At 42.5% G+C, this 107157-nt stretch overlaps 3 protein-coding genes across 8 annotated transcripts; 1 reads left to right on the top strand and 2 right to left on the bottom strand.

Annotated features, from left to right (window-relative positions):
* Positions 1-508: 508 nt before the first annotated feature.
* LOC133408968 (calmodulin-binding transcription activator 1-like) lies at positions 509-70211 on the bottom strand. Of its 2 annotated transcripts, XM_061688402.1 has the most exons (23): positions 70149-70211; positions 68237-68332; positions 58251-58354; positions 35296-35363; positions 28242-28377; positions 26687-26758; positions 23318-23471; positions 20555-22410; positions 19675-19801; positions 18417-18551; positions 15044-15189; positions 12408-12592; positions 12252-12330; positions 11900-12167; positions 9749-10257; positions 8809-8957; positions 8666-8727; positions 8481-8596; positions 8275-8343; positions 5296-5441; positions 5144-5215; positions 4973-5003; positions 509-4462 (listed from the first exon to the last, which is right to left on the bottom strand). In XM_061688402.1, the coding sequence occupies exons 1-23, from the start codon at positions 70171-70173 to the stop codon at positions 4430-4432; spliced, it is 4638 nt and encodes a 1545-aa protein (XP_061544386.1). In that variant the 5' UTR covers positions 70174-70211; the 3' UTR covers positions 509-4429. The 2 variants fall into 2 exon arrangements, with proteins under 2 accessions (XP_061544386.1, XP_061544385.1); XM_061688401.1 differs by lacking the exon at positions 4973-5003 and having other exon boundaries at positions 8481-8727.
* A 3704-nt stretch (positions 70212-73915) lies between these two features.
* On the top strand, positions 73916-89778 carry dnajc11b (DnaJ (Hsp40) homolog, subfamily C, member 11b). Of its 4 annotated transcripts, none has more exons than XR_009769313.1 (16): positions 73916-74008; positions 75198-75327; positions 75471-75544; positions 75632-75733; positions 76574-76702; positions 76808-76930; positions 77908-77981; positions 78065-78254; positions 81026-81111; positions 82398-82514; positions 82595-82750; positions 84853-85091; positions 85498-85640; positions 85743-85872; positions 87662-88028; positions 88126-89778. XR_009769313.1 is itself a non-coding variant. In XM_061687622.1 (16 exons), the coding sequence occupies exons 1-16, from the start codon at positions 73934-73936 to the stop codon at positions 87685-87687; spliced, it is 1683 nt and encodes a 560-aa protein (XP_061543606.1). In that variant the 5' UTR covers positions 73916-73933; the 3' UTR covers positions 87688-89778. The 4 variants fall into 4 exon arrangements, 3 of the variants coding, with proteins under 3 accessions (XP_061543606.1, XP_061543605.1, XP_061543608.1); XM_061687622.1 differs by having other exon boundaries at positions 84853-84922; positions 85034-85091; positions 87662-89778; XM_061687621.1 differs by having other exon boundaries at positions 87662-89778.
* A 2015-nt stretch (positions 89779-91793) lies between these two features.
* Positions 91794-105606, bottom strand: phf13 (PHD finger protein 13). Of its 2 annotated transcripts, XM_061688490.1 has the most exons (6): positions 105276-105606; positions 103387-103491; positions 101229-101408; positions 97834-97924; positions 97510-97755; positions 91794-93909 (listed from the first exon to the last, which is right to left on the bottom strand). In XM_061688490.1, exons 1-6 carry the CDS (start codon positions 105318-105320, stop codon positions 93665-93667), a joined length of 912 nt encoding a protein of 303 aa, XP_061544474.1. In that variant the 5' UTR covers positions 105321-105606; the 3' UTR covers positions 91794-93664. The 2 variants fall into 2 exon arrangements, with proteins under 2 accessions (XP_061544474.1, XP_061544473.1); XM_061688489.1 differs by having other exon boundaries at positions 97510-97924.
* Positions 105607-107157: the final 1551 nt, after the last annotated feature.

The raw sequence follows: 107157 nt of genomic DNA, 5'->3' as shown, positions 1-107157 counted from the left end.
TACAGATTTTTTTTTTTCTTGTTGTTCTTTTTTCTTGTTGTTACTACAGATTGCGCTTGTTGTAGTTCTGAATGTGGAATGTGGAACATTCCACACGTTCTGAATGTGGACTGTGGAACATTGGAGGTCAAAACTGCATATAACCCATCCATTTTCTGTTCCACTTATCGGGTTCAGTGTTGCACCTGATTTTGGGCAAAAGGCAGACTACGTCCCGGACTGGTTGCCAGTCAATCACATATAGGTAAACAACCATTAACACTCACATTTACACCGTCACTGAGTGGCCTTTGCCTGTTCGTAAGTTAGTCGAGTGAACCCATACATCAGTGATTTAATGCTTATAATATACACAGTATAACATTTGTTCAACTCTTGCATCTTATTTTTTCATACATTTAGCATGGCCCTCAGAGGACTTAATAAAAACTCAAATGGCCCCTGATAAGAAAAAGGTTCCATACCGCTAATGCAACATAAATCTAAATAAATACCAGGCAAAGACACATTAAAGTGCAAATTTTCTTTTTTATTCTGATTTCATTTTACAGCAGAAATTATGTAAAGCATTCAGAGGACATTTTCCACATATAAGGGCAATATTCAAAACACTGCATGGCCTCAGCAACAAAATATTCTCTTAAAAACATCAACAGTTTTGTGATGCTTGTGCATGCAAACAAAAAAAGTAGAACATAGGAAGTCAAAGTAGGCTACAAAAGAAGAGGAATGATAGGCATGGAGAACACAACAGCAGGCAAGGTCGGAATAGAGCAGGAGATGAGACAGAGGGAAGACAGAGGAGTGGAGAGGGTCTATCATTCTAGCATGCAATGTGGTGTTTGGGCACGCCGCCTCAGAGACAAGGGATAAAAGGTTTACAGGTACCATTTTCCAGGCGCACCGCTGGCAAACAGAGGCCATCTCCGCACGTTTGCCGGCAACTGTCTCACTCGTATTTTAACTTTTTATGACATTATCTTTTTTGTTTTTCTTACAGTCAACATCCTCTCCATAAACACAAACGTAGTGATCTCTATGTTAGCCATTCTGTGCGCAAGGATACTGCAGTATGTCTGTGTTTTGAGAATCTAAAAAGTAGTTGTGACGATGTGGGAGGAGTGTTTGTTTGAGAGGGATACTGAGAACACATTTTTGAGATCTTCCAAATAGAGTGTAAATAAGACTAGACTTACTAGTGTTTTAATTAAGGTAACACATGGTTGCAACTTACAGTATTTTTAATTCTTAGTATTATTCTTGTGCGTTTATGACCATTAGAAATCACTCAGTACTTATTTTTCTTGTAGATAAAAAGACACACGCTGCAGTTTAGATAACGCAAACAGATCACAATCGCTGCCTCACAAAATGAGACTATATGCATGGGAGAGGGCCAGTCAAGAACCACATTAGAAAATGAGACGATTCTAATTCATAGATAAACATTATCCCTAACGTATGGAATACACATACACAAAGCTGTGTGTTAGCAATGAGTTAGTGACACTCCACATATCATCTCCCTGTTTTTCAACCCTGAGTAAAATCTAAGGGAGAGATTGAACTGTTCCCCAAGACATAAGCGCAGAGAGAAAGACTGTGGCTTTCTTGTGTTTCTGACTGTGTGCACTTGTGCGTGTGTGAGTACGAGACATGGGGTGAGAGAGGGGAAGAGAAAGAGAGCGAGAATGGGAAAGGGTGTACAAGACAGTCATTTTGTTGTCTGGAAAACCGCTGTGTTCTTATTTTATGCTTAATGCTACGAGAACATTTTCATGTGAACCTTTGCAGGAAAACACAGGCTCTGACACCAAGACGTTTGATTGACTTGTGACAGTATCTTTTATACAGAGCATTCAGAGAATGTGTGGTTCTAACACTGCATAATGCACACACACAAGCGGCCGAAAAATGACAATGAGCATTCAGTCCAAGGTCTGACAAATTAGTGCACGTAACTTGTAACTTGCATGTAACTTGAAACAAGTCCAACACTAACATTTGTTTAACACACCATTGAGGAGAAAGAAAAAGGTAACTGGCAGCCATTCGGAGAACATACAATAGCTATTTCCTGATATGAACTTGCACTTTTCTGTTATTGATCAGGCACTTCCTAAACAGAGCTTTCCAGGGTGCTTAAGCACATGTTATATACCAGCAGTGACAATGAAGAGGAAAAAGGAATGAAGAGTGGGAAAGAGACATTCTGTTTGACTGAATGGCGAGAATTGTTGAAACTAAAGGTAGCATGTTGCTGAAGCACAACCACATTGTAAAGAATGTAGCACCCTCTTGCTTTTTTTGGGGGGGGGGGGGGTCAATGCATTCACATTTAAACGATCTTTCTCAGCATCTTCATCACCCTTATTTTAACAATTGCATCTTCAATGTCATCCTCTAGTTGAACTACTGTTGAGCTATTACTATCTTGTCTACTGTTTATAGTTTGTGTGTGTTGCCTCTGTGCATCTCACTGATATCTTTTGGGTGTTGGTTTTTTTTCCCCCAACATAAAATGAGGCAAAATAGCAATCATTATAATTGGCACTACTGGCAAAAAGTGTTTGATTTTTGCGAGCCAATGAACAAAAGCACAATGTGTAAATGTTTTGTCTGAAAGATCATTGTTTCAGCTAACTTTGTTTTCCCACTTATTTAATTCTAACATCAGATTTTTCATTTGCATGCTTGAACAAAATGTTCTTTTCAGTAACACTTATACTGGATACTCTTAAAGTGAAGCCATTAAAATCCTCTCACAGTCCATAGCCAGTAACATGTTCTTTTTGTTGTTTCTGCGTCTTAAATATCATGCACATTACTCAGTTTTTAATATCTACATTATTTACAAGCAATACAGCCGTCCTGTGTAGCCAGGTCTCTATGTTAAGTTCTTATTATGGGAGTAAAATAATTTATAATCTTAAATACAGTCCTCTTATGAAAAAGTTTCAGGGTCCTCATATCCCCTTACCTCGTCAGTTTATATACAGGAATATGCAGTAGTCCAAAATATGGATTTGATTGCCCGTATGGGCTAATATGGGGATCAATGCCCTGTATCTGGGTAGGTACTGGACCCGTGTCATGTACAGAGCAAGCATAGAGACCTCTCAGAGTCAGGAAGAAGTCAAGGCAATGTTACTGTATGTGACTCTTTCCTCAAATCACAGCTAGGATTTAGAGGTTCATGAAAAGAACAAACTAACAGAGACATTTAACCACTGCAACATGTCATATTTTAGCACACAAGGGGGGAAACCAGTCTCAAGCTTAACCACTCTTAAATAAATAATTAGACCCCTAAATAAATAAACTTTGTTGTTGTTGTTGTTTTTTTGTTTTTTTTAAGAAAAAGCACCCAAAATATGTCATTTGTCCTTACACAATTCACATTACGCAGGGCAAGGATAAGTCGATGGGACCAGTGAGACACAACTACACATAGAAATACAAAATAAACAACACGAAAGCAGTTTGGCAAGCATGCAGGAGCTCGCGGCTCAAACACATGCATTGAATTGAACAAACACTGACAACACGCGGGCGAGCAAAGTGCCGCCTCTGAGAACGAACTCCATACAAAGTCCATGTAACAAATTAAGACATCGTTAATTCAGACCCCGACCCTCATGGAAACAATGCTCCTCTTACATTCAAGTGGTTCCTCCCCTTTTGATCAGGTGACTGATTGATAGGTTTGTAAGTAATGTGAGTCAGAGTGTTTAGTGATATTGTGATTATACCGCATAAACAGGATGGTTTGCCTCTTGAGCTCTTCAGCATGGCGAGGAGGAATGAGCGAAAGGAACGAAGAAATAACCTGCATGCAAATGCAACATAGAAGTGAGTTTTTTGGTTTATGTTTTCTTATCCTTTCATGGATCAGTGTTTGGGCACAAAACGCGGTGGGTTTTACATGAGTTCGGCAAGTCAAAGTTGCTTTTGGCGCGTGAGCAAGCTGAAGCCTTCCACCACATCCAGTCGGCGCCACGCCGTCACCAGCCGCCATCTGCCAGCCGCCATCCGCTTCCTCCCGTTTGGAAACATACCCAAGAGTGCAAACAATGCCATGAGGTTAATGTGATGGCCTCCCAGTGGAACTGTGGAGGAGGATCAGTTCTGTGGACGGAGCCAGATCCCTGGGCTTGCCCTAGTAGTCTGTCTGTCAGTCTGTCTGTATGTCTGTCTGTCTGTCTGTTTGTCTGAGCTGCCATGATGGACACCTATCCTGTCCTCTGTCTGTCTGAGAGGATTCTTCCTCTCGAGAGAAGACAGGATAGAGGGCGAGCAAAAAAGGGGGAGAAGGAAATGAAAGGGGCAGGAGAGGGGGCAATATAGTTTGGAGAAGAAAATGAAAAAGAAGGAGAGAGGGGATTATCACAGGCTTAGTGGGCTGTGGGTGGGGCCTGGTGGAGGGCTCTCAGGACCCCTGTCCTTTTTCTGCTCTCTGACCCTGGTGTAAAGACACATATTGGAAACACATTAGAGTGATTTTTCTTTTGTGTGTGTACATGTCTGTATATCTGTTTCCATCTAATAGTCCACAGTTTACTTCCTGGGAAAATCTCCACCCCGGAAATCCTACCCAACCCCCTCAAGGCACAAAAAGGAGACAAGCAAGACATTTGAGTCCCCAACTGATGTCATGCCCCCAGGAAGACCATGTGCAAGAGTGCTCCTCTATCTATCTGTCAGTCATGCAGAAGTAGCAGCATCATTCCGCAGTCCTCGACGGGACAGACAGAAGAATGAGGGAGGGAGAGAGAGAGTAGATAGAGAGAGAGAGAAAGAGAGAGAGAGAGAAGGATAATCAGCCTGGATACCCTCTCCTCCCCCCACATGCAAACAGGCATCTGCCACCAGGAGAGAGAGAGAGAGAGAAAGACAGTGAGAGAGCGAGAGAGAGAGAGAGAGAGTGAGAGAGAGAGAGAGAGAGAGAGAGAGAGAGTGGGGGGAGACTCACCCGCTTCAGGGGCCTATGGTCCATCAAAGGGCTTCGCAGGAACAGTAAAACAACAGCAGCTGTTAGCACCAATGCCCGTGTGGCAGTGGGCTGTGAATGCGTGTGTGGGCAATGTGCATGGTGTGTGGTCTTGGGTGTGCGTGCACGTGTGAGTTGATTTTTACGGCTCACCTGTGGCGGCATCGAAGCAGGAACCTCAGGATCTTGCGTGCAGCCTGGTTCTGTTTTTTAGTTAGAAGGTTGCTACAGGCAAAGAGAGAGGTGTGACGGTTTTTGTTTTTTTTTTGGACAATGAATGAAGTGTGTTTGTGTGTTTGGAGAACCTGAGGGAGTGTCTATAGGAGCGATAGTATTGCTGTATGAGGACCGCTGCTCTGCGACTCTGTTGGAACTTCCTCTTCTCATGAAAACTCCGGAAACGACTCTGGATCAGGATGGCTGCCAGGGTCATCCTCTTATAAAGTGCATACTGAAAACAGTAATGTTGTAAAGTCTTAATTCAACACTAAATGTGAACTTTTTTACTCCTGAACACAGGGTCTTTAAAAAGCTTCAAAAAGATGGCGAGCCCTTAAAGGTGCATTGTTACGGAAAGCTATTTGAGCATTTATTCGATAGCCTTGATATCAAGCTTCAGGTTCATGTTCTTCCTCACTAGTAATAAGACAGTGACATTTAAGTGTGCATGAATGTCATACAGTAGTGGAAAAAAAACCTACTAATGAGATACAGCCATTCTACTAGTGCGATCGAGTTGTTCTACTAGTCAATGGACTCTATGCATGCAGCACTTCCGCGATTGGTGGAAAGTGGGATATTCTGGTCAGCATGTAAAAGCATAGTGACAACATTGGAAATGTGATAACATAGTGGCACACTTCATTGGAGCTATCCCCTCGACTTCAAAAAGGAAAAACTTGCCATTTCGACCTCAAAAAGTACATGCATAAAACTACTGAATATACCAATTACACAACCCCAGGTTATCACATATTTAACAACAGAGATTATTTCTCAGTCAGATGGGATCCCAGTAGCTTGGATCATAGTGACAGCAGAAGATGGCATCTGAGCTTTTCACCGGAAATGCTTAAAGCATAACTGTGCATAAGGTCCCTTGTTTTACTAGTAAGGACCAGGAGCATACTAGTACATGTACAGTACCTTAGGTTTGATATCAACGATACTGAATAAATGCTCAGTTTTCCATAATATGTAAGATACAAAATGGTTACCTTCACAATTAAAACAGGGGGTAAAAGTTACCACAGGCTCTACTGTAGTCCACTCTTATCACCTAAAATACCATCTCATTATATCCAGTGGAACCCCCAAGTTTGATCATCCCCAAATATCAGAAAATTTGAAAACCGCAAAAACATTTTGCTATCAAAAGACGCACAAAAACATCAACATATCACGTGAGACTTCAGGTCAGTGAGAATTTAAACAAGCTTCGGTCAAACGTTTGTGCTGAAGGGCCACGTTTGATTTTTAAAATTGACAAATGGGCCAAGTCGTCCATAGATAATGTAAAAGTAAAGTTAAAATGTGTATATAATATATGTGAAATACGTAACATTAATAATAAACTAAAATTCATTGTAATTTTAAAATTGTTGATTATAATCCCTTTAATTATACTTATTTAACCAATTGTATAAATGAAACACAAATTGTCAAATGTATCAGTGAAATGTATTTTAGTCATATTTTTTTCATTTTAATATTTACAATGAATCAACTAAATAAATCAATTTTAACAAATGGCTAATTTAATGCAACAAATATGACAGTACTCTTGCTAATGTAAATACAAAGTGGGCATTTCTTTCTTTGTGATGACAACAGAAAGGTACTAGCAATGACAAAGAGGAAAAATATGGACGTGCATTCATTCATTCATTCATCTTCTGTTCCGGTTATCCTCACAAGGGTCGCGGGCGTGCTGGAGCCTATCCCAGCTATCGTCGGGTGAGAGGCGGGGTATACCCGAACTGGACGCCAGCCAATCGCAGGGCACATATAAACAAACGACCATTCGCACTCACATTCACGCCTAAGGTCAATTTAGAATCATCAATCAACCTACCGTGCATGTTTTTGGGATGTGGGAAGAAACCGGAGTACCCATAGAAAACCCACGCAGGCCCGGGGAGAACATGCAAACTCCACACAGGCGGGGCTGGGATTTGAACCCCAGTCCTTAGAACTGTGAGGCGGATCTGCTAACCAGTCGCCCACCGTGCCGCCTATGGACGTGCAAAGTGTTTAAAAAAAACAGTCTGTGTCCTGGCTGCTCAGTTGACGATAATAATAATAAAAAATATCAGAACATACAACAGAAAGTGTGTTTTCAATTGCTGATTTTAAAGTTGAAGGTAATGGCCACGGACCGGTGCGCAATCGACACCAGCTTGGTGTTTTATGCAAATTAGGCATGCGGTGGGTCTTTTGGTACATGCATCTCTGTCAAGGCTGATAAGTACACTATAGCAAAGTAATAAGACGACAGTAATAATAAAACAAGAATGGAATGTAGACTGCAAAAAGAGCTGGCCGTATGCACAGTCACTTGGTTCCTATTCCCTCTGCAGGTACTGTGCCAGCTATTATTCGAATGAACGTTTACTTTTTAAACTTGCACGATAACTAAAGTTAAATGTTACTCCAAGCTTTGCGTGTTCAGTTAATAAAGGTTTTAGCACGGCAACAGTTGTGCCCAATAATTATGTGGTGTTAAAGCTTACCTCAAACTATAAACCTCTTCAACTGATTAAAGCAGATGTTCTCAAACTTCAGAGAAAAGTCGTAATGTTACAATAACGAACAAATATTTTTGTTTTTGAAAACTAATGTTATGAGAAAAGTCGTATTTTTTCAAGAAAAAAAAAAAGAACAAAAACCTATTCTGTTAGGATAAAATGTCCTAATCTTTTAAGAATAAAGTAATACTTTTCCAAGATAAAGTTGTAATATTCTGATATTAAAGTCAAATAATTTATTGCAACTTATTTTTCAAACCCCCAAGCTATGACTCCCTGGACCCCAGTTTGAGAAACAATTAATTAAAGTACAGTTAAAAAAACGTATTCATATTTTTTCATCTACAGAGCATAGCCTTAGCAAACAACCGACTTTGTCAAAGCATTTAATGCAAATGCTCATAAAAACATCGCTGTCCATCTGTTTTGTCTATGATACGCCCTATCATAAGTAGAGGTGAAAAAATGAATGATTAAACGGAGTACCTTAATTAGCAATGTAGGTCAGTTTAATGCTGTCTGAACATTGAATCGTACCTGCTTGTATCTCTTATAGCAGCGTTGAATCACTGCTGCAATCTCTTTGCGTTGTTCCTGAATAGGACCCTGAAGGGGGTGATGGTAAGAGTTTGTATATAAGATGCTCATGCAAGCAAGCAAACATGTATCAAGCAAGACAGATACATGACAGGAAGAGTATATACTGCAAAATTGAAGTGGAAGTCATACAAGATAATGGATACCTTGTGTTTTCTAAGGGAGTGCAGAGCATTCCTGATGGTCTCACACAGCTCTCTCTGCTCTGCTTCTGTCATGGCAAGAAAGGAGGAGTCCATTTTCAACCGTTCCTCTTTCATAGCTGCAGAGAGGAAGGAGTTCCAGTCAGAGGGGGTGGACAGGGCTTGCTTAGTTTGAGAACTCTGCTCACCCTCAGGCCCTGAGTGAGAGTTCGGTTTTGGGCCGGGAGTATGGGGCTTGGCATTAAGGAACCTGCAGAGCACGGCAAGCAAAGCAAGTAAAGAAAACATCTAATGAGATTTCATAAAAACATTTTAGAATGGTTTGACTTACCTTTCAACCTCAGCAAGATAACCAGACAATAGTTTGACATCAGCGCTGAGGCCCACCCTGCCGGAATCTGTTTCAGTCTCCATGTCCTCCTGTTTAAGTCGAGCAGTGGATGTCTCCATGATGTGATCAGCAAGCATTGAAATGTCCACCTGCAACACAAACAACCATACACACACACACGCACGCATGCATGCACACACAAAATCAAACTCTACTCTGTGGGTCAACACAATCACAGGGTACATATAGACAAATAACCATTCACCATTCAACCATGGAGTTTGCATGTTCTCCCCGTGCCTGCTTGGGTTTTCTCCGGGTACTTTGGTTTCCTCCCACATTCCAAAAACATGCGTGGTCGGTTCACTGAAGACTCTAAATTGCCCGTAGGTGTGAATGTGAGTGCGAATGATTGTTTGTCTATATGTGCCCTGCGATTGGCTGGCGACCAGTTCAGGGCGTACCCCGCCTCTCGCCAAAAACTGGGATAGGCTCCAGAGGATAAGCGATACAGAAAATGGATGGATGGATTGATAAAAGGTGTATTTTAATGCATTTGTGTGTTTTAATACTTTGAACATTTACATCTATATGGTCTCCCTATATCACCACTTTTCACCTAATCGTGGGGAGGAGGTGGCCCCGGGCATCCACTTGTCTATCAAATCAATATTTCCCCATTGAAATGCCAACGTGAAAAAATAAACGTGAAATTACTGTACGTTGGGACAAGCGGGTTTCCCTGTTTGTACCGTTGAATAAATGGCTGAAAGAGCACGGGTGAATGTCTCCTTTTTTCCCACTTCACTCGAGCAGCTGCATACTTGAAGCTCGCTTGTGAATCAAATTTTGGCTCGTAACACAACTCTTAAGTTTGGGAACTTGTAAGTCAAGGTACCACTGTACTTTTTAATGCCTTGAGACAGAGGACTCTCCCTACCTGCAAGTCCTCTGTGTTATCCTGATAGGTCAGCAGTTCTGTCTCCTCCCCCCTGTCTGACAGGACTCTGTGGCGCAGGTGAACAGCCAGTCGCTCCTTCCCTAGAATCCTCCTTGCGAGGCTACGCTGCCCCAGAGTATGTCTCAGGCTCCACCTGGTGCCCCCTCCAGATGCCCCTATCCTGGCCTGCAGGTGGGGGAAGGAGGAGTTGGAGAGCTGAGGACAGTCCGGACTGTAGCTGGCAGGGGGTGCACTCCGATTGCTGAGGTTGGGATGTTGGGTTTGTTGAGGACTTGATATAGGGGAAGGGTGAGTGGTAGGTCTGTGGTGGTTCGGGAGGGAGTTGAGGTTGCTAGAGATTGAGTTAGCGAGCTGTTGCTGAGTGGGTTTGAGTCTCTTAGCTGGGGGTGGACCCCCTTGCTCTCCCTGGGTTGTCTGTGAAGTTCTGTGTCCTGTTTGGTTCCAGGTCTGGTTGTTGGGCTGGCTCTCAGTCCTGGCTCTCCTCAGTTCTAGAAAAACAAGGAGATGTAGATTAAGAATTTATTAGCACTGCGTAATGTATATTCCCACGACACTGAGCATAAAATATGATTGGTCAGTTCATCTAAAACATGGATTTTACTTCAGTCTGTCCAAGACCATTTTTCAAAGAAAATGGGCCAACATCATGAAAAAAAATTCCTATATAAAATGTATATTTCCAATTACATTCACATTTACATCCATCCCAGCTCGGAGCGCTCCAACCCAGATACATGCTACACTCGTCGTCGGAGACCACTCTGGAAATCGTGGAGTTCGAGAAGAATAAAAAAACCACCAGAAGGCAAAAGGAAAACCACTGATTTTTCAAGTGGAGCAAAAAGGTCCACTTTTTGATTATCATGGCTCCGTAGGCAATGAATAACAGCACTGCACTGGAGGGGCGTGCAGAGGAGGGGGCTTTAGGTCCCTCCCCTTTTGCCCTTGATGCCCAAGGTGCCCCTTTGCAATTTTTTTTTGCTTTATTTTATTTTTTTATAGATGTGTACGTGAGTGTTTGTAAGTGTGCCTGGGGCCTTCCATCCATCCATCCATCCATTTTCTTCAACGCTTATCCTCACTGGGGTTGCAGGTGTGCTGGAGCCTATCCCAGCTATCTTCAGGGAAGAGGCGGGGTACACCCTGAACTGGTTGCCAGCCAATCGCAGGGCACATACAAACAAACAACCATTCGCACTCACATTCACACATACGGGCAATTTAGAGTCTTCAATCAACCTCCAAAGCATGTTTCTGGGATGTGGGAGGAAACCGGAGTACCCGGAGAAAACCCAAGTAGGCACGGGAAGAACATGCAAACTCCACACAGACGGGGCCGGGCTTTGAACCCCGGTCCTCAGAACTGCGAGGCAGATGTGCTAACCAGTCGTCCACCGTGCCGCCAGCATTGCTGTAATTATTATTTTTTTAAATGACTAATGCTAGAATGGGCTAATTTCATTATTACATTCTTTTTCAAGTTTATAGCAATGTTAGCATGTTTTGAATTAATAAAAAAAAATATAAAAGTATTCGAAGTTGTTTTGTCAGTTTTCATTCCACTGCTTTTAGTTTAAAAAAAAATGTCCTGTTGTATTTTTTTCAGTAATGGTATCGATGTTTTATGCAGGTATAGTATCAAAGTCAGAATTTTGGTATCGTGACACCACTAGTATACAGTAAATAAAATAACTTTACCCTATATTCTCAAGCGCCTGTTGCTTGCTGCAGCTGACTTTTTCAGAAGAATTTAGTTGAAAATGTTGAGATTTTTGCATGTTGTGCTTTGAAAGAGTTACAGACACTGTGTTTTTGGCTGTCAAATGTATTTAAAAGAAAATTAAACCGAGAATGCTCTTTAACTGTTCAACCTTGTCATGTTTTTTTTAAATTTATTTTTATGGTCTTGGTCTTGTCAGGGTCTCAGCTTGTTTCGGTCTTGGTGTTACTCCCAAAAGTCATGTCTTGTCTTGGTCTCGGTGAGTTCTGGTCTCGGGTAAGTCTTAGTTTTGGATAGCATGGTCTTGAGCACAACACTACCAAAAACTGTAAAAAAAAAAAAAGTAACTCACTCCAGGCCGACTAACATATTCCATTCACACTGAACTGTTTACTGATATTTTCTCCCACCTGAATTTGGGTTTGAGGAGTGACTGTTGTTTATTCTGCTGAGCTCAGAGCCTCCTCTCCACCGGTCCATCCATATGTCAGCAGGCTGACTTGGAGCTTGAGGACTTTGTTGTAGCTGCTCCAAGAGTTCGGCCAGTCGTGTGTGGCCCCGGGATCTGGCGATGTTGAGCGGCAAGCGTCCCAGAGAATCGGGAATGGCCAAAGCTCTTGGGTCCCACTGGTAAAGCACCAGTGCTGCATCAGTATGACCCAGAGCACATGCCCACATCTGGAGAGACCAATGGGGATGTTGTCACACATGCCGACATGAAGAGAAGACCGCATAACCCTTAAGGAAACATTGATCACTCACCAGTGGTGTGCAGGAGAAGTGGTCGACATTTAGAGGATCCACCTCCAGCTCGAGGTCAATGCTGTCAGCATGCTTGGTGCTGCAGAGCAAAATGGTCACGTGAGATTTAAACGTCACATCCCTATTGATGGTCTGCTATGAGTGTTTGTTAATCACCGCCAGCGGATGAGAGTCTGAATGAGCCCAGCGTAGCCCTGAGCTGCAGCCAGATGCAATAAGGTCATTCCTCTTGAGTTCTTGCTGTGGACGAGCTGATTGGAGGAAGCCCAACACGGCTGTGACATCATCTTCTCACACACAACCACAACCCGACCCTCAAATGAACTGTGGTCGGGAGAGGTCTGGGGAAGAAATTGGCACAGCGATTTAAGTGTCATCCGAGTTCCAAAGAGATCATTCAGTGTTATTAGTTTGGTGGCTTGCCTACCTCCACCAAGGAGGCCATGTTTTCAATGTTACACAAGATGGCAAAAAATATTTCTACAAACCTTTGCCCCAAGGAAGAACTGGTTAATATTTAGTAAAAACCCAGGGAAAAAAATACAGTGGAGCTTTTACTTTGTTCTGTGACCACATTCTTCACTCAAAACACTCATATCGCAAATCATCTTTCTCCACTGAATTGAATGAAAATGCCATTAATCTGTCACCCCATAAAATGTCCATAGTGTTTATGTTTATTAATGAGCAAAATAGCACTTTATAGTATTGTGGCTTACTTTACAAAAAAAAAAAACAATACAGTAATAACATAATCAAGTAAAATATAAAGTATTAAAATGTGCATCATGCTTTACAGTAATTCACTGTGGTGCTCCTCCTGGTGCGCATCCCTTGGCCACCAGGGGGTTGTATAACACAGGCATACGAATATAAACTAAGTAGACGGTCACAAGTGCTCTGTAAACTGGAGTAATATTCCCCATTTTCTCACAGAGGATAAATAATATATTCTTGTGAGTAGTTTCATATTGTCTGTCTATATGTGTTGCTGTCCCATTTTTCAAATATCCATTTCTTAACCCATTCACTACCAGCCGTTTTCAAAGCAGAGTTCACAACATTGCCAGCTGTTTTGGAGCATTTAGAGTCCCCTTATACAGGACCAAAAGGACCACAGACTCCTTTGTCCCCAGAGCAAAAATAAATAATAAAAAAAAAAGACATGTATGGTGTATTTTTTATTAAGCTGACTTGACTGTTTTAAAATGTATTTAGTGTTTCTAAAATGTTCTGTCTTTCAACCTGTTTGCAAGACAAGTTTCCCTTACGGGGACAATATAGTATAACGAACTGAACTGACCTAAAAATGTGGAACCAGCAATTAACCAAAAACATCCAATGGAAATACTAAGATGTTGACATTTTAACATAATTTGAATCTCCATGTTATAATGCATACTTTAAGAAGGAGGACTGGTGGGTGTGTTCCAACTATAGGTGGATAACACACATGGTAAGGTAAGGTCTATTGAGGAGGGTCCATCGGGATGTCGAACCTCAGATTCAGAAGGAGCAGTGTGGTTTTCGTCCGGACCGTGGAACAGGGGACAAGCTCTACACCCTGAGCAGGGTCCTCAAGGGTACATGGGAGTTTAGCCAACCAGTCTACATGTGTTTTGTGGAGGCGTTGGAACGTGTCTGCATCGGTCTTTCTTGGTAAAGAAGGAGCTCAGCCGAAAGGCAAAGCTCTCGATTTACCAGTCCATCTAAGTTCCTACCCTCACCTATGGTCACAAGCTGTGGGTCGTGACCAAAAGAACAAGATAGCGGATACAAGCAGGCAAAATTAGTTTCCGCCGCAGGATGTTAGTTTCCGCCGCAGGGCTCCCCGTCTTAGAGATAGGGTGATAAGCCCATTCATCCTGGACGAGCTCAGAGTCAAGCTGCTGCTCCTCCACATCGCTCCTCCACATCGAGAGGAGTTAGATGAGGTGGATGCCCCCCTGATGAGGTGTTCCAGGCACGTCTCACTGGGAGGAGGGCCCGGGAATGACCCAGGATAGCCCAAGATGTCTCCTGGTTAACCTGGGAATGCCTCGGGATCCCCTCAGAAGAAGTGGGCGAAGTGGCTGCTGAGAGGCAAGTCTGGGCTTCCCCACGACCTGACCTCAAATAAGTGGAAGAAGATGGATGGATGTAATAATGCATGCTCTGTCCAGCCAAACAACCAATGGAAATGTGTTTTATGTATCTCCATTCGTTGCCTCAAGGGTTTGTCAAAACAACACAATGTTTTCAGCCAATGCTTGACAATTAAGGTGTATTTTAGCTGAGATGTATGGAGGTCAAAATTGGATGCATATAAGTTAATTACAAATTCTTCTGCTTTCAATGTAATACATGCATACGGAGAGGAACATAAACGACTCAAACGTCAGTTGTAATAGAGTGCCAATATTACATTTACACATCTTATGGAAATACTACAGATGTGGAATTTGTGAGTAGATGTCAAAACATTAATTGTATACATCCAACAATGGCTGTGACAACATAGCCAACATTTTGGTTGCTAACAGTCTCTTGTAACTGTGGTCTGTTTTTATCTAATAGTGTATATTGTAAAAACAAAAACAACAATTTGCCCCTAAAAAAATTTCATATTTTAGCTAATCTTAATGATCAAATCCAGGCATGTAAAAGCAATCCAAATTAGGATTGTTCATCCTTGGTGGATGTCTAGGCTCTACTGATTAGCATTCTAATTTTAAATGTGTTCAGATTTATTTTACATTTAATTTACGTCAAATAAATTCTTCACTCAAACAAATTGCATCTTTCTGCCTTACTTGAGACTGCTGTTCGGTTCCCCCTCCCTCTGCACCTTCACTCTTGGTTGCCATAGTTTCTGAGCAGGGGTTTTGATTGGTTATATCGGCCATCCTCTGTTCCATCTGCTCCAGGCGCTCCAAGATGGACATCCTGAACTGGGTATCTACAGAAAATATAACATGAATAGATTTTTTATTCAAAACAATATTTACTGTATATTTTAGGACGTCCAAAATAAAAGGCCACAGAAGGAGAAGGTTGCTTATGAGGGGCTTGATATAGAAGGATGAATAGACACCCAAGAACCATCCAGGATCTTAAACAGCACTTGAATGTGAATGTAATATAAGTGCACGGATCCAGCAACAAACTATGTTATTAATATTTTTACACGGTTGTAAGTGTGACAATTTATTTCTGTGCAGCTGCAGTTTGCTGCAGTGCTCATCATGTCACTCAGGCTCTTTATTTTCCCTCCTCTCCTCTCTGCTGTCAGTAGCACATCGACTGAGGAAAAAAAGAGGGCGGAGCTTTGTGAGTGACACAAAGATCACGCTCCAAACATTGCAGTCCGCCAATCAGAGGGGGAGATTGTCAAACAGTCCGAAAAAAAAGCCAATCATATGACAAGTACCAGCCTATTCAACTATTGATGTAAACAAAAAGCTTGAACCACATCGCAAGAAACACAATAATTTGCTTCAAAAAATGACAAACATTTTGTACATTTCAAAACAATTATTTATAATTGTTCTTCTTTTATTGATATTGGCAACCGCCAAATGCATTGCAATGAAGACCATAATTCTTAAGCAGCTCCGAGAGTCTACTATTTTTCACAATCATTGCATGTTAAAAGTAATTTTATTGTATTTTTTTTGGTGAGACTGTTATTTCAGAAGTTTGCTGTTGCTTTTGCAATAGTATTCATCCCAATGAAAACTCTTCATGAGCAACATCAGTTCAGATAATACAACTGCTCATCATTACACTTTTAATGAGATTGTTATAGCCCCTTGACTCTGTTGCATCCATTCTATTAACATACCATAGATAATAACAATAACATAATGTCAATGCACACACACTGTTACACAGGTCAATTGGAGAAAATGTGCATGGCATACAGATAAATCATGAACAGCATGTTTAATATTGGTTGCTATTGTGTGTACAGATGCAGGAGGCAAATGGCCTCCCTGCACTTGTTGTCGTGTTATTGTTCTTCAGGTCTGCTTCGAAGAGAAGCAACCTCCTGAGGTTTCTTTCTTTCTGTTTTTTTGTTTTACATATATAGCTCAAACATTTAGCAACTATGCAAAATGACTACCATTGGATGAAATTAATCTTCATTGTAGTCTAACAATAAATGTCTTTAATACAATGACACAAGACAAAGCAGTTGGACAATAACATCTGAATAAACAACACTTAAATCATGCACCCCATGGATGCAAAACAGCAATTTCCAGACATCAATTTTGAAATGAAATGATATCAGATAATCTACGAACCCAAACAGCGAGTGTGTCTTTATTCCAGTTTCTGCTCAACCGCCTTAGTTAGAAGTGTGCGACACACACGTCGATACTCCCAACAACAGAGAGTGAGAGAGGGGGTGAGAGAGAGAGCGAGACAGAGAGAGAGTGAGAGAGAGAGAGAGAGAGAGAGAGAGTAGATTGTGTGTGAAGTGAGCAGCGGCGCTCTTCTCTTCAAATCAGCCCGCCAGACTTTGGAGCAGCAGGAGGTTTAGGCCGTCATCGTCGCATAAGAAGACTGCACTCCCAACTAAACTGGAGCAGACGCCGAGTGCAGACGTACTTTTAATCCATTTTATGTTTGACCTACACATTTTGCGGTACATTACCGTGAAAATGCGTGCATGCCTGAGTGTGTCTCGCTAGTCCAGAAACGTGTTTGTGGATACAACCTTTGGCGGGCTGTTTCGGGGTGTCAAGGGGACGGCGACTGAGCCACATTGTCTTTGCCCTTCAGTCGTGCATGCAGTATGAGCTGTGACCGTGCAGCCGCATTGCCGCAGTGCGCAACGCGCAGACTGGGGGCACACACAAGCACGCACGCACGCACACACACACACACACACACACACACAATGTAAAAGCAGAGCAGGCGTTGCTGAAGAGACTTGTGTGTTACCAAGACAGACTTTGCATTAAAGCCAGGAACACCTCCTTTAACACCAATGCAGCACTTTTAAATTGAATTCGATGTTATTAAACTGAAATGGGGAAACTCTAAATGAATGTCTGCATGTTGGGATACAGCCCCTGATTTGCATGAGCTGGATTTCAAAACAGAAGAGCACATTTGAAGTGGGGCGCATCAATGGACACTCACACAATGACCATTTCACCATTTTCACTCCACTCCTCAGAAGGTCATACAAAATCTGATCCAATATGATGATCCAATATGATGTACCTCCAACTGTTCTTTAGTATCATATATTATGACAATTGGCAGCCTGGTGGCACAGTAGTAAGTGGTTAGCACACGCACTTCACAATTCTGAGGATGGGGGGGTTTGAATACGGGCTCCGGCCTTCCTGTGTGGAGTTCTACTCCTGCTGGCATGGGTTTTTCGCTGGGTACTCCGGGTTCCTCACACATTCCAAAAACATGCATGTAAGGTTAATTGAAGACTACAAATTGTGAATGTGAGTGTAAATGGTTGTTTGTCTTGATGTGCTCTGTGATTGGCTGGTGATCAGTCCAGGGTGTACCATGCCTCTTGCCCAGAGTCAGCTTGGATAGACCCCAGCTCACCCCGAACTCAGCAGTGTAGAAAATTGATGGATGAATGGATTATGACAATTTGTTGGTTAAAGGTTTCTCTAAGGTTTTAATTTGCTTTTAGAATATATGTAGGTTTCCCCGCCCCTCACTGTTATAATTACCTTTGCAGATTGGCTCAGGTTTCTATTGCATTAGTGTGTAATGTCTATTTCGACAAGTAAGTTCGCAAATATGGTTCCTTGATCTATATAAAGGCATGCAGTTTTAGAATTCACCACAGAAAACCCAAAGCAGAGAGAGAACATGCAAACTTTACAAAGGATGAGATTGGAACCACAGTAGACATGCTAACCACACTTCCACTGTGCTGTCCGGTATTGTGCTACAAACAAAAAGTTTTGTCTTGTAATAGCAAAGAGAGAATAAAAGAAAACATTTTGCCTGTGTTTTATCGCTCCTCTTAAGTTTCTTTCATTCAAATAGTAAACTTATACACTTACTTCACAATCCAAAATGCAAAACATTGGAACTCATTAAAGCTCAAGCCTTTTCAAGAATTCCAAGTGCCTTGTGGGAACCTTAAAAGTGTAATTGTACGCCTCAATGTTGCAATACACTGCTGAATGCTCTTACCGTCCAAAGACAGCCAGTCATGCTGAGAGGATGGGAGGGCAGGAAGGTCGCGCGCCTTGTATTCAAAGACCACTGAAGAAGAGATGACCTCGCCACCCATAGCTACCTGCAGCATGACGAGTCCCGTGTCGTGGGCTGGAAAGAACCATGATGTCAATAAATAATACAGTGGTGACAAACCTCAATATAAGACAGTATGTTTATAAGAGTGTTTAGGAATACAGCTTTTTGTGTATCTGCAGAAAATTGTGCGTGGTCTTCAGTGATCCTATTTAGTGACACAGGATCTGACTCGTGCAGTTGAATGCACCACTTCAAGAAGCATATTACACTGCATGCATGACCATATATGTAGTCGCTGGCCACGAATGATATCTGTCTTACAAAAACAGTCATACAGTGTTTGAATGGCACTGTCAGGGAAGTATTTGTTTAAAAAAAAGTTGACTATAGTCTAAGGTACCAGCGTAGAATTCCAATGCTTTACATACGAGTTTTGTCAGAAAAGTTCCAATTGATATCACAAAAACTACAAACTTCAAGTTTTTTCTCTCCTTCGAAGTAATCCTGCCTTCAAGCAGTCCTGAAACTATTCTTGTGGGATCCTCCACAGCAGCCAGAGCCAGGTCGGGCGAGTGGGGAGGTTCCTCCAGCATGGCGATGTTCTTCTTTTGCAACTGTTGGATGCTCAGGGCTTTGTTAGCAGCCACACTGTCCTGGTGAAGCCACCACGAGTTGTCCTGCCACAACGGCCACCGCTTCTGGCGCACTCATCTAAGCAAATGCCGCAGGATCTCTTCGTAGATGTGCTGGTTGATTGTCTGGCCCACGTTGAAAGGGAACACTCGTAGTTTGTAGTGTGGGTTTGAAATACATATTTTGTGACATCAGTCCTTGAATTTGTCTGACACACCTCATATAAGAATAACGTACACATATCTCAATGCAGTTCTACCCTACTGTAGACTACAGTTACAAAAAGAAATATATTGACCCTCTCTGACAGTGTCAATAAACACTGAAAAGGCCAACTGGTTGAAGCAGGTGTACCTAATAAAGTGGCCGGTGTGTTCTCATGCTATTCTAATGTCTTCTTCTTGTATAAAGGGTATTATTTTGTGCTTTATCCCAAAAGGAGGACATCCATCGGTAGACAGTGGATGTCATTAATAATGTCTAAAACTAGCTGGAGTTTATGTGCATGTCAATTGATAATAAATATGTATGTATGATGAGAAAGTGCGTAGACACGCGATACCTGGACAGTAGCAGCGTAGCACACCAGGCTGTATGAGGGCAGCAGGGACGCTGATGTGGTCAAACAGGCAGCTGTACTCAGCGCTTGACTCCAACCACGGGCCTGTGATAAGCACCTTCACGCCACCCTGCAGCACAAACACTAGTTAGAGGAATGGGACACAACATGGGGACTTCATCACAGGGAGCTGAAGTTGGGTAAACAGCAAGTCTGAAAACAAAGTGAACAATTGATAGAATAAGGTGGAACTGAAGATAATATAACATTTTTGAATTATGCAGCAAAAGATGACTGAATGTTTCATGTGTGTGGAATTCTTTAGGTATAAATGTGATATTATTAAGCATTCTACCAGTGGGCAGCACAGTCCCAACAGGTAACGGCATACAGCAGTGCAAATAAAAACAAACAAATGCCTAGAATGTTTTGGTTTATGAAACTGTTTAAAGCAACAACAATAGAATGGATTTGAAAAAAACAAAAACAAAACAACAACAATAGAATGGTTTAATTCTTATATAGAGTGCACAATGGAGATGCGTGTTTTGTGGTAACATACAAAAGTTACTGTTTGGTTTGCACATTTGATAGTTTCTACCTTTCAACGCATTACTAGAGTACAGAAAATATTGTCCTCAAAATGACCAAACACATAGCCAACGTGATTCACTGACTGTGTAATTCTATGCAATACATGTATGAATTAATGAAGCTACCCAGTGGAATCCATGTAATATTGACATTTCATTAACTCAGCAATCAGTTGAGGGCATGATTCCATTTTTTAAAAGCAGTAAAAGCCGTCTTCCATCATGTGTCAGTCTGATTTTACTCCGGGCAACAACGATGAATAAATAATGATACAAATGTTGTTACTAACCTCAGGATAAGACCACTCTGGGGAGTAGTCTGTCACACCAAACAGCCTCCCGGTCTCTTGGAGCATTCCCAGAGCTCCCTGCTCCACTTCAGAACCCTGCAGGTGGCCTTCCCCCGTGCCCTGCTCCTCTCCCACTGCCCCCTCCTGAGGCATCAGGACCCCGTTGACAGCACTCCCTACCCCACCTGCAGACCCTTCAACTGAGATGAAATCATTGATGAGATCAGAGAATTGACTTCCAAATGAAGCCTCAAAGCCTTCCAGGCTGATGGCTGCTCCTGCTCCAGCCGCAGTGGCGGATACACTTCCACCTTGTGGAGGTAGAGAGGAATTGTAGAGTGCCCTTTCAATGCTTGCACCAGCACCTATTGACTGAGGACTGGCCACCACTGAGCCGCCGGCCCCTGGCAAGCTTACTCCATTACAAAGAATTTCGTTTTCCCCTCCTCCTGCGGTTCCACAGCCCGCTCCCCCTTCATCCCCCACTCCGTGGCCATCTGTAGGTTGAAGGTAGTGTTCAGTGTCCACACTGGCGTAAGCCTCGTGAGCAGCTCCAGACTTGAGCATTAACTCGCCTCCATTCTCAACAACTTTGCCACTGACCTCCTGACGAACCCCACTGCCGGGCTGGTCAACATTAGCGTCCTGGCTCGTCAGGGGGAAAGAGGCCACTGATGCTCCTTTTCCATTCCTGCCACACAGGGTCTGGTCTTGGCTGGTTTGGTGCAGGTGTGTATGGTGGTCTCCGTTGGTGAGCGGGGTGTCTGCCGGCAGGCTAATGTAAGCCCTAGCTTCATCTGATTCCTGTGGTGCCTCAGTGGTGCCGTTGGTCTGCTGCTCGGAGGGCTGGTTTGTGTGTGTGGAGGTCTGGAGGAAGAGGTTTGGCGAAGGGTGGTGCGCGGACTGAGTTAGACTCGGGACGCACGGTGATGACATGACAGCGCTGAAGTCCATCTGCTCCAGAGTGGTACTGGGGCTGAGGCCTGCCCCCTCTCCTACATAACTGCTCTGAGGGGCCAGTGGCTGCTCCATAGGTGTAGGTTCCTTCTTGATGTTATTGACAAGGGATGGGCTGTAGACAAAGCCATTAGATGAACAGTGGATCCCCCCATCATTACCGTTACGCCCCTCAGTCTTGCCTCCACCTCCTCCGTAGGTCTGACCCTGCTTGGGGTTATTAAGGAAGCAGTCAGGGTCAAACGTCATGGCAGTCTCTGGAAGGTTGACCCCTCCGCCGGAGTCTAGAGAGCTGGAAAGAACCAACTCTCCTCCCTCTCCTAAGCCGACCCCACCAGGAAATGATGCAAACCTCTGGTTCTCGGGGGCAACAGCCAACAGGATGCCAGTGGCGGCGCTCTCATGAGTAGACGGCAGCAGGTGGGTGTGGCCAGCTGAGTAAACCGAATCTCCAGTCAGCGTGGTGACTTCAGACATGAACACAGCGGTGCTCTGTGACAGGCCAGCACTAATGGCGAGCGCAGGGCTGTCAGCCATATCACTGGTGATTGAGAGTGGGGAACTCTGGGTGGTATCAGGGACTTCCACCTGGTTGGTGGAGGTAGACGAGGACACTTCCATGCTGCTCTGCGGGAGGAGGGAGGGCTTCGTCATTCGGCCATTCCGCCTGTCTCCTCCGCCTGCCCTGCTCCGTCGCCCCCCAGGACTGGGCTCTGTCTGGCCCTCTGACACATCACTGTTCTGGACCTCTGTGCCATCTGCTTCCTCAGATCTCTGGCCTGCTGTAGCGCCGCCACCCGCTGTAGCGCCAACCCCTGCCGCTGCCCCTGACTCCTGCTTGGATGAAATGATGCGCTGCTTGACACCTGAACATTTCTGATGTAGGCTGCTTCCAGCACCTGCCACACAAGGGATAAAAGATTTACATTAAGTATAAACCTAAAAAAAATATAAAGAAAGCTTCGGTTTAATTTCAACATGATGTTGTGACTGTAGCATTATTTCAATTTCACGTGTGCGTTGGCGCCCTCCAGTGACTGAAATGTACACTGACGGTATTCATATGTGCTACAGTTCACTGTCAGTGATCCAAATCTCTCCTTTTCACTCATTCAAAATGCACAAGCTCATTCGTAAGACATTTCAATTCAAACACGATACAAAACGAATTTGTAATCCTAAATTTGGTGTGTTCATAGGGCAAATGCAGAGAGATATGTGAGAGATGACAACTATTTAAGTCAAAAAGCCACTTAGTTCTGGGCAGCTGTCCTTATTTACCCTTCAAAACCGGATCAAAAGTTGAGAAATTAGGTGTTTTTGTGTTTGTATGTGTGTGTGTACTGAAGTTATCTTCTCTCACAGTTGCTGATTTATGAATAATACATGCTGGATATTTCGGGCACCTCCAGCTTGGGCCCCTCTATCCAGCCACCCTTTTTTCTTTGGCTCTTTGGCGCAATGTGTGCTTGCCTGCAGATGGCAGCATGGCACTGGCTTGTGGAACTACCCCCCCCCACAGCGGGTTCTTTATAGTAGTCACACTCTCTACATCATAAGTTCTGCAGTCGCCTCTTATCTCAACCGGATTTTGCAAAGGTAAGCCAGCAGTGTTTTTGAAGTCTTACATCTGAAGTTCGGCTATGATTTGGTTTTCATCTTTGTAATTATAATCAGAACGACAGCTTTGGTTGTTGATCCAATACGACTCCTATTCTCAGGTTTAGGACAAGTGTGGAGGCTGAAACACGAGAATGAGGAAGTAGGAGGGCAGTGAGTGGTGAAGGGGTGGAAAAGATAACTCACACATAGGTTTGAGTTGTCCGATGAGCTCCTCCTTGCTCCACTTGGCCCACTCCTTCCTGTCTGTGTTGATAGAACAGAGAACAGGACCACACGGCTTCCCGCTATCGTCCACTGCTGGAACATTCAGATAGTGCACCAGCACGATGTCTGGGTTCTATAACAGAGCAGCACACGTCTCGTTGGTAAAACACCGCCTTTATTTTTGCTCATCTGTCTCTATCAGCAAGAGAGTTCATTGATACAGTGTATTTGCAGAAGGAGGGGAAAAGGACAAGGAAAGCAGAGGAGTATGTGGAGGTCAGGAGGGAGGTCGGATATAGCGTGTCAAACAAGATTCTCTCACCTGCCTATAAAACATTTAACAGCTCAAACTCACTCACCCAAACATTGCAGGGCCAGCGGAAACGTCCACACGTGTGTTGGTGTGCATGCGATTTAGAGAGTGAATGAGCGAAACAGGGAATGGGCAGGTCAGCATAAAGCTCACCATACTGTAGCCCACCAGCAGACTTATGGAATTTATATGCCATGAATGGTTCAACAAGTGTGTATATGGCTGGTGTGTGTGAGAGAGGCTCCTCTTGATAAAAGATTTAGTAGACAGACTCAGGTGAGGGGGAAGGCCTGCTCAGGTGGAACAAGAAAATGGCACAGTGGGCTGCTACAGCACCACACTGTGCAATGCAACAGAACAGACAGGCTCATTTATGATCGTGTTCACTGATGTGATGTGATATATGTGCAAAGAGCAGAAAATGGCACATTACAGATAGAGGAATCAGAAGTTCCCCTGCCAATTTTAGACTCAGAGAGTCACAAGAGAGTAAAGTGCGCTGAAAAATAAAATATATTTGATAGGGGGCAAATTCAATTTACAGCATGTGGCGAGAATGTCCTTGTAAAATTCATGTGACAAATTATGCAGGACCGATTGGCAAGGAATGCACGCATATATATTGGATTTACATATTTTAAATGAACATCGTTGGGCATTCAATATTTTCTTGGAAATGAAGGGAATGTTTAAGATTCAACATGTAGGTCTGGAGATGATGAGGTTCTGGTGACCCACTCTTGCATGGCCAATCAAGGGCAGAGGTGGGTAGGAATGCGCTACAATTACAGTGGGTACGGAAAGTATTCAGACCCCCTTACATTTTTCACTCTTTGTTATATTGCAGCCATTTGCGAAAATCATTTGTTCATCTTTTTCCTCATTAATGTACACACAGCACCCCATATTGACAGAAAAAAACGGAATTGTTGAAATGTGTGCAGATCTATTAAAAAAGAAAAACTGAAATATCAAATGCCTGCAATATAACAAAAAGTGAAAAATTAAAGGGGGTCTGAATACTTTCCGTACCTACTGTATTCTGTTACATTTACTCGCGTTACATTTAGGATAAATTGTACTTGTTAGAGTAGTTTTAATCTATTTTTAGACTTTCGTTTTCGGGCGCCGCTGCACCAATCTACCGTGATTACCACAGTGACGTTTGACAAAGTTCACCAATCAAACGTGCGTTTGCATTACAAACGACGAAAAACAACAGCTTTAACATGTAGCGTAGTTTTCTCACTGACCAAACTTGGATATTTTAGCACATCTCCAAAGTTACAGATGTTTTTGCTGTTGTTTTGGTTGTGCATACGGTCACAAGTAACTAAAACATGCATCTTCTGGGGTACATTATTTTTGTGCTCTCTCTCAGTCTCTCTCTCTCTCTCTCTCTCTTGCTCTCTCTCTCTCTCTTTCTCTCACACACACACACACACACACACACTTTATCAATAAGTCTAATCAGCAAAACGCTTCTTCATTTAGTCATTTTAGTGGATAAAACAAATAATGTTTCTATAAGGCCCTATGCATGCGTTGTTGTTTTTTTTTCCATTTAAAATTTTAAATGGTGGCAGGTGTATGTGGACTCCCATTAAACATGAGTTTGAATGTGATCTGTTACTTCTGAGCACAGCCACATGGCAGTTATAAGAGGGATTGCCTCCTTGTGCAACCAGATGTATTCTTATTTATTTCATTTACATTTTCTTTAAACAGGAAAAACACCAGTGAAAACAGAGCATCTCTTTTCCAATGGTGACCTGGCCAAGAAGGAAGCAAGTTCAATCACATTCAAGTTTATTTCAGTTGTTTATTTCCCCCTCTCCTTTCAAAAAGTTACAAAAACAAATCAGTTGAGTTGTACAAATTCTAGGTCACATTTAAAATGATGTATCTTGGTAACAGTTCTTTTACAACACAAAAACTTGGCATTTGTACAGAGGTGTGTATACTTTTTATATCCACTCCAGCATTGTTCTTGTTTTTGTAATGTGCCTGGTAGCCTACAATATTGTGCTGTTTAACAAGTAGAAACAATATAGTATAAGACCATTTCTTGGAGCTGAATTTGCCTTAATTTGTTATTTCACAAAGATTAGATTTTTATAAAGATTTGATTTGTTATGTTTTAGATTAAGTGATATTGTTCAGCAATACCTGAATTTGCACATTCCTATTCTGATTTAAAAAATAAATAAATCATAGGTCACTCACGAGTTACTCAGTACTTGAGTAGTTTTTTTTGACTGAGTACTTTCTTGCTCCCACTCAAGTAATTATTTGGACGACTACTTTTTAATTTTACTTGAGTCGTATTATTCTAAAGTAACAGTACTCTTACTTGAGTACAATATTTGGTTACTCTCACTTTTGATCAAGGGAGAGATGTTTGTGTGTGTGCATGTGTGTGTGCGTGTGTTTGTGTGTGTGCTTCTTCTGCCTGTTGGGGGCTTAAGTCTAAACTCTACATGTGTGGAATGTGTGTGTACATTGTACGCCGCTCCAGGGTGTTTTCTTAGAGAGGACAACATGGAGAGTATAGTGTCTTAAGACCTTGCTACGTAGTGCAGGGAATAGTTGGAAAAGTTGTATCTACGAAAAGTTTTCTCAGCAAACCATGTTCACATAATACGGGATATATCCTGAATGGGACGATAAACCCGGCAATGGCGTCCAGTTTTATTATTACCCAACATTTTAGTATAGTCTGCCTCATTAAAATTTTGAAGAGGAGAATGTTTATCAATGGTTTATGTTGGAGGTTACTGTGCTGTTTTGAAAATGAAGTGGACAATTTAAGAGATTAAACATGTGGTGCGTAAAATTAACAATATACTATACAGTTTCTGGTAGTTTAGTTTGGTGTAGCGTTGTGAATTAAATCTTAATATAACGTGCTAGATGAAGAAATCCAATAAACAGCTAACAAAAAACAATCATCACTGTATAGAATTTATCTCTCCGTGTTAAACAGTCTTCTTGTTTTAATGTAGAGAAGCTGGGAAAGGGGGTGGGTAGCTTACCTGCAGCAGCCAATAGCATCTACGGTGGAAGGTGGGGATGATGGAGGAGTGGACGTAGCAGCCATACAGACACTAGAGAGAGGAAAGGAGATTTCAGGGGGGAAAGGAGAAAAGAAAATGGAAGGAGCGGGACACAAGGAGAGGATGAGGTGACCACAGCAAAGGAGAGAACAGCAAAGGAGAACTCAGGTTATAGCCACTTAGGTCGTATTCATGTTGGAGCTAAACATGCCGGTGTATTTTTGAAAAGGTCCTCCGTCAGATGTTGTCCACTTATACAAATATCAATATTTGGCAACAGTGTATAAATATCACAAGAGGATCAATATGTGGACCCTGTCCTGGCTCCTGTGGGATTTCCCTGTGGAAGGATGAAATGGTCTTCTGTCAAGGTCATCGCATAGTTAAAACACAATTGTACATACAGTGGTGAAGACTCGACATGCTGGATATGTAATAGCAACATCAAAAGTCTGTTCTGTTTGCTGTCTCATTCGCACTCTCATTTTCTTGCCATTTTGCCTCTTGTGAGAAGAAGCCCGCCAGCTATCTAAAGTGTGTTTGGCCAAAGGCAGAGTGCATTTCCATATATTTCCATCTGATATGAGGAGGCTCTCGAACCAGGGTTGTGTTTTTCCTCCCCTGCTTCCTGCCTCTCACTATCCTCCTCCTCTCCCACTGCTCTGCCATCCCTGCCCCCTGCGCGACACAATGCTTTCTTGCTTGAGGGGTCCCGGGAAGAGGTGACACAAACAATTACTGAGCAACGACCAGCGAGAGAAACACTCGCCTTTCGATGTGTGTGTCTGCGTGTGTTTGTGCACGGCAGCAGAAAAATGCATGTCAGATGATTGTCAGTGTGAATGTGGGGTTGTAAATAATAGAGGTACAGATGGGAATAGTTGATCTCAATTATTCCCTTTGCCCATGTCTTCTGTTCATTTATGCACAACTAGTGAGCCTTGCACACACATCCACGTGCTGCCTCGCTGTCTCTCCTTTGCTTTCCAATCCCCCTCCGTCTTTCTCTTTCTGACACATGCATGCTCACTGCTCTCACCTCCTGGTATAGTCCTGCTGAATAATCAATTTTGGAGCTGGCTGATGTGACTCAAGCACACACGCACAAACACACACACAGGCACGCACAGACCCTGCCTTGAGACTGGATCGATACCCCTCTCTGTTCTGCTGAAGAAGGCATTGACATCATTCCTGGCTGCAGGCCAAACACACTCTTATCCTTCAGAAAGAGAGTGAGGGGAAGGGAGACAGGGACAGGAGCAGGGAGAGAGGGGAGGCGGGACAGCTCTCTCACACACACACACACACACACACACACACGCACACACACGACACACTGCACACAGGTATATTGCTTTTAGCCCAGTAGCTCCAGCATGTGTGTGTTTGTTTGTGTGTACCCTTGAGTTACACGCGTGTGTCTACAAGGAGTTGAAGGAGTGACTAACATTATGGATTGGATTGGCAGCGAAGCCAAACTCAGCACAAAAAGAGATCACAGACTTGTTTCTTCTTTATGGCAGCCTCTCACCTCCACACCCTGGACTTTGAGCTTCATGTGATCCTCTCGGGTGGTCTTCCCGTCTTTCCTTTTCTTCCAGCAGTATCCATCTTTCCTGTACTTCACCTTCTTGCGGTTGTAGAGGATCATGGAGCCATTTTGAGGCCTGTTCGGAGGAAAGAACAAAGTGTTCCACCGAGGCACACAATGGGAGGATTAGTTTGACAGAACAGAATAAACATTGTGCAAAGTGGTGATGTCTTTGATATTGTCAGCATTTCAATGCTCAATGATGTGGAAACTATACAGTGTTATGGGCAAAGAATGTCAAGGTTACACTCCCAAATTCAACACACACACACGCACAAACTGGGGACTGCCCGATGTGTTAATATTTAAGTGGGTCCATCCATTAACACAGCACAAGCATTGGCTTGTAAGCACATGCTCTATACATACAATATTACCTCAAAAAGTATTAAGACACATCTTTTAGTCAATAAATTAATGACGGATTGGACTAGACACCGAATGCCACTTTTTCACTACACACTACCAGCTAAACCCATTTCATTTAGCCTCATTTTGCCACTTCAAAACCACAAGAAAACATGAAAAACAAGCCGAAATGACATCAACCTGAACCAGACACTAATTAAAAAACAACAATGCAGGATAACAACTGTAACAAACTGTATTTCCTTCTCGGTACAGGGTAAAGCATGTGATTCAGCTTTTGATGTTTGCACCTATCCTAAAATGTTATAATAACGTCTTTCAAATCCAACACACTCCAAAACGTAGTCATCATCCATCCATTTTCTGTCCCGCTTTATCCTCACAAGGGTCAGGCGTGCTGGAGCCGATCCCAGCTATCTTCGGGCGGGAGGTGGGGTACACCCTGAACTGGTCGCCAGCCAATCGCAGGGCACATAGAAACAAACAACCATTCACACTTAAGGTTCACACTTAAGGTTTCCAATCAACCTACCATGCATGTTTTTGGGATGTCGGAGGAAACCGGAGTGTCCGGAGAAAACCCACGCAGGCTCGGGGAGAACATGCAAATTCCGCACAGGCGGGGCCATATTTGAACCCGGGTCCTCAGAACTGTGAGGTACATGTGCTAACCGGTCGTCCAGCGTGCCGCAATTTGCAATTCGATTTACTTAAAATTTCCTGGCCTTGTTTCCGAGTACAGTACTTTTGTCCATACTGTGTTGATAGTGGGAAGAATGTTCTTTAACATACACACAAACAGAGACGGATGCCAGGTGAGCATACGTATGAGAAGACAGAGACACTACAGGAATGTCACAGATGGCAGGATCTACCACCATGTGTTTTCTGCGCTCAATGTCAAACCTGCTGCTAAGCAATCAATCATTCTTCTTTAACATTAAGGACAAGTGTATGTACAATGTTCACCATGTGTGTGTGTGTGTGTTTGTGCGTGTGTGTGTGTTGGTTCAGAAAATGCATCTTTGCCTTATCTCATGACAGCAGAAACAATCAATAAACTAACAGATACTCACACGTGCGTGCGGACATACACACATAGTCTTTATCCCTCTTATCAGACCATCTCTTCATTTTGTCTTTACTGTGACCCTCCATTCTCATCTCGTTCCTTTCATTCTCATCTTCTTGTCTCATCCATTCCCTTCACTAGGTTGCGCTCACCTCAAGTTTGACGAGGGCACATATGGACTGCGATGATTGCAATTTACGCCGCGCACAGTGTGTAGTAAAATTGAATTTGCTTTGAACTGATTTTCTTTGACACCGCAAATCTGTTCTGTTTTGGGGGTGAGCTCGCCAGCTTGGAAGCAGAGTGGAGACCCCCACCTTGCGATCAAAGATCAGTTTAGTCTCTGTCTCTAGCCGTATGAGTCATCTCAGGGCTGCTGATTCTAATTATGTTATGGAGACGATAGATGAGATCAGATGTGTGTGTGTGTGTGTGTTGCGGGGGGGCTGTACATGCTCTTGGTGTGCGTGAGGATGGTGCCCGTGCTCCTTGCAAACCCTTCGATTCAAGCAGACATACAGTAAATGCTATTGATTGTAACTGGTCTGTGATGTGTGGGATATAAAAAGCTTTTCCGCTGTTCCACGGTGTAGCAGAGTGAAAACAGAGAAGGCAAGGAGAGGAGAGTGGAAAAAGAAAAGGCAAAGATAAAGAGACAGAGCGGGCTACTGGGTCTGTCTGGTAAAGGGAGGAGAGAAGGAGGCGAGAAGACGTGAGACGAGCAAGAGGAGGCAACAATCATTACTCTGAACTTGGATTCCAGTGAGAGGAGAAATGAAGGTCATTGCTTGTTGTCTTAATATTAGCCCGACAATGGCGCAACTGCATGTGGATACAAACACACACAGAGCGGCGCCGGCACATAAATGTCACCGTCTCCGTTAGCTGAGCTCCTTCCCATCTGATGGGATTACGTGTAATCTGTTCTAATCGCGCCTCATGTCATGTATAAATGGGATTATATCTAACTGCTGCTCAATAACACCAATACGGCTGCTGCTGCTGTGGCTGCTGGGAAGCTGAGGCGATACGGCAGCACAACCAATCAATGAGAAATCCATCCACAACATAAACTGCTGTTGGCCTCGGGCTGCTCCTGAAAAGAGTCCTTTAGCTTGCAGAATGGGAGCACGGAGGTATCACCTCAGGCTCTCAGCGGCATCAGTAATCACAAAAGGGGCCATGAGGTGACGGCTGCACTTACTTTACTTTTTCTCTACTTCTTCTTCCCTACTGTTATGAACCTCTTTATGTTTTAATATAATAAATATACAGTATAACTAGTGGTTGGAAGCATTTGATTATGGATTTTGTAGGTATCTGTACTTTGCTTGAATGTTTATTTTTCTGACCACTGTTTACTTATTCCCTACACTTGAAAACTCGTCTGTACTTTCTACTTGTTACTTTATCAAAATAGGACCATTACCTATTTCAACCTTCACAGACGACGTAAAAAACACGTAAATGGAGTGAGGGAAAATCATGCACATTTGAGATCTTGATTGATTGAGATCTTGGAGTCTTGACAAGCACAAAAAAAAAAAAAAAAAAAACCACACATATGGAGGAACATGAACCAGGGAGAATTAACGACAATGCAACAGATTCAGAGAAGCAAGATATTTCCCATCCATTGGCTTATCTAAGACAATTATTTTGACAATTATTTATGTTTCATAGCAAATGCGATCTCTTGCGCTGGCCAGGAAACCACAAACTTCTACCGTTAAAAAATTCTCTGTGTTCTCAAGTGTTATCTTTTTCTAATTTGACATTTTGTGTTATGTTGTTTTGCTCATGGAGACCTGTTGTGGGTTCAATCTGATTATCCTGTCAGAATTGACCTTGCTGGGTGCAGAGATATTTTTTCCTCTTTAGTCCAAATACTATCCAAATGAATAAAAGAGGGAAACTATTTTGTGTGCACAGAATTTTTTTTCTTTTTGGTTTATCTGTCCCCAGTTATCAAAATGAATATTTTATATACTGTAATTGACAGTAAAAAAAAAACAAAAAAACTGAAATTCTACTTTTGTAACTCAGTACATTTTAGAGTATGTACCTTTTTACTTTTACTTAAGTAGTGGAATCAGTAATTTTACCGGAATATTTGTTTACACAAGTATCTGTACTTTAACTTAAAGGGATAATATGCAGTTTTCAAATTACTCGCAATATTTGAATGCAGTCTCATTTAAGTCCCCGCCCTGGCCCCTGCCCCTGTGAGTGCGGTTGGCGTGTGCAAATGATTGACAGACTATTTGTTCATGCCTCCTGTCACTACACTCTCTGATTGGCTATTCTTGTCCCGCTGTGCCCAGTAAAATTAAAATTAAATTAAAGGCATTACATGGGGCCAGAGAGAGGTGATTTGTTTATTTTTTTTGATAATATTCCACTGTCAGGCCATACAGACAGTTTTAACATCCATCCATCCATATAATTAAATGTGTGTGTGTGTGTGTTTAAATTGCAAGCTCTCCTCTTAAGTACAGCGTGAGTAATTTTGACACCTGACTTCAACACATATAGCATGGTTTTATAGCAGTGAGCACATCTGTCTGAGGTCCCATGTTGAAAATCTCGACTCAGGCCATTTGCATGTTATTTACATGTTCTCCCCATGCTGGTGTTGGTTTTCTCTGAGAGCTCTGGCTTCTTCCCACATTCCAAAAACATTGCATGTTAAGTTCATTGAAGACTAAATTGTTGGTAGTTTTAAATTTAAGTGTGAATGGTGTCGTTCGTGACCCGCGATTGGCTGGTGCCCAGTCCAGGATGTACTGCGCCTGTTGCCCAAGGTCTGCTGGGATAGGCTCCTGCTCAACCTCTCACCCTAACCCTGACCTGCGGAGTGCTGGAGCCGATCCAAGATGACTTCGGGAAGAATGCAGACAAAACCCTGAGCGGGACAAACATTTTCATTCACACTGCCACTGAGACAGAACTATGCCTTCGCAGAAGTCAGGCGACTGACCAAATATACATTATCAGTGATCCTGGATTGTCAAAACGAGATGTAAACTAATGGAAAAAAACAGAACAAAATTTATTACAACAAGCATTAATTATAAAAACATTAGTAGTGCAATAGGTGTGTGTGTGTGAAGTTATATACTCAGAATTCACTTCTCATGATTAGGATGAGGATCAACTTCATTGTCCCCCAGCAAAAATTCACAACAGTGAAGCAGCTACGAACGTCGAAAGCAATGTTGTTGTCCGACAGGTATTTCATGTCACACTATACAGTGGAACTAGAAACCAACATTCTCATGCATGTAATTGGATTGTGGGATACTGCGGCGCTATATAAAAGCACACATACTGTGTATTCCACCTCCACTTATTCACATTTTGGTTAAATATTTGAAGAGTCTATCTTTGCAGGATCTTGTGAAAAACACACTTATGTTTGAATTCCTCTCAAAGGGTTTGGGTGGGTTTGAGGTCAGGACTCACAGGTTCTTCCACATTAAATTAATCTAGCCGTTACGTTTCATTAACTGTTATCACAAAGTTGGAAGCATAGAACTGTCCAAGATATTTTGTTAAACTTGTGAATTGAGAATTAGGATGAAGGATTCCATCCATCCATCCGTTTTCAATATTTGTTTACTCTCATTAGGATCGGGGGTGAGTTCAGCCTATTCTAGTTGACAATCAGAGTACACATATAGACAAGGAACCATTCAGACATTCATAATGCATATTCCCATTAAACTGAGCATAAAATGTGATTGGTGCGTTGTCACCTCAGACTTTCCAAGACATTGTTTTTTAAAGAAAATGGGTCAACACTTGAAAAGAAAATTCCGATATAAAATCAATCAATCCATCTGTATGGTAAATGTGTTGAGTCAATGTTGAATTCTTGCAGAGTACAAATGGGAAAAATGCAAGCCTCTGTCTGTGTGCAACATCTGCCAATGTCCACACATTAAAGTTTGTGAATTTTATTCATGTAAATTTTGTAGCTATACAGGGACCATATAACAAAACTATATCACGATTGTATAACTTATAAAGTATAAATAAAAAGCATTTACACTATAGTGAATCGAATAATCCATTAGTTTTCTGCACTCGTTATCTTCATTAGGTTTGCAGGTGACCTGGAGCCTATACCAGCTGGCTTTGGGTGAGAGGCGGGATACACCCTGGACTGGTCATCAGCCACTCACAGGGCACATATAGACAAACAAGGATTCACAATCTTTACAGTTTAATGAACCTAACATGCATGGTTTTGGAATGCGTAAACCCAGAGAAAACCCACGCAAGCAAAGGAAGGCAAAGCCTAGAAGCTCAAAACTGTGTGGCGAACGTGTTACACACTCACCCACAATGCTGCTATTTTAAGGAATCTCCATCCAGCCATTTTCCTCCGCTTATCCGAGGTCGGGTCGCAGCGGCAGCAGCTTAACCAGGGAAGCCCTGACTTCCCTCTCCCCAGCCACTTCATCCAGCTTTTCCGGGGGGATTGCAAGGCGTTCCCAGGCCAGCCGAGAGACATAGTCTCTTCAGTGTGTCCTGGATCGTCCCCAGGGCCTTCTCCCGGTGGGACACCTCACCAGGGAGGCGTTCAGGAGGCATCCTAATCAGATGCCCGAGCCACCTCATCTGACTCCTCTCGTACTCAGAGTAGCAGCGGCTCGACTCTGAGCCCCTCCCGGATGACCGAGCTTCTCACGCTCTCTCTAAGGGAGAGCCCGTACACCCTCATTTCGGCCGCTTGTATCCGCTACCTTGTTCTTTGTCACGACTTACAGCTCGTGACCATAGGTGAGTGTAGGAATGTAGATTGACTGGTAAATTGAGAGCTTTACTCTCACTGGAAACAAATGCGACCTACTGCCGGCAATGCGGCCCAAACTCTGACACCACTTGTAGAGGGACCGAACAGCCGCTTTCAGGGAGTCCGTTACTCCTTACTCCCGGACCACCCCCACAGGACTCCCCGAGGGACATGGCCAAACAACTTCTCCATGTCCACAAAACACATGTAGACTGGGTGGGCAAATTCCCATGCACCCTTGAGGACTCTGCTGAAGGTGAAGAGCTGGATGGTCTTTTCCGTTTTGCCTTACCCTAGGAAAGGAGCTACGCAGGGTTCAGTGGAAACGATGAATATTCAGTTTTAGCATGTGAATCACACGCACACATGCACGCGCATACACACACATGCAAAAACACACGCACACACCTCCCTTGGAGCCCTCACCCCCCTTTATGTCTGAATTATACATCAGTTAGCCTAATACATTTGCATTCATTAATTCTCCAATTCCAGCTGACTAGGTGGTTTTCAGTCCGACCGTGTTCTAGAGCATTCTGTACATGTAAAGCAGCCCGTCAGAAGGACGCTTTGGAGACACACACCCCTAGTGTTTTAATCAAACAGTCACTCGGTCATAGGGATTAAAACAACATGAGTCACCTGATGACAGAGTCACCCTGTGTATGCGTGCGTGTGTGTGCGTGCGTGTGTGTGTGAGTGTGTGTGCCCATGTGTGTGTGTGAAAGCGATATTGTCTGCTCTTGCCTCACCTGGTCTTTGGCGATGTCGTCAGCCACTCATCGTGTTTCTCAAAAGTGATGAGATACGCAGCAATCTCCTGGTGAAACAAATGCAAGACGGAAAGGTTACTGTATATATTTGTGTGTGTGTTGTGTGCGTGTGTGTGTGTGTGTGTTGTGTGTCACAGGGAGATAAAACAACAGGTATTTCCAGATGACCTGCTGATGCCCACAGTGTGTGTGTGTGTGTGTGTGTGTGTGTGTGTGTGTGTGTGTGGCAATATATCGGATTGCCACGGTGAAATCTAGGTGCTTGATCAGTCACAGAGCAGCCAGTCAGGAGACAGACATTGAGCACAGACCCTCAGGGCTAGCAACCAATCACAGCAACCGACGCACTGATGCTTGGCTCAACTGTTGAGGAAAGGCCAACAACACTAGCACACACATGCACACACATACTATACACACACACTAGTTGAGTAAGTGCGTTAATAGGAAAAAAGTTTTCTTGTCTTTTGTAGTTTCACAGCCTCACGTCAGATAAGGTCCGCTCATTCGCCACCTAATTCCTCTGGCTCTCCTTTCATCTCCTCAGGCCGTCCTATTCACACTTTCTTTTTGCACAGGTAAAGCCCAGGAAGGAAAAACAAATCAGTCATACAGGTGTGTGTTTGACAGAGAGAAAGGAAAAACAGCCTCACACAAAGACACAACACCGCCTTTTTCCTTCACTGGGTATAACTCTCCTCCTTGAAACGCAATTGTCTGTTTCTCGATCCGTGGCTCCCTTCTCACCCACTTGTTGTGTAGGCCTGTGAAATGTAAATTGTCCTCTTAAGGCAATCATCGTTTGAAATGTGGCGCAAAGCAATAGTGAAGAAGACATCAACAATACAGCCCTCCTTCATCTGCCCCCTCAGATCACCCATCTCTACTGTGGACCTCCTCTTCCACTCTCCCTCATACCTGTGTGTGCATGTGTGTGTTTGTCAGTTATTTGTCCCAGTTTGGCACGAGAGCACTCCAGTTCAATGCTGACCAGATGAGAGAGAGAGAGAGAGACAGAGAGAGAGAGAGAGAGAGAGAGAGAGAGAGAGAGAGAGTGCGCAGGTGGAGGGTGCTGGCACTTAAGAGGATTGTTTTTAGTATCCTCCATTCTATTGCCATGTCCCAACCCCCACTGCCTCATCCTGCACTCATATGTGAATTGTGCAAGTGCATGCATGTGTGTGCACGTGTGTGTGAGGGACATGCTGCCATCACACCATTAATTATTATCACCATCAATCTGCCAACTGTTAATGTCTATCTGTCTGAGTTACAGAAAATCGCATAGTCTGGGTTGAAAACACACATACGAACACTCACATTGACATTTTCATGCTTCGCAAAGCATATACACACACACTTGCATACAAAGAGCACCTTATTCATTTATGCATCTATTCATTAGTGGTGACAAGCAGCCACCTCTCCTCCTCCCAAACCACTCTGCAGCAAGTCAATATGCTATATGGCCTCCACAGCTCCGGCCAGGCACTGGGGGCTCCCCTAGTGATTGTCAGCCAGTGGGAGGTGGAAGGAGAGAGGTGGGAAGAGTGGAGACAAGGGGCTGGGAGAGACAGAATGATGGGAGGATTAAGAAGGAGGGAGAGAGACTTGCAATTAAAGGCCTGCCCCATAAGAGCCATTAAAAATCCCGAAACAGAGGAGTCAGCTGAAACGGCAGCCTGACACACACTCTAAAACACACCCACACGCATACACAAATGCTGCTGCGCCCTCCCTCCCTCACACACACACACACACACACACACACAAGCTCCACGCCCATGTGAAGAGTGACAGAAGTGAGACTTGAAGGTCGATCCGTCGAAGTCGGTGTTATTATCCCGACGGACGGCCAGTGATGGAACGTTGTCTGCAAGCCTAGCGACACACTGACCCTTCAGGAATACTGTAAGTGTGTGTGTGTTTCTCTGTGTGTTCACAGTGTCAGACTCAGCGACAGAGAGGATCTTTCTCCTGGGATCTACTCCATAAACCTAGTTATTTTGCATGTCTCCGTGAACCCACAAAATAGTGAGATCCAGCAGGCCTGACCGAGTACAAGCACATGCTTCCACACCACACTCTGATCTGTCAACAGCAGACTGACTGGGAGAGACTGGGACAGCCACTTACTTAAGCAAGACTGTATCTAACAAAGTTGGGATCATGAGTGGGAAGTTAGACTGCGAGCGATGCAAGTGGGGAAATCAGCCACCCACTCAGGTCTCGAAGAGGCCATCTCCCTCCAAGAAACGGATGGCATGTACAGAAAAAGTGCTTGTATGAGAAAAGGGCTCGTATTTGCACACATGCGCACACACACACACACACACACACACACACACACTCCCTAGCCTGGGGTATATTTCCCCAGCAGGAAAGTGGGGGCGCTTTTGTTGGTCGCCTACACTGCAACAGACTTATGCAGAAGCGTTCCCTGGGGGGATTCCGTTTAAGGGTCTGGCCACAGGCGAGAATGTCTTGTGTGAGCGTGTGTGTGTCTGTCTGTGTCTGCGTGCGCGCGGGCGTGTGTGTGTTTTGAAGTCTAATGACGAGCATCACCCTGGCAGATATCAGGGGAAAACAGAGTTGTCTGTAAACTGGAACTGTCACATCCATTCCATAGCAGTAACTCAAACGAAGGCTGACGCTGCTTCTCGCCACACACATTATTTGGCATTGAACTGTTTATTTTATGGAGATGGGAGACAGCACACTGAGGTTTCCTTTTAAGTATACTCAGAATCAATTTTTGCCTTTCTTTTGTTTACATATATGGAGCAAAGAACGGCATTAGCATTACCCGGGGAGGTTTGTTGATGTTGGTATTTGTTCACAACACCAACACTGTGCACTTCCGGATGAACCTTGAAAATATCTGACAGGGATTGGCATAGTATCCGTAATAACCTCCAATTCAGACTTCTGCGGGATCCTACTTCAGCAATCTGCTCACCACAGATTTCACACTCTGCTTTGATATGCAAAACCCACACTGACAGAGAGATTGACTTTATATGATCAATAATCCATTGAAAGCGCTAAGTGGGTGTGTCATTTTCCATGTCTGTCACTTTACAGTGGATCTAAACACACTTCTGTTCAAATGGCAGGTTTTTGAATTAAAAAAACGTGACCAAGATAAATTGTTTTAAAACTTTGCCCGCCTCTAATCTGTGACCTCTAATCTGTACAATGCAATTGGAAAAAAATAAATCTTTTCAAGAGGGAACATAAAAACAAACAAGTGAGATATTGTTGTTGTACAAGTGTGCACACCCTCTTATTAATGGGGATGTCTGTGTTCAGAATGAACCAATCACATTCAAACTCATGTTAAATGGGAGTCAACACACAACAAATTTCGAGTGCCTCTGATTAACTCAAAATAAAGTTCAGATGTTCTCGTAGACTTCCTAGTTTTTTTTTTTTGTTGCTTTCTATCAGAAGCATGAAGGTTTTTGTGCCAACAGCGACTGATATTTGGAACCTTTCATAATTCCCTCAGGGCCCCAGTGCAAGCTAAAAAAAAAAAATAGAATAAAATAAAAAAACAAAGCATGATGCTGCCACGACCATGCTTCAATGTAGGTATGGTGTGCTTTTGGTGATGAGCAGTGTTGTGTTGCGCTAAACATACCTTCTGAAATTATTGCCAAATGGTTTGACCTTAGTTTATTCAGACCGTAAAAAAAATGTCCCACATGCGTTTGGGAGATTTCAAGTCTGTTTTTGCAAAATCTAGCCATGTTTGGATGCTTTTCTTTGTGAGTTAAGGCCCCTATCTTGCCACTTTGCCCATAGCCCAGGCAATTGAAGAATATGGGAGATTGGTGTCACGTGTACTGAACAGACAGTACTAGCCAGAAATTCCTCCAGCTCCTTCAATGCTGCTGTTGGCCTCTTGGCAGCTTCGTTTTTTAAAATTCATTTTTCAGAGGGATGTCTAGTCCTTGGTAATCACCGTTGTGCCTTATTTTCTCTACTTTAGGATGAGTGTCTTCACTGTGTTGCATGGTATATTCAATGCTTTGGAAATTCTTTGTACCCTTACCCTGACTAATAACTTAGAAAAATAAGATTCCTCTGATGCTGAACAGCGAAACTTCATCAAGGGTTAATCAGAGGCACTTCAAATGGAGCCAGGTTTCTGCTGACTCCCATTTAACCCGTTTTTTTATGAGTTTGAATTTGATTGGTAAATTCTAAACACAACCACATCCCCAATTATAAGATCAGGAGTTACACTTGGCAACCACATTGTCTCAGTTGTTTCTTTTTTAACTTCCCCTCTTGTAAAGATTTCATTTTTTTTCCATTGCAGTTGTACAGGTTATATGTCACATGAATGGTGAATTTTTTTTTTTAATGATTTATCCTTGTCTCATTTTTGTTACATCACAAAAACATTCAATTTGAACAGAGGTGTGTAGACTTTTTATATCCACTGTACTTCTGTAATAATTCCTATGTAACTTTGAAAATCAACAATGTCATCGGAACCGAGGGCAATTTTTTTCCCCAAAATCTCAGAACTCAGGCTTGATCTAAATAGTCTAATTTATGTCTCACTTTCCGCTGACATTAATGATTCGATGTCGGCTGTAAACCAGTCCAATAATGTCTTGTTTGCTCTCTATTCCTTTGGCCTGGTTAATTAATATGTGAAGCTCTTAAACAGAAAGATAGGCAGACATTGAATTACGACATGGACAATTTTGTTCTGTTCTAGACGCACAATTAAAATTTCATCAAGCCTATTGTACTCCAGAGCAATAATATGTAGTTTGTATTTTATTCCCAAACTGCCGTCCTCGCCACTGTTTGTTAGTTTCAACAGCCTCTATATTACCTCTACTGGCTAATACAGCTGCTTAACGCTGTTTCCATAACAACTGTTGCAAAGGCCCTGATCAGAATTCCTCTCAAGCTTGCCTTGTGTTTAACATATAAACACCTAATCACATACTGGGCAACACACACATACACACGTGTACACATGTGCATAGTCATGCACACATTGTATACACGTGCATACAAATTGTCTGTATTTTACCCACAGGCCTCTTTCGATTTTACTACACTTTCAGCTTGTTCCTGGCCTTTTTTGACCACATGCTGACATAGTCTGTCATTTTAAAGATTATTTCAAAATAATTTTTTTGCTTCTTTTACTGCGTACAGTTTCAACTATCAGTTCTTGTCATTATTTCTTAACCCTTTAAATTTCAGTTTGTTCGCACAAGGCAGGTTGTCAAACAACCGGAAAAAAATAATACATTTTATACATTCTATGTACCAGCTTTTTTCGTCTATTGCTAATAGTACAGTCTTTCTACAACCAGCAGAGAGAGCTTCCACTTCTTAAAATCAAAATTGCATCATTAATTTGCTCCATTGTTGTGCAGTAAGCCATTAAAAGCCTCTTTTGTAAACTAGGAATACTACATAAAATTGGTCCCTTCTCACAAAATGATCACTGATGTAATCTGGTAGAAAACCGACCTAACAACAAAAAACCTAACATTTGCAAGTGTTGAACACTTACCTAAATTGAATGATTCAGTCCAGTAAATAAAAAGGAGTTTAAAATAAACAAAAAAAGATTTTAGCTGTGGCCACAACACAGCCAAAAAAGGTACCATTTTATTTAAAAGGTATATTTTTGGTGGCCTCACAGTTCTGAGGACCGGGGTTCAAAGCCCGGCCCCGCCTGTGTGGAGTTTGCATGTTCTCCCTGTGCCTGCGTGGGTTTTCTCCGGGCACTCCGGTTTCCTCCCACATCCCAAAAACATGCATGGTAGGTTAATTGAAGACTCTAAATTGCCCGTAGGTGTGAATGTGAGTGCGAATGGTTGTTTGTTTATGTGTGCCCTGCGATTGCTCCTGCCCAATGATAGCTGGGATAGGCTCCAGCACCCCCGCGACCCTTGTGAGGATAAACGGCTCAGAAAATGGATGGATGGAACCTATATTTCTGCACGAGCCCATCATGTTGAAGCGGGGCGGGTCTTGCCGAGAAAGGGCGTGGGATTTCCAAGAATGTCTGTGAAATGGAACGTTCCCTTTCCGGGTGTTTCGTCTTTGGTAATTTGTTTCGTCTTTTGTAAAAGTGTTTCTGCTTTTGTTAATTTTTTTTTTCTGAAATGTAGAAGTGTTTCATAATTTGTTATATTGCTTTGTACTTCCAGGCCACTGTAGAAATACAGTTCATCATTACTTTGCATGAACACACATCTGCATGTGGACACATAAAGGATTTAGTGGTGGTCAGTCATTGTAGGATGAAATGTGACCTTCAGCTGAGGCGCACCACTGTCCCCAAGTTGGACAGGAGTCACCCACATCACATTCATCATCCCGCAAGAGACATGAATATGTACACAACACCATGAACATGTCATAACTAATGCATGCTGGGATACACAGGTCTTCACACAAGGGGTCTCTGAAGAATTCATGCAATGGCTTCTGTCCACATAAGTGACAGTTTTATGGTGACATAGTCACTCTCCCGTCACTCCCTCTCCTTCTGGTCAGACGTCTTTACCTTCCGCCCGTCCTGCTGTCTTGTTTGCCCGTCATCAACCCACGGTGAAGTTTGCTGAACTCATTCACTGTACAGAAAGTAGCTCAAACTTTTTTAGTGGCGCGCACAGGAGAGGCCGCCCTAATCTACCAAGGGAACATCAATCAAGATTTTCTTACGCACCTTCCCTCTCCTTTTCCTTCTATCGTGTATTTGCATTTGAGGAGAACAACCCCCCCATCTATCTCCGTGGGGGGGGGGGGCGAACACATCAAAGACGGCAACAGGTGTGTTGTGTCAAACACAATGCCAGGACCCCTGCCGTGCCTGGGGGCGTCTTGAATAAAAACTGTCAGTCCTCAGAATTTCTCACTAAGCCAAGCAGGAGAGTGTGCACAGACTGAGATGTGGGTTTGAAAGTCAAAAATGATGGATGGGTGTTTGGCAGTGGGAGATGGAGGCAAAAGGGTTTGGATGAAAAGGTCTCCAGTGGTTATGTTAACCCCTGATTCCTCATCTCAGGGTGAGTCATGCGGCCCTCTAAGGCCCGCGCATTGCTCTTGTGGATGCCATTGTTATTGAGCAGGTTCGCTGTGCAATGGTTAGGGAGAATGAATGAAAAAACAGTGTGCCACCTCTCATTGGCATAAATATTTGTTTACAACAAGACACAAATTGGCACCCTGTCAGTCAATCTCTCGGTTCCTCTCTCTCCTCTAACCCTTTGACTGCGCTTCCCTTTCTGTTTGTCTCTCCATCCTCGCTGTGTGCTGCTGAGCTTAATACAACACTCCCCGGTTCAACCCTCTCTCATTACCATATTCTAATTACATTCATTTCGGGGAGCGTTTGGGAGTTTCATGAATACATTTGAAAGATGGGTCTCTGCTGTGATCCTTAGGTTTGTCTGCTCACCTAGCTTCATATGGGGGGCTATAGATGTGTGTGTACCTGGGCTAAATCACACTTGCAAAACATACAAATGTTGCTGACTGCCAGAGCTCACGTAGCGTTGTGTCTCTCGATCAAAAATCAAGTCTGTTTGTCTCTGACAAATAAAGATTTCATGTCATTTGTCTGTTGTTGTAGGAAAAAAACTCACCTCGACCCCATGCTGAAGCCATGCATATTTAATTATCCTCGGGCCTTAAAAACAAACTAGGAGAGCCAAGCACCATTATACAGATATACAGTACGAGAACCTCGAGTTTATCTCCTCTTCTGCCAACAAAACAGGCGGCTCCATGCAGGGAGAAAGGCGGGTGGAGTAAAACCAATCATAAGCAAAAGCTAACATTGCAGGTTATGGAGCTAGCCCTGTTGACTGACTTGTACTCTGTGTGATGTGTCTTTGCCAAGGACGAATCCTTATGCTGGAGCTGAATAGAGCGTTACTATGGGCCCCCGCGCTCATTCTTGCACTGCACTGAAAACTGCAATAAACCTTTCACACTTCCAATTCTGATGATTTCCAGCTTGCGGAATCGCTGTCACTTTTATATCAGCTATAACAGTTTATGATAGAAATGTTTATCACTGTCTAAATACATCATTTCTTAAATCCCAGAATACTAATTTGCTCGACTTGTTGACTTTACCCACAAATCAGGAGTCAGCAGAGTCTGGGCATTGTTTGATGTTTGTTTGGATGAAAGCAGCCCACAGAATGACAAGTTGTAATGATCCACTGCAGACAAATGCATTCGCAGTCTGAAATGATGATATCCTATGAGCATATACAATGCCATAAATACTTTATAAATGTAAGGTATACATCTGAAAGGACTCCTCTGCACTTCAAGTGCAGTATGTGCACAGTGATGATGCACTGCACAAAGTAGAGCCTGGTGTCATCACCCTCTCTTTAAGTACTATGATTCATGCAGTGGGTGTCAAAGTGTGCTAGCTATCTTTAAAAATGATGTAAGATACATGTATACAAATAAAGAATTGGGGAGTTGTGTAAAGACACCAACATTTTTACTGTCACACAGGAGTGGTGCTGCTTTTTACTCTATTACAGTTGCCAGTATGGAAGCCATCATGACCTTGGTTTGCTTAAATCTGACGCTTTTCACCCATTAAATTAAATTCATAGTTGCTGCACAGTTGGATAATAATTGCTCTAATTTAATGCACTTTTAGAGACTAAAAAGGAGTCTGACATCAGTTATATCCTGCCAGGGTAACTTTCCACCTCGTAGGAACTGCAATGGAGTGTGTCTTCTGAATTCCGCTTGCACGTTAAGAGCAGCCATTTAACACTAATATTGACGCTGCTGTTGTGTATTGGACAAAGACTTTGAATAGAACAAGCTACAATAACGACACTGCCAGAACATACAGTGCATATGCTGCCAACTAGCCGCAGTGATATGCAGCAGTGCCACTTTATTATTGTACTGCTTCCTTCCTTTGAGCAAAACGAAAATTTGGTGGACAAAACATTTACCTGTCAAATACCCAAAGACAGGAATGAATCATTTTTCTGTCATTTGGCCAAGATACAAATTAGATGTTCTCATTTGGAAATGCATGTGTTTATCAATCTCCCACCCACCTACTGCTTTATACGATACAGTCGAAATTTAAATATATGCACTGCTGGTATGCAAATGCAGCATCGGTGTCACTCGTGAAGTTCTTCTTCCTTAGAGAATAAGATGATGGATATTTTATTACAGCTGAGCTAGTCTTAGACTAACGACACTGCAGGAATACAATTCAGACCTGGTACACAGCTAATATCAGACAAGCACACACAAACACATGCGCACACACGCACACACACATTGTTTAATCCCCAAGGAATCAGTGAAATTTGATTAGACTGACTGTTATAAACACCCTCCGTATGGGAGTAGACATTTCATACATCGGCAGGAGGGAGGAGGAGGAGGAGGAGGAGGAGGGAGGAAGAAGGAGGACAGAGATGGGCAGACTGAGAAATATGTGATACGAGGTCGAATGGCCGTTTGATGAGAGAACACTCTGGACAAATACTGCGTGTCTCCTGAGTGGAACTGTTCAGGTATCGCCTCCAAAATTGAAAACGGATGCACTACACAAAGACAATATTTCACCAAGCAAGTAAACATGGGAAACAATATATTTACAATCCATTTAAATATGGGGTCCATTCCTGGAATAGTGTTGGGAGTACAAGTAAGTCAAAGCAAAATAAGATACTCTCATCTTTAATGTGTGTTTTTCAACACAGAAAGGTTTTCACTTTCATATTCATCTGTCCTTCACTGTCCTCAGCAAAGGCATAACTCAGCACATTATCGAAGGTGACAGGTCCATTTGTGTGCCTCACACTACAGTAAAACAGTGCCAGTTTACTGTAAAAAAATAAAAATAAAATAATAATAATAATAATAATAAAAAAGGAAAGAAAGAAAGGATAACTGATGTGGAAAAATACATGCTGACCAATTGACATCCATCGCAGTTGACTTTGGGCGAGAGTTTGCAGTGGAACTTGCCAGTCAATCACAGGGCTATTCATTACAGTAAACTGAAAATTACGTATAAATGCTGAGAAATGCTTAAATGCATCTAATATTGGATGGATGTGAAATAAAAAGAGAACATTTTAAAATTACTACATTGTAAAAAAACAGTAGATAAGCTGTTAACAAGCAAAAATGTGAGCGGTATAATGATGACATCAGAACATTGATTGGGTGCTGAGTAAAGCTGTAAGCTTTCATTGCTTTTCTGGCTATGATCTATCCTTTATTGAGTATTTTGGACCAAGAAAAATAGTACCTCACGCATCCCCAATGAGCTGCACCATGTGTTCTTTCATTTAGTTCAATTCTGAAAGAGATGGCAATGATATTACGTGCTGTTAAACTATGACTAATAGTCCCAGCCATCCATTTTCTAAACCACTCACAATGTTCAAGGTCACAGGGAAGCTGGAGCCTATCCCAGCTGGCTTAGGGTGAGAGGAAGGGTACACACTGGACTGAGCACCAATCCTAGTAACCCAATAACAGGAATGTTTTTATCTTAGCTCCACATGCAATTGTACATGCAATCCACATTCCGACTTGCAAAAATGACTGAAAATGTTGTAAAAGTCGCATTTTAATACCATTCCTATTTCTGGCACCACAAATGTACATTTTGCTGGAGAGGAGTTATAATGCAAACGCCATACATGACAGTTTTGGTTGTGTCATATGTGTGCCCAGGCGACACACATTCAACTGGCTTTGCATGTCATTTTTACAGACTACAGTTCAGCATTTTCAGTTTTGCTCTGCAACAAACGGCTGTTTTAATTTATTCATCCATCCATCCATTTTCTGAACCGCTTCTCCTCACCAGGGTCGCGGGCGTGCTGGAGCCCATCCCAGCTATCATCAGGCAGGAGGCGGGGTACACCCTGAACTGGTTGCCAGCCAATCGCAGGGCACATATCAACAAACAACCATTCGCACTCACATTCACACGTCCGGGCAATTTAGAGTTGCCAATTAACCTACCATGCATGTTTTTGGAATGTGGGAGGAAACTGGAATTTTGGTGTTTGGAGAAAGAACATGCAAACTCCACACAGACAGGGCCGGATTTGAACCCGGGTCCTGACATGCACAAACACACCGATATTTAACTGATCCAAAACAGCGTTTTCCAACCTTTATTGAGCCAGGACACATATTTTACAATAAATAAATAAAAAAATAAAATCTCATGACACTCCACCACACAAAAATGTCACAAAAAGTACATTATCCAGAAATAATGATGATTTTTGTCTCAACCTACTCACAAATATACACAAGAATTTGGGCCTATTTAGTTTAACACAAAGCTATTATTCTGTTGTATGCATGGTAACAGGTGGACACAAATTAATTATACCTTCTGCCATCTAGTGCAAGAGCATTTACTTGTGCTACCGGTCACTATACGTCGCTGGCATAGATAATAATAATAATAAGAAGAAGAAGAACAAGACGAATGCGCTACACTTATATAGCGCTTTTCTAGGCACTCAAAGATGCTTCACAATTTCATGAACAAACATATACCTGATGATCTCTTATGGTACATTAATGTGCCATGGCTCAGTGATTGGGAATAGCTGATCTACCATATATGTTTTGAGACTATGAGGGGGGAAAAAACAAGCACAGGGAGAACATGAAAACACAGGATCCTTCTTGTGAGGCAGTCCTCAATATTGTTTGGTGGTCTAGTTTTAATACTTAAATCTTAGTAGTTACTCAAATAGTACACAAAATTGTGGTCAGGAAGCAGGCTAGCATCTCTCTAACAACTACTTACAATTTCTTTTATCCATCACTCAAACCACGATGTTCCAGTTCAAAAGACCCCACATACTATCAGTGAATCTACAGTATACTTCTTATTCCTTTGGGGCTCCAGCTGCTGAAGTGATTGATTTAAACGGATACCTACACAGTACATTGGTACTTCAAGGGTGTACGCATTCATTCGTAATGGTGAGAAAAACATTGGACTTGCAGAGTCTGATGAGCAGAAAGTTGTAAAGTGTTCCGGACAAAGTTCCACCCACACATTCTCACACTGAGCAGGTACTCGGAATGGGAGCACAATGATCTCACGCACACATTTGAATGCTTGATCTGTCTCTGATGAATTAAATCTAATTTACACAGGACTTAATACAGAGGTTGTATGTGGGGACATTACAGATACAAAATGTATTGTATCCACTGAACAGTCTGACTTCTCATTACAGCCCAGTGCTGGACATTTTCTGGACATTTTTTTGTGTGTTTATGTGTGTGTGCGTGTGTGTGTGTGAGAGAGTCTTAGAGGGATCTGAATCACAAAGTCGCACACACACAGAAGCGCACACAAGCCAAGGCTCACGCACAACACCCACACACTCGCTATCACACATTCCCACAGTTTAATATATCTCTGTGTCTCCAGTTAACAATATTTTGTGTCAAATTAAAGCAGGCAAGATAAATAAAGGGTCTGCGCCACATGGAGCAAATAGACCAGGATCCAAATGTAAGAGAGGGGAGGGGGGGACTTGTAAAATGGTGAATCCCAGCCTTTAGTCGACTGTAGTGAGAACCACTGAAACACTGAGCCAAACAATCTGTGAAACCCCATTAACGCATTCAGTGTACAGTCACATTTAAGGCTTGTGGGTTAATTGCACATGCCAACAAGGAAATTGCACCTATGAATTTAATTAATCTAATTACCTTTTTTTTTTTTGGGGGGGGGGGGGGGGGGGTTGCATTGCAGTGCATTTGGTTTTTGTTGCCAGTTGGGTAAGCAGGGCGAGGACAATGTTTGAAGTTTGAGGAGAGACAGAAAGTAAAAACAGGCACAAGCTGACGCTGGGTGTTAATTGGGCTATGTGTGACTCAGAGAGAGAGAGAGAGAGAGAGAGAGAGAGAGAGAGAGAGAGAGAGAGAGAGAGAGAGAGAGAGAGAGAGAGCGAGAGAGAGATACAGACTAAGAAGAGGGAGACAGAGAGCCTGGAGGACTAATTAATGATTATAACTTGGCGCTCTCCAAACATAAAATATTTCTCAATGTAAAAAAACAGAGGAATGATTAAAAATAAAAGAATCAACATAAGGAGCTGAGAAACACACCATGGATTTGTACATAGACTGTGTATGTGTGTGTGAATTCACTTGAGCATGTGTGTGCTTGCATGTCAGTGTTTTGGCTTCTATGCCCTCTCATTAAATTGCGCTTTACACTGGTAAACGGTAACAGCAGAGTTCTCAATGTCAACTGGAGAGGTTGGAGCCATGGGCACGCTCCGGGAAACAAACACACACACACACACACACACACATACAAGCGTGCACTGACGGGAATACTATAAATCCTACCAGTGCATGAACGGCACATCCATTTTATTCTAAAAATGAACATTTCTGTAAGTTTCCAAAAAGCACACTTCTTTTATCTTCGCTCTGACACGGCTGACAAAATGGAGTGTGTCAGCTTCTCGCGGCCTCGTGCCAGACTGAGTTGGACATTAGCAAGTCTCGCATCAAAGTCATAAATCAAGGACACCCTTCAAAACAGCCGAGGACCCAAAACGGGCTGTCTGCTCCCGGTATCATTCTGAGTTTCCATAATGGATCTGTAGCAGTTTTCCACAGTCTGCTCGCTGACATTTAATATCATCCCGCTGGTGTAAATTATTTCCGAGACATATCTCCTGCCATGTATTACCTATGTGGGGAGAATAGAACATATCTCTGCAAAGACACGGGGGACTACAATGAATGCATGTTTAATTCCATCTATCGGTTTAATGGCTTACAAACAACAGTGATGACAAGAATGAAATATGAAACTTTTACCCTCATAGCCACACATACAGTATACACACAGCTTTAGGCTGGAGACGGTGTGTACTGTAAACTAAGAGCCTCAGAGAGTGCACAAAGAAGCATGTGGCTTACAAACCCGACTTTTGTCCTTCATCAGCTGTTTTTTCTTTTTTATGTGTTGTACACGTTCAGCATTACAATCACACTTCTCTACCAGATGTCTCTCTTATCACTTCCGATGTACTGCACAATCATGGACTCCATTTGTGTCACACTTGCACCATCGATCACGCCATTAGCCCAAATACACACACACATGTGGTTACCATGGCAACACACACGGTAAATGGGGCAGTAGTCTTAAATATACATGCTTTTTGATCTTCTCATTCACACAGTCATGTTGGTGGCGAGACACGGGACTGGCTTTCTCCAATTCATCACACAGCGACCCGTGCATCCTGATAACATCACAAATGTTCTCCAGCAATACGCTGAATCTTTCATTTCAAATCATTTACACTCCAGTAAGGCCTTGTTTCTCCAATTTCAGTTGTGTAGTGACGTGTGGAGGAGAAACATTGTGGCAGAGATGAATGTAAACTGTGCATTGTACTCAGTGTCATTTTGACAGTCGGTTGTTTCTGATCATTCTCTATGTGTGTGGTACCCTTTGATTCGATGCCTCTAACAATTACGTATATTTACGGAGTTACAGAATGGTTACTTTTGGGTGAACATTTGTATTCAAGGTTTTAAAAGGATTTTAAGGTTTTAAAAGGGTTTTTAAAAGGATCAAGGTAAATATTAAATTTCAGTAGTACTCTACCTCTTGATTCTTAGAGTATCGGTATGTCACAATGTTTTGTCAAACATCAGTAAAGCCATACAATTCAACACTATACAAAACGTTGTCTCTAAAGACAGACAAAACATCATTTCATACACCTTTGGTAAATCACTCAAGACTTTGTGATACCACCCAAGAAGGGCGTTGTTGATGATCACCACAGAGCCAGAAATGTAGCTTTTTGTGACGAAAGAAACTGGTACACACGCCTCGTCTCTACTCGCTGTTCTACAATAGGAGTAATGCGATCATACCGTGACATCAATAATAATAGAAGAACGATGGATTGGATGCCAAAAAGGTGTGTTTAGTCTTCATTTAAAGAGACTCACTTCCCAAGCATAAACCTAATCTGCTATCTCGTGACGTCAGAGATAATGATGAGGGCACAATTGATTGTTTTTGTCTTTTTTTTGGTCAACTTTCTTCAACGCTACACGTCATTCACATACAAAATCAAAGGGCGAGTAGTTTAGTTTTATTTTACAGTATCTTTTTTGCAGCAGTTAATTTCTTTTTAGACTTGTTAATAAGGTAAACATTTTCCTTGCCTGTAAAGTTAAAGTTATAAGTTTTAAAATGGCAACATTTTGACTCTGGAGTCAACATATTGGACTGGAATTTGAGCTACCGTGATAAATCAGTAGCAGGGCACATCCATTTACAAACCAAAAAGATATATGCCCAACACTAACAAATCATGTTGGTATTATAGAGTAATTAAATGTAAACATTTTGCTGTGCAGCAAAGTAACTGTAAGCACTGCACACACAGTAACTCTGAACAATAACACATGTTCGCATTAACAGAACATGAATATAAAAGAATTTGCGGCAATGATAAAAATATTATATACGGCATATTCATTTTAATATATGATTCATGAAGTGACTAGTATCCCAAGAAAGTATTGTGTGTGTGTGTATCGGTATTAAAAAAGTTGGGCAGGCTTCTTTTTTTTCAACTCAACTCAACAACCAATTTACTGCAATTGAACAAGTTATTCCCGATGGATGAAAAAAGGTTTTACTTCATCTGTCCACCTTAGTATGCTTTGTTATCTGAAACTAGTCTATAGTCTATTACCACAGACAGATACACATACACCCCCAATCTACTATTGAACAAAAGGCTCACGCCTCCACTCAGCCCTTTGGGGAGGAATCCATCCCTCCATCCCAGAATAATTTCACACATCAGTAGATACACAAAAGAGAGTGAGGGAGGGAGGCAAGAGAAGGAGGAGAGCGAAAGGACAGAGAGCAGAAGGAGGAGTGGACGGAGTAAAAATGAACGGGGGTTTCAGCTCAGTGCTTGAGGGAGGCCAAGGTGTTAGGGGGAGCCATGCGTGACAAAACAGAGATCAGAGGATCATATGGCATCACGTACGCGCGCAAAGAAACAAATGCGCACGCACACACACAGATAACCTCACACACTTTGTCAAGCATATACTGTACGCATGCCAAGGGAAGGGTGAGAATAAGGACATACATGGTGATTCCATGACTCGGGCGCAACTCTATCAGAGGCATGACATCCGAATGGTAATCTCTTTTTCTACACACTTGTTTGTGCACACACAGGAACCAGCGAAGCGAACCAGCGAAGCGCATGTCAATCTCCGCCAAAACAGTGGGTGATGACATACTGTACAAATTGGGTTCTATGCTGCATAGGCATACATACACTGCATTGTGGGCACAATTTTTACACAACCTATCAGTAAACCTCATGAGCAGCATTTGTTGGGAATGATTTGTTGAACACACTATGACCACTTCATTGGATACACCTGCAAAATCAATCCATTAATATTTAATAAGGCTTGCCCTCCTTAGGGTCAGGCTGCAGGTGAGCTGAAGCCTATCCTGCTGACTTTGGGAGAGAAGGGTAAACTCTGCACTGGTTGCCAGTCAATCACAGGGGCAAACGTATCTTTCAAACTCACGATCGTGAGAGCCTAGGCCCGTCGGCCACCTATTTGCGGCACCCGAGCTATTATTCCTTCACTACGTGTTTTAGTTGGGTGACCTACCTCCATGCCAACGATACACAGACAGCCTGGACAGAATTACCTGCAGCGATTCTGTACAGGTAAAGCCTCCCTACCACAGTTTTGACGATCACCCTCGACGTCCATTGTGCGTGTCATACTGACTCATCATATTTTTAGAGAAAATATGTTCATCTCTAGGATTGAGGTGCGCCGATTATTAATTTTGTGTTCAATTGTATATTTGTTATCCGAGCGGTCGAGTTCACATTGCTTGTGCCTGGGCAGTGACGCCACGGTGGCTGGAAGCAGAGGGCGCGACTCGCCCAGTAGCGTGAGTACCGAATTATACGTTTTGTTTGGCTGTGTGCGTCAGTGACAAAGTGAGTAGTCACACACAAGTATATTGTAGGTGCCTTCTTAGCATTAGCCATTACTCATTGCAACAGAATGCATTATTCGAGTGTTTTACTTTATCTTAATTAGCGAACGTTACCGTGTATTGATCGATAAGTCAGCAGCAACCCGCCACAGGATGTTGTGTGCTTTGTCTTTCAGAATAAGAACATAATACAGGAAGTGCAAATGTTGCTCACTTAACATCGTTCTTGATAGACGTCATTTGTAAATGCACCCGTTTGATTATTATTATTCATCTATGGAAGTATATCCGTGCCATCAGATTTTGAATCTGAATTCAAATATGTATGTCGTAAGTGACGTTTCTAGAAAACAATACACTGAATGTTGAATTTGCAACTGAATGTTGAATTGGGCAACGTAAGTTGAACCAGACAACGTATGTCAAATGTTGAAATATACACTTAATGTTGATTTTGCAACAGAATACATTGAATATTTGAGACTGAATATTGAATTTGCAGCTGAATGTTGACTTGAATGTTGAATTTAGAGCTGAAAATGTTCCATTTTTGAAGCTGAAAAGTACATATTTAAGTATATTTTAATAATTCACTTTCTAATCCAATGGCACAGATATACTTCAACATTTATCCTATTTTTGGTTTCACTTAGCAATCTGTATATGGTTACTCTTTTTCTCTTAGAAAACCACACACACATACACACACACGCAAACACACCACACACACACACACACACAAATACACACATGCGCGCACAAAGAGAGAGTAATTGTGTTCTAAGAACCGGAGGAAAGCAGAAAACCTACATGTCGGTCTCAGTGAATATATTCTCATCATTCCTCTAAGTTTGCCCTCAAGACGTGGCCACCACACTGATGTGATGACAGCCCCACTTACCTGAACTAGCAAAAGCGGAGAATACCGCCACGACACAGCCTGTTACTGGATTAATCAGAGTACACTGCCGATGTGCAATTTTTAAAGTTGACTTTCGTTTTAGGAGAAGTTCACATATTGACACTTTGCCAGCTGCGGGAGCCTAGATTGCACAAAAATGGCATGTTCCAAGTTCGCTACTAAAAGAAAAGTGTACAGTTGAAAATTGGCTCTGGCACACACTCAAAGTGTGATGCCCCTGAATTATAAAAAAAGATATGCTGTTTCCCCTATCTCTTGTAGTTCTTTGGTGTTTATATTCGAAAAGAAAAGCGTTCTTGACCCCCTCTTGATGTATTTGTTTTGAATTCATGAGAGGGGTCATGTTTTGTTTTATCCAAATTCAATTCATTATTGTAATTGATGTCAAAATGGAAACATTTGATTTTAGTTTGTATTGTTTTTCTGTTTTGAATGAAAAGCCACTGTCACAGTATATTACTACCGTATTATCACATGGCCTGACCGACGTCAATAAATGGACCTTTGAGTCGTTGAAAAAAAAAAACATTTGTGGCCCTTTAAGATTTGTATTTGAGTAGCGGTGATTTAGTCTGAACCTAAAATGTACATGGAAGGAAGCCTGAGTACCTAGAGAAAACCCATGCAACCCCGGGTAGAGCATGCAAACTCCACACAGCCTGATCTGAGGTTTGAGCTCGGGACCTGACAACTGTGAGGCAGACCTGCAAATCACTAGACCACCATGTGGTTCACCATTCATCTACTACCTATATCGGTTATCCTGTACAGGGTCACAGGGAGCTGGAGCATATCACAGCTGGCTCCAGCACGAAAGACGGACTACACCTTGGTCTGGTAGCCAGTCAGGCACAGGGCGCATACAGAGACAGAAAACTATTCACATCCACATGAACATCGTCACAGGGGGGGGGGGGGACTGAACCCACAAGCCAGAGGAATGTACCAATACATCAGTTATGTACTGTAAAATCTGACACAAAATGTATGCTTTTACAAAGCGAATAACAATACGTCTTGATTGACACTCACTGCAAGACTAAAAACAATGATTAATTAATTAATACCCCTCTGACTGACTGTGCCAATCAAAACTGAACACTATTATCTTTTAGAGGTACAATATTCAGATTAAGTTCTTTTATTGGATTTGATTGGTCTAAGTGGCACTCCTGTGCAATCTAATGATTAAACTGTACAGGAGTGCCTAATATTGCGGCCAACATGGAATAACCAGATGTTTTTTAGTTCCTGATTTCCATATGTTGTGCAAAACGATTAATGTCTTGCCAACAGACACAGAAAAGAAAATCTGTTTTTGTTGCAGTAGCAAAAAAGATAATCCAGCTCAATCATCCAGAGCTGTGCACAGGTGAGGCAAGCACACGCTGAAATACGCACTACAGTACACACATTAGGAGCAATCCGTTAGCTCACACAGCTGGGCCAATGAAAGCACCAAGCATGAGAAGCAGAAGACACAATGATGTCTTTAAATATGTAGCAAACTTTGCCTGGTTGGAAGAGGAGCTTTGAAGGAATTCACCGAGGGACACCGAACCTCCCCCTGAACTGAGCCTGTGCTTCCTCAGCAGAGAGAGAGAGAGAGAGAGAGAGAGAGAGAGAGGAGAGGCAATGAGAGATATTGATAGAGAAGAGGGTGACGCAGGAGTGTAAATTCAATGCTGTATAAAAGCGGCTTTGTCAAAAATACACCCGTCTTATTCCAACCCCATGATAGAATAATTCCACGCCCGTCAGGCAATGCAATTGTTTTGATGTGATGTTATCACCGGTCTTGTCTTCGATTACTTTGTGTTGTGCTGCAAAGCTTTTTATTCCCACCATATGGCCGTCATCTTGGCACAGCGCCATGTGTCATCAATCCAAATACGTCATACACTGCCCTGGTGGCTGCTTGCAACCAGTTACCAGAACAGACAAAAACTGAATGCCAATAAAAACATAATGCTTGACATTACAAATAGCCTCTATTAATATAATTGTATTTAAATAAAAACTGCCCTCATTGTTATGATTCCAAACCCGCCTCCTCCCACTGACATTTTTCCTGACGTGGCCCAGTCACATGATGAAATTTGTAATTGACTTCTGTCCCACGAGTACTCCCAAAAATGTCAGGCTCTAATAGAGAGGATTCAATGGTGAGTTGGGTATATATGGGAGGGGGTGCTCCGGTTGGCACCGTTTTAACCTAACCAGTATCGCTTGTGTGGTTTTTAAACACACAAGGACATGTTCAAATACATGCGCACAGACACACACACACACGCACGCACGCACACACACACACACAAACCCGCACGCACAGTCTATTCACGTGAGCCCACTGTTCATTTGCCGTTGTTGCTTAACTCACAGTATGACCTTCATTGAGATGGATTGCATGAGAAATGTAATGACTTTCCTCAGAGAAAAACCACAAGCTAAATCAGCTTTGCATTGCATAATAATGCTGGACCTGGTAATCAATAACACAAACACTCATTCATAATGGAGTGCGCCGCCTGCACATGAAGAAAATGTCCCGGCAGAGGCCAACCGCATTGCCATGGATGTCGCGAACCACCAGTGTCGAGCAATGCAATGCATACAAAAGATACACGATGTCCCTTTTCACCCATTAGACACTTTCCTGGGCTAACATCTTAATTCTCTCACAAAAACAGTCTGTGAAGATTCTAGTTATTGGTGCTGTCACGTGTAAGGTTACATGAGACTGGGAAAAGCACACGGCACTTATTAAAAGAGCAAAACTTTGAACAAAACTTTATTATTAGGAGAACAGTATAGGTGGTCAGGGTTGCCCATGCGGGGTAGGGAAATGGCTCTGTAGGCGTTCTTGATATTTGTGTATATTAAGTCGAGTATATTATTGCCCCCTGGTGTAAATTTCAATTGCTGATAGAATCCATGGATGCATAATGAGAACTGGAATTAGCATCAGAGAAGGCGCCCCAGTCATTCTCGTGAAAGATGCAGAGAGGATATGGCACAGGAAGCATAAAGAGTTTAGCTTCTTGGTATAAAATCCTCCATGTTTTATAATTGGACATCCCATTAAGCCTGCATACAAGTTTTCCTTTTAGCAAGACTTTTACCATCCTTCTTCCTTTCAGTGTTTGGACTCGGGATGGTCATAGTAATTGATAGGCGATTTATCGATCATTAAGAATGTTGATTAATCATGCAATTGGGGAAAAGGGAGTGATCGACTTGGCTGCTACCAGCAGAGACATTGTTGATTCAGTCTCAAATAGGGGGGACATCATGTCATCAGCTGTGCTATTTGTCACATAACATTTAATGATTCACTAATTAAGAACTGTTGTAAAATGATTACGCTTTTAAAGAACAAATAAGGCATTCATGGATCATTAATTAATTCCATAGTTAATGAAACAAATGCAGTCAAATACCTATTTCTAGTTTGTGGATGGACATTGATGTACCTCATAGAACATTAGGTGATTTAGGGTCACTTTTTTGGGAAATTTATTTTTATGACCATTCAATGCATATTCTATAGAAATAATGCAGTTTAGCAGTCCAACATTTTGGTTGTAATAAATGTATTATTAAGAAAGGTTTTGGTACATAATCTGGATATGGATTTTCTGTCTTATTGGGAAAACACTCAAATCTAGTTTGGTAATGGGGCTGAAAATTGAATCCAACAGTTAATTGACTTGCATCACTATTTGCATCCTTCAATGATATAGGATCAGGAGCTATGTTCTATCTACTCTACTAAGGACTCCCACATTTGTAGCTGACTAATGAAGTGTGAAAAAAATAACTCATGATGATCAAATCGTCAAGGTGCATGGTCATTGCTTTTGTTGTTTACTCATCACACAGAGATTTTCATTGTTCATTCTTCCTTTTGTTTTGTCGGCAAAATTACACACAGTATCTACGCCGCCGTTTACACACAAGGCAAAAAATGAGCCCAAAATAGCAGGCCTTAACAGCGTCTATGGTTGCCTAGGAACGATGTCAAGATAACTATTTTCTTTGTTTTACTGACCCGTGGTTCATTCCATCTACAGGATAAAAAAGCTATGGATGAAAAGTGGCACTGCACAGCTTGGCTCAGCTCTACTCGCCTCCGTTTCGGGCGGTCGGAGTCAGAACAAAACGAACTTCCATAATGGAAGGAGAACGATGGTATTCTGTGTTGACTTTATAGCATCTGGCTGAGGAGACAAAAATATTTCAAGCAGATTACCAATTACTATTGCTAAAAATAGTTCGGGGTTTTGTCAATGGGAAAGCATAAACAGTGAGATGAGCCACGGCAAGCCGAGCAGGTACTGTGCAGTGGAATTACAGAAAAGCCTCTGTGTTCTTTGTACATTATTTCTTAACCTTGTTAGTAGAGGTGCCAGAACAACTTGTGGAATGTGGGGCACATTGCTCAAGGGGCTTTTTCATTTTCACTAGGAAAACCATGCTTAAAAATTAAATCCACATCACTTTGCTGCATGTACTTATGCTACTGATAAGCAACATATGCTCAGATAGGCACCACCCAGTGCAATAAAAAAGGGGTGTCAAAACATATATGGTAAAAGGAACAAAGGGGTGTCAAAGGCAGGCCAAAAAGTGAGGGGGCTAGTGTCCCCAATGCCCCCCTTGTTCCGCCGCTTCTGCCTGTTGGGGCTACAAAGCTATACCGTAGGCCAAAATCAGTGCCATTTTAGTGCTGAGTTTGGGTTTGCATGTTTATTTTCTTCCCTTGTGTCACAGTTTCAGGTTTATATAACACAAAAAACTACCCTCATCTTTGTTTACCTCCTCTTCATCCAGGTTTCATGACGACTTCAGCTAGAAATGAGTCACCAGCCAAAACACTGAGTTCATCTCACTGTCGCGCATATTTCCCTCACGAGCGTGTCACATTCTCACCTCGTTAGTGTTCCAACGATGGCGCTCCTTGGGCAGAGAGGAACATTTGGGCAGACACTCTAGTAGCTTCTTAGGAAGGTAGATTTTCAACTGGCCTGGCTCACCTGTAGTGAGGGGAAAGCAAGGTGAAGGTCAAGCAATGGATGATTAAGAGAAGACAAATACACATTTATTCAGATTTCTAAAGGGTGGAGAATCTAGAAGGGTTTTCAAAGTGTTCGAGCCACTGGTTGCGTGTGCGCCAAAGCATATAATTTCTGTTTGTCGAAATTTTTGATCTTTTATCTGTTTATCGAATATTTTTCTCTGACAGCTGCTCACCGTAAAACGACAACATTCACCCATTAATTTTCTCTTCCGCCTGTCCCCATTAGGGTAGCAGGTGAGCAGAAGCCCATCCCAGCTGACTTTGGACGAGAGGCGGGGCTACACCGTGCACTGGTCGCCAACCAATCGCACGGCACATTTAGACAAACCATCATTCAAACTCACATTCACACCTAAGGACAATTATGAGTTTTTAATGAAGCTAACATGTATTTTTTTAGAGTGTGAATGGAACCGTGGAGAAACCCCACGCAGGCACAGACAGAACATGCGAACTACACACGGGAAGGCCAGGGCTTCGAAACATAAACCTCAGAACTGGGAGGCAGAATGTGCTAATCACGAGTTCACCATGCTACCCAATGTCAACAAGGGACCGGACCTGACCGCAAATAGTGAAAATCTGCGGATAATTGACGCCCATTATAACTGCATCGGAAAAAAAAAAACGAAAAAAAACAACTCAGCGTTATCCATAAAAAACGTTATCCATAAAAAACGATGGTGGTTCCCCCTCTCAATAAAATAAAAAAATAATAAAAAAAAAATCAGCAAATAGGAGAAGCCGCGGGTGCCGCACCGTGAATATGCAGGGTTTCTACTGTATATATAAAAAGAGTGAAATCGTGAAATGTATAAATGCAATGATGCATATGAGCTGTCAGGACATTTATTTAAAAAGCAATATGCAGGCATCCTGGCAAGTAATTTAGAAAAAAATTATCTTTGGATTTATTCGAGAAAGACATTACAAATCACTGCTAAAAAATATTAGGTCGTAGAAAACAACAGCTGACAACTGACTGGATACTCATATTAATATTGTTAAGCTATCTTAAGCATGTGATTTAGCACCATCATTTGTTCATCCATCTAAAGGACATAAGAAGCTCATTTTGCTAAAAGGAGTTAATCCATTATAATTTAGAGAGATATGTTTTTCTTAATAATGAAAAACAGGTTGCAAAAGTTGAGTTAATCAATGAGAAAATAAATATGTTTTAGAGGGATAGTCTGTAGTTCATAATCTTCCATCCATCCATTTTCTGTACTGCTATCCTGACCAGGGACGCGGGCGTGCTGGAGCCTATCCCAGCTAACTGCGAGCAAGAGGCAGGGTACAGCTTGAACTGGTCGCCAGCCAATCGCAGGGCACATACTGTATACACAAATAACCAGTCACACTCACATTCACACCTACGGGCAATTTACTGTAGAGTATTCAATCAGCCTACCGTGCATGTTTTTGGAATGTGGGTGGAAATCGGAGTACCTGGAGAAAACCCACGCAGGCACGGGGAGAACATGCAAACTCCGCACAGGTAAGGCCGGATTTGAACTCGGGGCCTCAGAACTCAGAGGCAGATGTGCTAACCCGTCACCCACCATGCCGCCTTCATAATCATATGCCGCCTTCATAATCATATTAAACCTTATTAATACTGTAGGAGCCGGCACGGTGGACGACTGGTTAGCACATCTGCCTCACAGTTCTGGGGACCGGGGTTCAATAGACTAGATCACCCCCTAAATGAAAAAACAAATGATGTACATTCTATTGTGCACTGTAGCATGTGTGTGTTCTCCTACAGTATTATCCATCCAACCATCCATCCATCCATCCATCCATCCATTTTCTGAGCCACTTATCCCCACAAGGGTCGCGGGAGTGCTGGAGCCTATCCCAGTCATGATCGGGTGGGAGGCGGGGTACACTCTGAACTGGTTGTCAGCCAATCGCAGGGCACATGTAAACAAACAACCAGTCACACTCACATTCACACCTACAGGCAATTTAGAGTCTTCAATTAACCTACCATGCATGTTTTGGTGATGTGGGAGGAAACCGGAGTGCCCGGAGAAAACCCACGCAGGCACGTGGAGAACATGCAAACTCCACACAGGCGGGGCTGGGGATTGAACCCCGGTCCTCAGAACTGTGAGGCAGACGCTCTAACCAGTCGTCCAGCGTGCCGCCTGGTTGGAAACAGTTGTGCACAATTACATGTGTGTCTCTGATTCTCTTTTATAGCAGTGATACTCAAAAGTGTATTTTCGTCATATGAGGGGAGACTTTGTGATGGTCTTCTAAGTAGGGCTGGAGGAAAAAAAAAATCGAACAACTTGGCTAATTCTACTTCAAAAATAGGTCGACGCGGAATTTCTGCTTCGAAGCTCCGTCGAGACACCCCATTTCCCCCAAAAACAAAAACCTTCCGCGGACATTTATTGCAGACGAACACAGTATTGGGCCACCGATAAACCACCCAGCCAAAAACAACAAAGGAGCATCTGTAAGTGATTTTTAAGACACTAGTAGTAGATGTGTACAGTGCATCAAACATGATGTATGAGTGAGCTGAATGGTAGTTAGCGTTTTTTTAAATGTTTTATTTTTTTACCTAAAATGGTAATAACCAGCGCGCTATTGCTAATCACGAATGCTAACCAAATTCTCTTCAGCGTTTGTACCATACACTCAGTACCAACATAGGCAGTTTAAGGATAGAAGTCCAGCCCTCAGAAAAGTTAGTCATTGGAAAAAAAATTCAAATTTTTTTTGGGGGGGTTTAGCGATTACTCGAGTACTCAAAGAAATATCTGCAGCATATGACGACGACGATGACAATGATGACGATGATGTGCAAACCCTATAAATGAAACCGCCAAAGATAACACTTCTGTCAAGTATTGACTAAACACTCAAAGCTTGGTTGGTGACTGATTCTTGCATTGGCCTAATCGCCATATTGCAGCACACTGTGTCGTCCACCTTGCCGCCACTTTTTTTTCTTAGTCTATTTTTATTTTACAATGAAAAAACGTTCTTTACAGGATTGAACCAAGTTTTATATCCACTGTAAAACACCCTGCTGCTGTAAAGGTGACAGAACACAAATTTAGAGAACTGGGCAAGAGTAATGATTACACACCTTGTAAGCTATTTGAACCAAAACGTCTTGTCCACGGACAGCTACCAGTTATTGATGGTGTTGTTTATGACATCTGGTGACTGTTACTAATATATAAAATATTGATAGCTTATTCATTCAGTCATCTTCCGTACTGTACCGCTTATCCTCACTAGGGTCACGGGCGTGCTGGAGGCTATCCCAGCTATCTTCGGGGTACACCCTGAACTGGTTGCCAGCCAACCGCAGGGCACATAGAAACAAACAACCATTCGCACTCACATTTACACCTATGGGCAATTTAGAGTCTTCAATTAGCCTACCATGCATGTTTATGGGATGTGGGAGGAAACCGGAGTACCCGTGCTGGAGCCTATCCCAGCTGACTCTGGGCAAGAGGCGGGGTACACCCTGAACTGGTTGCCAGCCAATAGCAGGGCACATATCAACAAACAACCAGTCGCACTCACATTTACACCTACAGGCAATTTAGAGTCTTCAATTAACCTACCAGGCATGTTTATGGGATGTGGGAGGAAACCGGAGTACCCGGAGAAAACCCACGCAGGCACGGGGAGAACATGCAAACGCCACACAGGCGGGGCCGGATTTGAACCCGTGTCCTCAGAACTATGAGGCAGATGTGCTAACCAATATTGCTAATTTTGAATATTTATTTTAAAGTGTGAAAATCGTGGAAAAGTTTATAACCGTCTATTTTGTAGGCCATTGGTTTCTGGGGCAAGCATCGTGAAGGACTGTGAGAGGAAGCCAGAGCAACATCAAACCCAGAACCTTCTTGCTGTGAGGTAACAGAAGAAAATATCAATATAAGTTATTTGCTGCCCTTTTTCGGAGATCCATAAGCGCACAACCACTAATCATAGGCGATGTTGACACCAAAACCTCCACTGCAAAGGTCAGGTTGTCAAAATAGAGGTGCAATGAAATACTGAGAAGATGGTGGTAAAAAAAACACACTCTGTGCATCAGAAAAATATCACTTGGCCAGTTCAAAATGCCCTTTCAAAGATAGAGCCCCGGTGTATGTGCAAGTGCATCTGTGTCCATTTGTGAGCGTGTACCCAACAGATATGCTGCTCAGAATCAAAGAGAGCGTGCACTCAAAGGTTATTGATAAGGATTTGAGTGGAGGGCGTCCATTCATGACTCCCCTGGGAAGATAGGAATTATACACTCTACCTGAGGGCGGATGACAGAACAAGAGAAGGAGAGTGGGAGGGTCAGAGCTGGAGACACAGAGGAGTGGGAGCCAATGATAGGCAGAAAAGAAACTTAGCAGGGGAGAGAAATGTTTACACAGCTACAGTTTTGCAAGGACAAGAGGTGGAGCAACACAAAGACACACAGGAAGATAAGTGCAGCTCCAGGACAGGAGGGAGGTCTTGTCTTGTATGTGTGTTGGTGTTGGGAGGAAGTGCTCAAGCACGTATGCTGCCCCTAATCAATTATGCATTTATTAATAGAAGGCCTGAGAAGACAGAATTTCAAACAGCTGAACGGTGCCACAGCTTAGTTAAACAGCTGAATGGTGCAGCTTAGTTAAAACCTAATTTCTTTTTTAGCGGCGCTCCAGCCTCTCTGCGATGAATGCCAATCAGCGTTTAAACCCCACCTCTCCTGGCTATAACCACCACCACCCCTCCTCTCTCCCTGCTGTTCTGAAGAATTTTCATCAGAGCCTCGCCTTTGAAATGTTCCAGAACCACCACATCAAACAAAGCCATTCGGCACACAAACACACCCACGCGCGCACACATGCAAACACACACGGTGGTTGCCAATCAAGGCACACAAATCACAGCATTTGTCCCAGAGCCATTCCCCACCCCCACCCCCCCCCACCCCACACCGGTGACCTTGGTGCTGAAATTCCTTTCAAGGCACACCTTCATGGACACGATTGCCATATTAACCCATCCTGCCGATGCGTCACCCTGCTCAACACAGGGCCAACGTTACAATTGAGCTTTTACACCCTGAAGAGTTGTGTGGTTTCTCACAATGCATCCCTGTTTCAAAATATTCAGCCTGGGTACTGTGGGTAATCGCCTTCCATCTGTTCTAAATGATCCTCTGTGGAGCTGTACTACGGTGGGACATGTGGCAAAAAAACTTTAGTTCTCTGAAGTTTTTGGCTACCCAGGGAAATTAACTGTCCCGGGACGCTATGAACAGGCTTCTAAATATAGAAATATCATGTTGTTTAGAGCGCAATCAAAATATTGTGGAAAAAATATCTTGAAGTTCAAACCATCATCATGTTACATCACACGAGACGTCAGCAAATCGTGTGAGTTTTGCTTTTGCTTTTTGCATTTCTTTTGTGATGGCACCACAGAGCGGTACCGGTGATGGGCAATATAACCAGAAACTGCACTTCAACATACGAAAGGTTCTGGCTGCTCAGTAAATTATTAGCAATACAATAGATTTAATGGGTCACTGACGGTGTAGTGGTACACTCGCCTGACTTTGGTGGGGGCAGCGTGGGTTCAGTTCCCATTCAGTGACGGTGTGAACGTGAGTGCGAATGGTTGTCCGCGTCTATATGTGCCCTGTGACTGACTGGCGACCAGTTCAGGGTGCAGTCCGCCTTTCGCCCGAAGTCAGCTGGGCTAGGCTCCAGCGCCCCGCGACCCTAACCAGGATAAGCGGTGTTGAAAATGGACGGATAGATAGATTTACTATCAATTGTTAATTCTACTCATAAAGTGCCACTAGGTGACAGTATTGCTCTGCATACATCTTCCTGTTACCTCCCCATTCATAGAGTGGATATAAAAAGTCCACACACCCCTGTTCAAATGGCAGGTTTTTGTGATTTACACGATTAATTTCTCTGTCAACATGTAGAAATTCATAGTAAAAAATATATTTTCAAGAGGGGAGTAAAAATTAAAAATTGAAATTATGTTGCACAAGTGTGCACACCCGCTTGCAACTGGGATTTGGCTGTGTTCAGAATTAATCAGTCAGATTCATACTCATGTTAAATGGGAGTCAGCGTACACCTGGCACCATTTAAAGTGCCTCTGATTAACCCTAAACTAAGTACCACTGTTCTGGTAGGCATTTCGTGGCATTTTTTTCTAGCAGAAGCCTTAAGGTTTTTTGCTAACACGAACTGCGATTTTGATCTGTTCATAATTCCCTCCATTTTGTCTATGGCACAGTACCAGCTGCCAAAGCCCCAAAGCATGATGCTGCCATGACATTCACTGTAGGTATGGTGCTCTTTTGGTGACAAGCAGTGTTGTGTTTGCGCCAAACATACCTTTTGAAATAGTGGCCAAAATATTCAACCTTGGTCAACCTTGGTTTCATCGGACCATAACACATCCTCCCAGATATGTATTTTGTTACGGTCTGATGATGAAACCAAGGTTGAACCTTTTGGCCAAAATTGCCAAAGTTATGTTTTACACAAACACAACATTGCTTATCACGAAAGGCACACCGTAACTACACTGAAGCATGGTGGTGGCAGCATCATGCTTTTGGGATGTTTTTCTTCAGTTGGGACCGGGGCTTAAGCGAGGTGGACAAAATTCGAATCGCCTCAAAACAGCAGTATGTGTTAGCACAAAATCTTCACGCTTGTGCTCAAAAGCAACAAAAAAAAATATTCTGGATGTCCTATTAGAACAGTCAAACTTTGTTTGGGGTTAATCAGAGGCACTTTAAAAGGTGGCAGGTGTGTGCTGACTCCCATTTAACACAGGTTTGACTGTGACTGGTTAATTCTAAACACAGCCACACTAGTTATAAGATGGTGTACACACTTCTGAAACTACATCCAATCCATTTTCTGAGCCGCTTCTCCTCACTAGGGTCGCGGGGGTGCTGGAGCCTATCCCAGCTGTCATTGGGCAGGAGGCGGGGTACACCCTGAACTGGTTGCCAGCCAATCGCAGGGCACATCGGAACAAACAACCATTCGCACTCACAGTCATGCCTACGGGCAATTTAGAGTCTCCAATTCATGCATGTTTTTGGAATGTGGGGGGAAACCGGAGTGTCCGGAGAAAGCCCACGCAGGCACGGGGAGAACATGCAAACTCCACACAGGCGGGGCCGGGGATTGAACCCGGGTCCTCAAAACTGTGAGGCTGACGCTCTAACCAGTCGGCCACCGTGCCGCCTGAAACTACATAAACTCAGTTATTTATTTTCATTTCCCCTCTCGAAAAGATTTTAAAAACTCAATTTCTGTTGCACAGGTTATAGGTCACATTAATGGTGTTTTTATATTTTTAAAGGATTTATCTTGGTCTATTTTTACATTAGATGCATTAGAAAAACCTTCCATTTCAACAGGGGTGTGTAGACTTGTTATTTCCGATGTATCTGTAAGGCGTCTTCAAAGGGAGAGTAGTTTTAGTTGATTTTAGTTTCATTTGGTTTTATCATACAGTGCTCTCTAAACTTGCAAGACACGTATGAATGTTAAAATGTTACCAAAAAAATGACCGGTATGGTTATAAAGATTTTATGATGGTGAGAGTTTAAGCCTGGAATATATTAATTCACTTAACATTATTTCCTACGGGAAATTAGTTTTGAAGAACAGCCTGGACGTCGACAAGCATCACAGAACTTATTATGTTCAAATTAATAAACTGTATATTATAAAGTACATTAATAACATAAAATTGTTCCTTTATTTTAGTCTAACACGCAAATATTTTTTTTTTAAAAAAAGGAACAACACCAGAATGCTAAAAGAGGACCTAATGGCGCATTAAGTCAAATGCTTGCCAGAAACTGTTGACCAAAGTGAAACATTGCTCTAGCAGCTGATCAAATGCTGTGATTTAAACCAAAATCACACAGAACTGGGGCCTGCGACTGATGAATATTTTACCTCATAAAACTGCCATCTCCATATTTAACACAGAAACAAGCCAATGCCCTTGTGAGAAAGCTGTCAGTTAATTATAAAACTCTCCTCAGTAAAGAGAGATGCTCCAAATACAACTCTTAACGCTTACCCCCACTGATATTAGGATGCGTCAGGGGAAATGTTCGTAGCCCCCACCCCCCCACCCAACACACACACACACACACACTCTCTCTCTCTCTCTCTCTCTCTCTCTTTCTCTCTCTTTGGGATAAAATTCATGTGACATAGAGAAAGAAAGACTCATTGCGCAGCAGCTAGAGGGATGGGAGGGAGGGCAGGAGGGCAGAAAGAAGAAAGGCGGGGAGGACGCTGCACGGGAGGAGTTAGGGTGTAGGGGGAAGGATGGATGCGGGGAGGAGAGAAAGAGGGATATAAGGGGATGAGGGGGGAGGGTTGGAGAGATGGGCATGCATGCTAATTTTATCATTCTGCTGATAAACTTTTCCTCTGGTAATCCTCCAACTGGGACTACAGCACAGATAGGAGACAGGGATTGCAAGCCTCAACTCCTATTGAACGTCCAACCATCCATCCATTTTCTATACAGCAGGTGACCTGGAGCCTATCCCAGCTGATTTTCAGCGAGAGGCAGGGTACACCCTGGTCCGGTCGCCAGCCAATCGCAGAGCACATAATAGACACCATTCACACTCACATTCAAAATGAAGGGCAATTTAGACTCTTCAGTTAACCTAACGTGCATGTTTTGGGAATGTGGGAGGAAACGGGAGTAGATGCAAACACCACACTGGAAGGTCAGAGCTGGGATTCTAACCCCCAACCTCAGACCTGTGAGGCAGATGTGCTAATCACTAATGCACCATGCTGCCTTCATATTTAATAGCTAACTCTTACCTTATTTCAGTGGTAGGGAACCTACGGCTAGTGGGCTATATACCTCACAGGAAATAGAACCCTAACCCATTCTTGCTCATAATATGTAATGTTAACTGTTGTTTGATTTTTTTTTCATTCACTTAGTGTTCACCACCCCTGTTCTAGTCTATTCCTATGTGCATGTGTCAGCATGCGTAGGTGTGTGTGTGTGTGTGTGTGTGTGTGTTTGATAGCCATCAATAAGCTCGCCATGTCTGACTGCTTGTCCTTACATATGTTCACTTTGCTCCAGTCTGTCCGCCACTGATAATACACGTACACACACATGCATCTGTCTGATGTCATTATTAACCAATAACCTTTCAAAGCGATCGTAGCGTGTACAGGCAGTCCCTCCATACACCTCACTGTCACACACATACCCAAGCATGCAGCGACCTGAGACTACACAGTGTGCCTCAGTGCTGACTGTAAACAGGCCCTTTGAGGATTACCGATACATAATGCCATGTGTACAGATTAGGTTTGACAATAAACTACTAATAGCTGAAATGAGCCTTGCCTTTACTGTGACTTTCTATGGTAATGTGCAGTTTATTGTGTGTGTGTGTGTGTGTGTGAGTGTGTGTGTGTGTGTGTGTGAGTGTGTGTGTGTGTGCCTGCTAATACTGTACTGGTATGCATGAATAAAAATGAAGCGTTACAGTGCTGAATTATCATGACGTCTCAGTGAGACATAGAGATTGTGTATGCTTGGTGTGTGTGTGCGCGTGCATGCGTTTATGCGTGTGTGCATGTGTGTGGTACAGAGCAAGACCTCAGTTCCTGGATCACATCATTCTGCCAGACAGCTTTTAGACTCGTTCTCAGAGTTACCCTGTGCTATAGACAAACGTGAACGCAGCACTTAAACGCACACGCGCACACACACACACGCACACACACACACACACACGTTCTGCGTTTGTTTGTGTGCGTCTTACTGTTGGCGTCAGTTTCATCACTCTTGGGAGGAGTGTGTCCCGTGTAACCAACAGCAATCCTGACCATTCGCTCTGGATTTCTTATCTTCTTCAATCCTGTGAAGAGAGAAAAAGACAAAGACATATTTAGGAGAAGCTCTTGGCATTTGTTCCCCCTCTACCCATTCTTCCTCTTGAGCCCACAAATCCAACTCCAACTGATATGAATGTGGGCTGATCCATTTTCTGAGCATCAATTGTATCCTCTGATCGATTGGCCACAGTAGAAACACTATTTGTGTGTGTGTGTGTGTGTGTGTGACTAACTTGTACCCTGCTTTAGTTTCTCCTCACCCTCATCATTTCTGTTTCCCTGACCACTGTTGCTATGATACAAACTAGTCCAACCAGTGCACAGGGAGAGGGTCTTCCGAGCTATATGGTGGATGCTGTTCACATGCCCACTGGTGAGCTCTGCAGATCGGCGCCACACACATCTGCTACGGGATGGGTAGAGTGGACGGCTGTCTCCTGCCCGGGCTGCCGTGATTCATTTGGCTCTCATTCAGCTTGGCTGGGGCTCGTAAATTGTAACATCCTCCCTATATGTAACACTGAGAGGCAGTGGACAAAAGGCTTCCTTGTGCAGTGTGTGTGTATCGCTATAATATGGGCAGGGGCATGGTTTTATATTTATGTGGTACACTGCCTGCTGAACTGGCCATGGGCCTTCTGCCTCATCTTTCAGTTCAGGTATTTTCACGCAATAGGACGTTCAACCCACGACCTTCCCCCTGCCTCTGGCTATACACTGCACGCTCGCTTGCACGTGTGCATTTGTGTACGTGGGAGAGGCTGTAAGTGCTCTGTGACACAAAATGGGCTTTACAAATATATAACACTGCACAGGTGTTGCTAAAAATTGCCCCCCTTGGAGAAATACCTGTCAGTATCGCTCCCTAGTGAAGAGCCTCAGTCATTTATCAACCCTATCCTATTAATAGTGGAGTAATAATCCAGTCAACGCTTACTATGAATGTCATTTCACCATGTAATCAGCAATGAAACAGTTTCTCGTGCGTAAAATGTTTGTTTGTTTTGAACGAAAGCAATCACGGAACACATTGACAAAGGTGGCGGCGATGGCGGTTGGGGGAGTATATAAACAAATCAAATGAAACACACTGAATAAAACATAAATTAATGCATCCACGAGACGAGATAGAGATAACGTTGCCACCTTTTAAATAATGCATGAACAAATGCATAACAGTCTGGATTAAATGGTGGCCGTGAGTGATAATGACCTCAAGAGTTCAATGGAGGGTGTACAATTTGAAACAAATAGTACTGCTTCAAACTGTGACACATACTACACCACGCATGCACCCACTCTCTCGCCTCCTCCGAAATCCAATCAGATTGTCATGGGAAGCAACCAGAAGCACACATGGACATGAACGCACACACACACACACACACACACACACACACACGGATCACTGAGAGCTCTTGAGTGTTGTGTGTGTCAGGAATTGGAAATCCGGCGGTCTATTCTACTTTAAGGAGAGACACATAAACACACGCAGGCGCACACGCACGCGCACCATCTAAATTCCTTCAGCGTGAACCACTCTCATCCTCTCTCCATCCCTTTTCCGCGTTAAACGCTTCGAAGGCACTCAGCTCGACTCCATCCCAGCACCACCGACAGCACGCAGTCAACTCTCCCTTGGTTATTTATGCTGTCGCTGCTTCAGCACCGAGCCAGCCTGCCACCGTGTTTTTGGGACGGACAGCAAGAAAGGGGAAAGCCCGGCTCTTATCTCTCCTCTCGTCGGTCCGCCTGCGTCCAGCCGTCGTCACCTCGTCTGAAGGCCAAATATAGCGACACGGTGCCACCTCAAAATTAAAAGCGATATTTCTGTCTTACCTTCCGGCTTGTTTTCGGCAGCCATTTCCCCTCCGCCGCGCGCCTCATCCCTCCTCCTCCTCCTCCTCCTCTTCCTCCTCCTCCTCCTCCTCCTCCTCCTCGACTCGACCTAGTGGTGGTGGTAGGAGCGGGGTGGGGAGGGGCGGGGGGCTCACACTAGGAGAGGACAGCTCAAGGAGGGGGCGGGCCCGACAAGTTGACTCGCCGGACGATTGGCTCAGGCGCCGGTGATTGACAGCGGGGATCCGCGATAGAGGCGCTTCCCACAGGCCCCGCCCACTGACGTGAACGCGCGCACGCCTCTTCTTCCTTGCCGCCCCTACCACGTCACTTAACCACCTCTGTATTCTAGGACAACCTTGACAGCCTCCTCATCCTCCTCGAGCGCTTCATCGTTTTGTCTCTCGCACACAAGCTGCGGTCGCGTTCTCGCCATCTTCAAAGTCAATTGAACCGCGGGGGGCGGGCGGGTGTGTGTGTGTGGGTTGGGGGAGCACGAGATAGAAAATGCTTTGCAGATGCAGCGCGTGGGCAGGAGGCCGCTGTCATTGGTGCTGAAAGGACAGCTCCGCACGCATGCGCATTAGCGGCCTCTGTCAGCTGGAAACGTGATGCAAAGCAGCATGAGATTGATCCAAAGTTTCGAAAGACCACACGACTTTAATTGGCTATTTATTTAATAGTCTCACACAGAGGTCGCAAACATACTCAAACTCTACTTAATTAGCAGTAATCCGCAAAGGTTGGATCAAGGCAAGTGGACCTTTGTTGGTTCTCTTTTTTTTTCTACAAAGTCTAGTTTCCTCAATTCAATCTTTGTGGATTGCTATCACCCAGATGACTGAGAATCTACGCAGAGTTGAGTACAAATACTTGTACAAAAAAAAAAAGACTGGTAAGAGTAGAAGTACTGATTCAACACCTGTACATAAGTAAACGTTTTTTTTTTTTTTTTTTAAAGTATAGACCTGCAACCAGTCTGTGCTTTTGTCTTGAGTTTGGCAAAGATAATAGTCTCTCCATGACATACTGAGAGGTTTTCATGCACCTTTACCTCGGGAAGCAAAGGGACATGAGGTTCAATAATAATACAGTTGTATTTCAAGCAGGAATATGACACTTACATTAATACTACTATAACATATTAATGTCCAAAAACACATTTGTGCTGGTGAAACATTCATGAATGGCTAAATCAAACCTCATATTACATTTTCCTTTGGCTTTATGGAAGTAAAATAATTGTGTGTCACATTTAATGAGCTAGTCATGCCCGGGATTCAAAAGGGTTCCAATGACATTACCTTCACTTTAATCTTGTACAGCTGAAGTTGTGCAGTTTTAGGGATTCAGTGATCTAATAAAAGTGATGAAGACCCTAAAGCCTTAAATGAATAAATACATCCTATCAATACATTAGGCAATATGACAAGTTAAGCATGAAGGTCCCTCTTAAAAATGGACTACCCAAAGACTTTGAGCTACCACATTAATATATATATATATATATATCCATCCATCCATCCATCCATCCATTTTCTGAGCCGCTTCTCCTCACTAGGGTCGCAGGCATATATATATATATATGTGTGTGTGTGTGTGAGAGAGAGAGTGTGTGTGTGTGTGTGTGTGTGTGTGGCCAGGCACATAAAAAAATGCAGCCATATGGGGGGCACAAGCCAGTGCAAACTGTAGGCCGGTCCCAAGCCCGGATAATTGCAGAGGGCTGCGTCAGGAAGGGCATCTGGCTTAAAATGTTGCCGAATAAATATGAGCGTTCATCCAAACAATTCAATACCGGATCGGTGGTGGCCCGTGTAAGCAACGTCCGCCGAAGACGAAGGAGGTGGAAAGAAGGTTCTTAGGCAGAGAGAGAATAAGAAAGCACGGAGTTTAGAACTGAATGTGGGGACTTTGAATGTTGGGACCATGACAGGAAAATCTTGGGAGTTGGTTGACATGATGATTAGCAGAAAGGTTGATATATTTAGGGGGAAAGGTTCAAATTATTTTACCATGGTGTAGATGGGAAGAGAAATGGAACAGGGGTTATTTCAAAGGAAGAGTTAGCTAATAATGTTTTGGAAATGATAAGAGTATAAGATTGAGTGATGAGGCTGAAGCTTTCAATTGAGGGTGTTACTTTTAATGTGATTAGTGGCTATTCCCCACAGATAGGTTGTGACCTAGAGGTGAAAGAGAAATTCTGGAAGGAGCTAGACGAAGTAGTTCTGAGCATCCCAGACAGAGAGAGAGTCATGATTGGTGCAGATTGTAATAGACATGTTGGTGAAGGAAATAGGGGTGATGAAGAAGTGATGAGTAAGTACGGCATCCAGGAAAGGAACTTGCAGGGACAGATGATGGTAGACTTTGCAACAAGGATGCAAATGGCTGTAGTGAACACTTTTTTCTAGAAGAGTCAGGAACATAGGGTGACCTACAAGAACGGAGGTAGAAGCACACAGGTGGATTACATCTTGTGCAGACGATGTAATCTGAAGGAGGTTACCGACTGTAAGGTAGTGGTTGAGGAGAGTATGGCTAGACAGCATAGGATGGTGGTGTGTAAAATCACTCTGGTGGTGGGGAGGAAGATTAGGAAGACAAAGGCAGAGAAGAGAACCATGTGGTGGAAGCTGAGACAGGACGAGTGTTCCGCGGCTTTTCGAGAAGAGGTGAGACAGGAAGAGGTTCCACAAGACTGGACCACTGCAGCAAAGGTGATCAGAGAGACAGGGAGGAGTGTACTTGATGTATCTTCTGGTCGGAAAATGGAGAAGGAGACTTGGTGGCAGACCCTCAAAGTACAGGAAATCATACAAGGAAAGAGATTAGCTTAGAAGAAGTGGGACACTGAGAGGACTGAGGAGAGGAGAAAGGAATACACGGAGATGCGACGCAGGGCAAACGTAGCGGTGGCAAAGGCCAAACAAGAAGCATATGATGACATGAATGCCAGGTTGGACACTAAAGAATGAGAAAAGGATCAATACAGGTTGGCCAGACAGAGGGCTAGAGATGGGAAGGTATGTGCAGCAGCTTAGGGTGATTAAGGATAGAGATGGAAATATGTTGGCTGGTGCCAGTAATGTGCTGGATAGATGGAAAGAATACTTTGAGGAGTTGATGAATGACGAAAAGGAGAGAGAGAAAGAAGAGTCGAAGAGGCAAGTGTGGTGGACCAGGAAGTGGCGATGATTAGTAAGGGGGAAGTTAGAAAGGCATTAAAGAGGATGAAAAATGGAAAGGGTTGGTAACTGTGGAGGTATGGAAGCATCTAGGAGACGTGGCTGTGGAGTTTTTGACCAGCTTGTTCAACAGAATTCTAGCGGGTATGAAGATGTCTAAGGAATGGAGGAAAAGGGTGCTGGAGCCCATTTTAAGAACAAGGGTGATGTGCAGAGCTGTGGGAACTATAGAGGAATAAAGTTGATGAGCCACACAAGTTATGGGAAAGAATAGTGGTGGCTTGACTCAGGGCTCTACTTTTACCACAAATGTTTCTACACACCTATCTGTACTGCTACTTCAGTACCGATTGAAAGTACTTTTGGCACCTCTGCTATAATGTTCATATGCTTGTTTATTCCTCAATTTTGAAATGGGAAGTAACTGTGTGGTACACTCATTAACGGTAATGTGGTTGTAATGAGGTCGTAGACATGATTGTTTCCTCACACTACCTGCAGAGGGAGCCATAAACAGTTTCCGCTCCTGACATTGTTGGCCAATGAGCTTGCGCTACACTCGAGGTGTGGGCGGGACTTACAGCGAGGTCGAACATGGCCGCGTCCTTAGACGATGATGTTGACTTCAATAATCAGGATTACTACTCGCTGCTCAACGTGAGGAAGGAGGTACGGATGTTTCACGTGTCATACGCCGACGGTGAGCTTTAGAAGGTCCTTCACTGTGACGGTTGCGCTTAGGTCGCTTCACGAGTTAGCGCTCGGTGCGTCGTCCAGCTGGCGAGAAGGAAGGAGGTTGAGACCGGATGATGCTGCAGAGACTCTAATGAACAATATTTGCGCTTGCACATCGAAGTAAATGTGTGCATGGCAAGCCGTTTGAGCATTTAGTCGATATCCTTAATGTCCAGCGTAAGCTCCATGCTCTGGTACGCTCATTGTCCTCACTAGTAAGACAATGTAACGCACTAGTAGAAGGACTCTGTCTTTAGTAACCCATTACTGCACACTAGTTGGACAACTCTTGCATACTAGTAGGATAACAGCATGTTACAAGTGATGCAAAATTGTGCACAAAATTGCATGGACGCTTTTGTATAGTTTGCCTTGTCGTAGGTTCTGCTGCAACTAAAAAAAAAAAAAAAAAAAAAAACTGTACAAAATATTCCATAAACAATGCAATCAATGAAGAAAAAGGGTACACCTTTCACTACCATGTGTGCCCAAAAGGGAGTTTTATGTATTTATGTTGCCCCTTAATCACCATATTTGTAGTAATGTAAAATATAGTGGACAACAGAATGTTGTACTCTACCTTATACTATACACCATATTGGCAATTAGATGTTCTGTTTCTCAATTTTATTATCCTGGATTCCTAAATCCCAAAAGTTGGAATGATTCAAAACTAGATTTTGTGTTAATTTTATATCCTAGAATTTGTGTTTTGATTTAATGTACAGTAGTTAGATGTTGGCACGGTGGACGGCTGGTTAGAGCGTCAGCCTCACAGTTCTGAGGACCCGGGTTCAATCCTCGGCCCCGCCTGTGTGGAGTTTACATGTTCTCCCCGTGCCTGTGTGGGTTTTCTCCGGGCACTCCGGTTTCCTCCCACATCCCAAAAACATGCATTAATTGGAGACTCTAAATTGCCCGTAGGCATGACTGTGAGTGCGAATGGTTGTTTGTTTCTATGTGCCCTGCGATTGGCCGGCAACCAGTTCAGGGTGTACCCCGCCTCCTGCCCGATGACAGCTGGGATAGGCTCCAGCACGCCCGCGACCCTAGTGAGGAGAAGCGGCTCAGAAAATGGATGGATGAATAGTTAGATGTTGGGCTTGTTTGTGTGTGATCACAGGCTACTCTGGAGGAGCTGAAAGCATCGTATCGGAGACTTTGCATGCTCTACCATCCTGACAAACATCGCGACCCTGAGCTGAAAATACAGGCTGAGCAGCTTTTCAACCAGGTGCACCAAGCCTTTGAGGGTAAGGACACACGATGAAGTATCTGGCTATCGTTCTATTTAGCTACTGTATAAACATAGTTCATACAAGAACAAATACAAAATAGACCTTTTAAAACCGATTTTATGTACATCATATCAATATGTTTCCCTCTGTTCCCTCAGTGTTAAGTGATCCTCACGCTCGATCCATCTACGACCTCTTTGGGAAGAAAGGTTTAGAAGTAGAAGGTTGGGAGGTAAGCTGTCTATTTAAGTGTTTTTTTGGGGGGGAGGAGGGGGGGGATTGACGTCATCGTCTTTCATATTGTGATATGCTTGTCTAGGTGGTGGAACGAAAAAGAACGCCGGCAGAAATTCGAGAGGAGTATGAACGTCTACAACGAGAAAGAGAAGAGAGGAAGTTGCAGCAAAGAACGAACCCCAAGGTTTTGTTAGTCGCATGCATTGGCGCCTTTAAAGTCAAAAGCCTCAAAAGTAGAGATGTCCCGATCACATTTTTTTTTTGCACACGAGTCGAGTCACTTGATTTTAAATATCTGCTGATACCGAGTCCCGATCCGATACCTCAACAATGCATTAAGACAAAAAAAAGCGCTTCCAATTTAACTCAATTGTCCTCATTTTTTTATTTGACTAAAATTACATCAGTATTCGTTTGCGCCACCACACGAACTGTGAAATGGTCCATTGTATAACATAAAACTAACACTGAGGTTTCATTTGGCAATATCTTTGTACCTCAGGATTTATTTTAATTTTTTTTGCTTTATTCCGTTGCCACTTTGAAGAGGCAAGCATGTAAAGCTGAGGCACAGCAGAAACAGCAAGTAGGCAACAGAATGGAAAGATTGTAATCACGTGTGATGCATCGTAATGGCATCTTTCTTTTCTTCTCTTTTAGCTACTTTTCCGTTATAGTTTCATTCCAATTCATTGTTGTCAACGTGTAGAAGTTAATAAAGGAGCAAGGATGCTTATCTTTCCTGGCTCATGAAAAGGAGATTGCCTGACTGTCCCATCATTGTTAATGATTGGAAGCGCACCGCATAGTGTTGTATTTGTATGACTGGAGCAGTTTGAACTTGGAGCAAATGAATTCACTTTACGTTATTTTTATCTTTTAACTTTACGTTATTTTTATCAGTGTCGCAGAATAGATTTTGTTTGACTTTGGAAGTTCCACTGTAGTGTGCACCTTCACTTATATGATGTGCACCTTCACTTATATTCTGTCCTGCATTCCTTTTTATTCATTCCATCAATAGGGCACCATAAGTGTGGGTGTGGATGCGACTGACCTCTTTGACCGTTACGATGAGGACTTTGAGGAGATGCCAGGGGGAGGTTTTCCTCACCTTGAGATCAACAAGATGCACATCTCCCAGTCCATCGAGGTAAAAAATTCACAAAAGTATGTGATGGTCACTCAGCAGCTTGTCACGCTTTGAACTTTGTGAGGTAGACACTTCCATTTTATCAGCTTTGTTGTTATTCTTTAGGCTCCTTTGACGAACTCTGACACAGCAGTGCTTTCTGGCTCACTCTCAACACACAATGGCAATGGAGGGGGCAGCATTAACATGACTGTTCGGCGGGTTACATCTGCGAAAGGCTGGGGAGAGGTGAGGCTCAAACGTGCCATAGGCCGATGACTCCCAACCACTATGACGAGGAAGTTTGCCGTGAGAGATCATCAGGTTTGCCGCGGGAGTTGATCCATTGTCACTTACTTGGTCAGAAAATGATTTTTTATTCACTTCAAATAATGTATTTTTGTTCATCTAGCTACTATGCTAGCGACAAATGGAAAGAGAGAGCAATTACCGTAATTTCTCGTGTATAATGCGCATCCATGTACGCACCCCTAAAGTTGACCACAAAATTCTGGAAAACCCTTCTACCTATGTATAATGCATTTTTACAATGCATGATTTTGCTTCTACCCATATGATCAAAATATTAAGTATTATCTGTATTTTGTTAGTTGTTTTCAAATAATTATTCTGAATTTAAGCACTTTATTTCAACACGTAATACTTGTTCTTATTTACTTGTTCTTATTTTTCAATTCACGGCCCTACTTTTATTTAGTAAATGAGAAAAGACAAAATTGTGCTCATATGTTTGATTGAATTTGTAAGGTGGGTACAATTCTTTAAAGAAAACATGAAGGACCAGGGGAAACACATTTAATTTTATTTTATTTGGATTCAAATTAAACGGCTAAGCATTTCAGAAAAGCATTATCAATAAACAAGACATAACCATAAAGAAATTAATGATGGTCGTTGTTCAGTCATCAGTCATATTAAAAAAATAATAATAATTCACAAATTCTGCCAGGGTATGTAAACGTATGAGCATAAGTGTACATATATGCAGTCATGCATACGGACCCTGTCATATTGCAATGAAAGTGTATTTTGGAAAGCTCTTTTGCCTACACCATCTTATGTGGGCGTAGCATGGTGTCAATGTTTGATGATCTTTTTGAGGTTTCGCCATGAAAAAGGGTGCAAGGATCCGTTCATCGCTGCTTGCAGTCCTAATTATATTTGTTTACCTCGGTTATCACATGTTTGTGCATTTATCCATGCAGTTGGAGTTTGGTGCAGGAGACATACTGGGACCTCTTATTGGCTTGAAGGTGTTTCGTAATGTAACACAGCGATGGTATGGCCCAAATGTTTAACCTAGTATGATATGTAGCACATGGACTTTCTGATATATCTGCCCTATGCCATTCCTCTGCTCAGTTTCTTGACAGCGCAGTGCGGCTTGCAGTTTTCCCCCCGTGGCTTACGCCCCAGCTGTTCTTTGATGACAGCACGCCACCTGGACCAGAACACGATGGGGTATCTGCAGTGGCGCTGGGGTCCCACCAGTGCGATGACCACAAGTGTGGTGCGGGACACGAAGAGCAGTCATTTCACTCTTGCTGTACAGGTAATCAGAACATTAGTGTGTAACTATAACGTAACACATTTAGTAAATACACTCACTGGCCAAAACATTAGGTACACCTGAGCGTTGAATTACAATTCCAGCATATAGAAAGACAATACTACATTTATTTGACATTGTCAAATAAGTTAACTGTGCGTTTATTATTTTGGTTGTGGTTGGCTGTGATACTTTATATAGTTGTATTGATCATACTATCTTCAAATCCCTCAAGGGAAAATTCAACTGACATTGCTGTATATTTGTGTTGCACACCACACAGAGAACCAGCACATGCAGGCATGCAAGGATGTTAGGGTGAAATGGGCTAGATATGGAGGAGGTGGTCAGTGTTTGCTCAAGGGCAAAGCCACAAAAGTCAAGAAGCAGACTAACTGACTTTTTGTCTACAGTAGGACTTCCAACTGTGACCCTCTGGTTCCAAAGCCCAAGTCCTTATAGATGAGCTTTTGACCACAATACATGTCATATACAATTCATGAATAATTTCAATATGCATTATCGAGTGACGTGCAAGACTGCTGGTGACAGAGAGTATAAATATGCCTCTAAAAGGAACAAACCTTTGACAGAACCGAGACTCAGTGAGCCTCATTTAGTACAAACGGTGCATACACACACACACATTTATGCTTAAACCGTGCATACAAACATTTGACATAGAAATCTGATTCAACAATATGTTCTAACTTGAATATGTTCTTACTCTGTGAAAAAAAATAGAACCTCCTCAGACCATAAATAATGATGAGCTTTCCAAAAAACGTTAAACGTATCTTTCACCCAAGATGCGGAATGTATTGAAACTACATTAATTTATAAAAACTATAACAATATTAATTGAAACACGGAATTTGCCGTAAGGTGGTCGGTGCCTGTCGTGGAGGCAATCCCCGAACCCGTTGGTGTCCACCAACGGTGAGGCGTTCGACCGTGTCCCTCGGGGAGTCCTGTGGGGGGTGCTTCGGGAGTATAGGGTACCGAACCCCCTGATACGGGCTGTTCGGTACCTCGTACGACCGGAGTCAGAGTTTGGTCCGCATATCCGGCAGTAAGTCGGACTCGTTTCCGGTGAGGGTTGGACTCCGCCAAGGCTGCCCTTTGTCACCGATTCTGTTCAGAACTTTTATGGACAGAATTTCAAGGCGCAGCCGAGGCGTAGAGGGGGTCCGGTTTGGTGGCCTCAGTATTGCATCTCTGCTTTTTGCAGATGAGGTGGTTCTGTTGGCTTCATCAAGCCGTGATCTCCAACTCTCACTGGAGCGGTTTGCAGCCGAGAGTGGAGCAGCTGTGATGAGAATCAGCACCTCCAAATCTGAGACCACGGTCCTCAGTTGGAAAAGCGTGGAGGTCTCCAGGTCGGGGATGAGATCCTGCCCCAAGTGGAGGAGTTCAAGTATCTTGGGGTCTTGTTTACGAGTGAGGGAAGAATGGAACGGGAGATCGACAGGCGGATCGGTGCAGCATCTGTAGGGATGCGGACTTTGTATCGGTCCGTTGTGGTAAAGAAGGAGCTAAGGCGAAGCTCTCGATTTACCAGTCGATCTATGTTCTTAAACTCACCTATGGTGAAGTGGCTGGGGAGAGGGCAGTCTGGGCGTCCCTGCTAAAGCTACTGCCCCCGCAACCCGACCTCGGATAAGCGATAGAAAATGGATGGATGGATGGATGGATGGACCCGGAATTTGCTTATGAGTGGACTAAATGTCCTAAATAACCGTAAAATGGACACTTTTCTGCCGTTCATATACTTACTTCCTTAATATATAATCTTAAATCTTCAATTTAACACTTACACTTAAGTATGTACGTGAAATTAAACACTCATCTTCACTCGTTTAATTGCGATATTAAGAAATCCAAATAGGGACAAATAAATAATTACCTGCAAGTGACGGGTGAAATGTTATCACTTTCACCCTCGTTCTGTTCACATATGCCAATGAAGGCTGAGTTTCCTATTATAGGAGGCAGTCGCTCCTCCTGTGGAGTGAGATCAGATGGCCCTTGTCCTTGTCCGGTTTCAGTCTTTTGTTTCCTCTGGTCTGATATCCTTTTCTTTGCATCCACCTTAATATTGAACCACTTTTTCTTCACCTGACCTGAGCCACGGTGCGGACCTGAACTGACACTGCATTGACAGCTGTTGTGAGAGAGTCCCAGGTATCTTTTTTGTTAGCCATTGACAGTCCAGTGGAAACACTTCAGAAAAGTGTCATTTTTGCACGTGTCACTACACATTTATTAGTCAATGAAGCCCATTGTGAGGTGGCCATCTGCCTCAACTTGTTAGAGAGAGAGCTAGAGGACTGCGGTTTCGTTGAATCCGAGAAAAAAATTACGCAGTCATAGTTTTACCGACCAATAGTACATCTGTGTTTTGACGATAACTGAAATGTTGTGTCATTAACTATAATTTTTTTTTTTTTTACATATTCTATTATATACTGTTCACCCTTCTTCAGAGCTTCTGCAGTTTGCTCATACAAGTACTAAATTGAGGAAATTAAAAACTGCTGCTTCTCACAACACTATTGAAGCAATGTCAAGTTAGTGAAACACAATTCATACTGAGAAGTATTTCTATTATAACATCACAAAATGAAAACGCTTTTTAAACAAATTTGAAACTAGGCTAAAGATTATTAGCTCCTTAAAAAAAAAAAAAAAACAGCTGTGGTGCACCTAATGATGTGGCCTAGGCATGTTGTTTGTACTATAATTATGATGCAAAATTGAAATGGCCTTTCTAGCTGGGTGTTCCTCACTCCTACCTAATGATGAGCTACCAGTACAAGTTCCAAGATGAGGACCAGACCAAAGTCAAAGGTTCCCTCAAGTAAGTTTGTTTGTCATTACACAGCCAGTGTCCAAGTCTTTGCTCAAATGTACTATTAGGAATGAGAATAGCGGGTCTGTTAGTTGACTAGAAAGATCTCTGTTGATCGTGTGAAATGTATTGTTAAATTAATTGAATCTAAGGGAGCACAACATCCATGCAGGCCTCCGCTATGGGACAACTCCTCCAGGCAATCATGATTCTGCTCAGTCTGACAGTTTCATGGAAACTGGAGTTCAGAACATTCATAGATTGCCTTTACATCTTTTATGCAGTTTTTTGTGCGTTAACAAAACAACAAAAGTTGTTGTAAAAAAGATTGCCTTTTTGTGATCGAATTATTTTCACGTCATTTCATGTCTTAATCATGACTGTCGAGCTCTTTAATTTAACAGCTCAACTCGACTCTGTGATCAAACCTCAGGATTGTTGAAGATTTTATGAACTTATCGCTGACACTCAATGTTGGTATCAAAAATAGATTAAATCATTACACTTATTTAATGATCAAACATCATTTTATTCAAACAAAGAATTCTGGCATTTTCACTGCTTTTCCCTCACAGTCAGCGCAAATAATTGATGATCAAATATTAGCTCTCCGGTAAATATTAATTGTGTATAATTATGTTTGATCATATTTGAATAGGGGTGGAAATAACAGTGGTATCTTGACTTTTGAGTTTTTCAAATTATGAGCCAATGCTTGGTCGATTGTTATCTTGTCCTTGTGTAAAAGTACCATTAAATATGTAGATATGTTAAAATACCAGTACTGTATTTTATTTGAATCTCATTACTTTAATCTGATATTGAAGTAGATTAGAATATATAAAGGGAAAGAAATTGGCACAAATTGCCAGAATCACCAATGATTTGTGCCGATTTGAAAAGGGCTAATATCGGCTGATTACTAATAATGACACTTTAAAAATCAGGTTATTTCTTTACATTATTTTATTGTGTTTTATTATCTTTATATACAATACAGTGATATTTTTCTATTTTAAAAACACATAAAAAAAATGAGGGGGCGGGAATGGATTAATGACATTTAATTTTATTTAAATGGGGAAAATGGATTTGCCATGCAAGTTAATTGACTTCCAAGCTTGGTCATGGAATGAATTACAGTATAAGGAAACCCTTAAGTCAAGGTACCACTGTATAGTTTTTGGGGAAAGGAACCAGCCTGCATCTTTGAGTCATTGCACGTTCTGCCCATGTTGCTGTCGTCAATGGCGGGCTCCTGGTCTCTATTGACGTCTGTGCCCTTCCTTCTCCAGGACAGGCTGGTTCGGAACGGTGCTGGAATACGGAGCAGAGCGGAAAATCAGCCGCCACAGTGTCCTGTCAGCCACTGTCAGCGTCGGCGTCCCTCAGGGAGTCACACTGAAGATCAAGTACTGACCGGCCCAAACATTTGACAGATCGTTCTTCTGTGGGCGTTGCGGGGTGACCTAATGCGTGTGTTTTCTCGCAGGTTGGCACGTGCCAGTCAGACGTACCTGTTTCCAGTCCACCTGACAGACCAGCTGTTGCCCAGTGCTCTCTTCTATGCCACAGTGGGGCCGTTGCTGGTCTACATGGCCGTCCGCAAACTGGTCATCATCCCCTACACGCGAGCACAGAAAGAAGAGTCAGTCCATATTTCACTCAGTTTCAGTTAACTTTTCCATGTGAATCTGACAAGCACCATGCTGATATAACAAAGGATTGTTTGTGTTACTTCAAGTGATCGCAGTGGTCCCATTTACACCAAACAGGGCAGTTTGCTTCAGTTTAGCACAGTAAGCACTTAGTTTGCTTTTCCATTATCAAAAGTTGCATGCCAAGTTCATGCATATTGTGCCATCTGCAGGAAATCCTGAAAATCCGTATGTACAGTATATGAGGTGTGTCCGAAAAGTTCCATGACTGATGTCACCTAAAATATATTTCAAATCCAAACTACAACGTAATCTCCATCGAGTCTTCACACAATTTCCCAGCCTTCTCTGCCACACCTTGATGCACTCGTTGAAGGATTCTTCCGAGGTCCTCCGATGGTGTCCACATCTTTAAAATCAGTTCCCTTGATGACCCCCTTGAGTTTGGTGGGGGGGGGGGGAAGGAAAAAAAATGCTCAGGACAGTGTAAGCAGGCGTGTTGTCATGGCGAAGCCGTCATGAGTTGTCCTCACACAACTCTCGCTTCTTATCATGTACTGAGCGAAGCAAACGCCGCAGGATCTCTTTGAAGATGTGCTGGTTGATTGTTTGTAGTGTGGGTTTGAAATAATAGCTTTTGTGACACCAGTCCTGGAACCTTTTTGACTCACTTGTGTATGTATTTTTTATTTTATCTTTATTTTTTTCATGTCTATATACAAGATAAAACGATTCATGTTACACATCCAAAATTAAGTTGAATCCCACCCCTTCGCCAAGAACTGGCACTGACTTTATAAAATAATTAGTATGATTCAAAAAGTGTATGACAATACATAGTGGTTAGCACATACACCTTACCGTCGAGAGGTTCTGGGTTCGACTCTTGGCTCTGATCTCCCTGTGTGTAGTTTGCATGTGTCCCCCCATGCCTGTGTGGGTTTTCCCCGGGTAGTCCTCTTCCTCGTCCCTAAAAACATGCTAAAAACATGCATGTTAGGTTTAGTGAAGACTCCAAATTGCCCATAGATGTGAATGTGAGTGTGAATTGTTGTTTTTCCATATGTGCCCTGTAATTGGCTGGCAACCAGTCCAGGGTGTGCCCTTACTATCACTCAGTCAACTGGAATAGGCGCCAGATCATCAGCGAACTTATTGAGGACAGGTTCTATAGAAGATGGAAAGAGGGATGATGTCTTACAATATGTACAAATCAGTCATTTATTTTATTGTGAAATAGTTTCTTGCATCCATATTGAATTCAAACCATTTTTGATGGCTGACATAATTTTCATATGCAAAATAAACCAAAAACATTGACACATGGTGACAGTCAAACAAAAATCGTCATTGTTGTACCTTGTGAAAATCATATCTTTACATCTCTTTTTGAACTGATTTATATTTGAACATTCACACTAGCGTATTCTACAACTGAACACAACAAAAATAACAAGAAATTAAGACAAAAAGCCAGGTGTCCTCGACTCCATTGGTGTCATCTGTTCACCATGTTGTGTTGGGAATTCATTGGCTGGTTGCATTGTGTCCCACTAGTCACATAGCTGACAGATAACGCAAGCATCGCTTCAGCACTCCCCACATGGAAAAGCAGGCCAAATTAGAGTTCACCATTGTGAGCTGAACCTCTGTGGTTATTGAGTTTTTTTAGCATCCGAGCAGCAGCTGCAAGATAGTGAATGAACACATTTTATTTCCAATTCTCCTTCAATATTAAAAATGAAGTACAAATAGGGACGCAAAAGCTGGAGTCTGATAGTCCTTACAAGATGGACAGCATTACACTGAGATTGCACATCATTGCAGGAGTGTGACGCCACCGTCATGCCAATTTACTTGTTTACTCAACTTCCTAACTGGTGTGATGCCACCCGAACTTGGGGATTCAGAGAGTATTTCAGATTTCTGCGGCAGAGCTGTGACAGCTCGCTCCATTTTTCGCATCCTCAATTTGGCATTGTTATTGCCTCCTTTGCTGACATACTGTGGCGGGGTTATGTGAAATGTGGGGCACCATAGCGAACCTTCAGGGTCAGTCCTAGTAAGTAATGCATGTACCTGTGCTTCCCAGAGAGCTGGAGCTGCAGAGGAAGAGCTCAGCCACGGACATTGCCAAGAAGAAGCAGGAGGCTGAATCGGCCGTGAGTCTTGTAAACACACTTGTTCCACTTTCACACAAATTCATTGATCATCGCTACTGGGGCCGGTTATTCCCATCTTGCCCCAAAACTTTTGCCCCTCCTATTCTTCAGGTTTTACTGATGCAGGAGTCTGTGAGGAGAATCATAGAGGCCGAAGAATCCAAGATGGGTAAAACACAGCGTGTGAAAATGACAATTTTCAATGTGTAGACAGTTCAAATCTTAATCGGACTCCCAAGGTGTAAATCACACTCATTTGTCATGATCGCTGTCAGCCACAGGACATATACTGTAGCTCCAGGACTCAAACTTCCATCATCCCGTGCTGTGAAGCCAATCTGCATGCTGCAGCGTCTACAGAGGTTAAATGTGTAAATCTACGTTCGAGCGCTTTGCCATCAATCAAAAGTGCAACCTCAGTGCGCTAATTAATTCCCTGTCACATTTATGGAGAGGTTGAACATGGTTATTTGAGGAGACACTCGCTGAATGTGTTTAGCCTTCAAATACACTTACAGATGAATACAGCTAGAGACCCAAAAGAAAATGACACTTTAAACTGTTTGTGACTGTAGGGCTGATCATCCTGAATGCCTGGTATGGAAAGTTTGTGTCCGACACCAGCCAGAAGCGGGAGAAAGCCAAAGTCATTGACGTCACCGTGCCGCTGCAGTGCCTAGTCAAGGACTCCAAGCTCATCCTCACTGAGAGTTCCAAGGTGCGTGTGAATGTGTGTCCGTGCGTGTGTGTTGTATTTGCACATCAGCCTTTTCGATAATGCATGCAATGCAAATGAATCGCTTCGCTTCTCTTGCCGCAGGCGGGCTTGCCGGGCTTCTACGACCCCTGTGTGGGAGAACAGAAGGGCCTGAAATTGCTCTACCAGTTCAGAGGAGTAATGCACCAAGTCATCTGCGCAGACACCGAGCCACTCCGGATACCCAAACAATGTGAGTAGGATGCACCTTCCAAGCAGTTCATCCACCCTTTTTTATACTGCTTGTTTTCATGAGCTGGAGCCTAGATGTACACCCTGAACTGGTCGCCAGTCAATAGCAGGGCAAATACAGACAAAACAACAGTTCACAGTCACTCCTGTGGACAAGTTTGGAGTCACCTAAAATGTCTGTTAGTTCCAGAATTGGCCGCTGTTGTTTACTGGCGCTGTGGCGCACTGCAGGCGAAGAATGGGGCTGACGTATTTTCCGGTCACAGTTATACAATACGACGAGATCCAACTCCAAAAGACGTGCCTACGTCGCGGCCGTGCTTGATTTGGGGCATTGACAAGGCGGCCACGGAACGATGGTTATATCTATTGTCTACTGTGCATAGAGCAGAGAGAGCGGCATGACTGCGGCGTTAACGCTGAGGAGTACAAAACATAGGTCTTTGGTGTCTGGAACATGCTATTTTTGGTACAGTAACAGTTTTTTATGTCAAACCGTTTGCATTTGGCAACAGATTTGGAACTAGGAAAGACACAAATTCCTCGTGGCTCATGCAAGCGGGTTGCCTATGATGAGTACTGTACATCAACAATGTCATCATGACCAAGCACAGTGGCGTGGTAAGTTTGGATTAAATAAAATGTGGATAAAACATTTTTTTTTTTTTTAAAAGTTTGGATAAAATGTGAAACTTTCAAACATTTTCAATTCATTTTTTATTTATTTTTTTATTTACAATACATTTGTACTGGGCGGCACGGTGGCCGACAGTTCTGAGGACCCGGGTTCAATCCCCGGCCCCGCCTCTGTGGAGTTTGCATGTTCTCCCCGTGCCTGCGTGGGTTTTCTCCGGACACTCCGATTTCCTCCCACATCCCGAAAACATGCATTAATTGGAGACTCTAAATTGACCATAGGTGTGACTGTGAGTGCGAATGGTTGTTTGTTTGTATGTGCCCTGCGATTGGCTGGCAACCAGAGTTTTAACTAAAGCATTCTGATACAAATAATCATTTTCCTAGTAATCAATTTTTACCATTATGTAATGTATTACAAAAGACCGAAGAACATATTCACTCCCATTCACGCCGTGTCCCTGAATGCACCTCGCATTTCACGCAGCGGCGACGTGCCTGTGGCCGCACTGCATCGGTTGCCAAATCAAGCATTTATCCGCTGACATATGAAGGCTCGTATATATATTGTGTTCAGACGGTTTTGTCCTGGAAGTCGGGTGCGCCACATGAAATCATCCAATTTCACTTAATTGGTCAGAAAATGATTACTTATTAATATTTACAACGAAGGATGTAGCTGTGTTCATCTATCTATACCAGCACAGTACAGTGACAGGCAGAATAATTAAATTATCTTCCACTAGATGCCAGAAGGCACAATTAAACTGTGTATTCACCTGTTGCTATTCATAAAACAGAATAACAGTTTTGTGTTCAACTTAACAGGCCCACATTTAACAAGAAGTACTTTTGGTGAATAAATAGAGATGAGATCATCATTACTTCAAGATACATACGTGCCATTTTTTGTTTGGTGGTGTGCCGCGAGATTTTTCAAATGTCAAATACGTGACTTGGCTCAATAAAGGTTGGTAAACACAGGTCGAGTAGAATGAATTGATAAGAACACTTGTGCGTCACACTCCTACAACGTTGCATCAGGCTTTAGCGTCCAAGTCATACCAGAGTGAGATGAAATGTACCACGTGGTGGCTTTGCTGTCATTTGGATGCGTGGACTCACACTGAAACCCTTCTTTTTTGTCTCATCAGCTCACAGGATTGAAAGTGAATCTTAGGAGCCATGGAACACTAGAGGGCAATGAAGGAACAAAATGCATTTTTTTTTTTTTTTTTTTTTTTTTACAAAGATCCAGCCTTTGGTCCTCCTCTGTGATGGTATTAGTGAATCTTTTATGAAGTCCCTCCACTCCTCCTTTTCCTACGAAGTGACTCCTAGCTGCGAGGTTAACACACCCACTGGGAGTTTGCCTGACACTTGACAGAACAGCTCAAATATCGTCTGTCCACTGAAGAAGGACAGAGGGGCCCGTCGTGGTGCCATCAGTGATTGGCCAAAGTTTCGCAGGCAGATGTCAACCTTCATCACAGTGTCAAATACGCGGCCACGTAAGGAAAAGTGCGTTTTACCTCGTTGCGGACTTTATTCATCACATTTTGTCCTTCAGAATCTTGATGATATATTACAGAGTATAATATACTCCTCATGCAAACAGGATCAAGTCATAGGATTGCCTGAAGTGCAGGTTAGTTTTTGTTAAGGTCACATCTTTAGTTCATGACGACTGCGCAGTGGGTGGCACTTTGTGGAAATGTGTGAAAATATTATTATTAGAGAAAGGGAAGTGACGGGGTGTACAGGATGGTACTGATCTGTGCATTTCAGGAAATGGTCATATGATTTCATTTAGATTCTATTTAATGTCATAAAAGGGTATTGGTTTTGCTGTAGCAATAATTACATTTTGGCTGCTACTAGCCTACAGTATATAAAGTCGGATGCAATTGTGTGACGTTTACTTTGATTTAACATTTTTCTCATGAACTGCAACTTCCAGTTTGTCCCTCTGAAATGGATTTTACTTAGTATTTGTTTTATTCTGATTTGAAATGTTGGCTAAGTCAGCCCATAATGTCTGTGTCATATCTTGTACATGTTAATTTGTCTCCATGTCTTTCAGTTGAGTTCCTAGTTTCAGTTGCACTTATTTTTTTTTTTTTTTTTTAACTTACCTTTTAGAAAAACTGCACATAATGCAGCTCTGAGCAAGTCTATCAAATGTTATTCTTCCAAATCGAATTGGTCAGGATAATAGGGATTGAAATAGCAATTATTATAAGGACTGTAATGAAGGAAAACTACATATTTTGCACTCAAATGTTTGAATACAGTGACTAATTCTGGTTTTAGATGGAAGTACTGTAATACTGAGTTGCCATCTTATTACTCTCAAATTGTGTACGTAGTACAGTATTTTTCCCATTTCGCTCGTTTTAAAATGTGTTGCACTTTATAAAGTCCACATGCACAATTTAATGAGATCCAATAGAATAGCTGGATCAAATATTCTGCTTTTACAAATATAACAATGTTGTTTTGACTGAGTGACATTGACAGAGAGCTGTAGAATTCACTGCATCATGTTTCTAATATTTAGAGGACCTTATTTAACCAAGGGAAATAAATACCTCTGAGCAGTGCTACAATGCAGTAATGAACATCCATCCATCCATCCATCCATTTTTCGTAGCACTTAACCTCACCTCGGTTGCGGGCGTGCTGGAGCCTAACCCAGGTGACTCTGGCCAAGAGGCGGGGTACACCCTGAACTGGTCGCCAGCCATTTGCAGGGCACACATAGACAAACAACCATTCGCACCTACAGGCAATTTAGAGTATTCAGTGACCCTACCATGCATGTTTTTAGGATGTGGGAGGAAACCGGTGTAGCTGCAGAAAACCTACACAGTCACGGGAGAATATGCAAACTCCACACAGGCGAGGCCAGATTTGAACCCGGGTCCTAAGAACTGTGAGGCAGATGTGCTAACGAGCCGTTCACCGTGCCACTAGAAATGAACATTTTAATACAATATGAAATCACAGACAATGTCAATTAAAAGTTCTTTTGGTTGCCGTTTTTGAATTAGACGTGTAAGTGTACCTAATGTGCCCGTGTGGGTTATTTTGACAGGTGTTCTGCTCACATCTGCTGCAGCGTCGCTCTCAGGCCAGCAGAAAAGCAGCACCCTAAATGTTACATTCCAACCTACATCCAAATTGTTTGTGATTACATAAACAGTATGTGTAGCGTGTGCTGAATGGAGGAGCATTGCTCTCTTATCTGAAAATACGACAATAAATAATACAAAAGTGAAGAGTTTGATCTTATTACTGAAGAGGCTTCAATCCCCAAACTGGATGCATATATGTAGTAAAATTCAGTCATCTTAGTTTGGTGATGGTCAGGCAGGCACACATTTTCTCTACAAAACTAGTATTATTTCTGTATGTATAGTATATGTTAAATGTGGGGCACTCAGGTAGCCTAACTTGACTTGGGTCAGACTTAAGTCACTAATTTTAGGACTTAGGACTTGCTTGGCTAAAACTTATAAGGAGTCAACTTTGACTTGAACTACATAACTAGAGAAAACTTGCCTGTTAAAATTGGAAAATGTGTATTTATTATTATTTATTTTTTTTAAATAAGTTTGTTTGTGTGTGGTGCATACAAATATGTCAACCCAACAGTATTCTGTGGAGTGCAGATCAGGTCACCTCCTGAAGCATCCGTCCATCCATTTTCTACACTGCTTATCCTCACTAGGTATACTGGAGGCTATCCCAACTAACTACAGGCGACAGGTGGGGTACACCCTGAACTGGTCGCCAGCCAATTGCAGGGCACATATAAACAAACAACCATTCGCACTCACATTCATACCTATGGGCAATCTAGAGTCTTCAATCAGCCTACCACGCATGTTTTTGGGATGTGGGAGGAAACCGGAGTACCTGGAGAAAAGCCACGCATGCACGGTGAAAACATGCTAACTCCACAGAACTGTGAGGGAGATGTGCTAACCAGTCAAGTCACCATGCGCCCCTCAGGAAGCAAGTATCCCAAAATATCCCATTTGCATTCAAGGACTCTGCTTTTTGAAAAAAATCTGGGAAAAAAGAAATGGAAACATGCAAGCTTTGCAACTCAAATAGACCAACGATGACATTTCATCCATCACCATAAAACCTACAAATACAGGTAATTAGCTTTGATGAAGTCAAAGTTCAGCGAACCAATACCTCAAGGGTGTCAAACTCCTTTTTTTCACAGGCCACATTGTAGTTCCGGTTACCAACAAAGGGCCGTTATGACTGTGAAACCATATACAGTGGGGCAAAAAAAGTATTTAGTCAGCAACTGATTGTGCAAGTTCTCACACTTAAAAAGATGAGAGATGCCTGTAATTTTCATCATATGTATACCTCACCTAGGATAGACAAAATGAGAAGAAAAAAATCCAGAAAATCACATAATTTTTAAAAACACTAATTAGCAAAACATGGTGGAAAATAAGTATTTGATCAATAACAAAAGTTCATCTTAATACTTTATTATATACCCTTTGTTGGCAATGACAGAGGTCAAACATTTTCACACACTGTTGCTGGTATTTTGGCCCATTCCTCCATGCAGATCTCCTCTAGAGCAGTGATGTTTTAGGGCTGTCGCAGGACAACACAGACTTTCAACTCCCTCCAAAGATTTTCTATGGGGTTGAGATCTGGAGACTGGCTAGGCCACTCCTGGACCTTGAAATGCTTCTTACGAAGCCACTCCTTCGTTGCCCGGGCGGTGTGTTTGGGATCATTGTCATGCTGAAAGACCCAGCCGCGTTTCATCTTCAATGCCCTTGCTGATGGAAGGAGGTTTTCACTCAAAATTTCACAATACATGGCCCCATTCATTCTTTCCTTTACACGGATCAGTCATCCTGGTCCCTTTGCAGAAAAAAACAGCCCCAAAGTATGTTTCCACCCACATGCTTCGCTTCACAGTGGGTATGATGTTCTTTGGATGCAACTCAGCATTCTTTCTCTTCCAAACACAAGTTGAGTTTTTACCAAAAAGTTATATTTTGGTCTCATCTGACCATATGACATTCTCCCAATTCTCTTCTGGATCATCCAAATGCTGTTTAGCAAACTTCAGACAGGCCTGGACATGTACTGGCTCAAGCAGGGGGATTTTTGCTCACCGTTCTTGTGATCATTTTGACCCCACGGGGTGAGATCTTGCGTGGAGCCCCAGATCGAGGGAGATTCAGTGGTCTTGTATATGTTAATTACGGGGTTATGAGCAACAAAAACTGCAGTGGATAAAATGGTAACTCTTTATTTACAATACTTTACATTAGTTTCATAGAAACAGTTTGCACCACAGTACACATGACATTCTCCTTAAGAGGAAAGGACTATCCAACCCATCAGAATAAAACAGTTGCTGTCACACAGACCATAGTTAATAGTACTAAAATCTAACTGATCTTTAAAATGAGGGCTCTCAAAGACATAACAGTGCATGTCATTTATTAAACATCCGAACTGGACTGATTATTGGCAGGGCATCACCAGAAGACACCAGTTCACCAACCCCACATCTGTTCTCTGGTCAAAGTCTGTTAATGACTGTGTTTAAAAACCCATCTCAGAATCACAACTGAGTTTCGGAGTCTTTAAATTAGTTCATCACTCTACACTGGAGTATGGCTTTTATTTAACTGACACAAACAGGTCCATGGCACATATTCTAACAGAGATCATTTGAATGGCAGCAAGTTTAAAGGGGGAAAAATGCCTGAAAAAAAGCATTTCCCGGTAAACCTGCTGAAGGTTGAAGTGAATACTGTTGTTTTATGAAGTGATGATACACAAAAGCTGATTTCATTTGCTGTTGACCATCTTACAAAAAGACCAGAAACCAGATTTTTTTTTCATAGCAGCACATGACACCCCCTCACCCGCAGCCCAAAAAATACATCCCCCTCCCTCCTCACTCGAACACATTCACATATGATGTGCATAAATCCTGGGGAGAATCTTAACACTATTTCAGTTAACTAACCATCAGATTTCCTTCTGAAGCTTTGAACATAACAGTATTCAGTCCTTTCCATAAATACATTTATCTCAAAAGATGGCTAAACTGCCAGTTAAGGTAAAATACTTATGAACAACCACCGGAAATGATATATGAAGTAATGTGTGGGAGGGAAAGAAGTGAACTATCTCCCTGGCCGTCGATACATACAAGCATCAGAGATTGGAAGACAGCTTGAGAACGAGAGAGAAGAACGCCTTCTCTGGGCTTCTATTTGTCCACAATGGACTTAAATAACAAAAAAGACAGATGAAGCAGATGCAGTCTAGATTTTTGTTCTATTGGATTACCAGCTTAATACTATAGCACCATCTGAAGCAGTTATCGCAAGGCTTTACAAGTTTTCTCCTTCAAAACTGTCACTTATATTTCTACCAACAAGAGACCACTTGGGGGGTCCAGTTTTATCTGAACATACCTGCTTGCCAAAAGGGTCAAAAGGTTTTTTTAAAGTGAGAAAAAGTGCAAACAAGTCTTTCTGACACATCCTGGCGCGCACCAGAGAGGGTGGCAGTTTGTGGAGGGACTTGACATGGCAGCTTCCAGTGTTCACAAGACACTACAGTCCCAACAGTAGCCGTTGGCTGCTATGCTATAGTCATCTACAGACACTACTCGAAAAGGTAGTGATATTCAGCTTTTGGGTGAAATTACAAAATGAACCCAAAATGCACTATAACTATACGGGTGAACTTAATTTGACCTCTAAACCTTTGAATGCACTTATCCAACTGTTTACAAGTGGCAATACTTTTTGCATCACTTGCCGTTCTCTAACCAGGAGCTGAATGGCAAAATTCAGATGATGCACTGCATTCCAAAGTAAAGAGAAGGTCAAATTAAGTTCACCTGTAAAGGCTATGGTGGATTTTACGTGCATCATGAAATTTCACTCAAAAACCAAATATCTCGAACTTTTTGTCAGTAGTGTATCATTCAGTGATTGCCTTACGCAGAGAGTCTGTAGGGAAGCATAAGTAAACATCTGTAGAACTAAGATATTCCCAAGAGGTCTATAGGGGCTTGCTATAGGTCCACAAGGGTTGTTAGAAAAAAATCTTCAAGAGGGTTCAGAAGTGGCATTTGGAGGTCATTCTAGTAGGTGTTTACGCGGACCTATGCGAGGGCGGTGGGAGCGGCGGGCGTCCGCGCCAGTGGCGACGGGTACGGAGTTTTCTCGGCAGCTCTGGCACACGTATGTTTCGGGCACGTGGCTCTTGCGGATCTTGGCGCACGACAGGTGGATCCAGGTGTGGCACTTGTTGCACTCGATCATGGCGCGGCCGGCGAACGGCTTCATGCAGAAACACGTCACCAAGTCCCATGAGTCATCGTCTGAGAGCACAGGGGAGAGAACGTGGTTACATAGCATAGTAGGCTATACTTTTGGATTCACATTCAGATTACATTTCCTGCTCTTTAAAACTGAAAAATATTTCTAAACTTAGTTCCTTGTTATCTCATTTAGAACCAGCAAAGTTTATTCATGCTTCGGTCTTGTCACGTAAAAGTACATTTTAGTCATACATTTCACTTTCTCTAACTTTTGACAGTGAGGACTCAAAAGTCCAGTAGGACTTTCTTCTTTCATCAACTAAGGATACGACGATACTTGGTAAACCTTTCAATTAGGGACCAAGGTTTTTAGGTTGTGCTATTTACTTTGCATTGATGCTGTATGTCAGAATCAGAATCATCTTTGTTTGCCAAGTATGTCCAAAAAACACAAGGAATTTGTCTCCGGTAATTGGAGCCGCTCTTGTACGAAGAAAAACTGAAATATCACACAGCCATAAGTATTCAGACCCTTTGCTGTGACACTCATATTTAACTCGGGTGCTGTCCGTTTCTTCTGACCATCCTTGAGATGGTTCTACACCTTCAGTGGAGTCCAGCTGTTTGATTATGCTGATTGGACTTGATTAGGAAAGCCACACACCTGTCTATACAAGACCTTACAGCTCACAGTGCATGCCAGAGCAAATGAGAATCATGAGGTCAAAGGAACTGCCTGAAGGCACAGATCTGGCCAAGGTTACAAAAAAAAGTCTGCACTTAAGGTTCCTAAGAGCACAGTTGCCTCCATAATCCTTAAATGGAAGACGTTTGGGATGACCAGAACCCTTCCTAGAGCTGGCCGTCTGGCCAAACTGAGCAATTGGGGGAGAAGAACCCAAAGATCACTGTGGTTGATCTCCAGAGATGCAGTTGGGAGATGGGAGAAGGTACTAGAAAGTCAACCATCACTGCAGCCCAGCTGAGACAATTGAACCAAACTGAAGCAATTTAATGACACCTGGGGAAACCCGTGAACATATATACAGTGGGGCAAAGAAGTATTTAGTCAGCCACCAATTGTGCAATTTCTCCCACTTAAAAAGATGAGAGACGCCTGTAATTTTCATCATAGGTATACCTATGATAGACAAAATGAGAAGAAAGAAAATCCAGAAAATCACATCTGATTTTTAAATAATTTACTAGCAAATTATGGTGGAAAATAAATATTTGGTCAATAACAAAAGTTCATCTCAGTACTTTGTTATATACTCTTTGTTGGCAATGACAGAGGTCAAACGTTTTCTGTAAGTCTTCACAAGGTTTTCACACACTGTTGCTGGTATTGTGGCCCATTCCTCCATGCAGATGATCTCGAGAGCAATGATGTTTTGGGGCTGTCGCTGGGCAACAGACTTTCAACTCCCTCCAAAGATTTTCTATGGGGTTGAGATCTGGAGACTAGCTAGGCCACTCCAGGACCTTGAAATGCTTCTTTCTTCTCTGTTGCCCCGGGCGGTGTGTTTGGGATCATTGTCATGCTGAAAGACACAGCCACGTTTCATCTTCAATGCCCTTGCTGATGGAAGGAGGTTTTCAATCAAAATCTCACAATACATGGCCCCATTCATTCTTTCCTTTACACGGATCAGTCGTCCTGGTCCCTTTGCAGAAAAACAGCCCCACAGCATGAAGTTTCCACCCCCATGCTTCACAGTAGGTATGGTGTTCTTTGGATGCAACTCAGCATTCTTTCTCTTCCCAACATGACAAGTTGAGTTTTTACCAAAAATTTCTATTTTGGTTTCATCTGACCATATGACATTCTCTCAATCCTCTTCTGCAGTCCACCAATCAAACCACACATGACCACGCACGTAGCCTTTGCGAGCCAATCTAAATGACTAATTTGGGGGGGGGAACAGCCGCGGGAGTGGGTTTACTTTCCAGACTATAAAAAAACAACAGCTTTGTCATGCAGCTCTTAAATTGTGACTGCCCACTTGGATATTTCAGCCCACTTCTAACTTGAGAAAACACCTTACACTAAGTTGCAGATGTTTCTATTGTTTTGGCAGTGGATATGGCAACATTAGCCCTATCCAATGGTGTCGCGCACACACAATCACTAAGTCTGGTCACCAAACAGCTTCTTCATGAAGTCATTTAAGTGAATAAAGCAAATATTGTTTCTGTAGGGCCCAATGCATATTTGAATATTTGGATGACTACTTTTTACTTTTACTTGAGTCATATTATTCTAAAGTAACAGTACTCTTACTTGAGTACAATATTTGGCTACTTTACCCACCTCTGGTGGTGTCTCAGTTGGCAGAAAGCCTATGGATGTCAATAGCTGACCACGAGTTAACGGGTTATTCACGCTTTTTTCTGTTAATAAATGGTACGGTCGTGTTGCAATATAGGCTGTACATACAGATTGTCAACGAAGGTTTCTTAGAGATTTTACAGCATCCCAAAGACACATGAAGCTTATTGAAAGCTTATGTGAAGCCAATACGTAACAAGTGGAACCATACTGACCGACCATGTTTGCTTTTGGCACTTAATATAGTAAAACACTTAACTTTATAATAATTTGCAATATAATATTATGATATTAGATATCACATTGTTCAGATTTAATTATATTTGGCCCAAACAAAAGATAAATCTCACATCAGCTAATAACTTGCATCTCACTCTTAAATATTTGACGCCTCTGTTAAGTTTGGTGATATTTTAGGCCTACTATCGTATACAAATTACAAATGGATATGAGCCTTATAATATGCAAATAGACGTCATGTTATGTTGATCTTTCGCCATCTGAACATTTTCCTATTAACAATTGAATGATTAACATTTCTATGCATCAAGAGACTTTGTAGACTTCCATTAAATCTTTTGTGTAGGCCGAAATTAAAAGTTGTCGATCAAAAACATCCCCTCTGGTCAGGCCAGTGGACACATTTGGGACACATTTGCCCGTAACTTCATATTTAAGGTAAATTCTGGTTGCCGCTATTGTACAGAAGCTTTGATGCATAGCTTTGCTTGCTTCAAAGCTTTGCTTGGCATCAGCTGGCCCAAACTTGCAGACTGCAATAAAAAGCCACAAAAACAAGGTTTCTTAGCCATTATAATATGGAGGTGAATGGGACTTCTACCAACCAATGTTAATGCGCATGTGCCAGAATTAAATCACAATGACATTGTTGCAAACGCTCCCATAAATAATATGCATCTCTGGTGAGTATGATGTATTTTATTTTGAGTTTTTATGCTTTATGCGAATGTTATTTGAACTTAGAACTGATATATTGTAGTTTCGAGGTTTGTCATTTTTGCGGAGGTCATGTTGGAAGATTAAGGTTTAATTATATAATTCTTGAAGGCCCAGGTCCGAAATCCACTGGTAATATCCAATCACTGTTGTGCAAGCACCCACTCATAGTTTTCACTGTATCTGGCTTCAAGGTGCAGCTCAAATGTAAAACATGTCCACGAGCGAAGGAGTTGAGAGACAAAAATTTGAAGCATTTAATTCAAAACACCTGGTGTGGATTAATTTCAATTTCACCACTGAAAAGTCTGCTGAACAAATTTATTTACGAACATGTATTCAACTTTGGAGGTTGCACTGTACATGCTTACCTGAGTCCACCATGATATCCTCATCCTCTCCCGACCCATCTTCGTCTCGGAACACTACCTGCTTGCCCTGTCGGAACACCGTTCTGCTTCCAGAAAGGCCCTCCACTTTCTGTACCTTGACCACTCCTTCTTGCAGGTCTCGTCCATCCCACTCCCATCGCTCTTCCTGGAGCTCCTCTTTGCACTGGGACGGGCTGGTGACGCGCTGAGGATGGAGCGGAATGCTGATGTCGTCTTCCAGTTCCTCTTTTATAGGCAAGTCGTCAAAGGAGAATGAAGGCTGCAGCGCTGGGTCGGACGAGCTAGATTGCCCATGTTTCTCACCGGCCTGAAGCTCCCTCTCCTTTCTCTTCTTTTTCTTCTTCAGCTTCTCAGCCTTCCTGCAATCCTCTGGATGCAGGCTGGTGAATGTGTGCTGTGCAAATCCAGAGGACATGTATAATTTGGTTTAGACGAGGGGTAGGGGAACTAACAGCCTGTGAGCATTTATGGTCTACTATTAAATTCTTAAAAGAAGAAAAAATGCCCAAAAATATAAATACTCATAATATATAATGAGAAACAGATTTGAACAGTACATCATATTGTTGCATATATTTAGTACGGCCTTCAGAGATTTTTTTTTTTTTTTTTTAATTGAAGCCAAGCCAGTGCATTTTATTTTGCAGCCTTATTACAAAGTAGAATAAATAAAATGTTTACCTAAAACCTCCACACACACAACACCCCATAGTGACAACATGATTTTTTAAATTATTATTTGTGCAGTTGTATTAAAAATAAAGAACTCATACTTAGATAGGCAGGGGTGCACATAAGTGATGTGCAGGTACGCATGCGCACTTAAAAGTCCACCAGATTCAAGTGTGTCACTGCACATTTATATCTGCCTTTATTTTGAAAATGTACAAAACATCTGCCTTCATTTTGAAAATGTAAAAGAACACAAGTCTCTCTGCTATCTCCACAACCTTTACGCAGAGACTGAGGAGCACTTATAGACGTTTCCTTGGGTTAGTTACTTTATACCTCTCCAGCCCTCATTGTTTGCTACAGCAGTGTAAATGTAAGTCACTAAGATGTTTGTTCAACAGTCATATTGTTGACTGTGAAGGTTACCTCTGGGGGATGACCGCCATTGGGTGAGAAGCAGGCTCAGGTGTTCAGTATTTGTATTGTTTATCGTCATTAGCTTCAGTGCTAAGCAATACTATTTTTGTAATAATTGTAATAACTTATGTTGTCCTCTTTTGTATGTCTGAACTTTTAGTTTGACGCTGTGATGTGTTAATAACCATCTGGAAAAGAAACTGGAGTCTTCAATCAATCCGCAGCGTTCCGAGCAGTTAGCATTTTCTTTTTGGAGGGAGGGGAGGTAGACAGAATAGTGTGGTGTCAGTCGCGAATGACGTGTTCAAATAAATCTTTTGAGTGAACGTACTGAATGAAGTAATGAATTGCTTTGTTTCTTTCTCAGTTCAGTTGAAATCAGCCGCGAGCACCACAATAAAACTCCTGCACAAACGGCGCCAGTCCCTGAGCTTCGCAGGCATCTCGGTCACGCTGCGCAATGGCTACGACTGTCTGTCAAAATATGTCTTTACGTGAAACCGGACTCTGGTGCACAAAAAGACTGGGAACCGCTGCTCTAGAGAACCGCACCAAATTAGCTGATTGTGTGGTGAGATACTTTAAGTCTTTAAGTTCATTCAGTGAGGTCAGTGGGTTGGGGGGGGGGGGGAAATTGCACCAAGCAAGCAACAACTTCTCGTACTCCTTTGAGAACCAGACCAAAATTGTTATGTGGACCAATTTACAATGCTGCGTTATTATGAATCCCACTAAGTTCTAGGCAGCCCCTGCGACTTTTCAGCAGCCAATCATTTTGCAGCTGGACGTGTCCTGCCTTGAGCTCCAGTGTGATTCATAATAACTCGTCTCTGAGCTCCCCAGTATTGCACTAATATTAGTCATTCTACACAGAGGATGAAGAGTATATGACTGTGAGTACTGTTATATCGTCTGCCTACGTGTTGCTTAATCATTTGTATTTAATCTGTCGCTTAAAGGGTTAAAGCATGGCAACATAGATGCTAAATAACATTTGCATTAAGATAGTGGTGCTCTTAAGCTCTTTTTAGGCAGTTCTTTCCCGTTTTAAAATAGATAAGGTGTAATTATCTTTGTTTTATTATTAGTTTGGCAGCAAATTTCAACTGGGAGTGGCATTAATCAGCTTCAAGCTTCTTTTTTTATATAAACTGTTCAGTGTTTGCCAAACTGCTGCTTATTTATAAAGTATGTTCACTGCCACCATACAGCGCTTGACTCACAAATGAACTTAAATGACATCCAATTCCTAATTCATAGGGTGCAATATGACATCTGTCCACCCTTTGCAGCTATAACAGCTTCAACTCTTCTGGGAAGGCTATCCACAAGATTTAGTAGTGCGTTAATTGGAACTTTTTACCATTTTTCCAGAAGCTCATTTGTAAGGTCACACACTATATTGGACGAGAACACCTGGCTCCCCGTCTCCGCTCTAATTCATCCCAAAGGTGACTGTGCACCAAAGCACAAAGCAAGGCCCATAAAGAAATGGATGAGAGAGTTTGGTGCGGATTAACTTGACTGGCCTGCAGAGAGTCCTGACACCAACCTGACAGAGCACCTTTGGGATTAATTAGAACTTTGTGACCTTAAAGATTCCCTACACACCTTGTGGAAAGCCTTTTCAGAAGAGTTAAAGCAGTTATATCTGTAAAAGGTGGACCGACGTCATATCAAACCCTATTGATTAAGGGATGTCACTTTAGATCATATGTGACTCAAGGCTGGTGAGCGACTACTTTTAGCAATATCGTGTAAGTATTCCCAGCCTTTGCTCAATACATTGTCAATGCACCTTTGGCAGTAATTACCGCCTCAAGCGTTTTTGAATATGATGCCACAAGTTTGGCAGACCTATCTTTGGGCAGTTTTGCAAACTCCTCTTTGCAGTACCTCTCAAACCTCAAATCAGGTTGGATGGCTAGTGTCCGTGCACAGCCATTTCCGGATGCAAGTCTGAGCTCTCTCACTTACATACGTACATGTGATTTTTGACGTTTTTATTTTCAGGAAATTTGCAAAAATCTCCCAAAAACTTTTTCAAGTTGTCATGTTGGGGTGTTGTTTCAAGACTGTTGGGGGCGGGGGGGAAGTAGTGTTTCACCACTATTGGGGCATAAGGACTAAGCCCTGCTGCCAACAGTGAATATCAACAAGTAATTGACGCGACATTTAGAATTGCCTATAGATACCACAAGATGGCGACAAAGCACTACATGAAGCTCTTCGACTTACTTCAACATAGTTCCTTGATGCCACAATATGGCGGAAGCGCAGTACGCTTGTATTAGACAAGGCTTTGGCTTAAGCACAATGCAAATAAGGGTTTTTCAGCCAATAGGTGAATCTGCGGGTAGCGAATCACGAATATGTGCGGGAACACTTGAATCCATTTTTGACCAAGGCTGGAACGAAACTAAATGTAGTAAAAGGTGGAGCGCTGTGAATCGTTTCCAGGTGCACCAAATATGTGCCGTGTGACTGGATGGTGAGGATGACCCTAATGAGGACAAGCACTATAGAAATGGATGGATGGATGAAACGGACCCTGACAACAAAAAGGTTCCAGTTCCACACCCCTAGCTTAGACTATGAACTCAACTCACATCTTTTTTAATGTGGCTCGGCAGTGTGGCCCCCAGCTGTGGATGTTTACTGCTCCTTTCCAGGGGGACGATGAAAGGGTATTGAGGACAAGACGGCGACGGCCCCGGGGTCCAGCCATCACTGTCTACTGTGCTTCCAGTGCTGTTGGGAGGGCTGGAAGTACTGCGCAGTGAAGAGTTCTGGAAAGGATAAAACATTCAGATGACTCTATCAGTCTAACAGCAATCTGTGGCACTCAATTCTACTCAACTGGGTTTTGGGCTGTCGGTTTTCCACACAGACAGAAACTTGCCAGTAAACAACATGAGGGTCGTGAACTTAATTTCTCATCATGCGATTGTTGGTAATAATAATAAGACACATTCGAGAAGAGACTAAGGGCAAGAACATACTGGACCCCTTTCACAAAGTGGAGACTGTGGAGTACAGTACTGCAGCTGCCAGTCAGTCACAGGGTAAGCTAACAATAGGATGTTTATTTTTGTTTTACCTAGCCATGTCTCTTCAAATGTTACAATGAGGAATCACCTTACAATGAGGAATCATCTTATGAGAAACTTGTGGTTTATGTCCCCTATGTGGTATTAGCACGGCACATTTTGGACCCTGACCAGGTGGCAGAAAAATAAATGCTGATAGCGAGGAGGACTACAGCAAGTCAAGTAGGTAAAGGAGCTCCTCTGTCTACGACAGTCTTAAAAACATAAAACATAAAATAGAGTGTAAAGAAATAAACTGGTTTATAAACTGTAATTACTGTCCACAATGTGTATTTGTGCCGCGGCCAAGTTGAGGCCTAGTGCCTACTAGGGGTTGCACCGTCGACTAGTCAACACGTTGACTTTACCACAGCGCATTAACGGTTATAGCTTGTGGTCGATTAAATCGCCAGTCACGTCTTTCGGCTATAACACCGACACCTCGCTGAAATCAACAGGTGGTGGGTTTGTGCAGAAAACTATCAGTGGTGCCTCAAGCGTGTGGAAATATTTAAAGAGACCCGTAACACAGTCACTTGCAAAATATGAGTCAATCTTCAAATATGAGAAAAGCACAAGTGCTATGCATGGCCATCTAAAAAGACACCCGCTAACCCTAGGTGACGAGCAACCTTAACTCTTCACGTCAGTCTTCAGCGAATACACCATAACCCCTCCTGTAACAGTGAAATGATGATATACTGCAGCGTCTTCTTAGAAAATTAAATGAAGATAAGCGGTGGTCAACCAATAACCTTTTTCTTGTAAACATGAACAGTTGATGTCACCAAAGAAAACATCCATCTCGTGTTTCTCTCAACAGTCAGCCTTCCTCCAGCAGACACATGCTAGCAATCTTTTTTCTCCTTTCACTAGCTCCACCCCCTGACTCACTCATCCAATCACAAATCACAGACTATCAGACAGACAGTCAGATCTTATAAAACTCTTGCAATGTAACACAACTGCAGGTTTGCTGAAATACATATTATACACATAATACATAATTGTGAAGCAGTCCCCCCTCCTCTCATTTATTTTCTCCCCTTAACTAATGAAAAATACAAATAACAGTCAAAACAAGTTTTGATTTTTGTTATTTCCCCCCATTCAGGGATTTCCTATATTTCTCCTAACATCAACCAAGCATTGAAACAAGTTTTTTTCCCAGCATTAAATTCAGACATTCGGACAAAGCGACCTCTGAAAATATTTCCGGGTTGAAGCACATACCTCATACAAATCAATGTTTTCATATGACTGACTATGTGATTGCCTTCCACTGGGCACCCTTCTTGTTATACGGAAAACAATGTGAAAATTATTCTACCCGTATCTATTTCTTAGCGGGAATTAAACGTTCCAGTCATTTTTTTTATATAGTCACTCAGGCAGTCAGAACAGCAACTAAATTACTAACTTGGCAACACATAACGTGCTCTTAAAAAAACTACCTCCTCTGTCTTTGTAACAAAGTTCTTGTGCACTTCAGCGGGGACATGCTTTGAACTACCAAAGCCGCAAAAAGAAAAAGAAAATAAAAAATCCATTAAAAAAAAGAAAAAATGCTTGACAAATAAACTCAAATTAATCTATAAAGTTAATTTCCCAGCCCTAAACTGTATACTGTTTTAATGTGACTTAAACTATTAAAGACAATAGTTTAAGCCTTACTTACCTCTTGGGGGTATGGGATATAACCAGCATAAGCCAAAACAAACGTACAAAACTGGTTAAAATCTTCCACTGTCCTTTTTCTCTTCCTGTAGGGCGGACTGAAGCCCTGGAACACAGAAGCAGGAGTGAGTTCCAGTGGTGGGAAGTAATTCAGTTAGAGGCAGTGCGGTGGTCTAGTTGTTAGCAAGTTTGCATGCTCCCCTGTGCTTGTGTTGGTTTTCTGTGGGTACTCCGGCCTCCTCCCGCATTTAAAAAAACATGCAGGTTAGGCGTGGTGGGAATTAATGAAGTACAAATCACTGTGACTGCACTCATGTATATTTTTCAGGTATCTGTAACTTTACATGAGTATTTATTTGTCTGATGACTTTTGATTTTTACCTCCCATTTGAAAACATCCATCTGTATTTTTTAAATCCTGGCTTTCGCATAATAGGTGTGTTACTTTTTAACCTCAGTGGACGACAATACAATAAATAAAAGACAAATAGAAACAGGTTGAGATCTTGATATGGCAGTAAAAACAGAGACAGTAGCCACATGGAGGAATGTGAACCAGGGAACAGTAACAATGACGGCAACAGATACAGAGAGGCAATAGATTCACCAGCAAAGGCCTGATTTAAGAGAACGGTTTGATGCTGTCGACTACAATGATTTGACTAATGTGCAGTGACTTTTGCCAGCCTAAAAAACACAAGCTTAAAAATTTCTCAGTGTAATCAGAGAAATCATACAACTAAGGTGTAGTTTTTCAGTTATCATGGGCTATTTTAGCTTTTTTCATTTTTAACTACATTACCAAAGCTATGGGAACATGTTTTGCTAACATAAAGGCTGATCAAACACCAGCTTGTATGAGCACTACATACAAGTTAAATTAGGGAAATAATTTTGTGTGCAGATCATCTTTTCCCCCCCTACTGTGCCAAGTGATCCAAACGGGTATGGCACAATGGTTAAGAGCAAAAATTGTGTTTTGTACTTTTTTTTTTTTTACTTTACTAGAAGAGTTGAACCGGTACTTCTACCAGTCTTCGCCAGTAAATATACTTGTAAGTAACATTGCGAGTACTTTTGCCACCACTGGTTAGCTCCGAACCACGACTACTGCGGTTAAACTATACCACGATGGACTGACATCGTCTCAAACTGCTTCTTGGTCTTGGTGTGCGTTTGTGTGTGACAGTTGCAAGAATGAACAACAGTCATTCGTAAAGAGAGATAACAACATGACGCTTTGGCTGTAAATAAATGTACTATCCAGGCCAATTTGGTGTACTTATTTGACTAAAGTCTCTTGAGAGCAGTCCTACCAACACCACACTAACAAACCTAACTGTCAGATACGACAAATGCGGGCTAGCGAAGGACACAATAAGCAGTAAAGACGCCTGCGAGAGTAGCCACAGCTAGCAAGTAACGGTGAAAAGTCAACCAAAACAAAGCAACGTCAGGGGATTACTTTAACATAAGTATCATGTAGGCTCTCGAAACCAGTAGCGATCATTTGTTTTCCTACTGCCTTTTTTAACGTGAGCTAGCACACGTTAGCATGTTAGCGATGATGGTGGTGATGGAATGTTTTCCAATCGATTGATCGTTAACAATCTCTCCAGAGTGTTTTCTGGAGCAAACCGAGGGGTTGTCTGCCGCACGTACACAAAGACACACTTAAAAATGTTCAAGTGGACGGACGCTGAGTGCGAATGCGAAATCACCGTGAGGAAGTTTTATCTCATTCGTGTTTCAACATTAAGTCTGAGCATAACAGGCTAACAGTGCGGTGACAAGCGGCCAGCAAGTTGACATTCGCTCACGTCGTTAGCAATGAAGCAAAAACAATTCAGCAGCCCAATGCTGACTTATTGCGATAAACTTGTCACTTACTTCCGACTGAAAAGCAGGAGACGTTGAAGGCTTTATGTCGCCCATCCTCTCGGAGCGTTGTTAAAACGATCTTGACAGGAGACGTATATGTCGTACGGGCTCGGTGCCACCGTATGAACGCCAAAGCTAACGTAACGTTACCTGGGGAAAAACCGGAAGCGTAAGTGAATGCTCGACTCCCACTGGGGCCAGTTAACGTTTGAAACAGTGCCCACAGTAAACACAAGGCTGCAAGGACGTGTCCCGTAATGTCTTCTCCTTATCACTACGATGTAGAGGAAGGGGAAACCCGTTGAGTTCGCCTGGCGGCTGTCACCAGTAGTAGTCTGCTCGCTGCACACTCTTCTTCTACTTCAGAATCCGCGGTGGCTGCTAAACGGTGTGACTCGCGGGCGCCCTCTTTAGTATTAGGCACGCTTACAGTTAGAGCATTTACAGTCATGTCCATAAATACTGTATTGGGACGTCGGCACAATTTTTCTCCTTTTGGCTCTAAACACCATACCATTGGATTTGAAATTTAACTGCAGACGTTCAGCTTTAATTTGAGGGTATTTACATCCAAATCAGGAGAACTTTGTAAATAGCATCCCGCTTATGTCAAAATTTGATGGATGGCTTGACCTCTGACCTTAAGGAGTTCACGAACAGCTCATGACCTCTATGTCAAACATTTGATCAATAGGTTGACCTATGACATCATGGTGGTCATGTTATGGTCACGCCCCCGCACCTGATGATGGATCGACTACTATCCTATCCATGTGACGTCAGCAGAGGTGGGTAGAGTAGCCAAATATTGTACTCAAGTGAGAGTACCGTTACTTAAGAATAATATGACTCAAGTAAAAGTAAAAAGCAGTCATCTAAATATTTACTTGAGTAAGAGTAAAAAAGTTCTCAATGAATAAACGTCTCAATTAAAGAGTAATTTGTGAGTAACTTCTGATTTATTTATTTTTTAAATCAGAGCATGAACATAAAAAACATGGGAGTCGTCACATACATGCCACCATTTAAATTTTTAACTAGCAAAAAAACAACAACACATGCATTGGGCCCGACAGAAACATTATTTGCTTTATTCACTTAAATGACTTCATGAAGAAGCTGACTTAGTGATTTGTGTGCGTGTGTGTTTCTGCGTGTCCTAATTTTGCCACATCCACTGCCAAAACAACAGCAAAAACATCTGCAACTTACCACAAGGTGTTTTCTCAAGTTAGAAGTGGGTTGAAATATCCAAGTTTGGGCAGTCACAATTTAAGAGTTGCATGACAAAGCTGCTGTTTTTTGGTCTGTAAACACACTCACATGGCTGTGTTGTTTTCTTTCCCCAAAAATGAGTCATTTTGATTGGCTCGCGAAGGCTACGTGCGCGGGATCACTTAGGTCAAATGACCTAAGTGATCCCGTTTGATTGGCGCAACGGGCGCCCTATGCAGAAGTCGAAGATAAGAGTCTAAAAACACACGCAAGAATGGAATAATAAAAGTAGCGAACGGCATGTCGATTATTGTAACGGAGTAAAAGTATCGATCTTTCTTCACATAAATACTCAAGTAAAAGTAAAAGGTACAGTGCATTTAAAGTACTCTGACAAGTACAGTTTATCGAAAATACTACCCCCCCCCCAAAAGAATCACCACTGATCTGATGTCATATCTCTCTAAAATGGCTGTTTCTGATTAACTGTAGTGGCAGATGTAAACACTAGAAAGAAAGAAATCACATTATATGTAAACTCTTGACCTGAGATCTTCAATCGGAATGATTTCAATCAGAATAAAAAAAAGTCTGCGTGTAAACCCGACTACTGGTGAAAATAAAAAAAATATTACTTCTGAAAATAACAAAAAAAAAACCATCATGGCCTTGATAG

The sequence above is a fragment of the Phycodurus eques genome, chromosome 10 (assembly GCF_024500275.1).
Source record: "Phycodurus eques isolate BA_2022a chromosome 10, UOR_Pequ_1.1, whole genome shotgun sequence".
NCBI classification, from domain to species: Eukaryota; Metazoa; Chordata; class Actinopteri; order Syngnathiformes; family Syngnathidae; genus Phycodurus; species Phycodurus eques.
This window is presented reverse-complemented; position numbering and strand designations above follow the sequence as displayed.

Bases quoted from the DNA above. Each gene is read 5' to 3' on its own strand.
- LOC133408968 (XM_061688401.1), bottom strand. From the start codon at position 70,173: ATGGCTGCCGAAAACAAGCCGGAAG. The intron at 28,378-35,295 runs GTGAGGCAAGAG...TCCTCCGAACAG, and splicing joins ACGACATCGCCAAAGACCAG to GCCTCAAAATGGCTCCATGA. The intron at 8,728-8,808 runs GTAAGTCAAACC...CGTGCTCTGCAG, and splicing joins TATCTTGCTGAGGTTGAAAG to GTTCCTTAATGCCAAGCCCC.
- dnajc11b (XM_061687621.1), top strand. From the start codon at position 73,934: ATGGCCGCGTCCTTAGACGATGATGTTGACTTCAATAATCAGGATTAC. The intron at 75,328-75,470 runs GTAAGGACACAC...CTGTTCCCTCAG, and splicing joins GGTGCACCAAGCCTTTGAGG to TGTTAAGTGATCCTCACGCT. The intron at 85,092-85,497 runs GTAAAACACAGC...TTGTGACTGTAG, and splicing joins GGCCGAAGAATCCAAGATGG to GGCTGATCATCCTGAATGCC.
- phf13 (XM_061688489.1), bottom strand. From the start codon at position 105,320: ATGGGCGACATAAAGCCTTCAACGTCTCCTGCTTTTCAGTCGGAA. The intron at 103,492-105,275 runs GTAAGTGACAAG...TCTGTGTTCCAG, and splicing joins CTCCTGCTTTTCAGTCGGAA to GGCTTCAGTCCGCCCTACAG. The intron at 101,409-103,386 runs GTAAGTAAGGCT...TATCCTTTCCAG, and splicing joins ATATCCCATACCCCCAAGAG to AACTCTTCACTGCGCAGTAC.